This window comes from Lithobates pipiens, unplaced genomic scaffold, assembly GCF_037356315.1.
Source record: "Lithobates pipiens isolate NorthernLeopardFrog02 unplaced genomic scaffold, aLitPip1_a1.2 Scaffold_27, whole genome shotgun sequence".
NCBI lineage: Eukaryota > Metazoa > Chordata > Amphibia > Anura > Ranidae > Lithobates > Lithobates pipiens.
Window position 1 is genome coordinate 108110105 of NW_027507788.1, and position 144179 is coordinate 108254283.

The following is a 144179-nucleotide window of genomic DNA, read 5'->3' on the forward strand; positions in this document are numbered from 1 at the left end:
ACTGTCTAGTTCTGGGCACCGGTCCTCAGGAAGGATGTACGAGAAATGGAGCAAGTACAAAAAAGGGCAACAAAGCTAATAAAGGGTCTGGAGGATAGTAGTTATGAGGAAAGGTTCCAAGCACTGAACTTACTCTCTCTGGAGAAGAGACGCTTGAGAGGGGATCTGATTTTAATTTATAAATATCGTACTGGTAACCCCACTTTTTCACGGAATAGAGTTTAACAAGACACGTGGCCACTCATTAAAATTAGAAAAAAATTAGGTTTAACCTTAAACTACGTAGAGGGTTCTTTACTGTAAGAGCGGCAAGGATGTGGAATTCCCTTTCACAGATGGTGGTCTCAGTGGAGAGCATCGATAATTTCAAAAAACTATTAGATAAGCACTTGAATGACCACAACATACAGGGATATACAATGTAATACGGACATACAATAACACACATAGGTTGGACTTGATGGACTTGTGTCTTTTTTAAACCTCGCCTACTATGTAACTATGTATATACACTAGATGCCATCAGTTCTTAACCACTTGCCGACAGGCTTACGCCAATATAAGCTGGCAAAGTGGCACGGGTGTGCAAAACAATGTACCCATACGTTGCTGCATCATCTGTGGCTAGCGGGTGCGTTGTCTGCTGGTGGCCACGATCGTGACACAGAGAGGCAGAATGGGGAGATGCCTATGTTTTATTGGGACTGCAACATTATGGCGATACATCAGACACTTTTGACACTATTTTGGGACCATTGTCATTTATACAGTGATCAGTGCTATAAAAATGCACAGATTACTGTGTAAATGACACTGGCAGGGAAGGGGTTAAGCACTAGGGACAACCAAGGGGTTAAGTGTGTCCTAGGGAGTGATTCTAACTGTGGGGGGGGGGGGGGATTGTCTCACTATAACATAACAGAGATCACTGCTCCTGATAACAGGGAGCAGTAGATCTCTGTCATGTTGCTAGGCAGATCAGGGAAATGCCTTGTTTACATAGGCATCTCCCCGTTCTGCCACTCCGTGACATGATCACAGGCTCCAGGTGGACATCGAGTCCGCGGAACCTGTGGGCATGGCCACGGAGTACATGGTGGGCACATGCACCCACAATGCCATGATTTAAAGGGGATGTACATGTATGCCCATTTGCCCAGCCATGCCATTGTCCCGACATACATCGTTGCGTGCTGCTCGGCATGTGGTTAAAACTGTCTTTAGAGAAATATGGGTACTTTACATTGCTAATCTTCCTCTGAAAATACTAGTTGTCTGTCTTCACTGATCCCTTAGCTTTGATCATTTGAGTAACTAACTTGGAACAGGTATGCAGATCACTAGAGTGGTAGAAAAGTCAGAACTCATACTTGTTTCAAGTCAGATAATACTATTAAAACAAGAGGGTCGACATAACAACCAGGCAGTTAGTAGAAGTGCAGCTAGATACATACTGTTCAGACCTGGCCAGGTTTATCTAAGGGGTGAGCTTACGTGAAGAAGCAAACAGAGTCCTCACGTGGAGCACCATCCCCAAAGTATCTCAGTAAGCTCATGGGAACAACTCTCATATGCAGGAAGAATGGTGTAGCCATGGTCTTAGCACTACTGACAAACAATCCGCCAAATCACCCCACTGCCAGACTTCATGCATCTTTTCCAGAGACAGTGAACAGTCTTTTGCAAGCTTTGTTTTTGTTGTTTTATTGGGGGGAACAGAATTCAGTTACTTTGATCATAGTTAGAGCCTGAAGATTGAATGTGTACACTTGACTAAATAGAAATCTTCTCCTGCAGCTCCCTGCAGCCTGTTACTCCCTCTGCATCTCAATGCCAACTATTGCTCCCTCTGCATCTCCATGCAGACAGCTGTTCCTAAGAGCTTTCCATCTGTCTCTGTGTGAGGGACAGAAACATATAAAAGTAGTCTTAGTTCTCTTCACAAACTTGCTTCCTCTTGCATAACTAGTTTCCTCCTGTACAACTTGTAATTACGTTTAAGGTATAACACGTCCTCTTCTAATCCTCTTCTAATGGGTATGAAGAACTCAGTCTGAATAAGCCCCTCTACTGGCTCTGGTGACTCGCTGCTACTAGGCCTGAGGCCTGCAGAACCTCTACCTGGAGGCCTAGAAGGTTAAAGTCTATCTTCTAGGAAATGAACTACTGCTCCCAGCCAGTCCAACTTGCAACCCATGTGCCAGCCTGCCACACTGATTTGACACACATCCCCACAGTCTCTTCTCTGATCCAGGACTCTTCAACATTCACCTTGTGCATGATAAAGACTCTGCTAGTGACCGTGTAGAAGCAGAGTTCCCTTACAGAATCCCTGGCATCTCCAGCCATCCATTGTGGTAACATTCACTGACCTTCCAGCCCTGAGTCCTTGCTGGGGAACTTTCCCGAAACATAAGTTCCGACAGCTTCTCCTGCCCCTCTGCTCCAGGAGTTCCCTGCTACTGACCATGTGATGACAGAGACCTTGCCAATGACCATGTAGAGGCAATGTTCCCTCAGGCAGGGTGTGCTCCTGTGGCTGTCTAGAATGTCATTCCTCACGTCATCCAGTTGACTCCTCCCCAGGAGCATGTGACCTCAGCATATACAGTGCCTTGCGAAAGTATTCGGCCCCCTTGAACTTTTCAACCTTTTTCCACATTTCAGGCTTCAAACATAAAGATATAACATTTTTATTTTTTGTGAAGAATCACCAACAAGTGGGACACAATTGTGAAGTGGAACGAAATCTATTGGATTTTTGAAACTTTTTTTAACTAATAAAAAAATGAAAAGTGGGGCGTGCAAAATTATTCGGCCCCCTTGCATTAATACTTTGTAGAACCACCTTTTGCTGCGATTACAGCTGCAAGTCGCTTGGGGTATGTCTCTATCAGTTTTGCACATCGAGAGACTGAAATTCTTGTCCATTCTTCCTTGCAAAACAGCTCAAGCTCAGTGAGGTTGGATGGAGAGCATTTGTGAACAGCAGTTTTCAGCTCTTTCCACAGATTCTCGATTGGATTCAGGTCTGGACTTTGACTTGGCCATTCTAACACCTGGATACGTTTATTTGTGAACCATTCCTTTGTAGATTTTGCTGTATGTTTGGGATCATTGTCTTGTTGGAAGATAAATCTCCGTCCCAGTTTCAGGTCTTCTGCAGACTCCAACAGGTTTTCATCCAGAATGGTCCTGTATTTGGCTGCATCCATCTTCCCCTCAATTTTAACCATCTTCCCTGTCCCTGCTGAAGAAAAGCAGGCCCAAACCATAATGCTGCCACCACCATGTTTGACAGTGGGGATGGTGTGTTGAGGGTGATGAGCTGTGTTGCTTTTACGCCAAACATATCATTTTGCATTGTGGGCAAAAAGTTTGATTTTGGTTTCATCTGACCAGAGCACCTTCTTCCACATGTTTGGTGTGTCTCCCAGGTGGCTTGTGGCAAACTTTAGACAAGACTTTTTATGGATATCTTTGAGAAATGGCTTTCTTCTTGCCACTCTTCCATAAAGGCCAGATTTGTGCAGTGTACGACTGATTGTTGTCCTATGGACAGACTTTCCCACCTCAGCTGTAGTTCTCTGCAGTTCATCCAGAGTGATCATGGGCCTCTTGGCTGCATCTCTGATCAGTCTTCTTGTCTGAGCTGAAAGTTTAGAGGGACGGCCAGGTCTTGGTAGATTTGCAGTGGTCTGATACTCCTTCCATTTCAAAATGATCGCTTGCACAGTGCTCCTTGGGATGTTTAAAGCTTGGGAAATCTTTTTGTATCCAAATCCGGCTTTAAACTTCTCCACAACAGTATTATGGACCTGCCTGGTGTGTTCCTTGGTCTTCATGATGCTCTCTGCGCTTTCAACAGAACCCTGAGACTATCACAGAGCAGGTGCATTTATACAGAGACTTGATTACACACAGGTGGATTCTATTTATCACCATCAGTCATTTAGGAAAACATTGGATCATTCAGAGATCCTCGCTGAACTTCTGGAGTGAGTTTGCTGCACTGAAAGTAAAGGGGCCGAATAATTTTGCACGCACCACTTTTCAGTTTTTTATTCCCTAAAAAAGTTTAAAATATTCAATATATTTCGCTCCACTTCACAATTGTGTCCCACTTGCTGGTGATTCTTCACAAAAAATTTAAATTTTATATCCTTATGTTTGAAGCCTGAAATGTGGCAAAAGGTTGAAAAGTTCAAGGGGGCCGAATACTTTCGCAAGGCACTGTATAGGAGGCTGCCCTCTGCCAATTCCAGTTAAGGATTGGTCAGGGCTCCCACATGTGCTGCCAGCTCTAGGCCCAGCCTCCTTCTCCAGAACATTCTCCCTGGAAGCAGGGGAGGCGCCTCAGAGTGGAGCCCAGGTGATCACACCCACTGCTACTCTAACCATTCTCAGTCCCAAGATCAAAACAGACAGGCCTAGCTTGCAGCATAGGCCTGCCTAATTTTCCCTGTGCTAAACAAACCTAGTAAAACAACCCCTACTAGCACCTACCTTCTGGTAGAGATTGCTACAATGGGATAAAGAGTACAAGTGGTTATCATACAGCCCAGAACGTGGCACCCCATTGTTACACAACACTTGGTGTTAGGAAAAGGATACTGGGAGCTCATTGCTTAGTAGTGAAACGAGGGCAAGAGTAATGCCCAGCTGGGCAGAATTAAAGTGACACTAAAAGATAGCTTATTCTGTAAAAATAATCCATACGTGTTGAATATTTACTGTCCCTGTAATGCATTTTTCATAAAATTATGTTTTAATGTGTTTTTCTGTCTTCTGTTAATGTTGTTCATGAGCTCTGAACCTCACTTCTGTTGGGAACGAGCTGTGTACGTTAGTTGGGGTCATGTACACTGCTCTTTATCCGGTTCCCGACCAGCGCACGACGATGTACGTCGACAGAATGGCACGGGCAGGCATATTGGCGTACAGGTACATCCAATATTCAATGCCGCCCTGCCATCGGGAGCGTGCCGCCGGCGGCACGCTCCCGCGCTGGTCGGGACCCCCATGAGTCTGGTCGCGGGACCCGCGGACTCGATCGCCGCGGGCATCCCCACGGGCATCCCCGTGATCGTCTCACGGGACGGCTGAATGGAGGAAATGCTGTGTAAACAGCATTTCTCCATTCTGCCTAGCAACTAGTGATGCTGATCTTTGCTCCATGTGATTGGAGCAGAGATCAGTGTTCACTAAATGAAAGCCCAACCCCCCCACAGTTAGTAACACACCCCTAGGAACGCTTAACCCCTACACTGCCACCCACTGGTTAACCCCTTCACTGCCAGTGTCATTTACACAGGAATCACTGCATTTATATAGCAGTGATTACTGTATAAATGACAATGGTCCCAAAAATGTGTCAAAAATGTTCGATGGGTCCCCCACAATGTCGCAGTCACAATAAAAATCGCTGATCGCCGCCATTACTAGTAAAAAAAAATAATAAAAAATTATTAATAAAAATGCTATAAAACTATCCCTATTTTCTAAACGCTATAACTTTTGCGCAAACCAATCAATAATCGCTTATTGCGATTTTTTTTACCAAAAATATGTAGAAGAATACGTATCGGCCTAAACTGAGGGAAACATTTTTTTTTATATATTTTTGGGGGATATTTATTATAACAAAAAGTAAAAAAGAATGCGTTTTTTTCAAAATTGTCACTATTTTTGTTTATAGCGCAAAAAATAAAAACCGCAGGGGTGATCAAATACCACCAAAAGAAAGCTCTATTCGTGGGAAAAAAGGACGTCAATTTTGTTTGGGAGCCACGTCGCACGACCGCGCAATTGTCAGTTAAAACAACGCAGTGCCGAATCGCAAAAAGTGGTCTGGTCTTTGACCAGCAAAATGGTCCGGCCTGTAAGTGGTTAAACACTAAAAGTACCATTATAATAAAAATATTAATTCCATAGTCAATACCTTCTATTGCTCCCAGCCTCCACCAGATCTACAGATTTTCTTTTTCTTTTTTGCTGCTGTGAACCAAACTCCTTGTTCCTGTCTAATTGTGGCTATGTTTGCTCTCTATGGTAGCACTGTTGTAAGAACGTACATAAAACCTCTCTTGTTTGCATCCCAACTTTTTTGGAATTGAGGTTGTTTTTTTTAATGAAAGTTGCCCTTCCATGTGCTCCTTGCTGTGAGGGCCAGTTATAGATGGGGCAGTGGCCATTTCTTTATACTGTTGGAATACTGGTGAGGGGATGCACACACCTTTGCTGCCATTGCGCTATATACTGGGTGTCCAGTGCGCCCCTGTGTCTTTAAGAAGGGGTGGGTTCCCTCCAAGCTCACCTGCCCTCTACCTATCCTTTATTATACATATGCTTCTACTATGGAGGCTCTCAGCAATGTGTTTGTGAAGTGGCTCTGCAGCTTATGCATGTATTTTCAAATGTGTGCATACTAAACCTCTGTTTTTAATGCAAACTGTTAGACAGGATAATTTTTTTTTATAATTCATCTTTACTTACGTTTTTCCCAATCCACAACATTTTTCATACAAAAGATATAAAATACATTCCATAAATTCATATTTTTAAATTTCCCACTACCCCTCACCCCCATCTCCCTTTCCACCCTCTGCCCACCTTCTTAAGAATTAATATAGTTCCAAAATAGATTTTTAAAATAGATTTCTGTTTTTTTTTCCTTTAATATTCACAATCTTGGGTATCAATCCTGAAGTTTTGATTCATACTTATATACTTCTATATGGGATAATTTGGTTGTGTCACAGACCACCTGGCACCCAGCCTGGGTGCCTCCGTCAAGATACAGCTTCCTCTACTCTGGAACCAGGTATTATAGCTGAATATTACACCCATGAACTAGACAACACTAGCAGAGGTGCAAACTGTAACTGACTATTTTATATTCACACAGAATATACTGTATACCACACAAAATAAGGAGCTTGATCACATTATACTAAAACATTTCAAACTGTAAACAGTAATATCAGTACGTCTAATGGACAGCTAACATTAACCTAAACACATAAACATCCCACAATGGTTCAGTAACAAGGTGCACACAATGCTAGTCACATCTCCAGGGGAATTAGTAGACAGGCATAAACAATAGGTGATAAACAACATCTGGTTGTTTTGAGATGATTACAGTGGGGGGAAATAAGTAATTGACCCCCTTCTGATTTTGTAACTTTGCCCACTTACAAAGAAATGAAGGGTCTATCATTTTTATCATAGGTGTATTTTATATGATAGAGGCAGAATATCAACCAACAATCCATAAAAATACACATAAAACAAATTCTATAAATTAAGTTTCAGTTCAGTGAGTGAAATAAGTATTTGATCCCCAAGCAAAACATGACTTAGTAGATGGTGGAGAAACCCTTATTGGCAAGCAAAGAGGTAAGACATTTCTTGTAGTTGGTGACTAGGTTTGCATCTCAGGAGGGATTTTGGTCCCCTTTTCTTTACAGATCTTCTCTAAATCCTTAAAGTTTCTTGGCAACTCAAAGTTTCAGCTCCCTCCATAAATTTTCTATAGGATTAAGGTCTGGAGACCTTAATGTGCTTCTTCTTGTGCCACTCCTTTGTTGCCTTGGCGGTATGCTTTGGGTCCTTGTTATGCTGGAAGACCCATCAATGACCCATCTTCAGTGTTCTGGCAGAGGGAAGAAGGTTCTCATCCAAGATTTTACAATACATGGCCCTGTCCATTGGCCCCTCAATGCGGCAAAGTCGGTCTGTACCTTTAGCAGAGAAACAGTGCTAAAGCATAATGTTTCCACCTCCGTGCTTGACTGTAGGGGTGGTATGCTTAGGGTCAGTCAGCCAATGGACAGGGCCATGTATTGTAAACTATTGGATGAGAACCTTCTTCCCTCAGCCAGAACACCAAAGATGGGTCGTGGATGGGTCTTCCAGCATGACAATGACCCAAAATATAGTGCCAAGTCAACAAAGGAGTGGCTCAATAAGGAGCACCTTAAGGTCATGGAGCTACCAAGCCAGTCTCCAGACCTTAATCCTATAGAAACTTTATGGAGGGAGCTGAAACTTTGAGTTCCCAAGAAACAGCCAAGAAACTGTAAAGATTTATAGAAGATCTGTAAAAAAGAGTGGACCAAAAATCCCTCTTCAGATGTGTGCAAACGTGGTCACCAACTACAAGAAACGTCTTACCTCTTTGCTTGCTAAGAAGGGTCATGTTTTGCCTGGGGATCAAATACTTATTTCACTCACTGAACTGCAATCTTATTTATAGCATTTGTTGTATAAGTTTTTTCTGGATTTTTGGTTGATATTCTGTTTCTATCATTCAAAATACACCTATGATAAAAACTATTGACCCCGCATTTGTTTGTATGTGGGCAAACTAAAAAAAATCTGCAAGGGATCAAATACTTATTTCCCCCACTGTATATAAGCATCTGTTTTGAGTCTCTCAGTCGGGGGGGGGGGGGAGAGGGGGTGTGTTGGGTTGAAGCAGTCAGTGCTGGGCATAGAGGCCCCAAATCTGTATCCAGGTCCTAGATTTCCTAGAGTCTGTGTGTTTTGGGGAGACACAAACACAAGTCCAAAGAAAAAAACACTGCAAGGGTCCCCCAGGCACACACCTCCCAAGAATATAGCCCTCTCATAAGCCAGGGCCCATAGTCAGTAGGAAAGAGGCTACTCTGCAGTCCCCTCCAAAAAACCCTTTTCTGGTTGGGTCTGTCACAGGTTGGTTGCAGGCTGGTGGGTGGGTTAAGCTGAGAATTTTCTCTGGTTTTGTTTTGCATGCGTCACCCATGTGCCTTTAAGGATAGGTGGGCTCCCTCCAGGCTCACCAGCCCTCTATCTGTCTATTATTATGCATTCGCTTCTATTATGGAGGCTCTCAAAAATGTATAGCATTAGGACTGCAGATGATACTGGGGTGAAGTGGCTCTGTAGCTTACGCATGTATTTGCAAATGTTTGCATACTAAACCCCTATTTTTAAGGCAAACTGTTTGACAGGATAATTCTGCTGGTTGCAGGCTGGTTGGTGAATTGATCTGGGAATTTTGTATGGTTTTGTTTTGCAACTTTCCGTAATGGGACGCAGATGGCAGAAAAAAAATTCTAACAGGGGTTATAACCCTTGCTTGCTCTATCCAGAATGAAAAAAATGTTTTGCCTATAGTTCGGCAGTGCAGATGCTGTAGGAGCCACTAGAGGTCCCTATACGTAAAATAGCAGTGATTTGAAAGGTCACTTAAAGTTAATGTTTCCCTATCCCTACCAGTGTGGGGCATTTGGGTAGATGGCTGTATACAAAATAGTCAGCCAGCAGTCCACCTCTCTCTTTTGGTCATGGGAAGTGTGAGTACCATGGCAGAAAAGATTTGGCCTGCTTTTTGACTCGGCTCTCATCTCTCCTTTTCTACTCACTTATCAAATGTTCTGTTTGCAACTCAAGTATTATGTGATCAGATGAGACCAGGATGACCGAAGAATGTACTTTTTATATAGATTGTTCAAGTAAAACATTTAAAAGGCTTTCTGCTTCTGGACTCACCCTTATCCTAACTTCTATTGGGAATGTCCCTAATGGGTTTCTGCCAGTGTGTGCTGCTGCAGAACTCATTTCTGTATGGCTCGTAGTGGGTATGTGGAACAACAGCTGTGGAAACACTGGCTAAGGCCAAGCTTCTATAAAGGGGTGAGCTCATGTGAAGGGGTGCCATAGCATAGGCCAAAGTCCCTGGGTATCCTGTGCCCAAAGTATCTCACTGTGCACGACCAGAGGGACCACTCCCAAGTCCAGGCATAAATCAGTAAAATAATTCACGGATCTTACAGCCCAACACATGGCATCCCACCATTTCAGAACAGCCTCATGGACACAAATTTTCATTATTTATTATTAGGACCAGCACAGCAAAAAGAGACATCGGGAAAGGACGACTGGAGGTAGCTGAAGCTCTTTCTGTCACCGGGCATGTCTCTGAGTGAAGGTTATGTATGTGTGCACTTCAAACTGTCATACATGAAAGACCCCGGAGAGTGACTGTTTCTGGGACTCAGGAATGGGTCTCCCAGGCAGCATAGGCATACCACACTCAGTGCTGACTGGGTCACTCTTGTCTTCACTCTCATTTACAACTTGCTAGTATCTGCTGGACTGATTTATTTCCATTTGGCAGTGAGACAGCAAAAGTTCTAGGTCACATTCACTTTTTCCTAGTTTAAGAGTGCGTAAAAGCAAGTGATAAAGCTTGCTTCATGGTACACTGTGCTCACATTTTGCTTGTTATCGCAATTAACTTGTACAAGAGAACAGATTTGTATAGAAACTGCTATCTTTGTTTAAAGCTAGACTCTATGGCAATATAACTAAAGGCAAAACTTTTTTTGTTTTGCATAGAATGGATTAGAACACCTGTCAAGTTTTGATTGTGGCCTGTGATTTACCCTCTCTATTTGTCCTGTTTACTGTTATAACCGAAGGTGAAATTTAAAGAAAATCTCAAATTTTGGGTTGTCCCTGTCAGGCCAGTAGCAGATAACAAGTAACAGTTCAGGTGTGCTGATTATACAAGAGTTCAAAGCACATACCATGAGCAGGTCTAAGCAGAGCAGGTGAGCTGGGACTTGTAGTACACCGCTGCAGACGAAGGTTGATGATTGCTGGACCTTTTAGTTCACTGCTGTAGATGAGGATAGATGATTGCTGGACCTTGTAGTTCACTGCTGTAGATGAGGATAGATGATTGCTGGACCTTGTGGTTCACTGCTGCAGATGAGGGTACTAGTAGAGTCAGGCAAAGCGTAGTCTAGGCAAGCTGGGTCATACACAGGTAGATCAGAATCCAAACGGTACCGAATCAGAAGCAAGCAAGGAGGGTCAAACAAGCCGGGTCATACACAAAAGACATAGAGCAAATATCAGCTGGATCAAACACAAGTGAACTCTAACATTAGCACTGACTGAATGTTGATACAGGTGATTTAAAGGTGAGCTGACCAATCACTGTTGTTTCCCAGACACAGGCTGTGTCAGGTGAGTTGTGCTGGGTCCTAAAGGGATTCTAGTACTGACAGTACCCCCCTTTCTCGAGGGGTTGCTCTTGCACCCCCAGGCTTACTTGGATAACGGAGATGGAACTTCTTCTTAAGTCGATCAGCATGAAGATCACGAGCTGGTACCCAAGATCAATCCTCTGGGCCGAAACCTTTCCAATGAACGAGATATTGTAAGGAATTGCGCACTCGTCTGGAATCAAGAATAAATGCCACTTCATATTCTTGACTGTCCAACACATCCACAGGTCCTGGTTCATTTACTAGGAGGCTGGAATGAACAGGTTTCAACAATGAAATATGAAAGACATTTGGAATGCGCATGGATGGGGGAAGTTTTAATCTGTAGGACACAGGATTAACAATTTCTGAAATTGCATAAGGCCTGATGAATTTTGGGCCAAGCTTTTTAGATGGAATATGCAGGGACAGATTCCGAGATGATAGCCAGACTTTGTCACCAAATTTATATCCTGGTGCCTTTGAGCGCTTCTTGTCAGCCATTTTCTTAAAAGCCTGCACGAAGCGAGAAATAGCACGATTTACATCGGACCAGATTTTGGAGAAATGTTCAATCGTGGTGTTGGCATCTGGAACATCAGAGGGTGGAAGATCAAAGGAGCACACACGAGGATGCAACCCATAAACACAAAAGAAAGGAGAGGTCCCTGTAGATGTGCTGGCACAATTATTAAAAGCAAACTCTGCCCATGGAAGGATGTTGACCCACTCCACCTCATCTTTGGCCATCAGACAACGTACCATCTTCTCAAGAGTCTGATTAGTCCTTTCTGCTTGGCCATTTGTCTCAGGATGATATGCTGAAGAATATGATAATTTAATCCCCAGCTGAGAGCAAAGGGCCTTCCAAAACTGGGCTATAAACTGAGAGCCCCGGTCAGAGACAATGTTAACTGGTGCCCCATGGATCCTGAAAATATGCTTAATGAATAAAGATGCCAGTTCTTTAGCAGATGGAAGCTTCGGAAGCGGAACAAAGTGGGCCATCTTACTGAACCTGTCTACCACCACCCAGATCGTGGAACATCCCTGGGACAGAGGCAAATCTGTGATAAAGTCCATAGATAAATGGGTCCAGGGGCAGGTAGGTATTGGTAGAGGACGTAGGAGACCGGGAGGTTTAGAGGTATTGCTCTTGCTTCTGGCGCAAACTTCACAGGCCTGGACGAAGGCTAACACATCCTGCCTAAGCGATGGCCACCAAAGGTTGCGAGAGACAATCTCAAAAATGTGTCTAAACCCTGGATGTGCTGCAGGTTTTGATGCATGTACTTGTTGCAATACCTGCAACCGAAGAGCCAGGGGCACAAAGAGCATACCAGAGGGAGTGGAGGAAGGAGCTTCAGCTTGTGCTGGTAACAAGGCCTCAGAGATGTCAGTCTGGGTAAAAGCCAAAATCCTATCCTCAGAGATAATGGGTTGTGGAGGAAGCGGAGGAGGAGACTCTGATAAAAAGCTGCGAGACAAGGCATCAGCCTTAATGTTTTTTGGACCTGGTAAATAAGAAATTGTAAAGTCAAATCTGGAGAAGAACAATGACCACCTGGCTTGACGCGAGTTCAGTCTTTTAGCAGAACGGATATATAACAGTTCAGGTGTGCTGATTATACAAGAGTTTAAAGCACATACCATGAGCAGGTCTAAGCAGAGCAGGTCAGCTGGGACTTGTAGTACACCACTGCAGACGAAGGACGCTGGACCTTGTAGTTCACTGCTGTAGATGAGGATAGATGATTGCTGGACCTTGTAGTTCACTGCTGTAGATGAGGATAGATGATTGCTGGACCTTGTGGTTCACTGCTGCAGATGAGGGTACTAATAGAGTCAGGCAAAGCGTAGTCTAGGCAAGCTGGGTCATACACAAGTAGATCAGAATCCAAATAGTACAGAACCAGAAGCAAGCAAGGAGGGTCAAACAAGCCGGGTCATACACGAAAGACATAGAGCAAATATCAGCTGGATCAAACACAAGTGAACTCTAACACGAGCACTGACTGAATGTTGATACAGGTGATTTAAAGGTGAGCTGACCAATCACTGTTGTTTCCCAGACACAGGCTGTGTCAGGTGAGTTGTGCTGGGTCCTAAAGGGATTCTAGTACTGACAGTCCCCAGAACAATAATAGAGGGGCAATCTTCCAAGGGAGACACTCGTTCTGGTGATCCTGGTGTCACCCAGGAATTGCCTCACTTTGGATGGATTTCCTCTGACTTCCTGTTTTGGCTATGTGACAGAAAATGAAGGAAAATCTTCCCAATGGGACACAGATGGGACACAAATGTTAAAAGGTTCTTCCTTACTACTACTTTAAAACACCCAATAATATATATATATATATATATATATATATATATATATATATATTCAAAATAATTAGGATATACAGTATCTCACAAAAGTGAGTACACCCCTCACATTTTTATAAAAAATTTAATATATAATTTCATGTGACAACACTGAAGAAATCACACTTTGCTACAATGTAAAGTAGTGAGTGTACAGCTTGTATAACAGTGTAAATTTGCTGTCCTCTCAAAAGAACTCAACACACATCCATTAATGTCTAAACCGCTGGCAACAAAAGTGAGTACACCCCTAAGTGAAAATGTCCAAATTGGGCACAATTAGCTATTTTCCCTCCCCAGTGTCATGTGACTCGTTAGTGTTACAAGGTCTCAGGTGTGAATGGGGAGAAGGTGTGTTAAATTTGGTGTTATTGTTCTCACTCTCTCATACTGGTAACTAGAACTTCAGCATGGCACCTCATGGCAAAGAACTCTCTGAGGATCTGAAAAAAAGAATTGTTGCTCTACATAAAGATGGCCTAGGCTATAAGAAGATTGCCAAGACCCTGAAACTGAGCTGCAGCACGGTGGCCAAGACCATACAGTCTAAAGAAGTTGAGTGCATGTGTTCAGCACCATATCCAGAGGTTGTCTTTCGTAAATGAACTTATAAGTGCTGCCAGCATTGCTGCAGGGGTTGAAGGAGTGGGGGGTTAGCCTATCAGTGCTCAGACCATACACCACACACTGCATCAAATTGGCCTGCATTACTGTCATCCCAGAAGGAAGCCTCTTCTAAAGATGATGCACAAGAAAGCCCTCAAACAGTTTGCTGAATATAAGCAGACTAAAGACAAGGATTATTGGAACCGTGTCCTGTGGTCTGATGAGACCAAGATAAACTTATCTGGTTCAGATGGTGTCAAGCATGTGTGGTGGCAACCAGGTGAGGAGTACAAAGACAAGTGTGGCTGCATGAGTGCTGCTAGCACTGGGGAGCTACAGTTCATCGAGGGAACCATGAATGCCAACATGTATTGTGACATACTGAAGCAGAGCATGATCCCTTCCCCTCAGAAACTGGGTCACAGGCAGGGGTCAAGTCCTGGGGAAAAAAGTGTGGGAACTCCCACCCAAGATTCACTCCCCCACCAAAAAAAAAAAATGATATGCTCATATGCAAAAACGCTTCAAAAGTGGTATTTTTCATCCAATTTTGTGCGTATGAAGCTTAACTGTTAGTACATAAAAAAAAAAATCCTCAATAAACATAAATGCAGTAATTCTCTGAATAATCAGCATTTATTCAATTGTACTTCCATGCAAATGTGAACATCATGTTCTGATCTTTATTGGGGAATTTTATTTTTTATATTTTTTATATAGAGTGTTTATGTGGTGAGTTTACACTTTTCATTGAACAGAGTTTGGATAATACAGGGTTAAATGGAAAGGTCATAAATTAACTGCACATTATCTGGACAGAATGCTTGGGGAGATAGTGATGTGTTCCTGCTTAGGAGATGTATTAGCTTGGGGAGCTGCAAACTCTGCAGGGCTCCAACACACACTCGCTGCTATTCCAACCCTTCACATATTTCCACATAAACTTCCCTCCTGGCATTAAACTTTGCCAGATATTGTGGTCAGCTTACCACCTCAAACTGATGTTCCTCCCTCAGCTCACCTCTCTCCATGCATGTCCTGTGAGCAGAATAGCTGTGCTCCTCCTCTGGATTCTCTCATCATATGGCACTGAAGATAGAGGAAGGGGGATTCCGCGGGACACACAGAGCAAGTATGCAGGAGACTCGGGAGGAGCGCATCACGAGAGGTCTGACTAAATGCAATCTCTTAGCAGCAGGTACCTGATCTACCCATCAGCTAGCTGTGATTGACAGGTAGATCGAAGCGGAAACTGTCATGGGGCCCCCTACTGGCAATGCTTGAATGGTCAGGTGTGCGGCACTTAATATTGGGAGCTGTGTCGGCAGCTGCTGGTGTAGCACCTGCCAAACACCTCGCATACCTCAAAGTCTTATGGACACGGCTGCTAACGGGAACTGAGTTCTTGTTGTGGAAAAAGTACAGGAACTCCGTTCACATGAGTTCCCACAGGACTTGAGTCCTGGTCGCAGGGCAGTATTCTAACATGATAATGACCCCAAACACACCTCCAAGACGACCACTGGCTTGCTAAAGAAGCTGAGGGTAAGGGCGATGGACTGGCCGAGCATGTCTCCAGACCTAAACCCTACTGAGCATCTGTGGGGCATCCTCAAATGGAAGGTAGAGGAGCGCAAGATCTCTAACATCCACCAGCTCAGTGATGTCATACTGGAGGAGTGGAAGAGGACTCCAGTGGCATCCTGTGAAGCTCTGGTGAACTTCATGCTCAAGAGGGCTAAGGCAGTGCTGGAAAATAATGGTGGCCACACAAAATATTGACACTTTGGGCCCAATTTGGACATTTTCAACTAGGGGTGTACTCATTTTTTTTGCCAGCCATTTAGACATTATTGGCTGTGTGTTGAGTTATTTTGAGGGGGCAGCAAATTTACACTTATACAAGCTGTAAACTCACTACTTTACCTTGTAGCAAAGTGTAATTTGTTCAGTGTTGTCACATGAAAGTATATAATAAAATATTTAAAAATGTGAGGATTGTACTCACTTTTGTGAGATACAACATATTTGTATATCTGTGCTTGTGGGAGGAGTCTGAGGGGTACATAATCCTACTCCCCTGTCGGGTCCAGTGTTGGCGTCGCATTCAGGGTTTGCCGTAATTTCCGGGTCGTTAGGGTGATTGCGTCACTTCCAGTTCCGTTGCCAAGCAGCAGGTCAGCTACTGGAGTCTCGTGGCAGTTCTCCTCCCGGTGCTTACACCAGGCCCAGCTTTTAGGGGGCCACCCGCCCACCTACTTCTCCTGGTGCTCACACCAGGCATCGTCGAGGGGGCTGCCTGGGTGCTTATTCCAGTCCTTACACTGAGCTTCAGGGGTGGGGGAGCCTGGTTTCTCATGCCTGCTCCATTGCCAGCTCGCCTCTCTGGAACTCACGCCGGGCATCATGGAGGGGACGCCCGCACATCTCCCGGTTATCACGCCAGCTTCATGGGGGGAGCACTCACCTGCCTGCTCACCTCCCTGTACTCACGTGGGGTCTCATGGGGGGGACGCCCACATGCCTCCCGGTTCTCACGCCAGCTCCATGGGGGAGAGCTCACCCACCTGCTAACCTCCCAGTACTCACGTGGGGTATCATGGGGGGGTGCCCGCACGCCTCCCAGGCATCCACCACTTTAGTAAGCTCTTAGTCCTGGTTGGTATGGGCTAAGGGGGGTTGCCTTAACAGGGAAGCTGTTCAGTCCTTAGATCCTGCTTAGCCCAAACGCCATGGATTCCATGACAATCCCAGCAGTTACCTGTCCCCCACCATCAGGTGTTCAGTTTAATTACCTGTCTGCGCTACAGGTTACTCTGGCCCACAGCTGTGTCAGTGGTACTTTTCAGGTTGTTTGCAATTCTGTCCCTGCACTCTCATCTACCAGCGTTGAACATGTTCTAGGCTTTATTATTTAAACGCAGATTCAGGTGGGCTAATATGCTCGCTACGATCTGTTACAATTGCCAGACAGGATGGAGGTGATCAAAGCTAGCCCGGTCAGAGGCGGGGTGTCGACACACACCCAGCTCCTGCTCTTCCAACATTCCTGCAGGCAAATCAGCATCTGCTTAGTCCACCGGTCTCACAGAGCCTTCTGGTTCAATGCTTCTGAGCCAAGGATTGTTCCTTGTTCAGGGGCTATGTGCAAATCTCCCATCCAGTCTCCTGACAGCTGCTGGAAGAATTTTGCAGGCCTACACGTGGGCCTCATCACCATCTAGTCTGACTCTTTTGTGTGTAGTATCATGGTTCAGCAGTTATACTTTCATTGCTGATCAAAGTTCTGGAGGTAAATATGGAAAATGTGCAGCTCTAAACAAATAATAATTAAAAATAAAATCAAGGTTCTGGAGGCAGTTATTTCCAAGGGGGTTTGGTCTGGTTCTTCACCTTCGGTCTGTGAGAAGTGGGTCGGCTCACCAGGGTGTCCTATGAAAAGTTCTGATATTGCTTATTAATTTGGCTGCCCTCTTTTCCTGCAGAAACTTTTCACTGAAATACTCATCCGGGGATATCACGATTCAGTACTTGCTACAGTTAGGGGGGTAGTATATTGACTATCCGAGCTGATATCACCATGCTTGAAACTACTTTCATCAGACCTGCCATGGGGAGGACAAGATAATGGTGCAGATGTCGTTTCACCATTGGGCTTACCCTTGGGTTTAGTAGTCCTTGCTTTGGGAACCATTTTTCCGGCACTCCATTGGTTCTGAGGTATCTACAGGGAGGTCAGGTTTTTTTTTTTAATTCATTCAGTTGTTTTCTGGTTGCATGGAGAACCTGGTTTCTGCCCCAAGGATATGCAGTCCCTCTCAGGGTGTGTGCTGGGCCAAGGACAGACTGAAGATTATGATAACTTGTTGATTGATGAGATAACTTAAATGGCAATGAAGGGAGAGGTTTTGAATATGGGTGACTTCAACGTGCCTGACATTAAATGGAACTATTCAACTATGCTATTACAAGCAGGAACAGGGATATAATGGAAGTACTGAATGGGGTTTCTCTAAAACAGTAAAAAGCCCAACCCGAGGTGATGTTACTCTAGTGCTAGTATTGACAAATGGTGATTGACTGTCTGATGTTGAGGTGGGAGAGAATGATCACCAATGTATTTGGTTTGATATTAAAACAAGAACTGAAAAATCATATACAAAAACAAAAGTTTTCGATTTCAAAAGGACACATTTTGTTGATGTAGCAGGGAGCTGGCTATCTTACCTGCAGTATCAGAGCACACTCTGCAACATTGTTGCAGCGAGACTGTTTCCCTCTAGTGCCAGCAAAGACATCATTGCTGTTAGTCATCTTGCTGACACTTATAGTGCCACAGGACACAAGGCCTCTCAGATACAGAGACACTGTATACAGACATTATTGGCCTTTTACCTCGCTGAGGAAGATTCTGCATTCTTTACTTGATAATCCGGGCCAGTTGTGTTGTTTGGCCCTGCTATTCAGGAATTTAAGTGCACCAACGAGAGTAGCTAGCTGAAAATACAAAGCCTTATCCTTCTTCAAAGGGACTGAAGTTACTAGTGCCATATGGGCCCACACAAACATACTCAGGGCTCTGTATATATAGTGGATGTGCGGGACAGTTTACCGTGGGGCCTGATCCATTGAATGTTGATTTAAATACAGTGTTTGTAGTTGGGCCTGTGGTGTACAGAGACAGAAAAGAGAGGTCTGACATAAAGAGGGTCAGTCTTCTGCTCTCCTCCTGCCTAGAATCACAGAGCCAAATTTGAGTAGAAATAACCAATCCGATATAAAGTGTCATATTGTGATTTATTTGCCAAGTGTGCCTCTGCTCTTGGAGACATTCTCAGGTTTGGAATCCTCTAAAAGCAGCCTGAATATAGTATTGAGCTATATTGCTCTTAATCTCAGTTATTGCCCTCCAGTTGATTACTTGAAAAAATATATATATACTGTTACTGTCTTATTTTTCCACAGACATATTACAAGTAAAGACAATTTATGTGTTTTATCATAACGTTTCTCATTGGTCATTGCCAGGTGTGCCAGAGGGGGCTGAGACTGTTATTGGGGATGAGAGGCAGAGTAACAGAACTAAACATACTTAAGCGGCTCCTCCGGGGTAGCGCCACATTGAAATGGGGAAATTTCTAAAAAAATTGAAAGGTTGGAGTAGAACAACTAGATTGCATGTCAGGCAAGTTAGTAAGAATAAATGAAAGAAAAAAAACATTATGGTTCAATAAAGAGGTATGCAGGATAGTAAAATAAAAAAATAAGCAAATAGAAGATTTAAGGAAACAGGAGGTGTAGTTGCAGAGAAGAGTAAAACAATTGATAAAAGGAGGCCAAACACATTATCAGTGCTGCCAAAGCACAGAAAGAGGAGTAAATTGCTAAATCTTTTAAGATGGGTAAGAAAAAACTTTTTTAGGTACATTGGTGATAGAAGGAAAAAATACAATGGGATCACAATTTTGAGCGATACCTGGATGTAGCAAACCATTTAAACAATTACTTCTGTTCAGTCTTCCCAGAAATAAATTGCACTAACAATAACAAGTTGGGGAATCATATTGGTTCTAGTAATGACGATTCATTTTTAGGATTTCTGCAGACTGTGACATCATAATGGGCGGGGACATCACATGGTGACCCCGCCAATTTCCCCTATATAAGTCGTCGTGCAACACCGTCCCTATCATTACGGCCAGAGACAGCGTCGAGTCAACATCTCAACGAAGAAGAAAAGAGAAGAGAAGAAGAGAAAGCAGGCGACAGAAGATTGGGCCTCCACCAGTAAAAGAGCTGGAAGAGCTGGAAGAAGGAGCGGAGGCCCGGCAAGAAGAACTGAAGAGGGGGACAAGACCCCCGAAGAGGGAGATAAGACCCTCGAAGTCAGAAGAAAAGACGGCGGCAGCGACAGAAGGCCGGGCCACTGCTAGTAAAAGAGCTAAAGGAAGAAAGCGGAGGCCCGGCAAGAAGAATCGAAGAGGGGGACAAGATCCCCGAAGAGGGGGACAAGACCCCCAAAATCGGAAGAAGAGGAGGCAGCGAAGAAGAAAGCCGGGCTCCTCCGCTAGTAAAAGAGCTAGCAAAAGATAGCGGAGGAGTCCCGCGAGAAGACCCCCCAAGACGGAAGAAGAGCCCCGGAGCTGTGCAATAAATAATTTTTAACCCTTGTGTGTTGTGTTTTATTTACATTTTTTCCACAGGTGAATGAGTAGGGGTACATTGTACCCCATACTCATTCACATAGGGTGGGGGCCAGTATGCGGGGGCTCCCTTATTAAAGGGGGCTCCCGGACTCTGATAAGTCCCCCGCCCGCAGACCCTGACAACCAACGGCCAGGGTTGTCGGAAAGAGGCTCTTGTCCTAATCAACATGGGGACAAGGTGCTTTGGGGTGAGGGGCCCCCCTTCCCCAAAGCACCCCCCATGTTGAGGGCACGCGGCCTGGTACAGTTCAGGAGGGGGGCGCTCGTCCCCACCCCCTTTCCTGACTGGCCGTGTAGTGTGCTCAGATAAGGGTCTGATATGGACCTTGGGAGGGACCCCCACACCGTTTTTGTGGCGTAGGGCTTCCCCTTTAAGTCCATACCAGGTGACGGGGCCAGCAACGTGTCAATCTCACCGCCGAAAGCGGCGACATTGACTTCCTTCGCTAGTTCTGGTTACCTGGAGCTGCGTTCAAAATGAACGGACTTTCCTCTGTGCATGGGAAAGTCCATTCATTTCAAAAGTCCAGCGGACTAGTGCACACACGGCTGGATTGTCCGCCGGACTCTCAGTCCGGCGGACAGTTTTTGAGTCAAAACTACTTTCTAAGTCTGCCGGAGCCCACACACGGGCAGATCGTCCGGTAGTTTGATCGTGTGTACGAGGCATAAGAGAACATCAAGATATAGTTGTGGGACTATTAAAGTGGTTGTAAACCCAGATGAAAAGAAAAACAAACCTGCAAGACAAAGGCATAATGAGCTAGTATGTATCGCATATGAAATACTTACCTTAGAACAATGCTGTTGCAGCGGTCCCGGTACACCGCTGTAACCAGCAACATGTCGTCCCGAAGTTATTTCCAGGTTTGTGGGCGCCGGAGCTGTGAATGGCCAAAGCCGGGATGACGGCACTCCCACTAATGCTCATGGGAGCCGGCTGGTAACCGCACAACAGCTGAAAAAACGGCACGAGGGAGCCGTTTCTTGAGTGTGCATGTGCCAATGATGTCAGCACTTACGGATACAGTGAATATTTCCTAAACTGTGCAAGTTTAGCAGAATTTCACGGTACCTACAGGTAAGCCTATAATAGTTAATATACAGGGTTTACAACCACTTTAACAGAACCTTTTACTCAATCTATTCTAACAGGAGAAGTTCCCCATGACTGGTGGACAGTGAACATTGTACCTGTCCACAAGAAGGGTAGCAAGGTAGACACTAACAAATAAAAGGCCAGTGAGTTTAACATCAGTTGTAGTCAGGGCTGGACTGGGACAAAAATTTGGCCCTGGACTTCATTCAGACGGGCCCACAGTATATAAATTATATGCAATTACGCAAAAAAAAACATAGGTTAACTATAAGTAAAAAAAAGCACAGGTCACCGCACTATGGGTGAGCAGGGACTTGGGTATCTATGGTTTCAGTGAAAGAAAAAAAATTCCCTGCATTGGTGGTTTCACTGGAAGGACAATTGCCCTTCTGTCCGTGTTGTCACTGGAAGAAAAAAAATTGTTCCTGCATCCATCATATGTGACACCAGTAAATTTAAGGAGGTGGGGTGGTAGAAAGCTGGCAATGGGGATGAAGATGACGGGAGTGGAGTAGTAAGAAGCTGATGGGAATGAAGATGACGGCAGTGGAGTAGTAGGAAGCTGACAGGGGGATGACGATGACAGGGGGGATGGAGATGATGTGGGGCAGAGTAGTAAGAAGCTGACATGGGGATGAAGATGATGAGGGGATGAAGATGACAGAGCGGAATAGTAGCAAGCTGACTGGGTATGACGATGACAGGGGGGATGATAAAGAGGGGGGGCAGAGTGGTAGGAAGCTGACATGGGGGATGAAGATGACAGGGGGATGAAGATGATGGGGGGATGAAGATGATGGGGGCAGAGTGGTAGGAAGCTGAAAAGGGGGGTGAAGATGACGGGGGAGGAAGTTGATGGGGGCGGAGTGGTAGGAAGCTGACATGGGGGATGAAGCTGACATGGGGGATGAAGCTGACATTGGGATGAAGCTGACATGGGGGATGAAGCTGACGGGGGGGGTGAAGATGATGGGGGGGATGAAGATGATGGGGGCGGAGTAGTAGGAAGCTGACAAAGGGGGGTGAAGCTGACATGTGGGATGAAGACGACATTGGGATGAAGACGACATTGGGATGAAGACGACATTGAAATGAAGACGACATTGGGATGAAGATGACAGGAGGGATGAAGCTGACAGGAGGGATGAAGATGATGGGGGCGGAGTGGTAGGAAGCTGACAAAGGGGGGTGAAGCTGACATGTGGGATGAAGACGACATTGGGATGAAGACGACATTGGGATGAAGACGACAGGAGGGATGAAGCTGACAGGGGGATGGAGATGACGTGGGGCAGAGTAGTAGGAAGCTGACATGGGGATGAAGATGATGAGGGGATGAAGATGACAGAGCAGAATTGTAGCAAGCTGACTGGGGATGACAATGACAGGGGGAATGATGATAATGGGGGGCGGAGTGGTAGGAAGCTGACATGGGGAATGAAGCTGACATGGGGGATGAAGCTGACATGGGAGATGAAGCTGACATTGGGATGAAGCTGATGGGGGGGATGAAGATGATGGGGAGGATGAAGATGATGGGGGCGGAGTGGTAGGAAGCTGACAAAGGGGGGTGAAGCTGACATGTGGGATGAAGACGACATTGGGATGAAGACGACATTGGGATGAAGATGACAGGAGGGATGAAGCTGACGGGGGGGTGAAGATGATGGGGCGGAGTGGTAGGAGGCTGACATGGGGATGAAGATGACAGGGGGGATGAAGATGACATGGGGGATGAAGATGACATGGGGGATGAAGATGACAGAGGGGATGAAGATGACAGACAAAATCTGTGCAGAATAGCTATTAGGACATTTTTAAAGGTAGCCTATTGGGGTTGAAATATGAGATCAGTCACCCACCCTATAATTTGGGCAGAACAGTTCCCTTCAAAAGTAAAGGTTGTATGCTTACTTCTCCAGAGCCCTGTCCTTTCCTCTCTTTCTCCTTTTTAAATGCTGCAGCCTCTTTCAGACTCTTCAGCAATCACACACCATGTGGGACAGTCCAAACAGCCAGGGACTGATCTGTCGTGGGTGGGACTGGACTGAGCTTGGAGGAGGGGATGACGTCATGTTGAGGCGAGCGGAGTGCAGTGTTTGCGCTCAGCACCTCATTGGCTGGCATGGCACCTGTCCTGGGCACACAGTGCCAGCAAGGCTGCAGTGATTGGCGGGGTCTGGCGGGCGGCGGCAACTCACCACCAATCTGAATAGTGCATACAGACAGCGCTGCCCAGACGGGCCGTGGAGCCCACACACTGAACATTGAGGCTGAGCACATTATGCTTAGGCTCACCGTACACACAGTGAGTGACATTCCAGGCTGTCAGAGTCACTCCACACTATTTCAGCAGAGCTGCACCTGCCACCCAGCCTGGCAAACTGATCCGGGCCGGGCTGCACCCTCCCAGCTAGGCTAGGCAGCAGTGCGCCCTAGGTGACAGGCTTTCACTGGAGCCGACCCACTGAGCCATCGGCCCATCGGGAAACTCCCGGTAGTCCCGATGGCCAGTCCATGCCTGGTTGTAGTCAAGTTAATGGGAAGGATCCTTGATCATTTAAAATACACAACTTGCTGGACCCAAAGCAGCAAAGGCCTTACTGAGGGCAGATCATGTCAGACTAATCTGACTGAATTTGTTGACTATGGGGTTTATTTACTAAAGGCAAATCCACTTTGCCCTACAAGTGCACTTGGAAGTAAATGGGACATGCAACGAAAATAAAAAACAGCATTTTTGCTTGTATATGATTGGATGATAAAATCAGCAGAGCTTCCCCACATTTAAGATCTTCCCAGATCTAAAGCGACTGCACTTCCAAGTGCACTTGTAGTGCAAAGTGGATTTGCCTTTAGTAAATAAACCCCTATATCGCCAATGTTTTGGACAAGGGTGGTGCTGTGGATATAGCATATCTTGATTTCAGCAAGGCATTTTATACAGTTCCACATAATGATCTAATACAAAAATTGTACAAGCTAAGACTTAACCCTTGGGTGGTTCATTGGATATGCAGTTGGCTAAGCCTAGGTTCCCGTTGACAGCATACCCTGCATGTCAGTACGACTTCAGAAGCAATTTCAGAGAGATCTGTGTGGGTTCCTGCACAGATGTCTATACAAATTGCACCCCCCAAAGTCACCAAAAGTAGTACAGTAACTACTTTTGGGAATCAACGCGGCCCATTCAGATGGTGCCATTTCCGGCAATAGCTGCTGACTTGTGAAATCGCATGCCAATTCGCACCAATGCGAAAACCTAAATGAGTCCTAGGCTAAAGGATAGATCCCCAGAGTGTGGTTGTAAATGTGGTTCACTCAGAACAAAGAGCAGTCATTAGTGTTATACCACAAGGCTCTGAACTAGGTCCAGTTCTATTTAATCTATATGCAAGTGATAGAACTAAAGGTTTGTTGGGCAAGGTATGTCTTTTTGCTGATGATACAAAGGTCTTTAATAGGGTTGATATCCCTGGAGATCTGTAACATGGAAAATTATTTGGCATTGCTGGAAGATTGGTCAAAGCAATGGAAACCACAGTACAATGTTTTTAAATGTAAAATAATGGGAAAGACAATCCCCGAGAGAGTACAACATTGGGGGTACAGTGTTGGCCAGCAGCACTACAGAGAAAAATAATTGGGGGAAACTTATTTCAGATGATTGAAAATTGAGCAAACAATTTGACCAGGCAGTGGGAAAAGTAAATAGAAATCTAGGACGCATCACTAGAGGGGTCACCAGCAGGAGAAAGGAGGTCCTGATTCCCCTATATAGATCTTTAGTGAGACCTCATTTGGAATACTGTGTCAAGTTCTGGAGACCTCACTTACAGAAAGATATTGATGAGATAGAACAAGTCCAGAGACTGGTAACGCGAATGGTGAAACGTCTGGGGGATAAAACATATCGAGAGCAAATTCAGAAACTTAATATATACAGTCTGGGGGAAAGAAGGGAAAGGGGAGACATAATTGAAACCTTTAAATACATAAAGGGGGTGAATAAGGTTCAGGAGGGCAATCTTTTCAATATAAATCCAAAGTCAAGAACATGGGGACATGACCTGAAACTAACAAAAAGTTTAACACTAATTGTACAAAGAAAACGAGACTGGGGAGACTTATGGACTTTATAGGCACCAGTATAAAACAAAAATTGCTTTTCATTAAATAATTTTTATTATTCCAACAATATACAAAAGCGATTAAAAAACAGAAATGGATGGTACATTCATTCGCCGAGACCTTAATCAGCAAAAAATATCATACTACAACTCATGTGATAATAGAATATTAGTAAAATAGCCAACAATAAGCCATTAGAGATTAGAGTGTAGGTATATATTCACAGTAATGATATGCTGATGTGGGTCCTATGCTTATGCCCGGCAGTGAGGTTCTTAAAGGCAAAGAAGGAACATACATCACAGATAAAATACAATGAATAGTACATCTACATTTAGTTCATAATATCTGACAAATAGCAAAAAGCTAACATACAACAAGGTGCTTGTCAAGAGACGATATGAGTGTGCAGCACATAGACAGTCATATTAGGGCACTGCGGGGGCACACACAATATAGTATTAAAGATAAATAGAAATTAAGTTGATTAAAATAATCTAGCAAAATTACCCTCTGAAAAAGGTGCTAGTGAACAGGTAATGTGGCGTCTGGATCACAAAGGAATACAAAGTCTGAAGATCGACAGCTAGAGATAAAATATATGAAAGAAAAAGGTTTGTAGAAAAATATTTTTTGCTAGATACTAGTGTGTTGTATAATATATGTGTCTATACTATATGAGGATATGATAATGACATTAGGAAGAGCTCACCAGCATCTAGTAATCCATTTCATGAATTTCAGAGTAGTCCAATGTAAAAAGATAAATATGGATATTACATCTCAATTCCAGACATCAAGTATGAAAAGCCCGCCCGCAGGTACATCCAGTAAAGCAGACCACGTAGGGCTGAGTGTCTGGAAAGTATAGGTTAATATAGAAAAATATCAGTAAAGAGAAGGGAGGAGAGAATGATGGTGGATAATGTAATGAGATCAAAGTATATAATCTGCAGAGATAGATTACCTATTTTGGAGTCCAGAGGGAGAGTGTAAATAAATGTTTCATCTCGAGGAGACGCTAGTATGGCGTCTCCATAAATGTGAGTACCCCACCCCCCGTCGTTGAATAGGCAGACAGCCAGTGATGACGTTGGGTGGGCCGGCCGAATGCTTTGACGTGTATCACATCCAACCGCTCATTCCCTGAAGCGCCTGTGCAAGACAGTGCCAGACGCAGGGGATGAGGGGGAATGAAAGATACCATCGGAGCGGGATCTCAGAGGCCGGTAAGATAGAAGGTACATCGGTCAGCAAGAGTGATCCATGAGCGTCAACAGGGAAAGACCTGTGACGCTGACCGGCCGCACAGTACCCAGGACCGGCATATCGCGGCCACCCACATTGCTTCTTAAAGACCAGCACCATAGATAAATACAAATTCATTGCAATTGACACAATAAAAAATTAATAATGTCTAAAGAAACTGTACTATACAAAGTAATAGTCTATAATAGGAAATGCAATCAAGTGGACAAACAAAAAACAAAGAGCAAAAAAGGCATGACAATTATATATAATATAATTAAATAGATACCCATTGTATCAGTATAGTTTTTGTTAATTCTGCCAAAGTGCAGTACTCAAGAGGTAGAGGGAAAGAATGTGGAGCACAGAATGTAAAGTTTATAAAAAGGGTCTATAAGAATGGGATTCGTTGATACCCGGGGGAAATATAGCATTTCATTTCTCAATCCATAAAGTTTCTTTTTTTTAAATGGATTTGTCCCAGTCACCCCCACGTGGATTCGGAGGTACTACGTCTAGCTCAATGAATGAAATGACTGAAGTGTCAAATTTATGGTACAAATCAAGATGTCTGCTAATGGATGTCACCATTTTACCACCTGACAAAAAATAAACATGATCTTTTATCCAAGCCCGGAACTGTCTGATGGTCTTACCTACATAGAAGGCGGAACATTTACAGACCATAAGGTAAATGACTCCACGTGTCTCACAATCTGCGAAAAATTTGGGAACAAACCATTCCCCATTGGGTAATATAAAGGACTGACCTGTTCGGATCAGAGGGCAAAAAGAGCATTTGCCGCATCTGAACATTCCAAAAAGAGGCCGATTTGGGACTGTGCGAGTAAAATGACTAGAGGTTAATTGGTCCCGTAGAGACCTAGCTCTACGAAAGGTAATATTAGGTTTAGTATTAATGTATTTGGCCAAGATGGGGTCCTCCCGTAGGAGGGGCCAGTATGTAGCCAATGTGTCACGAAATTCGGAATGATGATTAGAATACCTCGTTATGAACCTCACAGTGGGAGTTTGTACAGGATTTTTTTTGTACAAAAGGGAGCTACGGGACTGACGTAGTGCCCTGTTGTATGCTTTGCGTAAAATGGATTTCCCATAACCCCTTAATTTTAATCGATCTCGTAATAAATTTGCTCGAATTTTAAAGTCTGCAGTATGTGTACAGTTCCGTTGTACCCTGATGTATTGAGCATATGGGATGCTGCGTAGTAAGGGGTCTGGATACGCACTTGTTGTGTGTAGCAGGGTGTTGCCTGCAGTCTCTTTCTGGTAGAGAGTAGAGGCAACACATCCCTGATCATCCTTGATTAATGTGAGGTCAAGAAAAGTAATTTTGGATTTGTGACTGGCAACAGTGAATTTCAGATTAAAATGATTTATATTGAGCTCTGTAACAAAGGTTTCCAGTTCAGCATTAGTACCTGTCCAAATGATGAACACGTCATCGATGTACCTTAGCCAGCAAATAGCATTGCTAGTGTAGATCGACAAGGTGTCGTCAGAAAAAATATATCGTTCCCACCCCCCCAGGTACAGGTTGGCATAGGCCGGGGTACATACAGTGCCCATAGCCACCCCCTGCACCTGAAGGAAGTGGGAGTCTCCAAATACAAAATAATTGTGAGTAGGAATAAAGTAAAGTAAATCCAAAATAAATTCACAGAATTCCCAGCGATGGTTAGTTTGTTCAAAAAGGAAGGTACGGGCTGTCGCAACGCCCTGCTCTTGAGGGATGCTGGAATAAAGTGCTTCCACATCTAGTGTCACGAGCAGAGCGTTGGGAGGCACGACCATTCCTTCAATGTGTTTGAGAAAATCCATTGTATCTTTCACATATGATGGTAAAGAGCATACATGTGGACTCAAAATAGAGTCCACCAATCTACTCGCGTTTTCAGTGAGTGATCCTATACCTGATATAATAGGCCTACCAGGGGGATTGGTAGGATGTTTATGTATGTTAGGAAGAACATAAAACGTGGCAACTTTAGGAAATGTTATGTTTAGAAAGTCATACAAATCCTTATCAACAAGGCCCTTTTGGTATGCAAGTCCAATCAAATGTAGGTATTCATTTATAGAGGTTTGGATATATGATGGTGAAATAGGTTTGTACCAGTCTTTGTTGCACAAAATGTCATGTGCCATAGCGGCATATAGATCTTTAGTCATTAGTACGATGTTACCGCCTTTGTCAGCGGGTTTGATTTCTAAATCAGGACGATTTTTTAATCGAGAGATTGATTGTAATTGAGAATTAGTCAAATTGCTAGGTTGAGGTGTGAGTCGCAATTGCTTAATCGCATTTACGGAACTTTTTAAAAAGGCCCAAATATTGGGGTTAGACATCAAATCCGCGTAGTGTTGGGACTTAGGTTTGAAGTAAGGGGTCTTGGAAGGTGGGAGATTAGCAGAGTTGGGCATCTTGTGACCGGATAGTTCCTCCACGGGATTCTCCTCGAGGAGGAGTATCAGGTCACGAAGAGACCTAAAATCATCCATGGTGTAGTTTTTGACACATTCCGAAATCTGCTTGTCTTGCAAAGAGCGAAGACGATCATTGTCAAATAAGTATTTATATGTCAGATTGCGTGCAAAAGGGTATACATCCTTTATAGCTTCATATTTATCCATACTAGTAGATGGGCAGAAATTTAAGCCCAAACGTAGGACTTCTAGATCTTGGGTAGTAAAAGTATAAGGAGTGAGGTTGATAACCTCAAGATTAAAAATTATGTGAGTATTGGAGGGTGTGGAGTTAACTGAAAATTTACAGATGGAGAGACAGGTGCATCAAAAGCCCCATACACACTATCAGATTTTATGCTGAGTTTTTCCTTCAGATTAACCAAAACCATATAATATGAGGTCAGACCTCAGGAGTTTCAATGTGTATGCAATCAGGCCAGCCCTTCTACTACATGGTTTTGGTAAATCTGAAGGAAAAAATCAGCAGAAAATCTGATAGTGTGTATGGGGCTTAAGGTGCTTTGTCGAGTAAACATTTGTAATTGAGCAGTGGGTGGCAAAGAGGGTAGTGAATTGGTGGCTGTCGCCATATTAGTTTCGTGCAAATTATTAACAAGTGAAGTGGTCACATTGGTTGAGGATCCACCAGGGATCATGTTTGATAAAGCATTTTTTGACTGGGTCTGTGAATTCAGGAGGTGAATGGCTTGAAGGGCCGTGGTGCCTAAGTATTTGCCTTGGGAGTGAATGCTAGTGCCAAGAGATGAACTATTATCTTGTAGTGATCTGTGTAGAGTGAGAGGGGTGTCAAGAGTGGGGGGACGCTTTTTAGTGTAGGGTGTGTGAGACCCACCACCAAGATCCCGCTTACGTGTTCCCGAGTGAGAAGGATGAGAAGGGCCACCACCTTTCCAGAAAGAACGCTGTGAAGGAAAAAGGGTAGAATCTGATTCAGTATCGTCATCAGTAGTAGAGTAACCATACAGTTCATCAATTGGACAGGTACTAATGCTGAACTGGAAACCTTTGTTACAGAACTCAATATAAATCATTTTAATCTGAGATTCACTATTGCCAGCCACATATCCAAAATTACTTTTCTTGACCTCACAATAATCAAGGATGATCAGGGATGTGTTGCCTCTACTCTCTACCAGAAAGAGACTGCAGGCAACACCCTGCTACACGCAACAAGTGCGCATCCAGACCCCTTACTACGCAGCATCCCATATGCTCAATACATCAGGCTACGACGGAACTGTACACATACTGCAGACTTTAAAATTCGTGCAAATTAGCTCCCTTTTGTACAAACAAAAAAATCCTGTACAAACTCCCACTGTGAGGTTCATAACGAGGTATTCTAATCATCATTCCGAATTACGTGACACATTGGCTACATACTGGCCCCTCCTACGGGAGGACCCCATCTTGGCCAAATACATTAATACTAAACCTAATATTACCTTTCGTAGAGCTAGGTCTCTACGGGACCAATTAACCTCTAGTCATTTTACTCGCACAGTCCCAAATCGGCTTCTTTTTGGAATATTCAGATGCGGCAAATGCTCTTTTTGCCCTCTGATCCGAACAGGTCAGTCCTTTATATTACCCAATGGGGAACGGTTTGTCCCCAAATTTTTTGCAGATTGTGAGACACGTGGAGTCATTTACCTTAGGGTCTGTAAATGTTCCGCCTTCTATGTAGGTAAGACCATCAGACAGTTCCGGGCTCAGATAAAAGATCATGTTTATTTTTCGTCAGGTGGTAAAATGGTGACATCCATTAGCAGACATCTTGATTTGTACCATAAATTTGACACTTCAGTCATTTCATTCATTGCACTAGACGTAGTACCTCCGTAGTACCTCCGAATCCACGTGGGGGTGACTGGGACAAATCCATTTAAAAAAAAAAAGAAACTTTATGGATTGAGAAATGAAATGCTATATTTCCCCCGGGTATCAACGAATTCCATTTTTATAGACCCTTTTTATAAACTTTACATTCTGTGCTCCACATTCTTTCCCTCTACCTCTTGAATACTGCACTTTGGCAGAATTAACAAAAACTATACTGATACAATGGGTATCTATTTAATTATATTATATATAATTGTCATGCCTTTTTTGCTCTTTGTTTTTTGTTTGTCCACTTGATTGCATTTCCTATTATAGACTATTACTTTGTATAGTACAGTTTCTTTAGACATTATTAATTTTTTATTGTGTCAATTGCAATGAATTTGTATTTATCTATGGTGCTGGTCTTTAAGAAGCAATGTGGGTGGCCGCGATATGCCGGTCCTGGGTACTGTGCGGCCGGTCAGCGTCACAGGTCTTTCCCTGTTGACGCTCATGGATCACTCTTGCTGACAGATGTACCTTCTATCTGAGATCCCGCTCCGATGGTATCTTTCATTCCCCCTCATCCCCTGCGTCTGGCACTGTCTTGCGCAGGCGCTTCAGGGAATGAGCGGCTGGATGTGATACACGTCAAAGCATTCGGCCGGCCCACCCAACGTCATCACTGGCTGTCTGCCTATTCAACGACGGGGGGTGGGGCACTCACATTTATGGAGACGCCATACTAGCGTCTCCTCGAGATGAACCATTTATTTACACTCTCCCTCTGGACTCCAAAATAGGTAATCTATCTCTGTAGATTATATACTTTGATCTCATTACATTATCCACCATCATTCTCTCCTCCCTTCTCTTTACTGATATTTTTCTATATTAACCTATACTTTCCAGACACTCAGCCCTACGTGGTCTGCTTTACTGGATGTACCTGCGGGCGGGCTTTTCATGTTTGTTGTCTGGAATTGAGATGTGATATCCATATTTATCTTTTTACATTGGACTACTCTGAAATGCATGAAATGGATTACTAGATGCTGGTGAGCTCTTCCTAATGTCATTATCATATCCTCATATAGTATAGACACATATATTATACAACACACTGGTATCTAGCAAAAAATATTTTTCTACAAACCTTTTTCTTTCATATATTTTATCTCTAGCTGTCGATCTTCAGACTTTGTATTCCTTTGTGATCCAGACGCCACATTACCTGTTCACTAGCGCCTTTTCAGAGGGTAATTTTGCTAGGTTATTTTAATCAACTTCATTTCTATTTATCTTTAATACTTTATTGTTTGTGCCCCGCAGTGCCCTAATATGACTGTCTATGTGCTGCACACTCATATAGTCTCTTGACAAGCACCTTGTTGTATGTTAGCTTTTTGCTATTTGTCAGATATTATGAACTAAATGTAGATGTACTATTCATTGTATTTTATCTGTGACATATGTTCCTTCTTTGCCTTTAAGAACCTCACTGCGCCCCAGAAGAAGCGTCGATGGGACGCGAAACATGTCGGGCATAAGCATAGGACCCACATCAGCATATCATTACTGTGTATATATACCTACACTCTAATCTCTAATGGCTTATTGTTGGCTATTTTACTAATATTCTATTATCACATGAGTTGTAGTATGATATTTTTTGCTAATTAAGGTCTCTGCGAATGAATGTACCATCCATTTCTGTTTTTTAATCGCTTTTGTATATTGTTGGAATAATAAAAATTATTTAATGAAAAGCAATTTTTGTTTTATACTGGTGCCTATAAAGTCCATAAATCCCCCCAGTCTCATTTTCTGTATACACTCCTTTCAGACGATGGCACTTTTTCATTAAGTGATTATACTGGGATATCCACTTTTACCACGAAGTGATGTTGTGATATCCCACATTTCTCTGTCTATTGTCACTAATTGTAGAAAGTATTATTTTACTCAAAGGGTAGTTAATACTTGGAATAAACTTCCAGAATAGGTAGTGAGCCAGTCAACAGTAAGAGTCCATTCACACAGGAGCAACTTTGGATCCGTCCCAAGTTGCCTCAAGTCAGGCAACATGATAAAATCAATGTAAGTGAATGAGAGCCGTCTTAATGTACACTACTGAAGTCGCTCCCACTTCAGAAAAGGTTCCTGTACTACTTCAATCCGACTTCTAGGCAACTTGTACCCATTGATTTCAATGGAAGTTGCCTCCAAGTCTTATCCCCTGTCTTAACTGAAGCAACTTTCCAGGAAGTAAAAATAGTTTTCTAGGCAAACCCCTCCCTCCCAGAGAGCTGATTATTATGTGATTGGCCACTGGTAAAGTCTCCTCTCCTTGAAGCAACTTCAAGTTGCCTTGTAAGTTGCCTCAAGTCATGCTGTGATTCATACTCAAGTCGTGTCCAAGTTGCCTCCCAAAGTCTCGCTCAAAGTCGTGTTGCCCCTGTGTGAATGGACTCTAAGGCTGGGTTCACACTGCTGCGGGTGGGAGATCCGTATGTGATTCGCACCGCACTGCAGTGCAAATCACATCCGATCTCTGTAGCGATGTGAGTTCAGCCATACAGATAGTATGGCTGAATTCGCATCGCACCCGCCGCAAACTCGCACGGGACCCTTTTTTTGGTCCGCAGCAGAATCGGATCGCATGGGTGTTCACACCATGCGATCCGATTCCTGTCCGAGTGTGCAGATCGCACTGCGATATGCGGACGGATCTGGGGGTGTCATTAAGATTTCATTGACACTCCCAGCAGTCCGCATAGGGCAGTGTGAACTGCCGGCGGGAGGCATGCGATGCGGGAAAACGCCGCGGATTCGCGGTGTTCCCGCATCGCTACGGTGTGAACCTAGCCTCAATCACTTTAAACCTGCTTGGGACAAACATAGATCTATACTCAGACAAAAAAGTTAATAAACAAACCTCAAAAAAACAAAAAACAAAAAACAAAAACATAAGTAAAGGTAAAAGGAAAATGAGCAGACTCGATGGACTACTCTGTCTTTTTCTGCCATCATTTTTCTATGTTTCTGTGAAACAGACAATTTAACAATGTCAGGGGTGCTTAAAATAAGCAGTTTTATATATTTATGTAAAACCTTTATCCCAAAAGTAAAAACAACTGTTTGCTATAACTAATTATAAAGTATTAGCTGTAGTTCAGCTTCAATTTTTTACTGTAATTAAATCTGCGAGTATTTCTAAACTTCTAACACTCCCCCCCCCGATTGAAAATGCTGCCCAATTGTGCCCCTTGTGCTCATTCATCCAGAGTGATATCTGTATAATACAGGTGCTGTGTAATTGGACAGATCACCAGGGGAAAACAGAGGGAAAAAGTCTGAACAAAGAAAACCAATACAGCCAGTTTTGGATTTAATGCTGCTTGAAATTGGCATGCCCTTGTGCATCGCATGCTGATAGTAAATACTGTAAATGTATACGGATGCATTGATGTGATTAGGTAGGGGCACATGTTCAGTTATATTATCTCTAAAAGAAAGCAATCAATGGCCAACCTGCAGTGATTTTTCTTTTATGAAATACGTTCTGATTGCTAGCTTGGGGCTGCTACACTTTCTTTTTAGCATTATTAGAAAAGCCTGTATGTTTAAGAAAACTTAGAGTAGCAGATAAAAGCACTTAATGATAATAAGCCTTACTAGAATGTATAAACTACTTTGATGCTAAAGCCTGACACCACCTAAAAGTCATTTTGACCAGAGTTCCTCCTCCTCCTTGACCAAGCAGAACTGTGGCATTTCATGCCAGGGATTCCCAGAGTTCAAGTGAATTTCCACCTGCCAACTCTTCTGTGGTATTTCTCACTGTATCAGGAATCAACACAGGGACTCTTCCAATCCAAACTGTGCTATGTTCTTTTCTATAACCGGCATTGATTACGCAGCAGCCCTGACTAGTAGTGGAAACTGAAACAGCACTGCTTGGATGCTTCGTTCTCACTTTTTGAAGTGAAAATAGGAAATGCTTCAGCAATTTGGGGTGAGTTTTTCTGACATACAGATATCCTTGGAATTGGACTGGAATCCTGCTAGTTATTGTAGACGTAAGAACATTAATTGGTATGGTACGGAGGAGGATTCCAGCAGCGCTTACTGTATAACACTCCTTGGTTGACAGGCCACATTTTTTTTTGTCTTGGCTGCAGATGCATGTTTAAACAAATGGATGTCTCTTCGTATTAAATAATGCAATAGTGTCAAAGACAATGGTAACATAATTTCATGATAATGATCTAGGAAGCTTTCACGCGTATGCATTAATGCACCCTTGTAATGCGCGTTACGGCAGTTTCAAATGTGCTTGGGCAAGTTTACCCACATTTTGTATATTTTAGGGGTATGTTTTTAAAGCAGTAAATGTAACATTCACTACAGGTGTATCTTCCTGGTGCATTTTAAATGACAGCAAATAATTCACCTGCACTAAACGAATGCTATATATATATATATATATATATATATATATATATATATATATATATATATATATATATATATATCCCTAAATGTGCAATAATCTACATTTTTGTTCATTGGTTAGCAAAGTTGGAAAGGAAATTGTAAATATATAGATTTGCTTTGGTGCATATGCTCTACAAACACACATAATAGTATGATAATTGCATTTTGTATGTTTTCTTCTAGAGGCATGCTTCACAAGCACAAAATATGCACTAGGCTGCAGTACATCATTGTGAACTAACCAAATAATAAGAAAAGCAAGTTCTATTTTAAAATGCATTTACATGCAGGGAATGCCTGTATGGAAGTGAATAGGGGTTAGGCTGCAGTTGTCAATGTGCAGGACAGTGTGTAAAAATAAAAAGTGTAAAATAAATACATAAATAAATTTTTTAAGTTTATAATAAAAAAACATGAGCTGGAAATTTCTTAAAGCAGTGTACCAAATAAAAGCTTTACATGCTTTGTGTAATAATGCAGCATATATTTAGGTAGCAAATTATGCATAGAGTTACTGTAAAGTTAACCAGTGCACACTAAATTAGTTCTCAGGATATAAGATTCATTGAACTCTGATCATGAAATGGATACAAAGGGGGAGATTTACTAAAACCGGTGCACACGCCATCCGGCGCAGCTGTGCTTAGTAACTAATCAGTTTCTAGGTATTGTCAAAGCTTGTCAAAGCTTAATTGTACAAGCTGAAGTTAGAAGCTGATTAGTTACTATGCACAGCTGCGCCAGATTCTGTTACTGATCTGACTTGCACTCATATGTTAACACTATTGGTGACTTTCATTTATCTATCTCCATCCTTAACATCCTCTTAAGAAGAATGTGTAATGGATTTGTACATAATGTATTTATCATTATAGTCAGAATTCTTAATTGTAGTTTTTACATTTAATTTAGGTAAGAGTAGGTTCACACTACCTGCAGAGAAAAACGTTCTGTTTTCTTTGCGGGTAGTGATTGCAGCTGCTGGCAAAAGGTGGCAGTGCCTTGTGTTCCTTTCTAACACAAAGCATTTTTTCCTCTTTTTTTGTCCAAACATGACCCCTTTCACACTGATAGCGGGCCACGTTAGCGGTAAAGTTTTAGCGGGAAACTTTTCGGCCGCTAGCGGGGCGCTTTTAACCCCCACTAGTGGCCGAAGAAAGGGTTAAATGCGCCCAAAAAGCGCTGCTGCCGAGGCACTTTGCAGGCACTTTGGCAGCAGTGCCCAATTGTTTCAATGGGCAGAGGCGCTCCAAAGATGCCTCTTGCAGGACTTTTTCAAGCGCCCCGCTCCAGTGTGAAATATGGTTGCCACCGCATGCCTTTGAACTAGAACATATATGAATTACACAAGTTCTGCGGCTGATTAAGGTGGTAATTAAACTCACTTGGTGCATATATGCATTTAATTAGCCTCAGAACCTGTGTAATTCAAAGGTGTTCGGATTTAAAGGGATGAGGTGGCAACCACCTCAGTGTGAAAGCACACAGGGTCTCACACTGGGGCTGCAGGGGAGGCGTTTTTCAAGCACTTTACAGGCACTATTTTTAGCTCTTTAGTGCCTGAAAAAAAGGCCTCCAGTGTAAAAGGGGTCTAGTGGAATGTCACAAAGTAACATTCCATTCATTTCCATGCATGGACACTCAGCAGAGTTAAGTGACCTTGCATAAAAATGCAGGGTCGCACAGAGACCTGCAGAGCAGTTCCTAAAAATGCAGCCCTGTTGCATTTTTCATGCCCCTGCAAAAAAAAGGCAACTCTCTTCACAAGTGTGAACCATCCCTTAACATGAAATATGATCCAAGAGAAGCTTTTGGGGTTGATTTATTAAAGTCAAATAGACTGTGCACTTTGGAAAGTGCAGTTGCTCCAGAGCTTTGTAAATGAGGTAAAGCTTCACTTTGCAAAGAATACCCAATCACATGCAAGGGGAATTAAAAAACAGCATCTTTGCTTGCGCATGATTGGATGATGCAAATCAGCAGAGCTTCTGCTCATTTACTAAGCTCCGGGGAACTGCATTTGCAAAGTGCACATTCTATTTGCCTTTAGTAAATCAACCCTTTAGGCTTTATTTTCACATTTTAGATGGTTTGGGGTGGATTTACTAAGAACGCATAGACTGTTTACTTTGCAAAATGCAGTTTCTCCAGAGATTCGTAAATGAGCAAAAGCTCTGCCGTCTTCCATTATCCAATCATGTGCAAGCAAAAATTATTATTTTTTTATTCATTTTCCTTGCTCATGATTGGATATTTTTTGCAAAGTGAAGCTTTACTGCATTTACTATGTTCTGACGCAACTGCACTTTGCAAAGTTCACAGTTGTTTTGCCTTTAGTAAATCAACCCCTCTGTGTTTTGTCAAAGGGAGGCTGCTGTTTAAACAAGGACTTCTCCCTTATCTTATGACTCAGTTACAATCAGACGAATTATGCCTTAAAGCAAGTAACTCTTTAGCTAACCCATAGTGCCATGGAAATCTTTTTGTAGTGTATTAAATATTTATTTGTAAAATAAAGCCTACATACATCTAGTAAAAAATAGATAAACAATGTTTTAATGTGTGTGTATACATGTAAAAGGAAAACTATAGTAAATCGACACATAACAATTATAGTTTCCCTTTAAACTTGAAATGTATTTAGAGATGAGCAGTATGAATGTACTGCTGCAGTGGAACAGATAACATGATGATGAGTGAGGGATTTCTTGAAGTCTCTGGAATGAAGTCATAAAAGCGACTACTTTGCATACCTGCCCCCCAACATACAGCAAAATATAAACAGTAGAGGGGCATTAAATTACAGTATGTAGTAGGCTGAAAAGCTGTGTCATGGAGGAAGTGGAACCTTGGCCTTGTAATTATCAAAATCTACTGGTAAAGCAGAAAACCTCTTTAATCTTAGCCCAGTTGTTTAGTAAAATAATTCTGGTGGGGCACAATTCTCCTTCAACCACATAATTAATAGGCAATGATCAACTATTTATACATGCCTATACCTGGGTGAAAGAGTAACTGTAAAGGACAAATGTATTTTTAGTATATTCTTCCTTTAATTAATGCCCTCACTACCCTGAGTGCAGCCCACTTGGTTAAATACTTAAGTGACTCCCCCATCCAGCCATCCTTGCTGTAAAGTTAAAGGTAAAGTTGTCCTTGAAAACTACACTTGTTTGTCATAAAAAGAGAATTTCTTAACTGTAAAATGCAAATTTAATTTTACAAGTTGATGTGTATCAAAAATTGATAAAGCAAAAGAGGAAAAAATTTAAAATACATAGTTATATAGTTAATCTGGTTGAAAAAAGTCCATCCAGTTCAACCAACAGATATGCATCATTGAGCTTGAACCGTAGTTGTAGTTTGCACTCCTTGTGGCTGAACCTGTAGATAACTCCATACATAAGTTATTCCTTATACTTACTGTAAGCATATTCATTTTTGAACAATCACCATGCATTTTCTCTCGCAGTAAGCCACCACCAATTTAACCAGGAGCAGCTTTGGGGTCCAAACATCAATGTAGGTAGTTTGCCATAGTGCATCTGAGAAGTAAATGGTTATCATTTATTGGTAAGAATTCATGTGTCTCAGAGGGACCTATGGCATTCAAAGTAGGTACCAGTCAGAATAGAGTTTGTGGAGGGGCCAGGACCTCAGGGGACCCTGATGATGGGCATCAAGCTGAAAGAACTTGGATTTGGATTTAGAGGGCAATCTGCCCATCTGACCTGCAGGCATGCATGGTGGGTAATTAAGATATTAAAATGTCCTGCCTAAAAGAATGTTAGCCAGAAAACCCTGATTGCAGTGCCTCACTGATTTACCCTTTCTTTGTTTTCCAAGCTAAGCTTTACCATATGTCACCCCATACAAAAACAATACGTTTGTGCTACATGTTTTTTTGTATGTGCCATTCTCAATTTTGTATATCACAATAAGAATGTGTATATAGGTCTATGTATGCCTTTGTATACTGCTTGAAAAAGGACTGTTTTATTCTGAAACATTACTATGTTGCTTTTATAGTTGCTCCGATAAAGTACAATTTTCAGTAGTGCGGATCTACCAGTTTGTGTGGGCAATGGCAGCTAAGGGCAATGTGACTGGTGTGCACGATGTAGCTCAGAAGTCAGGATGCAAATGCCTCCGAAGAAGCGAATCTAAGTCCCAGGTCATACTCGTGCAATATGGGAAACCCTGCTGGAGGTGTCAATGTAAAGTTAATGACACCCCAGATCAGTTGGCAGTGGGGATCCGATTCCAGTGGGGACCAAAAAAGGGTCCTGCACCATTATGGTGCAAATGTGATTTCAGCCATAGCGTTTGTATGGCTAATTCTCATCGCACAGACAATGCATGTGATCAGCACAGCAACGTGATGCAAATCACATGCAATGTCTGTGATCGCACAAGTGTGAACCCAGCCTGAATCACAGAGACTATTCTGACTAATAAAGGTACTAACTTAATACTCAGCACTTTTACTGTTGCAACCAATTATGGCCAAAAATCTAACATACAGCAGCAAACTCTCCACCAAATTGCAACTCTAATTATAAGAAATAATTTAATAAATGCCAAGACTAAAATTGACCATAGACATTTGAATTGTGATTAGTCATTTCAACGTATTTTTATCAGCAGACGGATAGTATAAATTAATGACATTGGATTAAACTTACCGTAATTAATTTTAATTGACCCTTTTATCAAATGCAAAAAGTAACTAATTAATATAAAACTGTATATATAACTGTGTATTGCAAGATATTTTCTTTCACAAAAGACTGTAATTTAGCCTGTTATTGCCCTAGTGAACAGTAATAGTGCTCCTTGGAACCTGGAGGTGCAGTGCTAAATCAGGGACAACAATATGTAACACATATAGTATAAGAAATCAAAGCAAAAAATGTATGCATAGGGTGAACTATCCAGTCCATCACACAAGAAGGTCAGGAGGACGAGACCTCTGAACTACTCGCATGAGATAAAGTTACCGTCATTGCACAGTCCTAGAAGAAAATTACATGCTGTGTGCTTGTCACTCCTAAAGCTTTGATACCAACCAATCAGGTAAGGAATATGTACATATTTATGACTTAGGCAGGGTTCGCTGATTTTGGTGGTATACTGCTATAATGTCTAGGATATGAGTGGGACAAGACATAGTAATCGAGTACTAAAGGTTCAAAGGAAAGGTGAGACATTATCAGTCATTTATTATTCTCTTTTTTTGCAGCTTGAGCAAGCACCAGTTTCAATACAATTCTGTCTGCAAACTACACATAACTTATAACACAACATAACTTTAGAAATTGCGCAGTGTTAGTGCAAGAAGGCATGTCCCATCACTAGTAATTATAGAAATTAGCTGCTGTCTAATCTGTGAATGTTATTAGGAAGATGTGTACATTTGCATCCAGCATAGTTGCCTTAGCACGCAGTAACTAATTCTTATAACACTTGTTTTAATTTGACATGTAAATAAACATTCACTGCACATCAACCACATTAGACTGGTTTTATAATAATGACATAGAATGTATGGACACTATTGGAACTGCAACATTGTAGTAAGTTCCAGAGAAAATATTGACTGTTGATGATTAATGTTGAGTTATAGATAGCCCAAAGAGGTGAGGTGGTAGAGGCACAAATATATACAATATATATATTTATTTTAATGCAATATATACATATATATGAGGATTGACAAATGCAAATATAGCGTATTGTGTAATGAAGCTACATTTTAGCAGAAATAGTTGCACAATTTTGTGATTTTTAGACTCTTAAATGTAACAAGGGAAAAGTAAAGTATTGGAGAAATCATGATTGTGTCTAATGATGAATTAAAGCTCTGCATGTTGATATGAAATCATCTTTTTTATTTACTTAGTTTTTTCCTTTTATTTTCAATAACTGTTTTTTCTACTTCCCGATTAAGTGAGACCCTGATGATGTTTCCATGGCCTCACAGCTACATAATGGGAAGTTCCTGCCACATGTTCTATGGGGTAAACTCAGAGTACTAGGCAGAGTTCCAGAAAGTAAAGAGAAATAAATTAGTCTTCGCCTAGTGAAAATGGCCATCGTGGGAAGAATGGGAGAAAAAGAAAAATAAGGTATACAAAGGATCAATGGCCTAAAATTATTTATAAGTATTTATTTGTAGACTGCAATTACTAAACATTTCTAAAGGTACTTTTGTGTTAATTTTCAGTAGCATAAGCGGCCACTAGGGGGGCACTTTTGTGCCGCCGATGCGAGTGCCCGGCGGTCTCGACCACCGCCAGGGCTACAGCGATCGCTCATAGCACATAGAGAACCAGGAGCTTTGTGTGTAAACACAGTTTCCGGTTCACTGAGCAGTGAACTGACAGATCGTCTGTTCATACATTTAAGGAAACTAAAGTATTTCACTGCTCATCCTTTAGTCCAATAAGTCCAATCAGGAACAGAATGATGAAGGCTTTGTTCTTTCTTGCAATCTGGTTGTAAAAGGTGAGTTCCTTTCCCTGATAGTAAACATGGGTTCATACTTATGCGAATTGGATGCGGGTTTCTCTGCATCCAATTTGCATAGCATGAGATTGTGACTGGCGTTCTATGGAGCCAGTTCACACATCTCCGCAGTGGCTCCATTACAAATTGTACAGGAGTCCTGTGCATCGTTTGGTCTGTTTCAGGTCCAAATTCAGCCCAGAATGCAGGCTGAAATTGGACCTGAAATGGCGAATGAAGATGCAACGGATGCCTGCTGTGAGCCGCATGTGGCTTAGATGTGAACAGAGCCTTAAAGAACCATTGTATCTGATGGTTGGAATAATTACTAGTAGCTGTGAACTTTGTAGCTGCATTTGTCTGCCTTGAGAAAAATACATCAATCATTGTGATATCATTTTATTTCTGCTGTGTAAACAGAGAGACTTAATATATTTGGGCAAAATTTTCCTTCCAAAATTTGGCTCTAAAACTTTCACTCCAAACATAGTCAGAACATTGCATACTTGTGTTGAAGCACTAGGATGATAAACACATATGATCCTATGTATGTGTATCTTTTTTATAACCCACTCAACAAGGAAACTAAGAACACTTTTTTAAGTCCCTTATTATTTGGTATATCCAGAATCATAAAGTTGTGAATCTTCATTGATTGTGGTTTATGATGTAAATTATTGATTGTTCTACTAATGGGGTTATCTCTGAGCAAGTCTATCAGTCAGCTTCCCTGCCACTGCCATCTTCTCTGTTTCTTCTTCTTTGTCATCTTCCTTCTTTCGCATTGGGCAGCCAATGATAAAGCTCCATACTAATCATTTGTAAGGCAGTGTCTACAAGCAGTATATAAAAAAATCTGCCCGGTTCAGCTTGAACCGGCTTAGATTTGAACCATGTATGGCTAGGCTGAATATACCGAAGTTGATTGATCAATCAACTATTGGGTACAAACACCCTGTCACATTTTACATGCAATTATCGCTAGTGGCTGTTAAAGCCACTAGCAATAATCACTATGTTCTCCTGGTGGGGATGGCTTTCCCTCTGGGAGAACACACAGGCTGTCAGTGTTGATGGAGGAATAAGGCTAATATGGTTGCAGGAAAGAAATCTTCTCCGTCTGTGGCTGGCTTTTTAGGAGAAAAGGGAAAGATTTGTTTTTGCAAGTAGGGACATAAATATATGTAAAGTATGTTCACATTGCAAGGGAATGTGGCAAAAATGTATTTGCAAAGAATCCCCAATTACATGCAAGTGTAATAAAAATAGTATTTTTGCTTGCACATGATTGGATGATGTCAGCACCTCATTCACCAGGCTAAGGGAAAACTCGCTTGCAATGTGAAAATTAGCTTGCAAACTGAACAGCCTATATGCCTTTGGTAAATCAGCCCCAACCCCCCCACCCAGCTATTACCCTAAAGCAGTCACTTTTCTATGATACTTAATATGTGTTCATTGATACTTGGTTTTCACCAAAGAATTTATATGGCTGATTACAGAGCCTTGACTATAGCTTCACAGGGGCAAGCTTTGGTTTATGTGAGGACTATCTCTATCCCCCAAATAGAATGCATAGATGAGTTTTACATTTTTTTTAGGAACTAGACAGGGTCAACTGCCGGCAAGTACAGATGGTGCCAAAGGTTGAAACAAGAGCATAGTCAGGAGTAAAGTCAGAGGTCATTGCTAAGGATAAATAGAAGCAATCATCAAAATCAAAGCAGGGAGCATGCATACATTTAGGAATCTCAGCAAGGTCAAGACAACCGGCAACTAGGTACATAAAAGATCAAAACAAATTAGGAAGTGTGATGGTCATTGACATGCAAGTGATTTCGGTTAAGCTTCTTCATATGGACAGCACATCTGAGGGTATAGAAGGAACATTAGTATACATATATGGACACCAGAGGGGACTATGAAGTGGTGTATATTCCAACAGTGGGAGACAAAAAGCAGTGAAACTCAGGTAAAGAAGAAGTACGTGAAGAAACCAGTGCTAGGGAAACAAAAGGCCATCTGCTACAAGAACTAGTTAGGTTGATTGCGCAAACTAAAACACATTACTGTTTTCTGCTAATGGTAAACCGCAATCAAAATTGGAAACTCATGAGATACTTACAGAGAACACAACCTACCTGCTCAAAACTCTTTCAAAAGGTGTTATACCTAGGGATTGCTGTAGTTCTACAAAAATCATCCCCTCAACCACCCCCAGATGCGATGCAACCATCAATCAAACTCTAACTACCCTGGAAATTTGAATGAGACTAGTTGCATAAAAAGCAGAGAAAAAAGGAGGAGGGGAGAGACCCAAAGAGTTCACATATGGGACAAAGGATGGGGCAGACAGCGGTCTTCACCTAGTAATAAACAATTCCTTCAATAGTATTTAGCAATGTGCAAATAGATAATTGGCAGATGATATAATCATTAAAACTTTAAGAACAATGTAGCCACAAGCGTATGTACCAGCCCAGAGGAAGTCACATAATATTATGTCATATTATGTCATAAAAATCTTTACAGTTAAATAAACCTTAAATAAACATATGTCAGTGGGATCAGAGGAGAGATTTACAATGAGTGCCATTCAGTAGTGTCAGCCAGTGACTGGCGTGTACAAACACACTGTAGACTTATGTCAACTCAGTTCCCAAGATCTACCAAACAGACAATGATAGCAGATGAGGTTGTGAGCAGAACCATAGATTTATGAATGGGATCAGGGAGGGGAGAATTGACTGATAACATACAGCTGTGTTGGACAGATATTGGCTTTAACAAACACACTGCAGATCTCTGTCAGCTTAATTTCCAAGATCTACCAAGCAATCAAAGAGAGTTCGGTTATGTGCAATACAAAGTCCAATGGAATGCCCCCCCCCAGGGTGTGGACATGATGTACGAAGGAATCACCAGTTGATATGGAGACCGGTCTAAGATGGGAAAGTAGGCAAGGCCGGAAAGTCAGTATTGTTAAATTGTTAGTTTCCAGCCATATGTTCCCTTGAATGGGAGTCAATTTATCATTATGTGACAATTCTCCAGGAGTGAGGTGATGTGTATTACTCACGGTAAGTAGATCAAGAGATAACTGTCCCTGTTCAAGGGATGGGGTTGTATGGTATCCAGGAGCAATATGGCTTTCTGTCAGAGCAGTAGATGCGGTGTCTCTCAATGCTGGTATAGCCATGAGGTACAGTGCTGCATGTAGGCGGCGTGAAGTTTTTTTCCAGTGCGGTAGGAGCCTTGAAGAGTTTGAGGCTACTGTTGAAATGTCCGTGGTTCACAGTCTCAGCTCAAACTCATGGTTACTTCCGGTACGGTGGGAGCCTCAAGGAGTGGGAGGTTACCATTGGATGTGGTGTCTCTTAATGCTGAAGGGGTTCTCAGTGTGGCCATGAGGTACCGTGCTGCACGCAGGTGTCATGAGGTTTTCTTCCAGTGCAGTAGGAGCCTCGCAGATTTTGAGGCTACAGTTGGAATGTCTACGGTTCACAGGCTCAGCTCAAGTTCCTGGTTACCTCCACTGTGGTGGGAGCCTCGAGGAGTGTGAGGCTACCATTGAAATGTCCATGATCACGGAGCTCAGCTCAAATCCCTGGTGAATGTAGGGCAGATCCTTGCATACTACTAAGAGGGATTTGGGGCACAGTTGGATCTTCTTAGTATAGGAAGGCACAAGATGAGTACTGAATTTACATCATGACAAAGGCTGTATTTGGACAATCCTTCAGTGGGCCGCATGATTCCAGGGGAAAGGGGAACCAGGCATATGTGTGACAAGTATCCAGGGGTGTACAGGGGTTAATGTATCAACGCATTTCGTTCACATGGGGTGTGAACTTCTTCAGGGTAGCAAGCCCCCATATTGATGGTAGTTTACACCCTCTCTAATAATTACAGAAGGAAATGGAACATGGGGGGGGTGGAGCTAGTCCCTGAATTGGTTGTATTAACCCTTACGCAGGCTGGAAAGTGTATATATATTGAGACTCGGTCTGTAGCCATCTTGTGGATGTTTTAACATACATCATGTGATAGCTTAAATAAAATACATCTACTGGACAAATCAAAATAAACTCAATATACTACAATTGTTCATCCAGCATTTTGTGTCAAAGTCTCCTTTTCTACTTGATAGATTCAGGGCATAGAAACCTTTTACATTTAGGCCATTGGTTTGACCCTTGTGATAGTCAAGGAAGTTTCTGGCAATTGGTTTCTCATCATCTTTGCCTCTGATGCTCAAAAGATGTTTGCCAATTCGTACCTTTAGTGGCCATTTTGTTTTGCTGAAGTATAGCTTACGGCATGGGCATTCCAGCATATATATGACTTTTTCAGTATTACAATTTATGAATTGCCTAATTTCATATGTTTTCTGTCTGTCTGCATCGGTGAAGGTGTTGGTTCTCTCAAACAGGCTGCAGGTACTACAGTATATTTCCCACAAGGGTACATTCCGTTGATCTCTGGAAGGTCTGTAAGCCAACTCTGTGGAGTGGTTTTTATGAATTCAGTATTTACAAGTTCATCTGCCAGATTTCTGACTTCCTTAGCTACCATAAGGGGTCTAGGGCCCATAACTTCAGAAAGAGCTGGAGATTGAGTCAGAAGGTACCAGTGTTTAGTAAGAACATTTCTGACTGCCTTACATTGTAGTCCATTTGGGGTAAAAATCCTGACTGGATCTATTTGTTTTCTTTGGAGATCATCTTTATTTGTCTTTGTCTGTAGTAGATTAGTTTGTGGCCTCTTTGATGCCTTCCGCTTGGATCTTCTTAGTGTCCTGTGGGGATATTTTCTTTCCCTAAATTATCATAGAGTTGTGTAGCTTCAGTTCTGTAGTCTGATTCTTGGCTACAATTTCTACGTATCTGCAAGAAATGTCCAGTCGGAATGCCATTGATTAGGCACTTCGGGCAGTGGCTAGTTGCTTCAAGGAGTGTGTTGGCTGCTGTTTCCTTCCTGTAGGTGCTCGTAGCCAGACTCCCTTGCTTCACTTTAAAGCGATAGTAAACCCATCCATAAAACAGTTTCATTTCTGGCATGCCGGAAATGTAACACTCCCGTTGGTTGTGCTCTTAACCAAACTGTCAAACCATCCAATGGCTGGTGTCATAACTGATCACATGTGCAGCATCATGGCAGTTGTAGATAAAACAGAGGCAAAGATGGCAGCTTCCTTGGCTGAAAACGTTAGGGGGGTTTACTTACACTTTAATGAGGAGGTCAAGGTAGGCGATTTGTTGAGAGCCCCAATTAAAGGTGACCTTTATATTCCTGGTGTTTTGGTTTCTTTCCTTGATGAAGGTCCCCAGACTCTCTGGGGTACCCCTCCAAATCAATAGCACATATCAATATACCCTAGCCAGAGCAGTGTATGGCTAAGGTATAGTTCAGAGCAATACAATATCTCCTTTTTCCACCTTCCCAGGCAGGGGATTAATGTATACAGGGATTCAAAATCCATGCTTGCTAGAATAGCATTGGGTGGTATGGACAGGTTGCAGATTTGCATTAGTAGATGTCTGATGTCTTGTACATACAAAGGTAGTTTGGTTACCATATCTTTTAGTAATGTATCATGATATTTTCCCGTTTTCTCTGGAGGTCTCTGGAGGCCAAAATTGTTGGTCTTCCTGGTGGATCTTGTGGCGATTTGTGAATCTTCAGGATAATATACATAGTTGGTGTGTTATACTCCCTCACAGTGAGGTATTCACACTCTTTCTTGGAGAATAGGTTTACCTCCAAGGCCAGGTTCAGCCTGTAGTTGAGTTCCAGCATGAAATTGGTAAATTGATTATAATTTATATTGATCAATAATATTAATCAATAATAATAATGATTTGGTATTCTTTGCAAAGTGAAGATTTACCTCATTTACTCTGGGAACTGCACCTTCAGAGGGCAACTGCACTTTGCAATCTACACAGTCAATTTGTTTTTAGTAAATTAACCCCAGTGTGTCTGTATATGCCTGCACTGACTTCCTTGTCTTTAAAAGAAGCCAAAACCAAAGCTATGTTTTAACAGTGAGTTTTGGATTCTAGGAACACTACTTCATTACTAATCTTATCCCTGTGTTAAGGGCTGCTCTTAGTACACTATTTGTCTGGCTTCATAGCAATGTTCTTTAACATTTAACATTAATATTTGCTGGAATGAAAAATTAAAGAAAGGAGATAATTTGGTTGTGATATTATGGTTACTGTTTAAAATGTGTGTCACACATGTTCATCAAATGTATACATAAGTGTGAAAAAGGCCTTAGGAAGGGTGACTTTAATCTGTGCAAAGAGCACTCTGGCACGCTGACACACACATTCCTTTGCAATAAATGGAGCAGATCCTTTGTACTGCCATAAATAGACTCCATACTTATTAGAAATTTTTTTTTTCTTTGTTGTTAGCTGATGCTGAACAACAGAGTCCAAATACTGTTGTCTAATTTTAGAAATCAAGAAGAATTGATTTGTGAATGACATGCCCCGAAGGAAAAGATAGCGTGACCGAAGCAGAAGAGAACAAACTGTCTAAATGGCTTACGTATACACTCACACATCATAAATAGACAAAAAAAAAAGATGAGGCACACAACACAAATTCATTTGGCACAAAGAAATAGAAGAAGCAACATATAAAAAGAAAGACTGGTAAAAACCACACAGCTCTAAAGGAAGGTGTTGAGAAGATTTACAATGCTTGCACTAGCTTCTGCTCTGCTATGTAGGGAAGTCAATTAGTGTACAGCATATAGCAAGAAGGTCTCACTTTCGAGCGATAGATTTAGCTGCCTGGGAGAAGCACTTTTTCATACAATAGCCAAGTCAGCACCACTCATGATAATGCTTAAATCAGCAAGCCTCACATACAGGCTACTGCAATTCTTCAGCTACCTTCCATAACTCTCCTCACTTTCAGACACAAGACTTTTAGCAGCAAAGCATCTGAGCAAAACTCTCATAAAAGGTAAGCCCCTTTCAAAATGTTTTATATTTCAACACAGGTTGCCTAGTTGTTTGCTGAATCTATTTATGTTAACGATAAAAGAGGTCAATAGATTTTTAAATAAAATATTTTAAATCTGCAAAATGTGAAATTTTTTTGGTTATTTACTAAAATAAATCAGTGTCAAGTGAATCTCCTTACCATCCAATCACACACAACGTGAACTAAAGTGGTGGAGGCTTATTTTGATTCTGTGTGATTGGTTGGCATGGTTTGCAAGCACATCACAATATACGTATCATACATGATTTACTTATTTACACGCACGCCTACAGTTAAAATTGATTTATTGTTCAGAAACAGAAAATGTGGTCTATGCATATGAACAATGTATACCGTTAAATACGTTACTGACAGTTAGCAAGTACCCCAGCATGTTTTTTAACTGTACTTTTATTTTTCTATGGTGGGATTGCAAACAAAGAAGGAGGCTCAACTGGGCTGTGGGCAGGTGCAAAACTGATGTTAGCCCTGTCAACATAACATTAATAACTTACATATGTTAGCTGTTTAAAGACCACCCAGCTGTATTGTTCCTTTTATACTGTAAGTTCTTGGAGGAATGTTGACATTAAAGGGTCACTAAATCAAAAATACAAGTTATACAACCTCAAAAGCCATTTATAATTGTTACTGAAATGTGTATACATGCATGACATAGGAAAAATATGCTACTGCTTGCATACTAGGACATCGATATGGAACATTATTTATGTTTTTTGCAATGCTGTGCTGCTTTGTAAAGAACATTGCATTACCCATGACCTCAGTCAATAACAGACAATTGTGTTGACTTTCAATATGACTACTGTACAGGAACGCGGCTGTATAAAGTGAAGGACTGTTAGGAAGCTAGGGGCATGTAGTGAATATAAAATGCAGTGCCTGAAGTAGGCAAACTAAATTGTGAGTGTAGTAAAACGTGGTTGTTCTTTGTCGTGGAACGATTAAAAACGGATAGACTTTTTGACTTTGTGTTAAGTTGCCAACCTTCAAAAAACATTTAGGAAAAGTCAATATGGCTAAACAATCACCAACAAATAGCTCTAAAAATACCTCTGCAATCAGTAACATATAATTTCTCACTTAGAGTAATGTAGTATTGGTAAAAAGTACAAGGCAGGGTAGGAGCATAATATACAGCACCTGGACATGGTGCCAGTCTAGTTCTTGCATGGCATGTCTAACTTGGCTGGGCAGCTATGAAAAAAGTGAATTTACAAAAGAAAGGGTTAAGAAACCTCTACAACCAAAAGAAGGCTTTCCAGAGTTTATGGTCCAAGACAACCACCGCATTACCCTTGGCCAGACTTGGTGTAGTGTTTGGCAAAGCTGCATAAGGTTATATAACATCCTCAAATGTGAATATCTTATTCTCTAGATTGGAATGTAGCACAGTACAGTGACTGCTTTACAGCTGCTCTTATTTCCATGCAAGAGTATAAAAAGACTTTGTTAGTAGTCTTTAATTTTAGGTGTGCTACAGAGAAAGTCCTTTTCAACCCTTGTTACACATATAGAACAATAATAAACTCTGCAGGTAAGTTATCTTGTACTAGAACTAATTTTGTTGTGAAGGTGTTCAGCTGGTGCTGATTGCTTAGTCTTAAACAATGTTATGTTAAAATAATGTTATGTTTTTCAGAATAATATTCAAAATTCATTAACCACATGATAGCTTTTCTTTTTTTTCATCTGAAACACTTTTATAATGAAATCAATGAACTTTCTTTACCTTTAAACTAATGCTTACTAAACTTGTCTTAGTGAAGTTTATTATAACCTAGTAAATTATAGATAGATAGCTAGATTGATACATAGATATTTTGATGTTGCATTACAAGCGTGGAACCCCCATCCACCTCCTCTCTCTATAACAGTTCCCAACTGGGCCCTACAGTGCCCTACACTTATCATTCAGATAATGCATTGTTGTCTACCCTGTGCCTGTTCAGTATTAAACATGTCTTAATTGTATTAAGTGATGACAGACAAAAGGAGAAAGGTGCAACAGGATATAATAAAGGCAGTTGACTGACAATGTAGCAACATGGAAGATGAAGGGCAACTTTTTACTGACATCTATTACCCTTCACCTTCTATCAGTAGTTTAAGGTAAAGGCTTCTTGCCTAGTGGTTCTAATGTTCAAGTGGACATGGTTTTCATCCTTTTAAGCCATGAGCAGTCATATAGGCTACTTAAACAGTTATAATAATATTACCGTATTTATCGGGGTATAACACGCACCGGCGTATAACACGCACCCCAAGTTTAGGAGGGCATTTTAAGGAAAAAAGTTTTAGGAGGAAAGTTTAAGGAAAAAAAAACTTACATTTAAATGCCAGTCAATGCAGCCTTATCAGTGTGCATCTGCAGCCTTGTCGATCATTGCAGAATGATCAGTGTCATTTGCAGCTTGCCCCACGCTGTTTGCAGTTTTGCAGTGTCATTTGCAGCTTTGCAGTGTCATTTGCAGCTTGGCCAGCGCCGTTTGCAGCCTACGGTAATTGTATAGTGAACAATGTTGAAGCCAGTGCTTGGTGCTACATAGGAGAGAATTACAAGGATCTTTGAAGAAATCTCACAGCGAAAGAAATACAGAGTCTTCCTTTCTGACTTTAACTTAAGAATACTGGCTGTTTGCCTGTCCTTGGCTTTAATACTTCACTGACCCTGAATATGCATACTTTAGAAGAGTGAAATTAGAATTCCTGGTCTGCATACTTATCGATCAGTGTCTCACTAAATTCTAAAGCTGCTTGATTAGCATTTCTATATGCTCTTGTTACAGTTTTTTTTAATGTATATTATATTCAGAAACTGACTTTTGGACGTTTTAGGGTTGATTTACTAAAGGCTAGGGATGAGCCGAACACCCCCCGGTTCGGTTCGCACCAGAACTTTCGAACGGACCCCACGTTCGTTACGAACGTTAGAACCCCATTGAAGTCTATGGGACTCGAACGTTCGAAATGGAAAGTGCTAATTTTAACGGCTAATATGCAAGATACTGTCCTAAAAAGGGTTTGGGGACCTGACTCCTGCCTCAGGGGACATGGATCAATGCAAAAAAAAGTTTTAAAAACAGCCGTTTTGGCGGGAGCACTGATTTTAATGACGATTAAAGTGAAAAAAAAAAGTGAAATATTCCTTTAAATATGGTGCCTGGGGGGTGTCTGTAGTATGCCTGTGAAGTGCCACGTGTTTCCCGTGTTTAGAACAGTCCCTGCACAAAATGACATTAAACGGAAATAACACCATTTAAAACTGCTGACTGCTGTTGAAAATCATTGAGAAAAATGGCATGGGTAGCCCTCCCTGCCCATTACCAGCCTATTTGGGTCTTGTACGCATATTAAGGGGAACCCTGTACCCATATTAAAAAAAGGAAATGCGTGTGGCCCTATATACTCAGAACAGCAGTATACAGGCGGTGCAAACAAGACAGGGACTGTGTAGGTTTGTTGTGTTAAGTTGAATCTGTTTGTAATTTTCAACTGTTACATTTTTAAAGTGTAGCTCCAGTCAAAAAAACTATTTTTAAGCTTTTTGGAAAACATAGGGAAGGGTTATCACCCCTGTATAATTTGTTTTGTCGTCCATCTTTTTTCATCTCACTTGCTGCTGTCTGATGTTTGTAAGTTGGATGTTTGAAAGTAGGGGCCTGCCCTATATGCTCTGCAGAAATGGCGGAACAAGGTGTTGGTTTTGCCACAACATTGTAAGCCCTCAAAGTGACTCTTGGTGGGCGCTGGAGCGCCCTGCTGTGAACGATTATATCAAGAATTGTAATTACATGCCATTGGTTGTGGTGCTGGTGCCACAACACTATAAGTCCTCACCGTTACTCTGGGTGGGCACAGGAAGGGGCCCTCCTGTGAAATATTATATCAAGAATTGTAATTACATGTCCCTGTTAAACAGGGGCAGAAAAATTTGGCCTTAGGCACTGCTGCTGGTGCCACCACACTGCAACCTCTTCCATATACTCTAGTTTTTTTGCTGGAATTAGCCCTGCTGCAAAGCATTGCATCAAAAATTGTACTTAAACGCTCCTGGTAAACAGGGGCAGAAAAATTGGGCCTTAGGCTGAGGTGAATATCGCGGTATCTCCTAACACTACTGACTGCAAGCTCTATTATTAAAGATGGATCACTAGCTATATAGGTGAGGTGAATATCGCGGTGTATACTGCGGTCAGGGCACGCAGACAATAACCATAAAACAGCAGAGATAAAGGGGTATATACAGATGTATACTGTGCTGTGCTGGAGGCACACACAACTTCCAATAACTCCTGCAGATGGCAATTGGGCTCAAATAGAGAACAGCTATGTAGGTGGATTATAGTGGTATGTACTGGGTACAGAGCACGCAGACAGCACGCACTATCTCCTAACACTACTGACTGCAAGCTCTATTATTAAAGATAGATCACTAGCTATATAGGTGAGGTGAATATAGTGGTGTATACTGCGGTCAGGGCACAGACAATAACCACTACACAAGAGCAAGATAGGAAATCAGCCAAAAACGATCGGTGTGTAACTGTGTTGAAGGTACACAGAACACCCACTGCTTCAGATGCCAACACACTACATGAGGCCGCCTCAAAGGCGGCCTTATATAGTGTGGGGAGTGCACTACACAGCCTGAGCTATGATTGGCCACAGGCATCCTGCCTGTGGCCAATCATGGCTCTCCTCGCTGCTGGCGCTGCGATTGGCCAAGCATGCGGGGTCACAGTGCATGCTTGGCCAATCATGAGCCAGCAATGCACTGCGCCATCGCAGTGCATTGTGGGCCGTGCGCGCCACACGAATTTTGACGCGAACGGACCAAGAGTTCGGATTTCGCCGAACGGACGAACAGCCAATGTTCGAGTCGAACGTACGTTCGACTCGAACACGAAGCTCATCCCTACTAAAGGCAAATGGGCTGTTTCGTTTGCAGGGCAATTTTAATATTTTCACACTTAACACACGTGGGGAAATGTCGCTTTGCAAAAAATACCCAATCACATGCAAGGTAGCTAAACATATTTTTTCTTGCCCATGATTGGATGATAACAGTCAGCAGAGCTTCACTTTGTTCCCTAAGCTAAGGGAAAGTTCCCCTTCAAAGAGATAATTCCCTTGCAAAGTGAGCAGCATATTTGCGAATAAATTGACCCTTTGTGCTTTTAGTTATAGATTTATATTTTATATATTGTTGTATTATTGCTACAGTAGTATTACAAAGTTGAATAATGTATTGAAACTCTGGAGAATATTATGCTTTATTTTGCTGTGTGTACCCCTTGTCGAGAACAGATAATCCTCCTCTAATACCTACACTCTCATACCTTCCCTGTTCAATAAGTTCTGTAAATATGATTTTCATATTGCTCACATATTGATTATATGATTGCATTAAAAAATCTGTAATTTAATGTAAGTGTTCCAGGATGAAATAATATTTAGTCTTTCAATTAATTAAATAATAATAGCTATGTGCCTGCAGATGATTGGGAAGTAAAGAAAATGATCGACACACTAGAAAGTGTTTGATTTCCATGCCCAAGCAGAGCCTGTAACAATGTATACATTCAACTGACCATTAAAAGTCTCTTAGAGAAAGTCAATAAAGCTATAAGCAAGTTAGCTGTACAACTGTGAAAAATCTGCTCTCTTCCGTACAGATAGTATTACTAATGCCGAGTACACACGAGCGGATTGTCCAGCATACTTAGTCTGGCAAACAATCCGGCTGATAGTCCGGCGGATTTTCTACCGAACGGACTTGGCCACACACGGACACACAGAAAGTCTGGCGTTTGCTATCGCGATGACATACAGCACGTACGTCGGGACTAGAAGCCCACACACGATTGAATGTCCGATGAAATGCGTTTCGGCGGACTAAGTGCGCCCGACAATTCGCTCGTGTGTACGCGGCATAATGCTAATACTGGGACTCGTATGCGTAGATATTGTAAAATACTTTAAGGAGAAATAATGGGATTTTTATCGTGATACCCCCCAAAAACACTCCACAGCCTTGGCAACCCTCCTTATACTCTTCAGCTATATTAGTTTTCTTTACATGAAGAGGTCAGTCTACACAAAAATTATACTTTATATATAAAAAATTATAGTTGGAGCCAAGCCAGCTATAATAAATCAACCTTTGGCTTCGTTCTTAATGCCAGAATTCCTAGCTCTGTTTTAACACAGTCTGTGTTTGCTGGGTTATCCCATCTACCCTTTGCCATTCTCACAAACCTTTTGGAGTTCTGCATATTATAAAATAAAAATATCCAACAGGGAGAGCCTTGCATTGGCTGCAGACCTGGAAACCCAAGCACGAAGCTCCGATCAATAGGTCCCAAGAAATGCAAAAAATGGTTTGGTTATTTACATCCCCTGTAATTATCCGCCTATCTTTTTGATATTATCGTGTGGATCTCCAAAAAAAGTCTTAATATATTGTGTGGGACCCTTTCCATATTGCAGTTACCTTCAGGAGGCTTACAATTCCCTAATATACATGCATACATCTTGGCAACATCCTTGCCTACAGTGGACAATTGATTGATATCTACCCTTTAGCCCTTGTACACACGGTCGGACATTCCGATGGAAAATGTCCAATCGGACCGTGTTGTCGGATAATACGACAGTGTGTGGGCTCCATTGGACTGTTTCCATCTGAATATCCGATGGACCGAGTTTAAGAGCTTGGCTATAAAACTTTCCGACAACATGATCCGATCGCGTCAGTTCCGATCGTGTGTAGCCTAGTCCGATGGACAAGGTGCCATGCATGCTCACAATAAAATTCTGAGACGGAAGTGCTTGGTCAGGTAAAATTACCGCTCGTAATCAATATAGCACATTCGTCACGCTGCAATGTTAAAAATTCTTTAATGCAGCACATTCTCTTTTTCTTTATAATGCTACAAGACTGAACCCAGGCCATCACTCTCTGGTCTTCCTTAGGCACTTCCCTCCAGGCTTCCTTTCAGGCTGTGGCTTGGCTCCTGTAGTTGTGGCAGGAGGAGGAGGAGGAGGGCAATGGTCGACCTCCCGGCTGCCACTTGCCAAAGCCAAAGCCTCCTCCCGGCTGAGGTCTTCCTGTGTATTTTCTTTTTCTTTATAATGCTACAAGAATGAAGTTGTTTTTCTGCTCATATTCACACACACTTCTCCCAAACTTATTCCTTTATTCTTTTTCCTCATTTCATGAATACAATATTTTAATTCGTCACATCTCCCCAATCATTTTTTTTTTCTTTTTGTTTTTAAATTTGGTGGTTGTTTTTTTAATCAACATCTCCTTTTTTGACAGTTTGCTCATCTTCGCAGTTTTTTGGGTGTGTTTTGTGTGTCAACTTACCACAACACCATTATTATCTTTTTATTTTCTTGTTTTCTTTTTGAATCTAGAGGAGGTTGTTTGGTGTTGGTGCCCCTTGTTATTCATTTGACTTTGTATTTTTGAAATGTACCTGCCTACTCACAAATAAACTGTCCTTTTTGAAGTAAAACACATAGGCAAGTATTTCTTCAACCAAAAAAAAACGTTATTTAGGTGTCAAACAAATAAACAGGAAGGCAGCGCTGGAGAAACTGGTCAATTTGGCGAAGCCTTTGGCCCCCAGGGCAGACATGAACTAATTTGAAAATGCAAAATTGGTGGCCTGAGGAGTACATATCTCAGGGAGAGGGTCCAGAAGTCCAAGAGATCAGGAAGAGCAGATGCCATTTATGTCCCCAGGCTGTGGTCCTACAAGAGGCTGCATCTTCTGTCAGACCAGACTGAACCCAGACCATCACTCTCTGGTCTTCCTTAGGCACTTCCCTCCAGGCTTCCTTTCAGGCGGTGGCTCGGCTCCTGTAGTTGTGGCAGGAGGAGGAGGAGGAGGGCAATGGTCAACCTCCTGGCTGCCACTTGCTAAAGCCTCCTCCCGGCTGAGGTCTTCCTGTGTATGAAAATGGGACTTAGTTTTTTGGTCATCAATCACACAATTTTTTGCTCATGACTGTTGCAAATTTACCAAATAGAACAGACTATCATTCTGAGCCCAGCATTTTTCATTCTTGTCCCAATCATTTTTGGTCACTACTGTCTATTGATATGTAAACCACTTTGTTAAATCACAACTTACTGATCAATAATAACATCTAATTAACATCATTAAATGTACGACAAGAAATATGTTCACAATCCTATACCTGTCTCAAGCTGGGCCCCTCCACATGTTGCTGCCTGGAAGGACCAGGTTGGACATCGGAAGCCTCAGTTGGGGGTGAAGGAAGCATTGAAGGAAGACTGTAGAGTGATGGCCTGGGTTCCCCCTGGTCTGCCAGAAAATGTAGCCTCTCAAAGTACACCACCCTGGGGATATAAATGCCATCTGGATCTCCTGATCTCAGGGAATTCTGGTGCTTCTTGGGCTCCCTGAGATATATACTCCTCAGGGCCCCAACTTTGGCCTTCACATAGGTCATGTCTGCAGTGGGGACCATGGTCTTTACAAAACCAAGCAGTTTCTCCAGCGATGCCTTCCTCTTTCATAGGTCCTTATAAAAGGGGTTGTTCATCTGCCACAGGCAAGGCAGCTCCCTGAGCAGATCAATGAATAGCCCCAAAAAATGCGATTTCTGGAAGGGATCCATCTTGTCTGCAAGACACAACACAAGACAAACACTAATAATAATGCCATGATAAACTCTCCTAATCTTGTCCCAACATAGGCCTATATAGAAGCAGTATAGGCTAGTGATGTACCAAGTTAAAAATTGTACCTTTGTTTGCATGATCGGCGCATCAGCACCTCACTCTGCTTACAGATCGTACATACAACACACGCGTGTTGCGTTTTATATACAGTGAGCATGTATGAAACTCCGCCCGCCGCCATGACATTCTTTCTAGACTATTCCCTGCCCCTTCTCTTTTGGCGCAGTGGGGAGAGCACATGGTGGAGACACAGCAGGTGCGCACTAATAATTCCATTAACGAGGAGGAGGACGAGGAAAGCCCAGAGCCTGAAACGTCCCGATCCTGGAGGAGAAGATTTAAGTCCTCAAATATGTATTTTGTTGAGATGTTGGAGATGGACATATTGAAGAGGAATGACTATGATGGGAAGTATGGACCTTACCCAAACCCAAATATCTGAAAGGCCAAGATCATGACTAAAGTTGTGAAGAGTCTTCAGAAGAATTTTGGGGTACGACGATCTAAGGATCAACTGAGAAAACGCTGGTGAGACCTGAAACTGAGGGAGCACGATCAGTACAGAAGGATCAAGCATGTTCTTAAAAAAAGTAAGTAGTTGTCATGTGTTCATATTATTATTATTGCTTGCATACTGCTCCATGTGCTTTAATTTAATGGTGTACAGTTTAAAATGGCCACTTTCATGTTCATGGGTTCAATTGTTTCCTAATACACATTGTTCGTTAGCCCACTCCAAAAATTATGTTTTGCCAACTTGCACTTGACTACATTTGTTCACACAACAGGTAAGTATTCCAGCTTTAGAAAGTGTCAAAAATAATGTTTGCACCTTTGAACTCTGCCAAAAAACACAATTGTAGAACACTTCCAAGCAATGTTTCATATTCCTAGTTCTGCCTTCAAATATCAGTGTGCTAAGTATTCCTATTTTACATTCTCATAGGGGAGAGAAGATTCGGGACGTCTGAGGACACCAGGGACCCCACACCTCCCAAAGAAGGGCAAATGCCAAAAGCACAAGCAGAGGAGGAGGAGGAAGGAGAGATTGTTGAAATTGGTGAAATTGGCACCACAACAGGTGAGTGTTGGAGACCACAGCTTCTGGTAAGCTAATCAATGTATGTCTGCATATTTATAATACATGGTGTGTTTTTTTAATTTTATTTTTTTAGGTGATGTGGAAGAAGAATCACATTTTACTAGTGAAAGTGCCCAGATCCTCATTGGGGAGATAATGGGGTGCAATCGCGATTTAGAGAGTATACAGAAAAACATCAATGATGTTCAACAAAAAATGAAGAACATCATTGATGTTTTGGGGAGAGTCTGAAACACCCCAAACTAGCTAGCATCGTTTTAAAATTTTCAAAAACACTTTAGTATTTTTAGAAAAGCCAAATTTGGAATATGCACACAGTGTGTCAACATGTGTTATCTCCCATCATGGGGGATCAATGTATGTGTTCAGCCCCTTCCTTGCTACTAAAGTGGCTGAGATGAAGGGGTTGCACCCTCAAAACACGTACATTGATACCCCATGATGGGAGATAGCACATGTTGGCATTAGGCATGGGATCAGGAGGAAAATGGCCACTTTATGATTCTCAGTTTGTGTGCATCTTCCAAATTTGGCTTTTCCAGGGGTGACACCCCATCTGATGAAGGCAATATCAGCACAGTTTGTACATACTCATGTCTGATATTGTCTTCACTTTTCAAAGTTGAACTTTGTAAGTTCCTGTGTTCTGTATGTTATGCTTTGATACATGCCTGTTTACACAAAAACGCCAAGTTATAAAAATGTTCCCCAAAATAATGTTATATACACCAAATATGTTGGTTTGTTTTAAAACCCATTTCTAAACGGACATGTGAATGTGCTGTGAGTAAAAAGTGAAATTATCAACAATGGCTTCCTTTTTCAATGCGCAAAAGCAGTATTTGGAGTAAAGTTGTTGTTTTCTGTGGCAATGGGTGGTATTTACTAAAGGCAAATCCACTTTGCACTCCAAGTGCAGTTTCAGGTGCACTTTTGCAGTGCACTTGTAGTGCATAGTGGATTTTCCTTTAGTAAATAACACCCACAGTGATGTTTAATTTTCCCCAATCACGCCATTTTCATGACCCCACATATTTCTGCCATGGTGCAAAAAATGAGCAATATTTTTGTCAGTAATGCACTACGTACATTATCAACAAAAACAAGGTGTGTGTGTAGCAGACCCACAATATAATAAGATTATATGAAGAAGAGACTGTCACCTCATCTTGCTCAGAACTTGGGTTTGCACTGTTGCAGAAAAAGGCTCAAAAAAACAGAAAAAATACCTAGGAGACACCTAAAACAAACCCAAGCAGTAAATGAAAACAAAGATTATTGGAGTTTCAAAGAAAAATGTATAAAAAAAATGCCTCTCAGACATTGTCTGGCATATCAATGGCCCCCCTACCCACAAAGCACTCCATGTATTGGTTTCTGACCTCACAGGCGCTTTGGGGGGGCAAGCCAGGATGAGCAGCTTCAAAGGCCGTGCGGTTGAAATTTTCCGGCAAGTCTGCATCAGGATCAACTGAGGCCACATAGTTTGATGAATGTTTTTTCAAAAAATTGTGCAGAACGCAGCAGGCAAGCACAATGTGATTTAGTTTATATTCCGCCATGTGTATTGGCGTCAAAAATAGGCGGAACCGGCTGGCCATTATTCCGAAAGTGTTCTCCACGACTCTTCTGGCTCTGGCCAGCTGCACATTAAAGATCCTCTGATCCGGGATGAGGGTCCTCATCGGGAAAGGCCACATCAGGAGGTTTGCCAGGGCAAACGCCTCATCCGCGATGAAAACGAATGGGTGTTCTTCTACATTCTCCTCTGGAGGTGGCAAGCCCAGACTGCCACTCTGGAGACACCAGTAGAATTCTGTCCGTGCGAACACTCCACCATCCTACATCCAGCCATTTGGCCCTACGTCCACATACAGGAAGTCATAGGTCGCTGACACCACCGCCAACATCACGATACTATTAAATCCCTTGTAATTATAATAGTAGGACCCAGAGTTGGGGGGGGGGGGGGGTGGGACAATGCAGACGTGTTTCCCATCAATTGCACCTCCACAATTGGGAAAGTCCCAACGGCTGGCAAAGTGGGAGGCCACAGTCTGCCATTCCTGTGGGGTTGAAGGAAACTGTGGAGTCAAACAAGAAAAAACATTTTTGGACAATATCAGTATAACATTTTGGGAAATTCGTTTTTAAAGCCTAAAGTATAAGGTCCCCTTATCAGATTCATCACCTCTCCACCCCCCCATCTGACTGGCCATTGCAAAAAATGAAGGGGAGGATGTTTTGAACAGGTAACCCTCTCCACTTCATTGAGAACTGAATGCATAAATAATGTGTGATACTTTGGCCAGCCCCTCCTTACTTACACTATTGGCAGTCCACCGGACAGGTAAGAAGTGTCATAATACAAAAATAAAAGAAACAAATGGAAGCACATTTTTACATTCTGCTATTACCTATCAAGATAATAATAGGAGAAAAAAAACTTTAAACTGTAGCATTTAAAAGTATTGAGGCAGGCCCTTGCACTACATGCTTTGGTAAATTCATCCATAAATCTGACCAGAAAAAAGGTAGGTATAGTGTGTATTGGGTTTGGCAAAGTCAGCAGATAGAGGATTGCTATCAGCTGACCTAGCAGTTGGGGGGAGGGAGGTTCCTAATGAGTTTTGCACAACCAAAAAAAAAAATTCTGGCACTCGACATGAATTTAAGCACACACATAACATTTGTACACATTTTAGGGGGTGTTTAGGGGAAAGCAATACTATGGAGCTGAAAAAATACATTGCTAAGTGATTAAGCTATAGGTTTATAGGTTTATAGGCTATAGGTTTATGGCCCCAGAAGAGCATGCTGGGGAAGTTAGTGAAGGCAAATATGCATGAAGGACAAAAAAGGAACTTGAAAAGCTTCCAGCATGCATGAGGACAAAGGAGCACAGCATATCAATTAGAGCATATTGCAATCATGGTAATTAGGGAATGAGGAAAGAAATCCAATACATTAACAAACATTAAATACATAGAATGTGATGTTAAAGGAGAAAACTTACCTTCATATAGTCCTTCTGCAGGACCTGAATGATGGCAGAACAGGTCTCTGGAATAATGATTCCCAGAGCCTGGAGGGAGATGCCTGTCGAGAACTTGAGATCCTGAAGACTTCTCACTGTCGCCAAGTAGCGCAATGTGGCGATGAACCTCTGCTCCGGAGTGATGGCTTACCGCATGCAGGTATCCTGCCTGCTGATATAAGGGGACAGCAAAGCCAGCAGACGGTGAAAAACGGGATCTGTCATCCGGAGATAATTCCTGAAATCATCAGGATTATTCTCCCGGATCTCACGAAGCAAAGGCATGTGCGAGAACTGGTCACGCTGGAGCAACCAATTCTTGGTCAACAAACTCCTCCTCGCCCTGTTCGTTGACTGGGCTTGTGTCAAAGCTAAAAGCCCAACACCAAGCCCCTGCACAGCATGAACTCTACGACGAGTACGTACGCTTGAAAACGGTCGACTGGTCAGAACGGACAACAGAAAGCACCGATAAACAGCAAGGCCTGAAAGAATGAACTGAAAACCAGAAACGAGCAGACAATAAGCAAGTAAAATCAAAGCCTACTATACCAAGATATAGTCCACAATGAGTAACAAATGCTAACTGACTACACGCACTGATAAGCAGATATGCACCGACAAGCACAAACTAAAGAGCAGTAACGATCTGAAGCACAAATCTGAAAAGCGCGAATCGTCTCTAACCAAACTTCTACTAACACGCGATAAACACGAGATCAGCAGAAGGAGTCCAAAGGGTGCCGGACGTGGTGCTGAATTTCCCTTTTCTAGTCCCGTTGTACGCGGCTTACGTCACTGTGTTCTTGCCAACCGGAAATTCCAACAACGTAGTCCGACCGTGTGTATGCAACACAACTTCCGGACCACTTCCAGACTAAATCCGTCGGAATTTATCCGACGGATTTAGTTGTCGGAATGTCCGACCGTGTGTACAAGGGCTAAGAGTTTCTGGTGACTTTCTACTTTTTCCACTTTTCATGGCCCCAAAACTGGACATGTTTTATAATAAAAAGTCTCTAAGATATCTTCCTTTTCCTGTCTTTGCTATTCCTTAATGAACTTAAGACTAAGACATCCACTTATTTTCCAACTCTTAAATGTATAGTTTTTTCCTATAAAATAAAGCAGAGTTGAGGTGCTACAACCCTATAAAATGAGGCTAATTTTCCAGAGCTGCCAGGTGCAGAAAGGCACTCACATAGCTGCAATGTCAATCATGAAAAGTGATAGTCCACTACTCCTTGCTCTTAAAATCTTCAGAATTTATTGGTTCTCCACAAAAGATACAGTGTCAGACCGCAAATGTAAACGTGGTTCAGCCTTGTGGGCCTTGTTCACTACATATACAATGTAAAAAAATGCTACAATATATAGTGTATAAACCCCTCCTGGCAACACATGTAGTTTATTTGCCAATTAATAGATAAAACACCATACATGGACAGACACAAATGTAATCAAAAACACAAACATAATTGGTTAGGTATTAAAAAAACATTAAAATTCAAGAGTGGCAAAACAAAAAATAAAAGGAAAAGACAGAAAAAATAAGCAAGAATGCCCAGTAGGAGAATAGAGATTGTACTGATACATGGCAACACATTATTTTGTCTTTTCATTTTTTGCTTTGTTACTCTATTGGATTTTAATGTTTTTTTTTTAATTATGTAACCAATTATGATGAATCAAGCTAGTCGTGTGAAACGTTTCACCCTTTTCTGCCTTTGATCTCCTGGAAATAAATTTATTGCATTGTACTGGGAGTGCAGCTGTTCCTTTCGTCTTCTCTACACATGTAACCAATTATGTTTATGTTTTTGATTAAATTGTATGGTGTTTTACCTTTCCAGGTAATTCTAGTTATCTATTAATTGGCAAATTGACGACGTGTTGCCAGCAGGGGTTTATAAACTATATATTGTGGCATTTTAGTACATGGCATTTGTAGTGAACAAGGCCCACAAGGCTAAAACACAGTCTGACACTGTCTTTTATGGAGAACCAATACATATGTAAGGTTTTAACCACTTCCCGACCGGCGCACACCGATGTACGTCAGCAGAATGGCACGGGCAGGCATATTGGCATACATGTCCATTTTTAAATGCCGCCCTGCCATCACGTGCGCGCCGCCGGCAGCGCGCTCGTGTGCCGGTCAGGACCCCCGTGAGTCTGGTCGCAGGTCCCGCGGACTTGATCGCCGTGGGGATACCTGCGATCATCTCACGGGCGGCTAAACGGGGAGTTGCCATTGTAAACAGCATCTCCCTGTTCAGTGACGCTGATCTCTGCTCCATGTGATTGGAGCAGAGATCAGTGTTCACTAAAACAGAGCCCAGCCCCCCATAGTTAGTAACACTCCCTTAGGAACACTTAACCCCTACACTGCCACACCCTGGTTAACCCCTTCACTGCCAGTGTCATTTACACAGGAATCACTGCATTTGTATAGCAGTGATTGCTGTATAAATGACAATGGTCCCAAAAATGTGTCAAAAATGTCCGATGTGTCCGCCATAATGTCGCAGTCACAATAAAAATCGCTGATCGCCGCCATTACTAGTAAGAAAAAATTATTAATAAAAATGCGATAAAACTATCCCCTATTTTGTAAACGCTATAACTTTTGAGCAAACCAATCAATAATCGCTTATTGTGATTTTTTTTTACCAAAAATATGTAGAAGAATACGTATCGGCCTAAACTGAGGGAAAATATGTTTTTTTATATATTTTTGGGGATATTTATTATAACAAAAAGTAAAAAATAATGCTTTTTTTCAAAATCGCAGCTCTATTTTTGTTTATAACGCAAAAAATAATAACCGCAGGGGTGATCAAATACCACCAAAAGAAAGCTCTATTTATGGGAAAAAAAGGACGTCAATTTTGTTTGGGAGCTTGCCTAAATTACAAATATTTTATGAAGGTCCAGTGTCAATATGTACATCAACTTCAAGGTCATTATTTGCAGTAAAATATGCTAAAATATGTTGTGGTTCTGGTGCCTTTTCCGCATCAACAATGTATGTTTACAGGTTTACACACAGTGGGGCTGTGATCCAGTGCTTTTGACCCTCCTCAGTGTAAGCTTAGGAGGTCAATACCATCTGGCGAGTTTGGTTCCAGAAGGGCATGGAGCACAAATCACAGAAACAAGATTTGTTGGAGTGGCGCGGTTGATCACACATTATACATTAAAGAAGATTGACAGTACTTCGGCACTTTTATCACACTTGCACTATGTATAAAATTGTATAGCACTTGTATGAATGTACGATTATAGATTATATGTTATAAGAGGTTAAAGTGATATAAAGTCTTTTTTTTTTTTTAAATAACAAACATGTTATACTTACCAGCTCTGTGCAGTGGTTTTGCACAGAGCAGCCTGGTTCTTCCTCTTCTGTGGTCTCTTGCCGGCGCTCCTGGCTTCTCCCTCCTGCCAGGTGCCCCCATAGCAAGCTTAGCACCCAAGCAGGTGCACTCCCGACCCATGGCTTTGTGTGTCCAATCAGGAGTGTAAGTCCCCGGAGAAGCAAGGTCATAGCTGGATCAAGAGGGGGCTCAGGTAGGTATTGGGGAGGCAGTTGCCCAGAGAAGGTTTCTTATTTTGTAAATAACTGTTTATAAACATAATTATAGGGGTCACGTGGGCATTGTTTGAACCAGCATCCTCTGTATCCTGCAATGCACCTAAAATAAGCAAAACAACAGAACGATGTCACAAGAGCAATCTATTATACCAGTGCTGGTCAACTTACTTGATTTGGAGGATCTCAAACATGGCCCCTGACGTTTCCAAAGGGCCACACATTAAATTCAATAATGTAAAGCTACAGAAGGCTGTCAGAGACCTTAGGAGAAAAGGAGAGAGCATACTGGCCCTAGTGTAATAAGTCTTTAATATACAAAGGTTAAAAAATATATACATATGCACTCACAATAAAAATCTTGAACCATGCATATCAAGTAGTAACAAGTCCGCAAAGAGTCCCCTAGTTCTGTTAGAAGTGCACCATACTCTCCTGCCATCGGCTCTGCTGTCTGTGCATAACCCAGATAGTGAATACAGGGCAAGTCTGCTTCCAGCTGTTAGAGTGTTTGTTAACCCAAAGAATAAACAATCCTGATCCTGTTCCCCTAAAGCATGTTATACAGCACAACATGTGTGCTGTCTAATTTGGCCCCCTCTATACACTAAAATACCTGGCTCATCCTGCCTGGCTATACCCTACCCTCTGCAAACAGACCACGATAATCATGGCTGCTGAGCCCCTGATACCGTGGTCTATTTGCATGATTCTGTCAGCCGCAGCTCTCCTGCCTGCAGCTCTCCCTGTGTCTGTGTTCTCTGTCCTCCTCCCCCTCCCCTCCCTGCTTGTACCCACACCCATCCCCACCGCTCCTGCTGATTGCAAATCTGCTATGAAATGTGCCATCCGCTCCGTACCATTATAAGAAGTTTTCCTGTGACTGTCTTCTGTAAAAAAATCTGCCCCATTGTACCTGAATGACCTCCACTCCCACGACTCTCTCTCTCTCCTCCTCTCTCCCCTTCCTCCCCCACTGACTTTAAAGGGAGTGCTTGGCCCCACCCACTGCAGCTGTGAGCTGGAGAGATAAGGAGGAGAGGAATCAGCGGAGCTCATACAGGTACGTTCGAGCAGTTTTTTTTACAGAACACAGGTACAGGGGAACTTCATATAATGGTACAGAGGGGATGACAGCATTAAGTAAAAGTGGGTTAACAATCACTTTAAGCCTCCGGCAAGGGCAGAGAGCACACATGTGGCTTGGGACTGGTTGGCATCGTTACACACACTTTCCAGAAAAACAAGGATTCAATAGGACAGTAGTGATCTAAGACCTTAGACATGCTACATGAGATGGTCAGAGATTGCAGAAATGCTACAGAAGATGGTCAGAGATCATACATGACCATAGCATCCTCCTGAGCCCTGCACTCTGTACGTAGCATCCTCCTGAGCGCTGAACTCTGTATGTAGCATCCTCCTGAGCCCTACAATCTGTACATAGCATCCTCCTGAGTCCTGCACTCTGCCCATTGCATCCTCCTGAGCCCTGCACTCTCTACATGGCATCCACCTGATCCCTGTACTCTGTACGCAATGCATTTCTGAGCTCTGCACTCTGTAGGTCACATTTGCGTTACCATTCGTTCACATCTGCGCATTTCCAAATGCACGGCAATCCACAGGAAAACACATGGCGAGCTTGTGTTTCCATTTATTTACATCTGTGTGTTTTTGTGAAATACAAACAATTATTGCACCTTTCCTATAAAATAAACTGAATCAAGGTAAAAGCAGCTACACAGAATGTGACCAAAATTCTAATCAGTAATAGTGGTGAATATGTAGCGCTAAACCAAACATATAAACAGTGCAAATGTGTGAGTGAGATTAATCAGACAAAAATAAGTAATAAGTAAGAAAAAGTCCACAAAGAGGAAAATGAAACACCAAATATCCATCTATACAAGTAGGTGAATACACAGGATGTCACACAGCCCAGAGAGTCATCAAACTGTAGACATCTTCAAAATAAACATCAAGGTTCATATACGCTTACCAGAGATGTTGGACTCGACTATCATAAGACAATGAGTCAATCGAGCATGAATGCACCCATGGGACAGGTCCAGGATGACTGTATATCCGATGTCTGGAAATTCCCGGATTGGCCTTACTCCAACGTCACATGGTATCAACCATGGATATAATGGATACTGCAGGTGGTACCAGGACAGGAACTTCAGTGATGGCAAATGAATGACCAAAACCAACCCTAATAAGGGTGCTGGAACCAAATGGTGAAGCTCAGCAGCACTTGCATCGGTACACATAAAAAAGAAAAAGGGGGGGGCTCCAATAGTGCAGGTCAAAAGACGGCTTTTAATAGGTAAAAACTAATGTACAAAAAACGTATAAAAATGTATAAAGACAATCACATGTGATAAAAGCAATATGGGGAATAGAGTACCTCGCCCTGCTCTTTGTAATCCTCATCTGGTTGCTAACACACACGCTTGACACCATCTGAACCAAATAAGTTTATCTTGGTCTCATCAGATCACAGGACTTGGTTCCAGTAATACATGTCCTTAGTGTGGTTGTCTTCAGCAAACTGTTTGCGGGCTTTCTTGTGCATCATCTTTAGAAGAGGCTTCCTTCTGGGATTACAGCCATACAGACCAATTTGATACAGTGTGCAGCGTATGGTCTGAGCACTGACAGGCTGACCACCCACCCCTTCAACCTCTGCAGCAATGCTGGCAGCACTTATGTCTATTTCCCAAAGACAACCTCTGGATATGACGCTGAGCACATGCAATCAACTTCTTTGGTCGACACCAAAGAAGCGAGGCCCGTTCTGAGTGGAATCTGTCCTGTTAAAACATTGTATGGTCTTGGCCACCATGCTGCAGCTCAGTTTCAGGGTCTTGGCAATCTTCTTATAGCCTAGGCTATCTTTATGTAGAGCAACAATTATTTTTTCAGATCCTCAGAGAGTTCTTTGACATGAGGTGTCATGTTGAACTTTCAGTGACCAGTATGAGAGCGTGAAGGCGATAACACCAAATTTAACACACCTGCTTCCCATTCACATCTGAGATCTTGTAACACTAATGAGTCACATGACCCCGGGGAGGGAAAATGGCTAATTGGGCACAATTTGGACATTTTCATTTAGGGGTGTACTCACTTTTGTTGCCAGCGGTTTAGACATTAATGGCTGTGTGATGCGTTATTTTGAGCAGACAGCAAATTTACACCGTTATACAAGCTGAGCACTGACTACTTTACATTGTAGAAAAAGTGTAATTTCTTCAGTGTTGTCACATGCAACCATATAATAAACTATTTACAAAAATGTGAAGGGTGTACTCACTTATCTGAGATACTGTGTGTGTGTGTGTGTGTGTATATATATTTATATATATATATATATATATATATATATATATATATATATATGTGTGTGTGTGTATATAATTTTTTCCAAATTGCTGTCAGTAAATATGATGCTCTCCCTGTGTATCTATAGGATGCCAGGCACTCACTCACCAGGCTCATGCTCTCATCTCTATGACCAGCAGCTCCCAGCCTTGCAGTTCCATCCTTTGCTGTAGATCAGGCTTCTGGAGGGACATTGCAGCCACACGGCAAAACGTGCCTCTCGGAGCTCGGGGTAGTGGTGGTGCTCCAAGGCTCCAGGCTCAGTCTGCACCTCCTGCCCTCTGAGAATGAGCAGTAGCCAATGAACAGAAAAAGGAGCCTGCAGGCGGCCAGCCACAGAGACCCCCGGCTGAGACTCCCTGGCCAATCGGGTCTCAGGACTCGCTTAATTTCCTGATTGACCAGGAGGAGAATCAGGAAGACAATAGCAAATATTCATTCACTATTATCACACACGTGGGTGGGCTTGGGGCGCAGTGCTTTGCACCCTGAGCCCACCCTTTTTTGAAGCCAATTAGAGCCTCAGGCTCCAATGACGTGCTTCAAAAAATTAAATAAAAAAAATTGGAATCCATATGTGCATCACCCTGCATGTAGATTAGGGGCCAGGTGCATGAATTAGGGGGGCGACGCCCCTGCGCCCTTAATGGATGGGTCACCACTGGGTTTTATCTATGCTGGGACTGATTATTTCATGCAGTTCTACTGAAAAGCAAGTTGGAATTCAGCTTTAACAGGTTTAAATCCTCCCCTATCTTAAATTAAAAATCAGATTTGAGATGTAGGTAACTTGTAATCTATTTTTCAATGATGCATGTGCACTGGGTAGAATGAGGAAACTGAATATGTAAATCATGGCAGTTGTAAATCAATATTTTATTTTCAACAATAAAGAAGAATGATACAATTGACAAAGGAAAGAAGTTATTAACATATACTAGAAATTAAGTAAGCTAATATTACACACTATAAATCAAAAGCTCTTGGTATAGCAATCGTCCTACGATGCATTATGCAAGATAAGTATTGTTGATAAACATGATATCGCAAACTCTTTTTGCGGAAATACTGTGCTATTGTTGGGAATGCTGCCAGCTGGAGTATTCTTTGTGTAGCTGCAGCTGCTACTGCCAAACAGGCATCAGCAGTGAGATTGTGAAGGATTGTCTCATCCCCAAACCCATCAACTTAGTAAGGACCTATGATTAAGTCAGAGGTGAGAAGGTAAGTATGAGCAACTGTTTATAGAGCACTGTAGTCATAGCAAATTACTGTCACCATTTTCTGTGCTGAGAGATCATAACTTCTTTTTTATTTAGCACTACTTTTAATACTATAACTAAAATTTGCAGTGCTTTCACAGCAATGAACTTTGTAGATTGTTGTATGTTTAATGACTTTATACTCACAAAAATACTAGCATTTGAAGATGCAGCAAGCTTACTTTCAGGTATGTTCAATTTAATTGTGAGAATAGATTGAGATGCTTCTGAGAGCTTTCTGAGTTTTATAACAGATGTTTCTGACTGTCATTTGATCTGTGTCTGAACTTAATTTACCTCCTTCTAGGCTGGGTCAAGCTGATACTAACAGATGCCTATGTACCCAACCCCCTAAATATAAAGCTAATTGTTCTCGGTAAATGATTTTCTTTCTTGTTCATTAAGGAACGCAGAATTCAGAGGCAGTTGTGTTATAGTGCAGCCTATAGGAGGATTTAAACACTGGCAAAAAACAGTGACCAGCCTGACATAGCCCTTCCTACTCCCAGCATGCCTTAGATGTTTGTTAGTGTCCTGGAAGGATAGACACCTTTTCTCAGTGGAGAAAAGATCTTTAACAGGCCCTGCATTGCAACCTGTCATGTCTGTAATGTTAGTTTGTCAAAATTTAGGAGAATGGACTAAATTCATGTTTAATCGATCCAGCTTCTATTCACACGAAACCTTTATTTGTAGAGTGCTTAGAGCTCCGGGTTCCAGGGGTTTTACCCCCTCTCTTCACAGTTCCCAACTCAAAAGGTGGTTTCTGCCCCATTTGAAGGCCTTAAATGTTTATATCCAGATTCAACAATTTTTAATGGAATCCACCAGATATTTCATTGCCGACTTCCATCAAGAAGACTTTTCACCCTCAGTGGACATCAATCAAAGCTAGGAAGTCAACACTTTGCTTGGTGCGAAGTATGGCTTTTTACACCAGCATATACTCTATAGGAAGAATGTTGACCTTTTTGCAGTCAGGCCTGGCTCAACATTTGGCTCTGACATCAAGGAGCAAATCTGGGCTTGTGATTTTTTTCCAAAGTTCACTGCTTTCCTCCCATTCTTTGATGAAGACTCTTTTTGTACAAGGTGTCTCTCATGTAGCTCCTCCTGTGAAACCACCTATAATTCTAGAGGATTTTCATTTGGTTATGTGGACACTTCAAAGACTACCTTTTGAACCTAGCATGGATAGTCCCCTTTCCACCCTTTCTTGCAAGGTTTCTGGTCTTAGACTAAAACAATTTCTTGTCTTATAAAAAATGGTGGTGTTGAAGCCCAGAGTCTCCTTCCTTCCTAAGATAATTTTGGTCTTTCACCTCAATAAGTACATTGTTCTTTTATCTCTTTGTCTAGCTCCAGTACATCCAGTAAATCAGAGAGATATCTCTCTCCACTGTCTGGACATAGCATATGATGTGTCGGTTTTCTATGCAGCTACTGCTTCCATTAGAAAACTGGTTTTCCTGTTGTCACCCATGATGGTCCCTGTAAGGGGGAATCAGCTTCTTGTTACACTTTTTCTTGGTTTCTCAGACAGATTCAAGCTTATTGTGTTAAGGATTAGGTTCCTGTTAAAGCTCACGCTACCAGATCTGTGAATTACCTTTTCTGCTCATACCTATAGTTTCATCAGGTGTGAGGTCACTCAAGCCACTTTTTGAGTTGCAGACAGACCCCCAGTTTCATTGTTACGTGAAACTATTAGTGTTTATTTATTGTTGTCCACCCCAATAGAATAACAACAATTCGTTTTACTGAGAGCTTTCAGCCAGCAGGTATCTGGTTGTCCACTTAAGCATGAGATCATTTCTCAATTCGGCTGGAAACAGCTGGATTAAGTGACTGATATCTCATGGTACTGGTACTGCCTATAGTATAATTCCAACCAATTATCTCTTTTTACCTTTCAATTGCATGAGGTAAAACGTCTGTAAAATTTTTCTACTGCGTACCCTAAAAAAAATCCCTTTGTTAGTTGTCCCTGTGCGCTGCCTGGGAAAGCAAATGAGGGGACTGTCCAAAAATGGATGCTAACAGTTAAACATATGATAGAAGTTCTAGCCCTTACCCCACCTTACACAAATATATTTTTATTGTTGTTTCTATAATTGTTGGAGAGATTAGTTCCTGCTATTTCTGTTGAAAAGTTTATTTCTCACTTCCTTTTGATGAGAAACCAGAGAGACGTTTGTCTTTCTCATGGTATAAAAAATCCAAGGGTACTCATTCCAGGTATGTAACATTTAGTGACTAGAAAATGTGTGTTTTCCGATTATTTAAGCATAATGATTTTGGCCTCCAAGAATGTATTTTTGGAGACAAATTCTTTTATCAGCAAGGTCATCTCATTTGAACAAATAATGAATGGGAGGCAGAATGGAAGATAATCAAGGCATGAGGGTGGTAGAGGAGGTAAAGCAGGAGGTCACTATAAAAATATCAGGCAGAAATGCAGCTTATGGCCTAGGAGGGTAAATGAAGGAGGCAGAAGACTGTGGGAAAATCAGGCACAGAGGATGCTGATCATGATAGGAGGTAGAGTGGAGTAGTAGCTGATTATAGAAAATCAAGAGGAAGAGCAGGAGCTGAACATGATCCCAGGGGGGAAAAAGAGAGGAGGCAGAGTATGAACTGATCAATGATCAGGGGAAACGAAAGGGGGTATAGTGGCATATAATTGTGAGCAGGGTATAGAGGTTGCTAAGCATGAGATAATTATCTCCCACCAAGAAAATCATTGGACGGGAAGCTGGGTGTACTGACTCCCCAGTCTAAACATTGAAAGTGTGATCTCTATCTTGACATTGTGGGGAAATGACATAGTAGAGAAGTTGAAGCAAAACTTGTGCAGATCTTAACAGTATAAGCAGCCATATAGGTCAAAAGATCATAATATGACCAGCTCCAGCAGAATACATGTGATTACAATAGAGGTTAAAGCGTACAGAAGGAGGGTGGCACTAACTATACAAAGTACTCCCCTAACTACAGAGTGAGGTTGGAAAAAAAAATTAAAAGGCAAAAAAATAGACAATGTAATTTTAACATGATACTTAGCACTTTTGGAATGGCAGAAGGAAACTTGTGATAGGAGGAAGTAAGGACACTGCAGCAAATTATAGCGACCTAAGGCCTAGAAGAAGGAACCATAAAGTATGGTAGGGACCAGGAACCCAATATTCCTAAAGTTGTGTTAAAAGAAGGATTTCTTGAGCGGAGGCAGTGGGACAAATATAATATCCCTTCTTCACAAAGGAATCTTTTTTTCTAGTGCTTAATTTTGTGACTTTGACTGTATTGCTTTGAGGCCCGAATCAAGTTATCTGCTGCAGATATTCTGGAAATCTTTTTTTTCAGTATAACACGTTGGATTGTTTACAGTGTGGATACTTTCTGTTCTGCTTACTGTACAGAAAATCCTCTTAAACCACTACCACCGTCACAAAGCCAAGCCTTGAGATCTGTGCTCTATTTTTATCCATCTTAACCTTTCTGCCGCTTTTGACACAGCAGACCTGTCTTTTCTGCTTTGTTTCTTAAATCAGTTTGAGGATCACAAATATGTATGTTTGGCCTCCTTAAATGGAAATTAGACATTGTGTGTCCTAGAAACACAATTTTTAGCTATTTCGGTGCTGTTTATGTTGCTTGGAACTTGAGAGATTTCATGCATCGTTGTAAGTACTGAAAAGGCAGAAGGTGGTAAGTAGTTCTAGGTCCTACTGTTAGTGTGTCTGGAGCCCAAAGGGCGATGAACATCTTTAGTTTTTAGTAAACATGCTTTTGTTTTGATTATGTCTTTGCTACTGAAATGATTCTTTTGCTGGATCCAGAATTCTGGATTTTGATCTTGGTCTTTCTAACTGGCTTTTTTTCCATCAATAATATTAATTTTGTCTGTACAATATGTAAAAACATTTCCAAGAGAATTGGATATTACTCATTGCTATACAAATTAACCCAATATTAAAATTCTCCTCAATGTTATTTTATAAGACATTTCCTAAAACTGAAATCATAGCAAAAAAAAGTAATAGAAATGTACTGTATTTGTCTTTTGTCATTTTTGTTGTATGTGAGTTTGTTATATCTGCCATCTTCCTAGTTTTATTGTAAAGCATGCATGTACCTTTAAATTGCACCTGTCACTGAAAGATGCTTTTGATAGCTCCTGATTTTCATCTCCCATCATCTCACTGTGTATGTCTTTACAAATACCGGTAATGTGTTGCAAACCCTAGCAGTGAACTTACTCTTATTTGTTCTCTTTTGGTCTGTTAACCCTTCTAAGCACACAACCTCATGCTGCCCAGGGTGCGTTTGTCCTGTGAGTGAGTGCTAAAGAGGAAGTAAACCCTGATGGGTTTACTTCCTCTTTGATTCCCTGCAAAGGTAAAGCATAATGGACTACTATGCATTGCATAGTAGTCCATTATGTGTCACTTACCTGACACAGGAGCCAGCAAAGTCACTGCTGTCCCCTGTAGTTCCGAGCGTCCATCTTCTTGGTGGGTCTCGCTGCTCCGTCGCTATGATTCGCCGGAGCAGCGATGACATCACTCCTGCACATGAGCACGGGAGCCGACACTCACGGCGTAACGCAGTGCGCCTGGGCATGCGCCGTAGACAGCGGTGGCTGTCTTCAGGTAAATATCTCCTAAACCGTATAGGTTTAGGAGATATTTCTTGGATCTACAGGTAAGCCTTAATCTAGGCTTACCTTTAGGTCAAAGTGGTTTGTAAGGGTTTACAACCACTTTAAAGCCCACCTTTCATGTGGTCAGCAAGAGATTAAGGGGTCCATTTACTAAAGGCAAATAGACTGGCAGTTGCTCCAGAGCTTGGTAAATGTGGCAAAGCTTCACTTTGCAAAGAGTACCCAATCCTGTGCAAAGAAAATTAAACTGCTGCACTGAAACCCCAAAGTATTCTTATCAGCCCTACCTAGGTTTCCTCTGTAAACTGCAGAATACCTCCCCACTATATTATAGAGGTCAGGAGAGAGTGAGGTGCTCTGTAGTTTCAACAAACATACTGTCCTAGGGCAGTGATGGCGAACCTTGGCACTCCAGATGTTTTGGAACTACATTTCCCATGATGCTCCACTACACTGCAGAGTGCATGAGCATCATGGGAAATGTAGTTCCAAAACATCTGGGGTGCCAAGGTTCGCCATCACTGTCCTATGGTGACAAAGCTTCATAGATTAGGTATGGAAAATGAGTATTGTCACTCTAGGATAGGAAGTGTGTTGCTGGCAGGATCGCCAGGTGAAAATTTAAGGAAAAATCCCCCTAAAAAGAGAATGAATGCAGTTAGCACATCTAAGCACTGGAAAGCTCCAGTATATCAAATTTTTGTTCTTGGGTTTGGGTACACTTTAATTTAGAATATCTTTTGAATTATTCTAATTTATACCTCTGCCTAATTTAAATATTTTTTTTAACTTTTAAAATGGTATACAGGCATACCCCACTTTTAAGTACGCAATGGGGTTTATTTACTAAAGCTGGAAAGAGCAAAATCAGGCTCACTTCTTCATAGAAACCAATGAGCTTCTAACCCCAGCTTGTTCAATTAATCTTTGGTAATAAAACCTGGAAGCTCATTGGTTTCTATGCAGAAATTAGCCTGATTTTGCACTTTCCAGCTTTAGTAAATAAACCCCATTGTGTACTTAAAAGTGGGGTATGCATGTACATGGAATAACTATAAACTACACAAGATCAGAATATTGTACAACAAATACTGTTTTCAAAGCAATCGTACAATAATCAGATTTTTAGTACACAGCTTTCGTCTGAAATTTTCCGAAGGGACAAACACGAAAATGTTTCTCGTACGATACCAAATCGTATGATTTTTGTTCAATCAGTAAGTTTTTATCCAAAAATACTATACACATACAATACAATACATTACATCACTTCCATTTTTTTTCTTTCATATGAGAATTTTTAGCATCCAAAAAAAAAAAAATGGAAAATCATTCTACCAATAATCTCCTTGTGTGTACTAGGCTTAACTATATAATCTAAAGATTTATTGTCTGAGTCACTAAAGGATTTAGAAATCTTCACACAATAAATTGTGTCAAAATTCACTTCAACTCTCCAATCATGTGCCAATAAAATATGTAAACAGGAATTTGTGTTTTAAAAGATTGGATAATTGAAGTGAATATTTGCACAACTTGGTGTGCGAAGACTCTCAAATCCTTTATTAAATATTCTCTTGTACCTACCTTGTTTATTCACTTCACATTAGAATAATCACATATATATTTAGATTATAATTAAATATCAGTATTCTTTTTTTTAAACTAAATACACTTAATTTAAAAAAGATTATCCAAAAGATTGGATAATTGTAGTGAATATTCACACAACTTGGTGTGTGAAGATTCTCAAATCCTTTATTAAATAATCTCCTGTACCTACCTTGTTTAGTCACTTAACATAAGATTAATCACATATATATTTAGGTTATAATTAAATGACCATATTATTTTTTAAATTAAATACATTTTGTGTTGTTAATCCAAAGTTTATTAAGGAGATGTGTGAAGTAACCCACAATCAGATTTTAGATTCTATTTAAAAAATAAATAAATACAATCTGTGGATGTTGCACATTGTACATTCATTTCTATAGTTTCTTGTACATTTTATTATCTATGAAAAATAAAATATGTTACAAATAAAAATATTGGTTCTGTAAGACATGGATATGCGTATGTATGTAAATATATCTATCTATCTATCTATCTATTTCTCTCTCTCTCTCTCTCTCTATATATATATATATATATATATTAAATAAATAAATATATATATATATATATATATATATATATATATATATATATATATATATATATTTTTTTTTTTTTTTATTTTTTTTTTTTTTTAAATAGACACATCATTTAGGGGTGCAACAAAATAGTACATTTGACCCATGCAGACTCCTTGAGCAAATATAAATTATTGTTCAGAATGCTTTACAGGGATACAATTGGTTTAGTTACTACGAGCTACCACACTTCTAATTTAATCTTTTTTTTGTGCTGCCTTTTTGAAAAAGCCAAAAATGAATAGTAAATTGACTAAATTCCTCTTCAAATAATTTATAACTAGATACTCCAACAAGTTTATTTATTGCGTGGTCGAATATCAAACTGCGTGCAGTTGTAAAAGCTTAGCGTTACATACAGACTTATGTCACTAAGCTTAGAGAAGATGCCCAAATGCTTGCTCACATGAAATAAATGACGTGTGACTCACAAACTCTAGTGGAACAGTGCCCCTGGAGAACAAATTGTCACTGTAACAGCTGGACTCAAAAAGAAAATGATCTACCAAATCATCACTCTGCGTACCACTGTAGTCAACCGCCTTTACTATTTATCAGTTCTGTGACACTTTTTTGTCTCTATAATTACAATATTTTTTCATTAAACAGGACTTATCTCTGTACATCATTTAAAATATATGTGATGGATGAAAATGAGCAGATCCTACAGCAAATGATGAATATTACATCAAGGAGACTGCAACATATACAGCTGAAAGAGCGATACCGAATCACAAAAGAGCTGGGTAGTGGCTCTTATGGGCATGTGATACAAGCTGAACATAAACTACAAGGTAAGTCTTGAGAAAACTGTCATATTATCATTTTATTTATTTAAAGCAAATTACATAAATACATGCTTTCTTTTTTTAGCACTAAGAATTCTACAGCTGATATTTTTCTAGTTTGAGTGTTTCCATTAAAGGCTAAACCACATGGGGCATGTCATATAAAAAAATGAGATATTGGCTGCAATTTCTTTTATTCAACTTCAGAAAAGCATAAATCTACTAATCATAATGCAGGAGGTGCGTCATTAATTTACATCAAGATGCAACAGTAACGTAATACCTCTAAAGTTGATTAAACTTCAAGAAAACTTAGTAATGTATGTAATACTTCTGTGCAAGGAAAAGGTCAGTGACCCTCCAGTAGATAAGAGAATACTATGCAATATAGCTACTTTCAAAAAATAGAAAGTTTGAAAAGAATGGCAAACAAGAACATCTATATATATATATATATATATATATATATATAAAACAAGGTGAGGAAGCATATAACCCAGGACCCTGCATTCACTATATTTGGTCTCCCACACCACTCAGAGCACGGAAATGCAATTATTTTAGTGAATTCTAAATACCTTCCATATATAGCAGTCTTGTGACTACTGTCAGTGTCTGGTTAAAGCTTGTAGGGGGAGTTTTCATTCTACTATGACTGTCCTATGAGGCTGCAGAACCCTTGACCCTCTGTCTGGACAGTGCTGATTGGCCCTGTGCTAATCACATACACCCTCCCAAGAAAAAAAAAACTCTCTAGTAATACACATCAAACTGAGCATGTGCAGTGTACCCCCAAGGCTCTGTACTATTGGGAGATGGATTGGGGACTGTGGAAGAAGCGGAGGATTAGAGTAGACAGGATCAAATAGTCTTTTTACACAGCCTTTATAACCCTTTAGGTTCCACAGTGAGTATAACAAGCATGCTTCCCTGCATATACAGACTGATTTTACTGTGGTGGGTTTAGTAACACTTTAAGGGGCATTCCCCTTCCTCAAGTGTTATTTATTATTTATTCCCCTTCCTCAAGTGCTATTTATCTGTGAACACTTGCACCTTCTTAGTTAATTCTGGGATTTAACATGCATTTTTGAATGTTATATTTTACTGGTCAAACATTCTACAGATAGGTGTATGTCTGCCAGAAATCATGTACAGCATTTGCATCAGATTGTGACTGTACCAAGTTACTGGACATATATTGCAAGCTTATTTGCATAAAGTTAATTTTGCATATTTAAGTCACATTTTATCAGGGTTTAATTAATATCTTTATTTTTAATATATATGCATTTTATTTGTGCATGTATGTGGTTATTCAGTGGTGATTTGGAGGTGTTTGTACTCTCCCCAAAGCTGAGCGACCACGGTGCGACCTGTAGTACTAATATACACAGAAATATGCTGTTTTGAGGCCTCTCATCCGCTACGCTTATTTGTGGCTGCAAGCTAGTTGGTTTACGACCTCTTAAGGTCTCTCCCCTGGTGTGCAAGTATGTATGCTGTACCAGGTGGTGCCTGCCTGTAACTATAATTTATATGTTTGGGAGCTGTATTATGACACGCTGACCAAGATAATTACCTGGGGCCCAGTGAGTGAGGGGCACCTAGACTCCACTTGGTATCTATTTTTAGTATGGAGCTTACATTGGCACAAATTCATCAGCAGGCTGCGCCACCACTTTCCTTGCACAGCAGGAACAGAACTCATGTTAATGCTACAAAAACCGCTGCACAGAACAGAAGTCTGACTGGCGGTCCATCTGAAAACCTTCATGTTTGTGACGGAAGCAGGAGTCAGCTCTGCCTTTTTGTTATGTGCTCTACATTGATGGGAGGTCCGTGAAGTTCTGTCTGTTGGTGCTGGTGTTCATCCATCATCTAAAAACTGTCACTTAACAGTTTACAGCTGTTCAAAAAAAGATGGAAGTACCATGAGGAAGGTTAGAGGATCGTAAAGTAAATGACTGTGTCTATGTAGTGTAGAAACACATAGAGCTGCATGTGTTATATAGCGTTACTAAAGCTATAGTATTTTTGGTTATACTATGGTTATACTAAGGCATGGTACATTTTGGCTTATTTCAGAATTCCAGAGAGCAATTTGTGCAAATCCTGGTAAGCTACAGTGAGGGGGAAAAGTATTTGACCCCCTGCTGATTTTGTAAGTTTGTCCACTGACAAAGAAAATATCAGTCTATAATTTCAATGTTAATTCAGAGACAGGGTAGCAACAAAAATATCCAGAAAAATGCATTTCAAAAAAGTTATACATTGATTTGCCTTTTCATAAATTAAATAAGTATTTGATCCCCTATAAATTAGCAAGATTTCTGGCTCCCAGGTGTCTTCTATACAGGTATCACTGAGATTAGGAGAACTCTCCTAAAAGGCATGCTCCTAATCTCAGCTTGTTACCTGTATAAAAGACACCTGTCCACAGAAGCAATAAATCAATCCGATTCCAATCTCCCCACCATGGTCAAGACCAAAGAGCTGTCCAAGGATGTCAGGGACAAGATTGTAGATCTATATAAGGCTGGGCTACAAGACCATCGCCAAGCAGCTTGGTGAGAGGGTGGCAACAGTTGGTGCAATAATTAGCAAATGGAAAAAACACAAAATAACTGTCAAAATAACTGTCAATCTCCCTCGGTCTGGGGCCCAATGCAAGATCTCACCTCGTGGAGTTTTAATGATCATGAGTACGGCAATGAATTAGCCTAGAATCTTGCCAATGATCTCAAGGCAGCTGGGACCATAGTCACCAAGAAAACAATTAGTAACAAACTACGCTGTGAAGGACTGAAAGCCTACAGCACCTACAAGCCCCCCCCCCCCCCCCCGCTTAAGAAAGAACAAGTACAGGCCCCTCTGAAGTTTGCTAATAAACATCTGAATGTTTCAGAGGAGAACTGGGTGAAAGTGTTGTGGTCAGATGAGACTAAAACCAAGCTCTTTGGCATCAACTCAACTTGCCGTGTTTGGTGGAGGAAGAATGCTGCCTATGACCCCAAGAACACCATCCCTACTGTTAACATGGAGGTGGAAACATTATGCTTTGGGGATATTTTTCTGCTAACGGGACAGAACAACTTCAATAACATCAAAGGGGCGATGGATGGGGCCATGTACTGTCAAATCTTGGGCGAGAACCTCCTTCCCTCAGCCTTGAAAGTGGGTCGTGGATGGGTATTCTAGCATGACAATAACCCAAAACACATGGCCAAGGCAGCAAATAAGTGGCTCAAGAAGAAACACATTAAGGTCCTGGAGCAGCCTAGCAAATTCTTTACACCTCAGTCCCATAGAAAATATGTGGAGGGAGCTGAAGGTTCAAGTTACTAAACATCAGCCTGGAAACTTAATGATTTGGAGAGGATCTGCAAAGAGGAGTGGGACAAAATCCCTTCTGAGACGTGTGCAAATCGGTTGGCCAACTACAAAAAACATCTGATCTCTGTGATTTCCAACAAGGGTTTTGCCACCAAGTACTAAGTCATATGACAAGAGATAAGGGTTTTTAGGGACTTTAACGAAATCATGTCCTGGTAAGGTCATGTGATTCCATCCCTAGGGACTTTGAGTGAAACCATGACCTGGTAAGGTCATGCGTTTCCATCCCAATTCATTGAAGAGGAGGAGAACAAGGGGGCGGGACTTTATATGAAGTAAAAGGTAGCTGTAAAGTTGATTGGTGAATATATAGGAATTTAATTGATTGTAACAGTAATACATACATAAAAAGCAGATACAAGGATGTAACATTAATATCATAAGATCAATATTTAAACTGATTGATAACATCAATTACTCATAGTAAATTAACAATCAAATTCCAAGATTCACCAGAAAAAGATTAAGTAGAATGTTTAACACGATAAAACCTGCAAGACCTATTGCCTCCCTGGATCAATAAGTGGAGATAATACAATAATAGCTTGAGACTCAAATGAATGATGGTAAGAATACGGCAGTTTGTAGCTCTACGCGTTTCGTGGCTTTTGGGCGTCACCCGGTCATCCTATTACCAATTTGTGTATCTGAGCAAGTAGACATGTACTTGGGGTAAGGTCTTGCAGGTTTTATCGTGTTAAACATTCTATTTAATCTTTTTCTGGTGAATCTTGGAATTTGATTGTTAATTTACTATGAGTAATTGATGTTATCAATCAGTTTAAATATTGATCTTATGATATTAATGTTACATCCTTGTATCTGCTTTTTATGTATGTATTACTGTTACAATCAATTAAATTCCTATATATTCACCAATCAACTTTACAGCTACCTTTTACTTCATATAAAGTCCCGCCCCCTTGTTCTCCTCCTCTTCAAGTACTAAGTCATGTTTTGCGAAGGGGTCAAACACGTATTTCACTCATTAAGATGCAAATCAATTTATAACTTTTTTTTTGTTTTTTGTGGATTTTGTTGTTATTCTGTCTCTCACTGTTAAAATAAACCTACCATTAAAATTATAGATTGATCATTTCTTTGTCAGTGGGCAAACGTACAAAAATCAGCAGGGGATCAAATACTTTTTTTTCCCCTTACTGTATATCAAACAAACATATTTCTCTTTTTCACCAGAATGAGTATAACAATAAGGGCCAATTCACACCATGCAACATGGGGCTGTATTGGGAGGCTATTCCAGTTCAGTCCCAGCACAAGGCAAAATGCCTTGTCTTATATATGGCTGGTGCACACCACCACGTTGCAGTGGTGTTCACTCAAAAAAAAAGTACCGCAGGCCATACTTTTTCCACTGCAGCGCAGTGCAAGGTAATCCATTGATTCACATTACACCGCAGCCAATAGAACTTAATGAAATGTCACTGTGTGACATTTCAATAAAGTTCATTTAAAAAAAATGTTAACAGTGTGATGCGTCTCGATCCACTACGGTTATCCTGCCGCATTGTTTTAATACAGCAGTAGGTGTGAATAGGCCAAAATATTATTGTTGCTTGGATGCTATGGGAGTTATGAAATAAGGTGAAATACTTACCTTATTCCTTACTCCTGCAGTCTTCCTCCCATTTGCAAGACTGGTCCCCCAAAGCTGCCCCTCTTCAATGATAAACTGGTTGCAGATCTTAGAAGTGATAACTTACAGTGGAGTCCTGCATTGTACATGAAGGTGCCAAGGGCCTGCCCACTTCCCAGGAGTGCTGAAGTTTAGTATTGTACTTATTCCTCTTCCTCAAGACCAAGCAAGAATTTAAACTTTTCAGTGCAGAGGGGACTCAACTTTAAACATTGCTTCTTGCCAAAAGGGAACATCCAAACAGAATGAATCTCAGCACACTAGTTTTCACAGTTATAACACCTCAAACCTTATCTTTTCAATGCTTACCGAATAAATTCTGTAGCATTGTATTTTTACAGTACTAAATTTGCCCAATTAGTAATACACATAGCTGCAATATATTAGGTCACATTACCTGAACAGGTTGGCTTTATTAAGCTTCCAAGTCTTTTAGGTGTATTTATTAAAACAGTGCAAAGAGAAAAGGTACACAGTACAGTAACAAAGTACTGTAGCCATAGCAATGAATCAGAATCCATCTTCTACAAGGTTTACATGCCTATATATTGTAGGTTACTATACATATGGAATATGCATTTCCAAGTCAGCTTACAGGTGACTGAAGCACACCTCACTGGTACAGTTGGTGCTGAAATGGTTAGCTTCCTGGTAACTTCAGTAGGTCAGTAGATACCGTAAATTCAGTTCTTTACATATTAAGGTGTGTGTTCATTCAGGGCTGTATTTACTATTTACATATACCTAGGCCTGCACCTATAGGACAAAGAAGCAATTTTCCCACTTGTCAACTACGTATTAATTCCCAAAATATCAGTAGCAATAGAATCATCTCATATAAACTAATGCCGCGTACACACGAGCGGACTGTATGGCGTACTTAGTTCGTCATACAATCCGACGGACAGTCCGTCGTACTTTCCACTGAACGGACTTGACCACACACGGATACCCAAACAGTCCGTCGAAAGCTTGCGCAATGACGTGTACAGCACGTACGACGGGACTAGAAATAGGAAGTCCAATACACAGCAAAGCACCCTTCCGCCGTGTAAATCCTTTCTGGGCATGCGCCATTCTTAGTCCGTCGAACTAGCATACTGACGAGCGGATTGTCCGCTGAAACCAAAGTACGACGGACAGAATTTCAAAAAATCCGAAATTCTTAGTACACCGGACTGCACGCTGAAAAAGTCAGCTGAAGCCCACACACGAGCGGATTGTCCGCTGAAATGTGTTTCGACGGACTAAGTACGCCATACAGTCCGCTCGTGTGTACGCGGCATTAGTCATACATTGCCATACTATTCCTAGCCAGGTTAGGATCAACTTTGTAAGAAACTATTTTGTGTTAAAGAGGGGATCATGTGAATCTCCAAAACTACATTGTTTTAAGGTTGTTGTCCTTTTTTTGGCATGTGTATGGGAAGTTTATGGCTAAGGCTGAAGGTTCAGAAGAAAAGCCTTATGGCAAACTGGGTCAGTTCGGGCCACTATTCCATTTTGCAGATCCAATAATCTATGCAGTCATTGGTTTTGTATGGAGCTAAAGATGAACTGTGACAACCATCAATTAAAGGAGTGAAGCCTTTGAAAAATAAAAGTTCACAAAGTGGCTGCTACCAAAAGAAAATGGTAAGCAAAGTCAGAACTTCGATTTTCAGAAGGATAAAAACAACAATAGAGTTCCTAAAGTTAGTCATAGCATGAAAGAGCAGCACGCCAAGTCAGAACTCTACTTTACCCTTGCAGGGCAAATCACAGAGTAGGTAAAAAAGGAGCTGTTATCTGGAATTTACGGAAGCTGGAATATACAGAAGCTAGAATTTAAGAAATTGACACCCTACCATTGGAGTTCACAAAGAGGGTCTAACTTAGGAAGCAGCAAACCGGGATACCAGGACTATACCAAGCCTATGGAAGAGATTTACTAAGACTTGATGATAAGTGGCATCTCTATGCAGGGCTACATACAATCCTTCATAAAAAAATGAAAAGGTTCTCTAGAACATTACTACCTGTAGTGACCTATTTCTGCAGTACCCTGCACTTTACATGGGTGTCCAGCATCCTATAATGAACCCCTTGTAATAACTGCTTTATACAGAGGAAGCCTTTCGTGCCCGCTTTAAAATTATGCCATGGCATTAGTTATTAGTTTTAGCCTAATGCCTTCTGATAAAATCTCCATGTACAGTACATTTATGGTCAGTGTGGAACCTCATGACTTTTTTCAAGTGTCAGAAATAATGCAGTCTGTAGGCTACAGATCTGATAAAGGTATACCTGCTTTTGAACAATTTGACCTTCTATTACGCTAACAAAATTTCTACAATTATTTCCCCAAAATGTTTTCTTTTAGTTTGAGTACACAGTACAGTCAGTAGACTGCTGAAGGCAATGGCAGGACATGCCTTCTCAACTGACTGCATCGTTTTTTTCTTTTGCATGAGATTCACAGTATATACTGTATATATATATATATATATATATATATATATATATATATATGTCCCACCACCTTTAGGTGGGTGTTAATAGGAAATGGTTAGGTAAAACTGCCAGTGCCTTACTTTTTTTTGTTTAGGCCTGGTTGTTTAATTTTGGTTTGGGAGGAGTAGTAGAATAGAGGGTGGTGTGACCACCTGTACTCTGCTCTGGAAAAACCTCCCTTGCTTTCCCTAAGAAATGTTCTGGAAAGAAGGCGGGCTGGGGACTGGAGTGCGGGACTGATACATAAACTGAGGTAACATCCTTCCTGGAGAGGATGGGAAGAAACTGAGTGGAGAGAAGCAGCCAAAATGTGACTCTAAGGAGTAGGCTTGAAGGCCTGGGGGTTCAGAGACCCCAGCTCTGGAGAGCAGGAACCAAAATTTGAAGGCCTGAGGGTTCAGAGACCTCAGTGCTGGATGGTTCAACAACACCATTTCACCTCAAAGAAAACCCTGGGAGAACTGAACCAGGCATCCCGGCTGGAATGGTTCTATCTACAAGAACCGGAAGTAGCTGCAAAGAGGATGGAGTAGACCGGGATGTCATCCGGACATTCCTGAACTGACCTGGGAGGATCGCAGAAGGCAAGATAGGCAGGTGAGGCCTGGGACTTCCAGCATCCATTTACCAAGGTGCTTTTCAGAGGGGCATCGGTCAGTTCATTAAGGGAGAGGGACTTAACTACTCTAAGGAATCAGAAGGAGGAGGCAGCTCATATTTCCCTCTATTACCATTACACCTGGACTGCAACAAGAAGAATAAAAGTTATTTGTTCAACCATTATTGACTGTTTCTGTTGTGAATCATGCGGGGTGGAAGAACGGAGGACTCCTGCCTTTACACGCACATGAACTTTAATGACATCCCTGTCTTTGTTCGTAGGGTTCAATATTGAGTCGCCCACCCTTTGCAGCTACAACAGCTTTAACTCCTTCTGGGAAGGCTGTCCACAAGGTTTAGGAGTGTGTTCGGACTGGTTTGCCGAACCTTGGCCTCCAGAAATTCCCTTAAATTTCTGCTTTCACCCAGTCTTCATGACTCTTCAAACTGTATCCCATTGTGGCAGTTTCCCAGGTCTGGGGCCACACTTGGAAACAACAGACAGTGCTCTTCACCATGCACAATCAGGCTACGGCCGACATCATCAATCCGAGTCACTCCCCATCATGTCCTTCTCGCGCAGGCTCGTGCAGCTGTCACTCCGTCACCAGTTTAATAGTTTCTGTAGACATATTCCAGGCAAATGCAAAATCACAGCTGATGCGCTATCCCATTTCACATGCAGCACATTTGAGAATGCATTGCAACACCACCATTACAATAAAACACCTTGCTGCATATGTTATGGTAAGGAGCTTTGAACTGGTTAGCTAGAAAATTAGATCTACCTTGGACTGAGTAGATCACAGATATCTCCAATTATGTCCCAATCCTCCATCATATGTTAGCATTAGAACTTTTTTGCATTTTGATTACTTTTTTTTTTTAGTTTTCCCCTTTCAGCCTACTAGCCTCACATAACATCAAGCATATAAGTTAGCTCTGGGTGAAGTAGCACAGGTACAAGGGCCTTCTTCCATGGCAAGACAAATTGGACATTGACATATTTGTAATATACCTATGCTGCGGTGCCTTGAAAAAGTATTCATACCTCTTGACATTTTCTAAATTTTGTCATGTTACAACCAAAAATGTAAATACATTTTTATTGGGATTTTATGTGATAGACCAACACAAAGTGGCACATAATTGTGAAGTGGAAGGAAAATGATAAATGGTTTTCAGTTTTCAATTACAAATAAATATCTGAAAATGTGATGTGTATTTGGATTCAGCCCTCCTGAGTCAATACTTTGTAGAACCACCTTTCACTACAATTACAGCTGCAAGCCTTTTTGGGGCTGTCTCTACCATCTTTGCACATCTAGAGAGTGAAATGTTTGCGCATTCTCCATTGCAAAATAGCTCAAGTTCTGTCAGATTAGATGGAGAGCAACAGTGAACAGCAATTTTCAGGTCTTGCCACAGATTTTCAATTGGATTTAGATCTGGACATTGACTTGGCCATTCTAACACATGAATATGCTTTGATATAAACCAATCCATTGTAGCTCTGACTGTATGTTTAGGGTCGTTGTCCTGCTGGAAGGTGAACCTCCGCCTCAGTCTCAAGCCTTTTGCAGACTCTAACAGGCTTTCTTCTAAGATTGCCCTGTATTTGGCTCCATTCATCTTCCCATCAATTGTGACCAGCTTCCCTGTCCCTGCTGAAGAAAAGCATCCCCACAACATGATGCTGCCACCACCCTGCTTCACGGTTGGGGTGGTGTGATCAGGGTGATGTGCCATGTTAGTTTTCTGCCACACTTAGCATTTTGCTTTGATGCCAAAAAGTTCAATTTTGGTCTCATCTGACCAGAGCACTTTCTTCCACATGTTTGCTGTGTCCCTCACATGGCTTCTCGCTCACTTCAAACTGGCTTTATTTTGGCTTTCTTTCAACAGTGGCTTTCTTCTTGCCACTCTTCCTTAAAGGTCAGATTTGTGGAATGCACAACTAATAGATGTCCTGTGGACAGATTCTCCCACCTGAGCTGTGGATCTCTGCAGCTCCTCGTGAGTTACCATGGGCCTCTCGGCTGATACTCTGATAAATGCTCTCCTTGCCTGGCCTGACGGTTTAGGTGGACGGCCATGTCTTGGTAGGTTTACAGTTGTGCCATACTCTTTCCGTTTTGGATTGAAAACTTGAGATGTTCAAAGCGTGAGATATTTTTTTATAAGCTAACCCTGCTTTAAACTTCTCCACAACTTTACTCCTGACCCTTCTGTTGTGTTCATTGGCCTTCATGATGCTGTTTGTTCACTTAGGTTATATAACAAACCTCTGAGGGCTTCACAGAACATCTGTATTTATACTGAGATTAAATTACACACAAGTGGACTCTATCTACTAATTAGGTGACTTCTGAAGGCAATTGGTTCCACTAGATTTTAGTTAGGGGTATAAGAGTAAAAGGGGTTAAATACAAATGCACGCCACACTTTTCAGATATTAATTTGTAAAAAAAAAAATATTAAAACCATTTATCATTTTCCTTCTACTTACATAATTATGTGCCACTTTGTGTTGGTCTATCGCATAAAATCCAAATAAATTACATTTATGTTTTTGGTTGTAACGTGACAAAAATGTAGAAAATTTCAAGGGATATGAATACTTTTTCAAGGCAGTGTATATAATGTATATGTCAGGCTCATATTGTGCGGATCCTTCACTTCACAGAAGACAAACAATAATTTTGTACTCTTGCAGATTCTGTGTGCTTTAAATATTCTGTTTTATTGACCACAAAATAATCACAGAATTTATAACTTTTTGTGGGAGGTTCCCTTCCCAGATGTATACAACTTGCAGGCATTGTGCAGTGCATAATCAATGACTTAACATTATCTAAGCACACCCCCTCCCATCCTTAAAAAATAAAATAAAAAAATAACGGCAACAGGCAAGGGTATGCTGAAAGATACAATTGCATATTCCGTTCTCCAGATAGCATAGCGCAGAAATTATTTATTAATGTCAATCAGTTCAGGCAACATTTTCCTGCAAATTTTTATGAATGATATAACCAAATAACATTATCATCTGCACCAGATCCCCCCCCACCCCCACCCCAACCGCATAATGAACTAACATTATGCATTGGATAATCTTCCAACTACTGATGCAACTCTGTCTGCTCAGAATAGCACACCAGATGCATTCTGGTCGACAGCTAGGCTTTCATTACTGTATTATGTACAGTGGTGCCATCTTGTGTTCGTCATTAGAACAGCAACAGAAAATACTTTGCTAATTCTGTAAATATAACGTAAATGGCCTTCAATTTTATCAATGACCATTAAGCACTACATAAAAAGAAGCATATACTTTCTTATGTTTTTCATCTTGCATAAATTGTACCTTTTGTTTCTTGACAAATAATAATTATAACTATGGGCCTAATCTATAGAAACTGCAGCAAATGCCTATGTATCTTTTAATGACCAAACTCTAGCTGCTCATTTTTCACTGCAGTATCAAAAATGAAATTAACCAGGTAAGGACCAGGCCTAACATAATATATATATATATATATATATATATATATATATATATATATATATATATATATATATATATATATATATATAGACATTTTTGGCAGAGACCCTAGAGTATAAAATGGCAATGCAATATGCAATGCAATATTTTATATCACTGTATTTGGGCAGTGGTGTTTCAAACGCAATTTTTTTTAAAAATAATACATTTTCAGGAATGAAAAAAACAAAAACAGTAACGTTAGCCCATTTTTTTTTTTTTTTTGTATAATGTGAAAGATGATGTTACGCCAAGTAAATAGATACCTAACATGTCATGCTTTAAAATTGTGCACGCTCGTGGAATTGCGACAAACTTTGGTACTTAAAATCTCCATAGGCGACGCTTTAAACATTTTTAAAGATTACCTATTTAGAGTTACAGAGTAGGACTGATGCTAAAATTATTGCTCTCACTCTAATGATCGTGGCAATACCTCACATGTGTGGCTTGAACACCGTTTTTACATATGTGGGCGCGACTTACCTATGCGTTCCCTTCTGCGCACAACTTTGGAGGGATGGGGCACGTCATTTTTTTTTCTTTTTTCTAGTTTATTTAACTTTTTATTTGTTTATTTTTTACACTGTCCCTTTAAAAAAAATTTCATCACTTTTATTCCTACTACAAGGAATGTAAACATCCCTTGTAATAGAAATAAGCATGAATGTTCCTCTTTATTGCGAGATCTGGGGTCAAAAAGACCTCAGATCTCACAATAACACTCAAAAGAGGAAAAAAAAATGTAATTTTACATTTAGGGCTCTTTCACACGGACATGTCCATGTACGGAGCCCGCTTTGCTCAGCGGGGGATTGCTCCGTTGATCCCCGCTGTGCAGGAAGATGACAGGTCTGTCTCTGCACACTGTGCAGGGACTGACCTGTCAAAACGCCGCTCTCCCCTATGGGGGATTGGATGAAGACGGACCGTACAGTCCGTCGTCACCTGATCTGATCCACAGACAGATGGGAAAAGTAGGTTTTTCCTCTGTCACCCTTTTTTGGATCGGAGCGGGTCGAATGTCAGCGGACATGTCACTGCTGACATCTGTCCCTCCATAGACCTCTATGGAGTGTCCGTTCAGGTCTGTCAAAAAAACTGACAGGTGGACCTGAACGAACTGTCCGTGTGAAGGGGCCTTACTAATAAAAAAAAAATTGGCCCTTTAAGGCTGTTAGGCAGAAGTGACATCAGACGTCGCTCCGGTCCTCCTAGGGCAGTGATGGCAAACCTTAGCACCCCAGATGTTTTGGAACTACATTTCCCATGATGCTCAACTACACTGCAGAGTGCATGAGCATCATGGGAAATGTAGTTCCAAAACATCTGGAGTGCCAAGGTTCACCATCACAGTCCTAGGGCATAGAGTCAAGTGGGGCCATCTTGCTTCCACTAGATTTCCTGCCCATCACGGGATTGGATCCTTTCCACCGCTACTGATGACTCCGGTAAGCGGGATAACGACTTGGAAGTGGTGGGGGGCACCCTCTCCCACTGCCCATAAAAGTGATGCAGTGGTGAATCCACCCACTGTTCAAAAAAATACCAGGGTTATGGCAGCTAGCTGTTGCCATTACCATGGTATATAACGGTAAACTGATGACAGACATATACAGTGGGTGGTCAATGCTGATTGCTATGGACTTCATAGATATTTTACTTTGCACTATATAAGTTGAAGTTGAAAAGTCTGACTTTTAAAGCACATGCTGTTGCTTTTATATATTTGAAAAATGTATATGTGAATCAACCAGTGAACGCTTTTCAATATGTGGTAATTAAGGAGTTAAAGAAGAACCCCGGGTATTGATATTTTTACATACTGACATTGGACCAGCTTGGGCAGTATGCATATGCCATAGCTCCCACCTGTCCTTGATTTTTAAGGCCTGTCCCTGATTTTATACTAAGTCCCTCTGTCCCTCTTTCCTCCTCCTTTGTCCCTCATTTTCATCTGATCTATATAGTTGTATATAAAATGCAATATTTATCCTTCAAAAACAGTTTCCCAGTGCTAAACCTTTCATCCAATTTTGAAATGGCTGCATTTGTAAATTTCCAATGCCAGGGTTTAGATGACTTCTGTTTTGTAGTCTTACAAACACAAGATCATAAATAAGCCAGTATAAAGGAATAGAAGTGGTACAAAAAACACTTGCTAGTTTAACTACTATTTTTTTTCTATAATTCTCATTTAAGGGGGCGTGGCAGGGTGTGTGTCCGATGCCTACATACTTTTGCTAATAGGTGTTCTTCATTTTCATCTCAAAAAGTTGGGAGGTATGATATACCTTACCTGTGAGATCCCTCTAGAAGCTTCAAGTCACTTTAATAGGCACCCCTCCTGCAGTAATTTTTAATAGCTTGTGGGACCTGTGCCAAGCAGCTGCCCTGCTGCAGGGCATATACAGTATATAGGCTGCTGAAAACATACATTAATAAGATTGCTTGCTGTAGTTAATCAACCCAGCTGTGGTTTGTTGTATGATAACCTTTAGGGTCCATGCACACTAGGCAACTGAAAAAAACGACAGAACATCTGGAAGAAAAACGCTCACAGTGGCTTGTATTGCACACGCGTTTATGTGTGTTTATAAGCCTTCTTTTTACAAAAAAATTCCCTCTGCTTATTTTCCATTATAATCAATTTACACTTGAAAAAGCTGAGCATGCTTAAATGACACGTTCAAGCATTTTTTCCCTAGGTATTTTTTTCTGCCCAAAAGCTTCTCTCAAAAATGCACTTGTAATGGGGCTTTTTTCCAGCCTGTAAACACTCCACTTCAAATATGCCTGTAAATGCCAAAATGTGCATGGATACATAAGCTAACATGGAGTTGCTTCTACAGGTTGAAAGAAAATATTTTTTTTTATGCCCAGTGTACACATTTTTACTTTAAAGAAGAATTCTAGGAATGGATATTTCTACATAGTTACATTGGCCCAGTTTGGACCAATGTAACTATGCATATACCATACCACTGGGATCTCCTTGGAAGCTGAAAATCCCTGTAGTAGACATCACTACATCATTGTGGCCCATGCTAGGTGGTTGTCCTACTGCATTGTGGGTACAGGAGGTCAGCCGCTCAACACAGACACCATTCAGAGAATTCTTTTGCATATTCTCAATGAATGCAAAGCATTCTCTGATTGGGTGGTGTTGGAAGGGGAGACAGTGACTTCAAACTCTCAACCTCATTCAATCCAGAATTTGCATCCATAGAGAACATGCAAAGCATTATTTGAATGGTGCCAGCGCTGAGCAGGGGACCTATTATAGCAGCAGGGACCTCTTATAGCAGAAGGTAGCAGAGGAGCCGATTGGCACACGACCTGGAATCTAGTGGAAATATCTGTAGTAGGGGTGATTTCCAGCTTCTCAAGGGATCCCACAGCTATAGCATAAGCCTTGGTCCAAGATAGACCAAAGTAATTATGTAAAAATATCCATACCTAAAATTCTTTAAAATATGACCTCAGATAATAGAAAAATAAAAAATAGACATATAGAATTTGTACCATCATCCAGAAGTCAAATAATGTAAGGATTGGTAACCTGATCCCCAACCAGGTTACCAGAAATGGGGGCAGTTTGGACTATTGCGGTACAATAAGAACGATACAATGAATAATATAACAAGATAATAATAATAAAAGATACAGATGATTTTATTGATGCCAGAAAACAAATCATCATTTACATATTAAAATATTAAAAACATAAGCGCAATACATATGTATATCATCAGTGAGTAGTCACAATACAACTGTTGATCACAGATATCAGTTTCCTCGACTAGTTTCGCAGTCTTATACTGCTTCATCGGGAGGTTATCCATGCTCCAAACAGGCGTCAAGCCCACAGTGCTACCACCTGATAACTAGTCCCCTGCGGCGACTAGTTTCGCAGTCTTATACTGCTTCATCGGGAGGTTATCTGTGATTAGAAGAAAAAGCGAAAAAATAATCCAAAAAAAAAAGGGGAACAAAAAATATAATAATAATAATAAAATTTTATGCAGCATCCCAATTGAGAAAAATTGGTTCAAAAAGGTTAAAAGCGGGGAAAGAGCAACACAGCTTACCCATGCTCCAAACAGGCGTCAAGCCCACAGTGCTACCACCTGATAACTAGTCCCCTGCGGCAACTCGGGGGAGCTATATAGTATGATGATTAGGGTCTAGGTAATGAAATAAAATAGATAAAAAAATAAATAAATCAGTGTACTGTCAGCTTATCGGGATAAATCAAGTGAAGTGAACAGATAATTGGATGGTAGTGCGAATAGTTGTAAAACCATATAAGTGAAACAAGTGAAGGAAAAAACAATTGCGCGTGTATTGAAATATGTGAAAAAAAGAAATCCAACAAGTCAAAAAGTGGTGGTAAAACGGTGTGAACTAGTGAAATTAGTGGAGGTTGGGAAAGCGACGTGTGGGAAAAAGGGAAAAAGAGAAAGTGAAGAGGGGAAGGGAAGGGAGGGGAGGGAGGGGAGGGGAAATGGGGACATTGAGGACGTGAGTAAAGAAAAAATTGAACGTGCGTAAAAGAAAATAAGTGAAGCAAGTGTGGATAAGTATGAAATAAAGTGAGTAAGGAGAAGCAGGGTATACCTGAAATTGTTGTTAATAAAGGTAGAAGGATCCCGGGAGAGGCATACCCAATAGGGGAAATGATGCCGGTGTATGACCCCAGTAGGTATTGATAACTACCATGGGTTCAGAGTGGAGGCATAGTAAAGCCTATCCACCCATGCTTAAGTCTCCTAAAGAAGAAATAAATGGTAACACTTTTAGATTCGGTTCACAACGCCAGTAATAATACCTGAAAATACAGGGTGTTATCTGGGGATTTGAGAGAGGTATATAAGGTTTAAGAGAGACACTTACTAAGGGTTAGCTGGAGCATACCATCCCGGGAACTCAAATCTAGATCCACACATCACAGGCAGACACCTGTTATATATAGCTCCCAACCCTGTGACGTTTCAACAGCGCCCTAAGGCGCCGGTGCATGACGTCACAAAGCCAGGCTAACGCACAGTGCGTGGGCAAAATAATAGCGCGCACGCATGCGCACCAGCCCCGCAGAGTCCCACGCACAACGCCACAAGGTCAGAGCTCCCACATAGCGCATGCGCGAAATAGTCGCGCACATGCATGCGCATCGGCCACTAAGGCCAAAGGGACATAGTCCCTGCCAGTGCCAATGCAAGGGGAGGAGACCCCGTAAATGGGATGGGCTCCACCACTCGGGAGCTCACCGGGCTGCCGCAAGGGGACGCAGATGGAACAATCCGAGCGAACGCCTGTCAAGGAGAGGGGGGGGGGTAAGGGAAAGCAGGGAACTCATTTGTAATAATACATAAAAGGGATGTATTAGCCATAAGGATTGATAGAGATATGTGTAGCACGGTAATTAGTTATATAACAAAAAGTACATATGAGTAATATACATAGATAGGATGAAACATCCTATGAAGCCAATGCAAACTACAGATTCGAAAGAGATCCAAGGTATCAAAAGGGGCAAATGATTAGAGGCCATGATAGGGTATATCCTGGTCAAGAGTGGCGGATAGCCTATGGTTTGATTATAAAATATATCAAGCCCGACCTAATGGATGTCTAGAATGAATAGTTGCATGAAGGCTTACAGTACTAATAAATTAGATGATGAGGTAAGAGTAATTAAATATAAAGAGAGGTCTTTGTAATGCTAGGAAAGGGGGTTAGGTAATGACATCAAAAGTGGGGGGTAAAGGGGCGGCCCATCCCACCTAGGTCACTCACCAACCAATCCAAGCCTAGCAGCATGCCAGGTGTGTTATCCACCCATAATTGTGAGAAACGTTAAAATATGACCTCAGATAATAGAAAAATAAAAAATAGACATATAGAATTTGTACCATCATCCAGAAGTCAAATAATGTAAGGATTGGTAACCTGATCCCCAACCAGGTTACCAGAAATGGGGGCAGTTTGGACTATTGCGGTACAATAAGAACGATACAATGAATAATATAACAAGATAATAATAATAAAAGATACAGATGATTTTATTGATGCCAGAAAACAAATCATCATTTACATATTAAAATATTAAAAACATAAGCGCAATACATATGTATATCATCAGTGAGTAGTCACAATACAACTGTTGATCACAGATATCAGTTTCCTCGACTAGTTTCGCAGTCTTATACTGCTTCATCGGGAGGTTATCCATGCTCCAAACAGGCGTCAAGCCCACAGTGCTACCACCTGATAACTAGTCCCCTGCGGCGACTAGTTTCGCAGTCTTATACTGCTTCATCGGGAGGTTATCTGTGATTAGAAGAAAAAGCGAAAAAATAATCCAAAAAAAAGGGGAACAAAAAATATAATAATAATAATAAAATTTTATGCAGCATCCCAATTGAGAAAAATTGGTTCAAAAAGGTTAAAAGCGGGGAAAGAGCAACACAGCTTACCCATGCTCCAAACAGGCGTCAAGCCCACAGTGCTACCACCTGATAACTAGTCCCCTGCGGCAACTCGGGGGAGCTATATAGTATGATGATTAGGGTCTAGGTAATGAAATAAAATAGATAAAAAAATAAATAAATCAGTGTACTGTCAGCTTATCGGGATAAATCAAGTGAAGTGAACAGATAATTGGATGGTAGTGCGAATAGTTGTAAAACCATATAAGTGAAACAAGTGAAGGAAAAAACAATTGCGCGTGTATTGAAATATGTGAAAAAAAGAAATCCAACAAGTCAAAAAGTGGTGGTAAAACGGTGTGAACTAGTGAAATTAGTGGAGGTTGGGAAAGCGACGTGTGGGAAAAAGGGAAAAAGAGAAAGTGAAGAGGGGAAAGGAAGGGAGGGGAGGGAGGGGAGGGGAAATGGGGACAGTGAGGACGTGAGTAAAGAAAAAATTGAACGTGCGTAAAAGAAAATAAGTGAAGCAAGTGTGGATAAGTATGAAATAAAGTGAGTAAGGAGAAGCAGGGTATACCTGAAATTGTTGTTAATAAAGGTAGAAGGATCCCGGGAGAGGCATACCCAATAGGGGAAATGATGCCGGTGTATGACCCCAGTAGGTATTGATAACTACCACGGGTTCAGAGTGGAGGCATAGTAAAGCCTATCCACCCATGCTTAAGTCTCCTAAAGAAGAAATAAATGGTAACACTTTTAGATTCGGTTCACAACGCCAGTAATAATACCTGAAAATACAGGGTGTTATCTGGGGATTTGAGAGAGCTATATAAGGTTTAAGAGAGACACTTACTAAGGGTTAGCTGGAGCATACCATCCCGGGAACTCAAATCTAGATCCACACATCACAGGCAGACACCTGTTATATATAGCTCCCAACCCTGTGACGTTTCAACAGCGCCCTAAGGCGCCGGTGCATGACGTCACAAAGCCAGGCTAACGCACAGTGCGTGGGCAAAATAATAGCGCGCACGCATGCGCACCAGCCCCGCAGAGTCCCACGCACAACGCCACAAGGTCAGAGCTCCCACATAGCGCATGCGCGAAATAGTCGCGCACATGCATGCGCATCGGCCACTAAGGCCAAAGGGACATAGTCCCTGCCAGTGCCAATGCAAGGGGAGGAGACCCCGTAAATGGGATGGGCTCCACCACTCGGGAGCTCACCGGGCTGCCGCAAGGGGACGCAGATGGAACAATCCGAGCGAACGCCTGTCAAGGAGGGGGGGGGGGGTAAGGGAAAGCAGGGAACTCATTTGTAATAATACATAAAAGGGATGTATTAGCCATAAGGATTGATAGAGATATGTGTAGCACGGTAATTAGTTATATAACAAAAAGTACATATGAGTAATATACATAGATAGGATGAAACATCCTATGAAGCCAATGCAAACTACAGATTCGAAAGAGATCCAAGGTATCAAAAGGGGCAAATGATTAGAGGCCATGATAGGGTATATCCTGGTCAAGAGTGGCGGATAGCCTATGGTTTGATTATAAAATATATCAAGCCCGACCTAATGGATGTCTAGAATGAATAGTTGCATGAAGGCTTACAGTACTAATAAATTAGATGATGAGGTAAGAGTAATTAAATATAAAGAGAGGTCTTTGTAATGCTAGGAAAGGGGGTTAGGTAATGACATCAAAAGTGGGGGGTAAAGGGGCGGCCCATCCCACCTAGGTCACTCACCAACCAATCCAAGCCTAGCAGCATGCCAGGTGTGTTATCCACCCATAATTGTGAGAAACGTTAAAATATGACCTCAGATAATAGAAAAATAAAAAATAGACATATAGAATTTGTACCATCATCCAGAAGTCAAATAATGTAAGGATTGGTAACCTGATCCCCAACCAGGTTACCAGAAATGGGGGCAGTTTGGACTATTGCGGTACAATAAGAACGATACAATGAATAATATAACAAGATAATAATAATAAAAGATACAGATGATTTTATTGATGCCAGAAAACAAATCATCATTTACATATTAAAATATTAAAAACATAAGCGCAATACATATGTATATCATCAGTGAGTAGTCACAATACAACTGTTGATCACAGATATCAGTTTCCTCGACTAGTTTCGCAGTCTTATACTGCTTCATCGGGAGGTTATCCATGCTCCAAACAGGCGTCAAGCCCACAGTGCTACCACCTGATAACTAGTCCCCTGCGGCGACTAGTTTCGCAGTCTTATACTGCTTCATCGGGAGGTTATCTGTGATTAGAAGAAAAAGCGAAAAAATAATCCAAAAAAAAAGGGGAACAAAAAATATAATAATAATAATAAAATTTTATGCAGCATCCCAATTGAGAAAAATTGGTTCAAAAAGGTTAAAAGCGGGGAAAGAGCAACACAGCTTACCCATGCTCCAAACAGGCGTCAAGCCCACAGTGCTACCACCTGATAACTAGTCCCCTGCGGCAACTCGGGGGAGCTATATAGTATGATGATTAGGGTCTAGGTAATGAAATAAAATAGATAAAAAAATAAATAAATCAGTGTACTGTCAGCTTATCGGGATAAATCAAGTGAAGTGAACAGATAATTGGATGGTAGTGCGAATAGTTGTAAAACCATATAAGTGAAACAAGTGAAGGAAAAAACAATTGCGCGTGTATTGAAATATGTGAAAAAAAGAAATCCAACAAGTCAAAAAGTGGTGGTAAAACGGTGTGAACTAGTGAAATTAGTGGAGGTTGGGAAAGCGACGTGTGGGAAAAAGGGAAAAAGAGAAAGTGAAGAGGGGAAGGGAAGGGAGGGGAGGGAGGGGAGGGGAAATGGGGACAGTGAGGACGTGAGTAAAGAAAAAATTGAACGTGCGTAAAAGAAAATAAGTGAAGCAAGTGTGGATAAGTATGAAATAAAGTGAGTAAGGAGAAGCAGGGTATACCTGAAATTGTTGTTAATAAAGGTAGAAGGATCCCGGGAGAGGCATACCCAATAGGGGAAATGATGCCGGTGTATGACCCCAGTAGGTATTGATAACTACCACGGGTTCAGAGTGGAGGCATAGTAAAGCCTATCCACCCATGCTTAAGTCTCCTAAAGAAGAAATAAATGGTAACACTTTTAGATTCGGTTCACAACGCCAGTAATAATACCTGAAAATACAGGGTGTTATCTGGGGATTTGAGAGAGGTATATAAGGTTTAAGAGAGACACTTACTAAGGGTTAGCTGGAGCATACCATCCTAGTTATCAGGTGGTAGCACTGTGGGCTTGACGCCTGTTTGGAGCATGGGTAAGCTGTGTTGCTCTTTCCCCGCTTTTAACCTTTTTGAACCAATTTTTCTCAATTGGGATGCTGCATAAAAAATTTTATTATTATTATTATATTTTTTGTTCCCCTTTTTTTTTGGATTATTTTTTTTGGATTATTTTTTCGCTTTTTCTTCTAATCACAGATAACCTCCCGATGAAGCAGTATAAGACTGCGAAACTAGTCGCCGCAGGGGACTAGTTATCAGGTGGTAGCACTGTGGGCTTGACGCCTGTTTGGAGCATGGATAACCTCCCGATGAAGCAGTATAAGACTGCGAAACTAGTCGAGGAAACTGATATCTGTGATCAACAGTTGTATTGTGACTACTCACTGATGATATACATATGTATTGCGCTTATGTTTTTAATATTTTAATATGTAAATGATGATTTGTTTTCTGGCATCAATAAAATCATCTGTATCTTTTATTATTATTATCTTGTTATATTATTCATTGTATCGTTCTTATTGTACCGCAATAGTCCAAACTGCCCCCATTTCTGGTAACCTGGTTGGGGATCAGGTTACCAATCCTTACATACCTAAAATTCATCTTCAAATCAGTGAATTACATTGCATACTTACTTTACTTTTTATGTTTTCAGGCAAAGTTATGGCACTAAAGTTAATGAAAAAGTCAAAGACGAAGAAGGATAATTTTCTAATGGAATACTGTGTATCATTGTGCCTTTCCTCACATCCCAATATCATTAGCACATTTTCGGTGGTTTTTGAAACAAACAAATATTTTTCATTTGCCCAGGAGCTGGCACCTGCAGGAGACCTCTATTCAATCACTTTGGCTAAAGTAAGTAACTTTTCCTGCTGTCAATAAAACTCCATTAGTTAACTGTGGCAATTCTAAGTGTACCAGTCAACAGACCGTTCACTGATTGCAGGGCCAATGCTATCAAGTGGTAAGAAAAGAAATGCCAGATAGATGCAGCATATGACAAGGTTCTACGGTTCTCACTTTCACTCATGGTTCACTGCTATTACAGTACCTCGTTAATTAAAGCGGAACATCACGCATAGCAACTTAATAAAAAATAATGTTCTTTAGCGAGGAACATTCATTCCACATTAATAATTCTGCTATCAAGATTAGTGTGTGCTATAAATTGCTTCCAGAATTGCTCCTGTTTGCCTGCCTACCTTGCTGGTGGTTGCCATTTTTCTGAAGCCCAGAGCCCCTGAGCAGTAGTAAATATTTAGGCTGTTAGCAGATCAGCCTCTAGTGGCTCTGATTTACGACACAATGCCAAAAATGGAGAACAACTGAGCATGTGCAGAGCAGGGTGGGACAGTGTATTACTGGATTTTAAACAATATACACACTTATTTTTGTTGTTTTACAACTATACTTACAACTATACCTGCCAAATGGACCATCCTGAAGTGATCTAGTAGGGCTTAATTGTCTGACTTCCACTTGAAGCCTATTCCTTAAATACACCTAACAGGAGATAATAATCAAACCAGCATTACTAGAAAATAACCAGTGAAAGGTGAATGGAATCCTGAATACATCAATCTTGTGGGGGGGTCTATAATAAAAAGAGACCATACTGCTAACATGAAAAGGGGTAAGGAAAGAGAAGATACCAGGGTAGCTAAGTATTTTATTTTTTATTTTTATGCATGTGTATCTAACTATCTTATACTAAGTTATCCTATTAATAATTGTTAGTACTTAAAGTAGCATTAAAGTGGTTGTAAAGGCTGAAGGTTCTTTATCTTAATGCATTCTATGCATTTCAGCTTTCAGTTGCACTTTGAATGACAATTGCGTGATTATGCAACAATGTACCCATATTTACATTTTTTTTATATATAGAGTGTTCTTTTGGTAGTATTTAATCATCACTGGGTTTTTTATTTTTTGTTAAAGAAACAAAAAAAATGACAAAAAAACCCTTTTTCTTAGTTTCCATTATAAAATTTTGTAAATAAGTATTTTTCTCCACCGATGCACTGATGAGGCTGCACTGATGGGCACTGGTAGGCGGCACTGATGAAGCGGCACTGATGGGCAGGCACTGATATGTGGCATTGATAGGCGGCACTAATGGGCACTAAAAGGCAGTACTAATGGAGACTGATAGGCAGCATTGATGACACTAATGGGGCTGCACTGATGATCAGTGCCCTGATTATCTGTGGGCGTGTCCCCTGTCAGGATTGAGGTTAACCACCTCTCCTCTCTGACAGTACGTGATGAAATTACTGCCGATAACTGGCAAATCTGTTTACACTGAGATCAGCTGTGATTGGACACAGCTAAACATGTAGTAAAGGGCCACTGTGATTGGCCCTTTACCAGGGGATGCTTGAGGGGTGTGGTTCTGGGAGGAGGGGAAGAGTCCAATTCGAGCAGAACACCATGGATCTTCAAATGCAGTCCAAAGTTTTTAATGCAGAGGGATCACATCACAAAAGAACAATTGTTACGTTTCAGAGCCACGCAGGACCCCTTCCTAAGGCATGTGATGGGCATCGGTTCTCAAAATGGATATTGGGGAACTGGAGAAAGTCCAGATAAGTGAAACCAAACCAATAAGAGGCATTGAGGAGCTTATGAGGAAAGATTAGAGGAACTGAATGTATAGTGACCTTAGTTTTAAGTTATTCACTTTAAGGTCATCACAGAGGACAAAGGGGCACTCTTTACATCTAGAGGAAAAGAGATTTCATCTCCAAATATGGAAAGGTTTCTTCACAGTATGAGCTGTGAAAATGTGGAATAGACTCCCTCCAGAGGTGGTTCTGGCCAGCACAGTAGGTTTTTTCCTAAATGTACATAGTATAACTGGGTAGTACTAACATTTATAGGTAAAGTTGATCCAGGGAACATTTGATTGACTCTTGGGGGGATCACAAAGGAATTTTTTTCCCTGCTGAAGCAAATTGGACCATGCTTTGCTGGGGTTTTTCGCCTTCCTCTTGATCAACTGTGGGTATAGGATTGTGTATATGGGATTGTATGTTTTTTTTTATGGTTAAACTAGACGGACTTGTGTCTTTTTTTCAACCTGACTAACTATGTATGTAACTATGTAACATTTTTGTCTTTGGATTTCAGATTTCGGTTTGTATGGCTTTTTTTTATCTTGTTCAAAGGGCAGTCTTACCATACAAGGTTTAAGGTAGTAGTTTGGGCTCATCCCTTTGACAGTTGGGAAGAAGCGATCTTATAGCAACGGATTCCTAGGAGTGTCAAGCATGATGTGGTTAGTAGTTTATCAGAGGATTCCATCACAGTAGCACATTTAGATATGTGACAAGTCTTAAATTTTAATCCATGTGAAGAGGAAAGGCAATGCGCCAAGTTCATCTTTGTGACAAGGTCTAGAGAAGACTGATAGCTCATAGTAACTCTATGACAGTATAAAAGATTTTCCTAAAAATTATCAGGAGTGGAAAGAACATCAATAATATCTTGTCAATTAGGGTAATGAGTTCCACCTGCATGGAAACTGAACTTCGTGGAAAGAAGCTTAGCTGATATGTATATTTAGTGAAAAGCACAGCCATAAAAGTAGCACTATAAGGCCCCTTTCACACAAGCTCTCCGATTAGGTCTACCTGTCAGTTTTTCAGGCGAACCTGATCGAACCCTCCAGTCTCCCCTATGGAGTGGCAGATGAAAGCAGTGGCATGTCCACTGACATCCACTACTATCTGATCTGATCCTGCTCGCATAACCCAGATGGATGGTGGTCCTATTTTCCATCAGTCTGGTGGTTTGGATTAGATATGATCGGATGGAAAATGACAGGCGGTCTGTTTTCACCCGATTTCCCCAAAAAGGAGAACGAGATTGTGTCCGTCTACGCTCTGCACAGTTAGCAGAGACGGACCTGTCATCCGGCGATCCCCTGCTGAGCAAGTGGAATCCATATAATGGAAGCAACTATATGAAAGGGGCCTTAGGGCAATGCATGGAAAGTAGGTTATATGGTTTTCAATGGAATAGTTTACACCAGTGCCTGCAGTTCCAGTGCGTTCCAGTTCCAGAAAAAAAAGTAGAACATGCTGCATGTTTCCTGCACTGGACTGTACTGGAACGCTGTAAAATGCATCAAAAATGCACTGGAATGCACTGGAACGCACCAAAAAGGTTTTCCATGGTTAAAAAGAAGAGGGGGGAAAAATGCACTGGACTGCATCAAAAATGCACTGGAACACATCAAAAACGCATAAAAAATGTGCATGAAGGAAAGCATCTGGAATGTACCCGGACTGCGCTTCTATGGTGTGAACTGGCCCTTAAAGTGCTACTAAAACTGCATAGTGCAAAATCTGGTGCAGCTGTGCATAAAAACCAATCATCTTCCAGGTTTTATTGTCAAAGCTTAATTGAACAAGCTGAACTTAGAAACTGATTTGGCTACCATGCACAGATGCACCTGATTCTTAGTGCGCCCGTTTTAGTAAACCCCCCACCACCCCCCACAGATTAGAGGTGAATCCTCCATCAATCAATATGTAATATCCCACCCCCTACCTTTGTTAAAAATAAATCCCACCCCCATTGTGTTTAGCTGGGTAAAGGGCATGGAGGAGGGAGAGAGTGTGATGTAATTTACTGATAGGTATACAACCACATGTGTGACTCTATAGTCACATGGGCTGCTCAGATGTGATAGGGAGGAAATGCTCAGCATAAACATCTCACCGAAAACTGAGCATGCGCAGTAAATTCCAACAATGCTCTGCAAAATTTCCAACTGTACTGGGGACATGAGCAGAAGGTGGAGATAGAGAACAGCTGGATCAACACTTTTTTTTCAGAATACAAAAAACAAATCCGAAGGCGAATGTGTGAGCATGTACAGCATGTAATACAGCATTTATTGATAGTTTTTTTATGATGTGGTTTTAGTAACACTTTAAGGGGGGGGGGGGGGGGGGGGGTGACACTTTGTAAGGTCCATGTCTGCAAAATGATGAGGGACCAAATCAGAATGTAACTTTTCTTACATAATCCTGTACCTGATTCTGTGAAACTCACCTGTGCAGAACATTTTGTCTGAAATGTAATTTTACAAAATAAATAAATAAATAATGTTGTTAAAATTAGGCAACTGTGTCTTGCTTCAGTCATTAGGGGCATCTCAACTCAAATATGTTATATGACAAAGTAAAATTTGCCAGAGAAGACCTGGGAGCCTGTAAAGAGAACTGACTTGAGAAATTGCAATAGCAATAGAATTCGATTGTAATAGGACAATAATTGGCAACACATAGACTTAGCTGGATAAAACATTCTCAGTTTAATCTTGTAGTATGTTTATACACCATAAATAAATCTAAAATATGTATGAAATTTACTAAAGCTGCAGGCAGATGCCGTTTTTACTCACAATTTCAAGCATTTTTTACAGCGCGTTCAACCATAGGTACAGAAGATAACTAATCTATTTGTCAAAATTGGAAGATAAATAAAATATGAAGTATACTGCCTATATTTAAATCTTAAAAAAAAAACTGTTGTATATCCAAAACAGAAGATAGTGAGTCTTTAATGCATCAAGATCAAATCTGCCACTTAGTAGTGATGAAAACATAGATAGTTAGTTAATTTAAGACAAGACACACACTATGTATTTAGCAAAGAAGTAGGAATGAACAGTTTAGCAAATTAAAATAAATTGTATTAAAGAAAAAAAGATTTATATTACAAAGAATATTTCTGTTTTTTTCAAACAGAAATATAAAATTTTTGTTAGAACGCTATTTTTAGAGAGGATATTCAATTTGGGTTTTCATTTTTGCAGTAATTGTAAGTAGATATGTAAAGTCTTCTGAAAGATTATATTTATTCTTTATCGGTTTAAAGGGTAAATAAATCAAAATATTCACCTTTTAAACATTTTAACTAATTTCTTTAATTTGAAATGTGTTTGGTGGATTCTTATATTTAAGTTTTGGGAGAACTAATCTGTGCAATCGAATATAAAAAGCAACTGATCTATCAGAACTTGATTACTATTCTGTCATCTTGTTTAATGACAGATCTATGTTTATCCCAAGAATGTTTAAATGAATGTCTACTTACCAAGGATTCACCTTGCCATGCACACAGCAAGTATTTTCTGGACTTGTCTGGCCGTGTTTTTCAGAATTTGCCCATAATTTTTCAAAAATAATTCACCCATCACAGTTAACAACATCCATCAATGGAAATGAATTGAAGCACATCAAAACCCATCTCAACGCATGCATTAATATACATGGTAATGCCCGTCATTAAGCACATGGGCATTTCATAAAACATGTAAACACACCATGATATATATGAAAGCACAGTGATGTCTGTTTTGATTTGTGTTGATTTGTGACACAATGCATTTCAACACACTTTGAAAACGGGAAAATTCACATTTTGGCGTGTTTTCATGTGTTTTAAAGTGGTTGTAAACCCTTACAAACCACTTTGACCTACAGGTAAGCCTAGATTAAGGCTTACCTGTAGGTCCAAGCAATATCTCCTAAACCTAGACAGCGGCGCGCAGGCGCACTGAGCACGGCAGTTCCAAGAATGGAGCTGCCGCATTTGTCGACTCCCGTGCGCATGCGCGGGAGTGACGTCATCGGGGCTTCGCCGAATGACAGCGGCGGAGCTGCGAGACGCCACCAGCAAGATGGATGCGGCGGACTACAGGGGACAGCGACGACTTCGCTGGCTCCTGTGTCAGGTAAGTGACACATAATGGGCTACTATGCGATGCATAGTAGTCCATTATGCTTTACCTTTGCAGGGAAAAAAAGAGGAAGTAAACTCATCAGGGTTTACTTCCTCTTTAATTGATTTCAATAGAAAACACATCAAGGGGAAAAATTCATAGGTATAATCACATCCCAGGGATTCTGGAGTTCAGATTTAAGCACTATACGTATGTAAAAAAAAGTCAACAAAAAAATAAACATTCATTAATAAAACTAGATTTAGACTACTGGGATGCCAAACGTTTAAGGCTCCATTCACATCTGAGTGTACAGGGACCATTGAAATGAATGGGATTTTGCCTATTGGGCATTTTGGAGCTTCAGAGCTGAGAATTTTACAAGCTAAAAAATGCTCAGGTGTGAACAGGGCCTTATGCCGCATACACATGATCAGAATTCTCGTCGGAAAAAGCTCTGGTGGTATTTCCGGCGTGTCGGAATTGCATACACACGATCTGACTTTCAGATAGAATGTTTTTCCGTCTGGAAAATTGAGAACATGCTATCAATTTTTGGCTGGCGGAAAATTCGGACAGTTAAATTCCGAGCATACACACGGTCGCATTTTCAGATGAAAAGCTCTCATCAGTCTTTTTCTGGCCGAACGTGTGTACGCGGCATTAGGGATGAAAAGTACCAAAAATAAAGGATTAGGCTTTTGCCAATGCGGTCAGAATGATCAAATTAGATTTTTCTTTATATAACTAGTTATGAATTACTAGTGCGCTAGTCAGCATTATTACATGTGTATCATCTTAATCTGTCATAATGATTTTCATGGATATCAGCACACTATACAAGTTAAATTTATCCCAGACAGTCTATGAATACTGTATTTTGCTTCGTGTGTGCAAAGCTTTGCCCACACTTATAGGGTGAGAACTTTATTGCATAGCTTAATCTCCTATCTTTAGTTTATTTGTCATTAGCAGCTGCGGTTTGCTCCAGTTTTATTAGAATAGTTTAATCCCCTGGCAGGCTATTTACTCACTAAGTGTGGAATCGGATCATACTGCATAGATGAACTTGTTTTTTTAAATTATTATGTAAAATCTTTATCATTCTCAGTTCCTAAAAGGTGTCAAAAAAATATAGGTTTTAAAAAAAAGTTCAAATGTTATCCTGTGTGTAAACTATTGGAGATCTGCTAGGTTTTGACAAACATATCTATAGACTTTAGCCACAAACAGGCATGGATTAACAGAAATAGAATGATAGGCAGAATTTTACAATGTGATTTGAACTGTGAGATATACATATATAGAATTTCACACTTAAAGTCAGCAAGGGCAACTTCCAAGTTTCTTTTATATGCCTGAGTTACTGAAGCTGATTTACCAGCTAGGAGTTGGGAATATTCACGCAATAAATTGTGTAAATACTTGCTTTAATTATCCAATCATGTTAAAAAGAAAATTCCTGTTTATTTATTTCATCTGCACAAGATTGGATAACTGAAGTGAATATTCACAATTTATCGTGTGAACATTCTTAGTTCCTTACAATGTCTGACTTGTCCTCTGCAACCATTTAAACCCTAAAATTTAAAAGCAGGCACGCTTACTGTTTTATTTTTTTACTGATTTAAGAATCTTGGAAAAGAGCGCATTTGTGTAGCAGCAGAAATGTAATAAAATAAAGGCATATGTGTGCACGTGTTGTTATTTTTTTAGTAAATATAAACTGCTAAATCCCTTTTCTCATCAGCAGTATATAGCAGTCTTGTGACTTCTATCACTGTCTGGTTAAAGCTTGTAGGAGGAGTATTAATTCTGCTCTGATATGACCATGAGGCTGCAGGACCCCTGACCCTCTGTTTGGACAGTGCTGATTGGCCCTGTGCTGATCACATGCACCCTCCCAAGAAAGAAAGAAAACTATCCAGCAGTACACACCAAACTGAGCATGTGCAGAGTGCCCCCAAGACTCTGCAGTATCAGGAGATGGATTGGGGACTGTGGAAGAAGGGGAGGATCAGAGAACACAGGATCAAACAGCCCTTTTACACAATGTAAAGGATTAACCCTGTAGGTTCCACAGTGAAAATAACAAGCACACTTTACTACATATGCAGACTGACTTTACTGCTGTGGCTTTAGCAATACTCTAAGGCAGGTATTAGAGTTAAGTTGTAAAGTGCAAGAAGCTACTTGTAGGGTTACATTTTGCCGAAGCAAAAGAAGTACACTTTCATTTAGAACTGACATCTCAGATTTTCTTTTATTGTAAGCACTGCATAAGAGTCATGCTCTTATACCCCAACCAATAAATACCGTATTTTTCGCTCCATAAGACACACCTAGGTTTTCGAGGAGGAAAACAAGAAAATATTCTGAACCAAATGGTGTACTAAAATATTTAACAGTGCCCATGAAATGCAGCCTGACCTGTGCCATAAATGCGACCTGACCATTGCCATGAATGCAACCTGACCATTGCACATAAATGCAGCCTCTCTTTGCCCACCACTGCAGCCTCTTTGCCCACCACTGCAGCCTCTCTGCCCCCCAATTGCAGCCTCTATGTGCCTACCACTGCAGGATCTTTGCCCACCAGTTGCAGCCTCTGTGCCCATTGCAGTCTCTGTGCCCACTAATGTCAGCCTCTGGATAACACAGCTCTCTCTTCCCTCTGTCCTCTGGCGCTCATATGTCATGGAGCTGGGTCTGTGTGCAAGGTCCCGCCCCCCTAGAGCGGCTCTTGTGATAGGTGGAACACTGATTCAATCTATTATCACACGAGCTGGTCTAGGGGGGTGGGACCTTGCACACAGACCCAGCTCCGTGACATACGAGTGGCGGAGGACAGAGGGAGGAGAGCGCTGAAGTTGCTGTTAGGAAAGTCCGGCCCTGCTCAAAGGGGCTTCAGATGTCTGTCCTCCGCTCTCCTGCCTCTCTTCTGGCGGTGGCGGCGGGGGGCATTGCCATCGGTGGCGGGGAGGAAGTTTGTTTATTCTCTGTAAAGCCAACAATCATCTCAAAGAAATGTTGGGATGCCCTATTGGATAGTGAACAAAAGCATGTAAAAGTTCTAAAGTCAGAGCAAAAGTATAGCATTCCTATCCCTAACCCCCCAAGGTCCTTAATGGGTCTACAGTACAAGAGTCAATTACTATGGTATGGGAGGAGAAAAAAAAGTAATAATAAAAATTGGAAAAGCCCTCCACCTTTTAACCATGGCCATGACTCCAGTTTTAGGCCCAATCTGCCGTTACCCAGGAAGGGGTACATAGTGATGCCATTAGGACACAGATTGCCATTTTATGTACACTACTCATCAGCCTGTCTATGCCTCCAGCTCTTTTACCACCTCTGATATCTATACCTCTGCAAATGCATAGTAGGCAATTGCACTCACCTTTACTGTGTTACTATTGCATTTATCTCAAAATCTCCAGCACTGTTTTACACATTTGTGCGCAGCCTTATCGGTGAAATTCACTCAGTACAAATGTTCTATTATTGCACTGAGGGCAACCTCTAAGTCCTTATACTGGAAATTCGGAAGCAGGTTACAATCTGTGACACAGAAGCAGCTCAGGCACATTATTGTTTGATTTAATTTTGCTGCATGTTAAAGTAATATGTTGAATGTCAACTAACACTGCTCACTTTCTACCACTTTATCCATTAAAATACATATCTATGGTCTCCTAAATGTCAGTAAAAAAGAAGGCTTTTTTTAACTCTGGAATTTCAGAAGGCACGAGGGGCCTCATGGAGAGCGCATACACTACAATGGCTGTTGACAGACTGTACTGTGTGGAGTGGTGTGTGTCAACAGACGATGGCAGAGGGCTGAACAGACCATACGGTGCACAGATAAGACATCGAAGTGCCGTATATGAAAATGTACATATAGGGGTCATATGTTGATTGGGCTAAACAACTAAAGTGAATGAATGTAGGGGAAGAACCCAATTAACTGGAGGGAGGAGAGCAAGAAATCTACTGCAGGTGTAACTTTTTTTCGGATATAGGCCTTCTTTGATTTCTGCTTTAGAATCTGCTTCCTAGTGTGCTGGTGTTTTCTCCATAGCTGAGAACTGAGTTTGGAGAACAAATGAAGCAAAAGAAGTGAAATAAAGACAGCCAGTAGAATTTAATTTGCAATTTTCATTTTTGGATTGTTTGAGCAATTTTCTAATTGTTACAGAGTCCAATCGATGGCCTTTTTCTACTGTTGTGATGGGAAAATTCAAAGGAGCAGGATGGAACATTTTTTCAGACTAACTGTTAGGTCACCTGAGAGCAGATGACAGATGCACTCCGTAGAAGTCGGAAGTGCACCGCTAAGATAGAGGACCTTAGGACTGACTGCTGTAGATAGTACCCAGGGAGGTTCAGGAAGCAGGTAAAAAGTTAAAAAACAGTGCTGTCTAAAAGTAAATAAATGAATATCTGTGAACAAATAAAATATTAGAAAACTCCTGCTGCAACTTAATGTGAGATACACACAATGAAAACCAATTAAGAAAAAGAAGCTGCGCTGAAAATCATAAAAATATGTGATATATGCTCATATACCATAAATAGTGCTAAAATAAATCATTATCACCGTGAAAAACCATATTTCCCACCATGTATACAAAATTATTGATACCCCAGGAAGAAGCCATTTTTGATGAAACGACGTAGGGTTGAGCGGCGTGCTGACGTCACCACCATTCCCCGTTGGTTTAGGAAGGACGGGCAGTGAGAAAGAGAGAGAGAGCCGGCCAGCTCGTTATTTTACACACACGCTTGTATACGACTAAATTGTGAGTTTGAAATCTTGATTTTTATATGTTTTAATAAAAGTATTTTGTGGAGTTACGCTATGGGACCTCTTCTGTTTGTTTTATCCCATTAAATCAATGTGGTTGGGATGAGAGATGCTCTAAGGAGGAGATATACAGATTGGAGTTACTAGCGGTGTATCTTGGTCCAGACTGGGGGTTAAATTTGCAGGCACGTTTGATCTCCTTAAAAAGAGATCTGGCTAGCAGGTAAGCCTCACTGGATCTAGTGGTGGAGGATTCTTTCCTTGGTGCACTTGTTTCATATCCTGAGGGTGCTGTGTGCGGTGTCACCTAAGTGGACTGAAGTGTCATTTTTCCTATCCTCCTGCCTCTATATTTAAACATCGGTTTCTCATTTAATTTTGGACTATATACATCTGTTTCTTACCATTGCATTTTATTTTCATTTAAGGTTGTAATATCAATAATTTTGTATACATGGTGGGAAATATGTTTTTTAACGGTGATATAATGATTTATTTTAGCACTATTTATGGTATATGAGCATATATCACATATTTTTACGATTTTCAGCGCAGCTTCTTTTTCTTAATAGGTTCAGGAAGCAGGTCTTCTGGATTCCAGTGGGAGCTAGAGCATAGTTTCCCCAGGGTGCGGAGTCTAAGAGCCGGCAGGGGTACACCAGAGCCTCTAGTGATGAGGGTGAACTGCACTGCAGTTTAGCTCCAGGTCAAGGCCCCTAAGGTCTCACAACTCATGCTCACGGTAGACTACAGGAGAAGGAAGCAGCAGGCTAGAACAACAAGTATAGTAAAGGGATAAGGCAGAGATCAGGGCAACTAGCAGACAGGTACAACAGAGTACACACCAAAGGTTCAGGGTCACAGGCAAGCAGGGATAGTCGGGACATGCCAAAAGGTCAGGGTCACGAGCAGACAGGAATAGTCAGGAACAAGCCAAGGTCGGTAACAGAGACAAACGAAGAGCACACAGCAAGCAGGAAACAGGAAGCCAAACACACAATGAATACACAATGGTTAATCAGCCCCGCTGGCTTGCAGTGCACAGGTTAATATAGGATTCCCTGATGGGGCCTGGGGTGGAGCCATGCTTAGAGGAGAGGTTATAAAAACAGCCAGGTGAGAGTGGCTGGCCTTTTAGTCAGAACACATGAGGAGAGGTAAGCTGACAGAGAATGATTACTGCATAACCACTAACAACATTTTAATTGTGTGCAGGCAGTCCCTGAGTTACAACCAACCGACTTACATATGACTCATACTTACAAATGGAGGGTTACAACAGGAACCAAGAAGAACTGCCCCTAGGATCACTCCTGTAAGATTTATCATGGGGAAATTAACAGCGGCAAGCCTCCATCCCTAATATGTGTTCAACGTTTAAAAAGAAAGAACAAAGTCCCATTCCCCTCTTTTTCTTTTTAAATGTTTATCATGGGGAAAAAAGGCATCTTCGCTGAAGCTTTATCACCAATTCTTGTTTCCACAACAATGCAACATTTTCAAAATCCAGTTGTCACAGGGACAGAAAGGGAGATGCAATCTTCTGAACAGGGGCGCAGCCAGAAAAACAAATGTTACAGGGGTGTTAACCCTTCTCTATGCTATCCAAAAAAACATAAGAATAGTTTTTTTGGCTGGAGTTACACTTAAAAAATGTACATGTTCCAACTTACATACAAATTCAACTTAAGAAAGAACCTATAGAACCGGTTCTTCTCTGTAACCCAGGGACTTGCCTGTATGTGGCTTTTGTTCAGGAAAAATACATATTATTCATATTCTAGGCTTAAAAGAAGCCTGTTTAGTATGTCTGGAAGTCCATTCAAGTAGCAGGTCTGGACAAATTTGTAAGGGCTTTAGAATTGAAATAAGCTGTCTCAATTATGGATAGATTAAGTACTCTGACAAATTACTTTTCACAGAATTGTTGTTCGAATATTCAAATAAAATTCTATTGGTTTATGGTCAGCTTAAGCTAAGAAAATACATTGCTTCATTGTGGTGATGGGACAGTGCAGTGGATGTAGGGTAATAAAGGATAGAGAGCCCTGGACATAGAGAGCAGATATAGAAGAAGTTGTGAACAAAAATTGCCATATAATGCCCTGTACACATGGTCGGAAATTCTGACGGAAAAGGTCCGCTCGGATTATATTGTTGGAAAATCCGATCGTGTGTGGGGTCTATTGGACTTTTTCCGTCGGAAATTCCGCCAGAAAAAAATTGCAGGAGCAAAAGAGCAAAAGAGCAGGATCTAAAATTTTCCGACAAAAAAATCCAATCTGACTTTTTCCGATCGTTTGTAGAGAATTCCGACGGACAAAGTGCCACACATGCTCAGATCAAATTAGGAGACCAAAGCTATTTGCTACTAGCCTCTACATAGTCCCGTCGTACGCAACAAACGTCACCATGTTCTGATTTTCTGACAACTTTGTCCAACCGTGTGTATGCAACACCAGTTTTGGACAAAATCTGTTGGATTTTGTGGTCGGAATGTCCGACAGTGTGTACAGGGCATTAGGGTAGGCTTTGAACATACTAATGATGCTTTAGATACACAGTGAGGGACAGGTAATATTCTACATGAAACGGTTGAGCTTGTGTACTGGGCATGGACACTTGGACTATAATCCTTCACAGCTGATAAACAGCAATTGTTATATCTCTTTATTCTATATGAGAGAATATATGAAGGGATAGGATGCAAAGAACCATAATGATCATTTCATTTTCTGTGATGGAAGGAGAACAGTAACAAATAAAAATGATTTGTTTGATAGGCTTGAATACAGTATTGCTTTCAAAAAGTTGTTTATTTATATATATAACTTTTTTTGCACATTTGTATGTTTTTTGTAGGTTGGACTCCCCGAGACAATCGTAAAACGATGTGCCATGCAGTTGGCTGAAGCTTTGGACTTTATGCATAGCAAAGCTCTTGTTCACAGAGATGTAAAGCTAGACAACATTCTTATTTTTGATAAAGATTGCCACTGTATAAAGCTTGCAGACTTTGGATTAACACGACTTGAAGGTTTTCCGGTGTCTCCAATGAAAGGGATTCTCCCTTATTCACCTCCTGAGCTTTGTAGCTTAGAAGATAATGAATCCCTTGAACTTGACTCCAGTCTTGATGTATGGTCTTTTGGTATCCTTCTGTTTTGCATTTCCACTGGGTACTTTCCTTGGGACACAGCATTAATGAAGGACAAGCAGTATGAAGAGTTCAATAAATGGCAGAGCTCAGGGGATAATAACCAAAATATTCCTTTTCATTGGAAGCAATTTACACGACAGGCATTACACATGTTCCACAGACTACTTTCCATTAACGCAAACAGAAGAAGCCCAGCTATTGAGATCCAAAAATATCTAAGTGTCCCATGGAAAATGAACAGTGTGAAAGATAACAGTAACATACAAGGCAATTCAAGTAATACAGAACAATGTGTTGATAACATGAACCTAATGCAAGATACAACTAGCACTGACATGTCAACCAAGCATTTTTCCATACCTTCGGAAGAAAAAGTCTTAGCGATCACCCCTGCTGCAAACATTTGTGAGGACACGGACCAGGACTATATGACACAGTAGCTAGCATGCTTGGTACACACTGTAATATTCTTAAATCTTTTACTTTTATGATTACTGTTATAATAGTCACAAAAGTGTGCCTTTTTTTCTAGACAAGGGTTTACTTATATAGAAATAAGTCTAATTTTTTTAGATTCGGATTTTTTTTTCTACTTACTGTTTTGTTTCCTTTTTATATTTTCTTCCTGATTTATACTGAAACGAAAATAAAATAAAGAATCAGCTTTTATTGTTACCCTTTTTCCTTCCCCCACTTACCCCATATGGTATGGAACATTCATTAGCTATATCACACCTATTTCCACAAGTATTCATTCAGTTACCACCAAAAACGCATACTGTATATAATACTGCTTATTGTATGGTAAACGTACTGTATTCTCTTTTCTTAACTTACATAGAAAATGTATTATAGTTTACATTACAAAGAAAAATATTTTAGTTTTTATAACATGTTATTCTTATGTAAAAAAGAGATCCGTTTCATTTAAATTTCTCTGAATGAATAAAGGGTGTTTCTGTACCATTTATAACATACTGTCAATTATTCATTTTATATGGTATAATCATTTTTGGAAAATTGTAAAGGACTCTTTTTTTTGTAAACATTTTAAAGGGGTTCACAAACTGATTAGTACCATTATTGTCTGGTATACATATACACATACATTAATTTGAAAACTTCAAAAGTCACCTATTGCTTGCCTTCACCTCCGTGTCAGAGTGCAGAATCATTGTGTTTCTTTCCTGAAGAACTGTTGTACGGGCTCCTACAGTACGCTTTGCTAGATGCTTGTAAGAGGTTGTTGGATACTGGCCTTCTGCAATTAACCTTTTGGTGATGATTGTGGGTGGATTGGCACTAGAGGTAGTCTGGCAAAGAACTAGTAGGCCCCCAACTATGAATTCCAGGTGCTATCTTGAGGAACCCTGGGTATGCCTGGACACAAAGCTCCTACAAATAATCAATGGCCATCTTTGGCTACACACGTTGTCTAAATATCATAATCTGCATCATGATGGAGCCCTTAGGTGGAAAATGTAGTTAGGAACAGAGCCCCATTTTGAATGAGGAAAGGTTCTGTGGATGAACTAGCCTCTTAATTGGGGGAATGGGCTGTAGATAGTGAGCTTCTGAGTATACCTGAGGCTCCATGCCCTGTATGCTGAGCTGGCTCAGATTACAATTTTGGCAATACTGAGATGAATGAACTCCCATGTAGGGATGAGCCGAACACCCCCCGGTTCGGTTCGCACCAGAACTTGCGAACGGCCCCCACGTTCGTTACGAACGTTAGAACCCCATTGAAGTCTATGGGACTCGAACGTTCGAAATGGAAAGTGCTAATTTTAACGGCTAATATGCAAGATACTGTCCTAAAAAGGGTTTGGGGACCTGCCTCCTGCCTCAGGGGACATGGGTCAATGCAAAAAAAAGTTTTAAAAACGGCCGTTTTGGCGGGAGCACTGATTTTAATGACGATTAAAGTGAAAAAAAAAAAGTGAAATATTCCTTTAAATATGGTGCCTGGGGGGTGTCTGTAGTATGCCTGTGAAGTGCCACGTGTTTCCCGTGTTTAGAACAGTCCCTGCACCAAATGACATTAAACGGAAATAACACCATTTAAAACTGCTTGCGGTTTTAATGTTATATCTGGTTCCTGCAATATGGTTGAAAATCATTGAGAAAAATGGCATGGGTAGCCCTCCCTGCCCATTACCAGCCTATTTGGGTCTTGTACGCATATTAAGTTGAACCCTGTACCCATATTAAAAAAAGGAAATGCGTGTGGCCCCCAGGCCCTATATACTCAGAACAGCAGTATACAGGCGGTGCAAACAAGACAGGGACTGTGTAGGTTTGTTGTGTTAAGTTGAATCTGTTTGTAATTTTCAACTGGTACATTTTTAAAGTGTAGCTCCAGTCAAAAAAAATATTTTTAAGCTTTTTGGAAAACATAGGGAAGGGTTATCACCCCTGTATAATTTGTTTTGTCGTCCGTCTTTTTTCATCTCACTTGCTGCTGTCTCCTTGCGTTTGCAAGTAGGAGATGTTTGTAAGTTGGATGTTTGAAAGTAGGGGCCTGCCCTATATTATAGCGGTATGTACTGGGTACAGAGCACGCAGACAGCACGCACTATCTCCTAACACTACTGACTGCAAGCTCTATTATTAACCACTTGACCACTGGGCACTTAAACACCCTTAATAACCAGACCAATTTTCAGCTTTTGGTGCTCTCACATTTTGAATGACAATTACTCAGTCATGCAACACTGGACCTGGACATATGAAATGTTTGTCCTTTTTTTCACACAAATAGAGCTTTCTTTTGGTGGTATTTAATCACCTCTCAGTTTTTTATTTTTTGTGCTATAAAAGAAAAAAGACCGGAAATTCTGCGAAAAAATGAATTTTTCTTTGTTTCTGTTATAAAATTTAGCAGATTAGTAATTTTTTCTTCATAATTTTTTTTTTACTGGTTACATGTTTTGAGTTGCAGAGGAGGTCTAGGACTAGAATTATTGCTCTCGCTCTAACGTTCTCGGCGATACCTCACATGTGTGGTTTGAACACCGTTTTCATATGTGGACGGGGCTTACGCATGCGTTCGCTTCTGCATGCGAGCACATGGGGACCTGGGCGCTTTAATTTATTTTTTTTTTATTGTTCATTTTACTTTATTTATTTTAGTTTGGCATTTTTTTCCCCAAAAATATATTTTTGATCACTTTTATTCCTATTACAAGGAATGTAAACATCCCTTGTAATAGGAATATGGGGTGACAGGTCCTCTTTACAGTGAAATCTGGGGGTCAATATGACCCCACATCTCACCTCTAGGCTGGGAAGCCTGAAATAAAAAATAAAAAAAAGATTCTGGCTTTGATCGTACTGGCGAGTTGGTAGAAGCACCGGAGGGCGGTGAGGGGTGGGGGCCGTCTATGGCTGGGTATTTCAGGGTATCACCGAGTATGGCTGGGTATCTCCGAGTATGGCTGGGTATGGCAATTTATGGCAGGGTATTGCAGAGTATTGGCGGGGTATTGGCGGGGTACTACAGAGTAATAGCAGGGTACTGCAGAGTATTGGGGAGTACTACAGAGTAATGGCAGGGTACTGCAGAGTAATGGGGGTTACTGCAGAGTAATGGGGGGTACTGCAGAGTAATGGCAGGGTACTGCAGAGTAATGGCAGGGTACTGCACTGCAGAGTAATGGCGGGGTAGTGCAGAGTAATGGAAGGGTACTGCAAAGTAATGGCAGGGTACTGCAGAGTAATGGCGGGTACTGCAGAGTATTGGGGGGTACTGCAGAGTAATGGCAGGGTACTGCAGAGTAATGGGGGTTACTGCAGAGTAATGGGGGGTACTGCAGAGTAATGGCAGGGTACTGCAGAGTAATGGGGGTTACTGCAGAGTAATGGGGGGTATTGCAGAGTAATGGCAGGGTACTGCAGAGTAATGGGGGGTACTGCAGAGTAATGGCAGGGTACTGCAGAGTATGCACTGGTATTGCAGAGTATTGGCAGGGAATTGAGGGGTTAAATTCGGTGAGCAGCGATGTGGGCACTGCAGATGCAGCCCACATCGCTGCTGACACCGATCTCTTTCCCCTCCGCTGTACCGATCGGTACAGAGAGGGGAGGGAGGAACCGGCGTCATAACATGACGCCGGTTTGTTTACAAGTGATCACTCCGTCATTTGACGGAGCGATCACGTGGTAAACGGTCGCGACGAGCGGCCGTTTACAGTGATCCGTGATGCGCCGGGTCCTGTGGACCCGGCGGTCACGGATGCTCTCGAGTGCGCGCCCCAGGGGGCGCGCGAGAGCAGAATTCTGGGAGGCCGTTAATTAACAGAGTTAAACAGAGTTAAACAACCGCCCTGAAGCCGTTAATCGGCAATGGGCGGTTGTTAAGTGGTTAAAGATAGATCACTAGCTAGCTATATAGGTGAGGTGAATATAGTGTAGTGGTGTATACTGCGGTCAGGGCACAGACAATAACCACTACACAACAGCAAGATAGGAAATCAGCCAAAAACGATTGGTGTGTACTGTGTTGAAGGTACACAGAACACCCACTGCTTCAGATGCCAACACACTACACGAGGCCGCCTCAAAGGCGGCCTTATATAGTGTGGAGCGTGCACTACACAGCCTGAGCTATGATTGGCCACAGGCAGGATGCCTGTGGCCAATCATGGCTCTCCTCGCTGCTGGCGCTGCGATTGGCCAAGCATGCGGTGTCACACTGCATGCTTGGCCAATCATGAGCCAGTAATGCACTGCGCCACCGCGCGCCCCACACGAATTTTGACGCGAACGGACCAAGAGTTCGGATTTCGTCGAACGGACGAACAGCCAATGTTCGAGTCGAACGTACGTTCGACTCGAACACGAAGCTCATCCCTACTCCCATGCATGTGCAGGAGTGAGGTCATCTCAGCCCGGCCAATTAAAATGGCTGAAAAGTACCTGGAAGCAAACCAAGATGTCAGCAGCCGACAGGGATCTCTGCAACACAGCAGGGCTGGAGAGAAGGTGCATATAGTTCCTCTTTGAGGCTGGGTTCACACCATTGCACCATAGCAGGAGATTTTGACCAGCTCTCTATGGAGTTGGTTCACAGAACAGAACTTCTGTGTTTTGCAGAAAAACGCTGTGCGTCTTTTGGTCTGTTTCAGGTGGGAATTCAGCTCAAAATTTGGGCTGAAATCGGACCTGAAACGGTGAACCAGCACGCACTGAACCCCTGCTATTCCATTGGAAAAATCTTGGATGGTTTTTCCAATGGAATTCCACTCAAGCTTGGCTTGCATACACACGATCACACAAAAGTTCTCTGAACTTTCGACCGTCAAGAATGCGGTGATGTACAAACACTACGACGAGCCAAGAAAATTATGTTCAATGCTTCGAAGCATGCGTCAAATTGTCTCTAAGCATGCGTAGGAATTTTTTCCACGTCGGAATTGGTACAGACGATCAGAATTTCCGATCGGAACTTTTTCCGTCCAAAAAATTGAGAACCTGCTCTCAATCTTTTGCTGGCTGGAATTCCGCCAGCAAAAGTCCAATGGAGCATACACACAGTTGCATTTTTGGACCAAAAGCTCTCATCAGACTTTTGCCTGCGTAATTTCCGCTCGTGTGTACGGGGCATAACAGTTCTCTCCCTACTAAACAGCTTTTGTAATTTTGGATAATAAAACTATGGGGTGGAGTGTTAAATTATGGATTGAGTCATGTCTGATGAGATCCCAAACCACTACACTTTCTCTGTACAGTGTCATTAGTTGGAACAGCAGTATTAGGTTCACAGGGTGTTTCACAAACCCATCCAAAATTTGAAGTGTTAATTTCTATAATTTATTCACATAAATCATATATACCATGGCACTGTATTTTGTTTTGTTTTTTCTTTAAAATCATCTAAGTACCATATTATTGCAGCAATTTTGCATGGTCACATGATCTTTCATTGTTCTTTGGCATCTGCAGGAAAAGATCTTTGGAAGGGTCTTCTATTACTCTGCAGATGTTTGCTTTCTACAGTATGAGTCTGTGTCTGCACAGTCCCGATTTTTCTTTTAGAAGTACAATTCAGATTAGATTATAAATATCATAGCTCCCAATAAATCTTTTTTGACCATCAGATGTGTATTTTTTGTGCATTAATATGGTGTAGATAGCTTAGAAGGGAACTGAAATTGAGCATGATCCATAGAGGAAACCAGCTGGTGTACACAAACACAGACTGCAGTGGGGACACAGAGAAAATGTGAGGGACAGCTAAAGGCAGGATCAACCAGGTATAGTTGTCTCTACACAAAATAAATGTTTTAGTGGTTTTGTGAGTACAAATATTCTGTTATATAGCATGTAATGAGTGTTTTTCATTACATCTAATTTTTTCACAGTCTGGATTTAATGACACTTTAAAATCAAACCTCTTTAAAGTTTAAAGAGGGAAATCTTGAAAATCAATTCTGCCCATATTTAAGGCTAATGAGCAGGTGATTGTCAAAAAAGGACAGTTGCAGTTGGATGCATATACTGTAGTATACTAATGAAAACATTTTTTAACCACTTGCTGACCAGCCACCATTGTTATACAGTGGCAGGTCGGCACGATCCCGCAAACCGTCGTAGCTGTATGTCATCTCCTTTAAGTGGGATAGTAGGCCTATTGACTTTCCGGCAGACTTTCCAGTAGAATAGGTCCAACGGAATCATTCCATCAGATAGTCCAATCGTGTGTGGGATAGTCCGATCGTTTTTCTTTAAAAAATTGAGACGGACCTGGAAATAGAACACATTTCAAATCTGTCCAACGGACTCAATTCCTATCGGGAGAACCGCTCGTCTGTATGCTGGTCCGACGGACCAAATATGACGCAAGGGCAGCTATTGGCTACTGGCTATTGAACTTCCTTTTCTAGTCCCGTCATGCGTCATCATGTTCAGAACGAACGGACTTCGGAGTCCGTTCATTCGGAAGTCTGTTGTAACTCCGTCCAAAAGTCCGTGGGGAAGACCGTTGGACCTTTTCGGCTGGAAAGTCCGGTCGTGCGTATGCGGCATTACACAGTAATCAGTGCATTTTTAGAGCACTGATTGCTGTATAATTGTCAATGGTTTAAAAAATGTCAAAAGTGTCCAATGTGTCCTCCATAATGTCTCAGTCCTGATAAAAATCGCAGATTGCCGCCATTAATAGTAAAAATAAAAAATAATAATAAATATGCCATAAATCTATCGCCTATTTTGTAGACGCTATAACTTTTGCGCAAACCAATCAATATGCTCTTATTGCGATTTTTATTACCAAAAATATGTAGAAGAATACATATTAGCCTAAACTGGGTAAAAATAGCTTTTTAAAAAAAAAATAATAATTGGGGATATTTATTACAGCAAAAATAACAAAATATTGTTTTTTTAAAAATTGTCACTCTTTTTTTTAATATAAATATCACTGAAAAATATTTACCAACAAATATTCCCCACTGATCCCAGCGCTCTCAGTATGCTGACAATTGCTAAGCAGCTGTCATAAAAAGCTTACCGTAGATATATTCAAAATATATAGCATATACACTTCCTTAAACAAACACAATGTGAGATATACTATGTTGACAGCGCTAAGTATAATTACAGAAAAAAGGCGAAATAAAGAGTTCATAGACTCAAAAAATATAGTCTCAACAAGGTGTAAAGTCCTCAAGGTGCAGATAGGAACAGTTAACTCAAATGGTCAAAAGAGGAAAGGAATGAAGATCCAGCTCCAAGCCATCCACCAAAACCGTCAGTGTAAGAAGAGCTCCACGCACTGTGCCGCTCCCTATGGTAATGCACTTACCACACTTCTAAAGGTTTAAGGCACATCTGATAATAACTGATTCCTAGGATCTCCTTAATAGTACCACTGAAATCCAGCGACTCTCCTCCAAGCATCCATTCACATATAAAAAAAATCAGAAACACAATCCATAGTGCACACTGATTTTAATGAATAAAAATTCCTCCACACCTTCAAAACATACGTACACAAACCAGTTAAAAATCTGTCACATAATCAATCGCTTGCAGAGGTCACTGTTTGTCTCACCGCAGTCCGGATTCCTAAGATGGTAACCGGCCTCCAAAACTGCGGTGAATCCCGGGAAGCAAAAACAAACGCTCGCTCTGGAAGGACGTACGGCTGCTCGGTCACGCCCATACGCATTTCATCACTACGTCTTCATCTGTGGGCGTGGCCGGGCAACTCAGCTCGTACTTTATATACATAAAGACAGAGGCGAGCAGGGCGGCATAACGCTCCCCCAGCCCGCCCATTAACCTGTCACTATACTCTAAAAGCTGGACGTATCTGATTAGACTTGCTACCCTCCCACTCGGCCGATAGAAAGTATTGTGCCGAGTACGAGGGACACAGACGCGTCCAGGCAACCAGTCATCCGCCGTAAGCAGCATTAATTGAGACATCAGCACACAAACTGCACCGGCCGTGCCGGCGCAGAGTGGGGAGCTATCTATCCCATATATTAACCAGCTAGTGGTAATCGGTTCCGTCCGCTCTGTCACATATCAACATATCACAAAGGGAATGACCGGTCAACATTTAGACATATCGAAACAAATCTAACATTATTGTCTAGTTACAATAGTTATTAAAATAAGATCACAGCTCTGCATGCCTATTATCCAGCATAAAAGTTCTAATTCAAACACATATATGTTCATATTCTATAAAAACGTCATACAGGTATTGAAAAAAATACTTAAAAATTACACTGCTTTTTTCTAAAAAACAAAAACAAGTATTTATAAAAAATGTATATATCACCAATACATATAGACAGGAGGGGAAGTCGGTGGCAGCAGCACTACACATGCACATAGACACATGATTACTTTCCATTATTATCACAGAAGACTTACTATTGGGAGTGGTTATAGTCCCACTATCCGGATGATAAACTCGAGGTCCAGATGGGACATGACATTTTCATTACAATCACTCCTATTGTGTACCTAGTATATTGTTATTTCCTTATTCCCGGAGCCATGTTAGCAAGCGCTAGAGCGCGCCAACGCCTGCCTCCATATAAAACCACTCTACTCCACTATAAAAATACTTAATTAAAAACAAAATTAGGTCAAAATTATAACCTCCAAAGGTTTAGGCGCGTTAATGCACGCTAACGCCTACTATAAAAAATACTATGTACATCGTCATCCGACTGCATCCACCGACCTCCCACATTCATCAACTACCAAAATAGCAAACAAATGTAAACACTAAATCAGTAGAAAGAAAGACACAGCACAGGAAGTGGGTTCGATGCCCCAAAACCGGGCTGCCGAACACACATTCCTCTATGGTAGCACATTAACTGAGATCAAAATTGCAATTAATAGACCACCCGCATACAGTATAAAAAGAACCAACCAATAAATAATAGAAATAAACAAAGGTAAAATTAATAATAGCAGAATATTCATAAACTATCAAAAATCAAAAGAAACACTCCAACATACCAAGAGGTCAAGAACGACTTCATCAGTAATCACTGATGAAGCAGTTCAGGTCCACCTCTATATTCAAACCATGAGGGCTCAAAGTGTTAGTCCGAAATATCCATTCGGTTTCTCGTTTCGATATTTCTCAAAATTGGTTACTCCCCCTCCAAGAGGGGAATACCCTGTCTATGCCCCAAAATTTTAAACCGGTGGGATCCCTATTGTGTTTGAGTCTGAAATGTAGGGAAACACTGTGGTCTCTATAACCTATGGAAATATTGTAAATATGTTCTGATACTCTTTTACACAGCTTCCTTTTGGTATGGCCTATATACATGAGCCCACATGGGCACTGTAAAGCGTATACAACATGTGTCATTATACATGTAATAAACTGCTCTATCCTAAACGTTTGTTCATTTCCTGTGGAGGTAAAACGATCGATACCTCTCAGGTGAGTATGTACCGACTTGCATGCTTTACACCTCCGGCACGCAAAGAAGCCAGCCCTATCCCAGAACATACATGGTCTGGGTGGGGGATCCAGAACTCCAAAAGAGGGGTTTCGTCTGTATATAAACCTTGGTGTCTGTGGGATAATCCCCTTAAGGGTACGGTCTAGTTTTAGAATATCCCAGTGTTTTCGAATAATTCCCTCCACCTCTTTTTACTGTCCATGCAGGGTGCTAATAAAGCCCCATTCCCGGTTCATATCAGAACCTCTTTCCTTAGGTTGTAGACACATCTCTTGGGAGGACTCCATCACCTTACAGTGGTGTGAAAAAGTGTTTGCCCCCTTCCTCATTTCCTGTTCCTTTGCATGTTTGTCACACTTAAGTGTTTCGGAACATCAAACCAATTTAAACAATAGTCAAGGACAACACAAGTAAACACAAAATGCAATTTGTAAATGAACTTGTTTATTATTAAAGGTGAAAAAAAATCCAAACCATCATGGCCCTGTGTGAAAAAGTGATTGCCCCCCTTGTTAAAACATACTATAACTGTGGTTGTCCACACCTGAGTTCAATTTCTCTAGCCACACCCAGGCCTGATTATTGCCACACCTGTTCACAATCAAGGCATCACTTAAATAGGAGCTGTTTGACACAGTAAGGTCCACCAGAAGATCCTTAAAAGCTACACATCATGCCGAGACCCAAAGAAATTCAGGAACAATTGAGAAAGAAAGTAATTGAGATCCATCAGTCTGGAAAGGGTTATAAAGCCATTTCCAAAGCTTTGGGAATCCAGCGAACCACAGTGAGAGCCATTATCCACAAATGGCGAAAACATGGAACAGTGGTGAACCTTCCCAGGAGTGGCCGGCCGCCCAAAATTACCCCAAGAGCGCAGCGACGACTCATCCAAGAGGTCACAAAAGACCCCACAACAACGTCCAAGGAACTGCAGGCCTCACTTGCCTCAGTTAAGGTCAGCGTTCATGCCTCCACCATCAAGAAAAGACTGGGCAAAAATGGCCTGCATGGCAGAGTTCCAAGGAGAAAACCACTGCTGAGCAAAAAGAACATCAAAGCTCCTCTCAATTTCTCCACAACACATCTTGATGATCCCCAAGACTTTTGGGACAACATTCTGTGGACCGATGAGACAAAAGTGGAACTCTTTGGAAGGTGTGTGTCCAAGTATATCTGGCGTAGAAGGAACACTGCATTTCATAAAAAGAACATTATACCAACAGTAAAATATGGTGGTGGTAGTGTGATGGTCTGGGGCTGTTTTGCTGCTTCAGGACCTGGAAGACTTGCCGTGATAAAAGGAACTATGAATTCTGCTGTCTACCAAGAGATCCTGAAGGAGAATGTCCGACCATCTGTTCGTGTACTCAAGCTGAAACGAACTTGGGTTCTGCAGCAGGACAATGATCCTAAACACACCAGCAAGTCCACCACCGAATGGCTGAAGAAAAACAAAATGAAGACTTTGGAGTGGCCTAGCCAAAGTCCTGACCTGAATCCTATTGAGATGTTGTGGTATGACCTTAAAAAGGCCGTTCATGCTCGAAAACCCTCTAATGTAACTGAATTAGGACAATTCTGCAAAGATGAGTGGGCCAAAATTCCTCCAGGCCGCTGTAAAAGCCTCATTGCACGTTATCGCAAACGCTTGGTTGCAATTGTTGCTGCTAAGGGTGGCCCAACCAGTTATTAGGTTTAGGGGGTAATCACTTTTTCACACAGGGCCATGATGGTTTGGATTTTTTTCACCTTTAATAATAAACACCTTCATTTACAAATTGCATTTTGTGTTTACTTGTGTTGTCCTTGACTATTGTTTAAATTGGTTTGATGTTCCGAAACACTTAAGTGTGACAAACATGCAAAGGAACAGGAAATGAGGAAGGGGGCAAACACTTTTTCACACCACTGTATATAAATCCCTATTAAGGGATTCAGAGGGATCACCCCTTATGGCTACGAGGCATTCCTAAGGGACAGTTACTTCAGATTCGCAGGAACTGTACCTCTGATGAGGACTACATGTCACAAGCATTATTGGTTAAGAATTTTTTTTTTAGAGAAAGGTTATCCCTCTGATTTCCTTGATAGGGATTTATATAAGGTGATGGAGTCCTCCCAAGAGATGTGTCTACAACCTAAGGAAAGAGGTTCTGATACGAACCAGGAATGGGGCTTTATTAGCACCCTGCATGGACAGTATAAAGAGGTGGAGGGAATTGTTCGAAAACACTGGGATATTCTAAAACTAGACCGTACCCTTAAGGGGATTATCCCACAGACACCAAGGTTTATATACAGACGAAACTCCTCTTTTGGAGACAAAATCGTTAAAAAAGTTCTGGATCCCCCACCCAGACCACGTATGTTTTGGGATAGGGCTGGCTTCTTTGCGTGCCGGATGTGTAAAGCGTGCAAGTCGTACATACTCACCTGAGAGGTATCGATCGTTTTACCTCCACAGGAAATGAACAAACGTTTAGGATTAGAGCAGTTTATTACATGTATAACGACACATGTCGTATACGCTTTACAGTGCCCATGTGGGCTCATGTATATAGGCCGTACCAAAAGGAAGCTGTGTAAAAGAGTATCAGAACATATTTACAATATTTCCATAGGTTATAGAGACCACAGTGTTTCCCTACATTTCAGACTCAAACACAATAGGGATCCCACCGGTTTAAAATTTTGGGGCATAGATAGGGTATTCCCCTCTTGGAGGGGGAGTAACCTAGTTCGAGAAATATCGAAATGAGAAACCGAATGGATATTTCGGACTAACACTTTGAGCCCCCATGGTTTGAATATAGAGGTGGACCTCAACTGCTTCATCAGTGATTACTGATGAAGTCGTTCTTGACCTCTTGGTATGTTGGAGTGTTTCTTTTGATTTTTGATAGTTTATGAATATTCTGCTATTATTAATTTTACCTTTGTTTATTTCTATTATTTATTGGTTGGTTCTTTTTATACTGTATGCGGGTGGTCTATTAATTGCAATTTTGATCTCAGTTAATGTGCTACCATAGAGGAATGTGTGTTCGGCAGCCCAGTTTTGGGGCATCGAGCCCACTTCCCGTGCTGTGTCTTTCTATCTACTGATTTAGTGTTTACATTTGTTTGCTAATTTGGTATTTGATGAATGTGGGAGGTCGGTGGATGCAGTCGGATGACGATGTACATAGTATTTTTTATAGTAGGCGTTAGCGTGCATTAACGCGCCTAAACCTTTGGAGGTTATAATTTTGACCTAATTTTGTTTTTAATTAAGTATTTTTATAGTGGAGTAGAGTCGTTTTATATGGAGGCAGGCGTTGGCGCGCTCTAGCGCTTGTTAACATGGCTCCGGGAATAAGGAAGTAACAATATACTAGGTACACAATAGGAGTGATTGTAATGACAGATGAAGACGTAGTGACGAAACGCGTATGGGCGTGACCGAGCAGCCGTACGTCCTTCCAGAGCGAGCATTTGTTTTTGCTTCCCGGGATCCACCGCAGTTTTGGAGGCCGGTTACCATCTTAGGAATCCGGACGGCGGTGAGACAAACAGTGACCTCTGCAAGCGATTGATTATGTGACAGAATTTTAACTGGTTTGTGTACGTATGTTTTGAAGGTGTGGAGGAATTTTTATTCATTAAAATCAGTGTGCACTATGGATTGTGTTTCTGATTTTTTTTTATATGTGAATGCATGCTTGGAGGAGAGTCGCTGGATTTCAGTGGTACTATTGAGGAGATCCTAGGAATCAGTTATTATCAGATGTGCCTTAAACCTTTAGAAGTGTGGTAAGTGCATTACCATAGGGAGCGGCACAGTGCGTGGAGCTCTTCTTACACTGACGGTTTTGGTGGATGGCTTGGAGCTGGATCTTCATTCCCTTTCCTCTTTTGAACATTTGAGTTAACTGTTCCTATCTGCACCTTGAGGACTTTACACCTTGTCACTCTTTTTTTGTTTATAGCACAAAAAATTAAAAACGCAGAGATGATCAAATACCACCAAAAGAAAGGTCTATTTGTGAGAAAAAAGGACATCAATTTTGTTTGGGTACAACATCGCATGACCATGCAATTATCAGTTAAAGTGACGCAGTGCTGAATCGCAAAAAATGGTCTCATCATTGAGCAGCCAAATCTTCCAGGGCTGAAGTGGTTAAAAACATACCATACATTGGGGAAAGAGTTGAACATTTAATGGGACTTCGAGAATGACATGACAAAAACACCAACTCTTTAAATTACATGCTTGGGAGATGCCTTTAGGGTTTATGTGGTTTTACGGAACAGTACTATTCCTATGGACAGTGTCAGTAACACCATGTTCTGGCATTACATATTTTTCATGTGTTATTGATTTTTTAACTATTAAATTATTGTTTGACTTAAATGCAGCACAACACCCCAAACTGAATCAATACACCTGAAAAAAAAAGCTTTTTTATATAGTTATGGCTGCAATAACCAATTTTTTTATCCAGTGGCAATAAATAGGTATGAATTTAACCATGAAAGTAGGAGCACAACAGATCCAAAAACTACAGGAAAGTTCACTCTTACAAAAACAAAGCTAAAAACTTAAACTTAACCACTTAAGGTTTTGGGGCATAGATAGGGTATTCCCCTCTTGGAGGGGGAGTAACCTAGTTCGAGAAATATCGAAATGAGAAACCGAATGGATATTTCGGACTAACACTTTGAGCCCCCATGGTTTGAATATAGAGGTGGACCTCAACTGCTTCATCAGTGATTACTGATGAAGTCGTTCTTGACCTCTTGGTATGTTGGAGTGTTTCTTTTGATTTTTGATAGTTTATGAATATTCTGCTATTATTAATTTTACCTTTGTTTATTTCTATTATTTATTGGTTGGTTCTTTTTATACTGTATGCGGGTGGTCTATTAATTGCAATTTTGATCTCAGTTAATGTGCTACCATAGAGGAATGTGTGTTCGGCAGCCCAGTTTTGGGGCATCGAGCCCACTTCCCGTGCTGTGTCTTTCTATCTACTGATTTAGTGTTTACATTTGTTTGCTAATTTGGTATTTGATGAATGTGGGAGGTCGGTGGATGCAGTCGGATGACGATGTACATAGTATTTTTTATAGTAGGCGTTAGCGTGCATTAACGCGCCTAAACCTTTGGAGGTTATAATTTTGACCTAATTTTGTTTTTAATTAAGTATTTTTATAGTGGAGTAGAGTCGTTTTATATGGAGGCAGGCGTTGGCGCGCTCTAGCGCTTGTTAACATGGCTCCGGGAATAAGGAAGTAACAATATACTAGGTACACAATAGGAGTGATTGTAATGAAAATGTCATGTCCCATCTGGACCTAGAGTTTATCATCCGGATAGTGGGACTATAACTACTCCCAATAGTAAGTCTTCTGTCATAAGAATGGAAAGTAATCATGTGTCTATGTGCATGTGTAGTGCTGCTGCCACCGACTTCCCCTCCTGTCTATATGTATTGGTGATATATACATTTTTTTATAAATACTTGTTTTTGTTTTTTAGAAAAAAGCAGTGTAATTTTTAAGTATTTTTTTCAATACCTGTATGACCTTTTTAGAGCATATGAACATATATGTGTTTGAATTAGAACTTTTATGCTGGATAAGAGGCATGCAGAGCTGTGATCTTATTTTAATAACTATTGTAACAAGACAATAATGTTAGATTTGTTTCGATATGTCTAAATGTTGACCGGTCATTCCCTCTGTGATATGTTGATATGTGACAGAGCGGACGGAACCAATTACCACTAGCTGGTTAATATATGGGATAGATATCTCCACACTCTGCGCCGGCACGGCCGGTGCAGTTTGTGTGCTGATGTCTCCAATTAATGCTGCTTACGGCGGATGACTGGTTGCCTGGACGCGTCTGTGTCCCTCGTACTCAGCACGATACTTTCTATCGGCCGAGTGGGAGGGTAGCAAGTCTAATCAGATACGTCCAGCTTTTAGAGTATAGTGACAGGTTAATGGGCGGGCTGGGGGAGTGTTATGCCGCCCTGCTCGCCTCTGTCTTTATATATAAGGTACGAGCTGAGCTGCCCGGCCACGCCCACAGATGAAGACGTAGTGACGAAACGCGTATGGGCGTGACCGAGCAGCCGTACGTCCTTCCAGAGCGAGCATTTGTTTTTGCTTCCCGGGATCCACCGCAGTTTTGGAGGCCGGTTACCATCTTAGGAATCCGGACGGCGGTGAGACAAACAGTGACCTCTGCAAGCGATTGATTATGTGACAGAATTTTAACTGGTTTGTGTACGTATGTTTTGAAGGTGTGGAGGAATTTTTTTTCATTAAAATCAGTGTGCACTATGGATTGTGTTTCTGATTTTTTTTTATATGTGAATGCATGCTTGGAGGAGAGTCGCTGGATTTCAGTGGTACTATTGAGGAGATCCTAGGAATCAGTTATTATCAGATGTGCCTTAAACCTTTAGAAGTGTGGTAAGTGCATTACCATAGGGAGCGGCACAGTGCGTGGAGCTCTTCTTACACTGACGGTTTTGGTGGATGGCTTGGAGCTGGATCTTCATTCCCTTTCCTCTTTTGAACATTTGAGTTAACTGTTCCTATCTGCACCTTGAGGACTTTACACCTTGTCACTCTTTTTTTGTTTATAGCACAAAAAATTAAAAACGCAGAGATGATCAAATACCACCAAAAGAAAGGTCTATTTGTGAGAAAAAAGGACATCAATTTTGTTTGGGTACAACATCGCATGACCATGCAATTATCAGTTAAAGTGACGCAGTGCTGAATCGCAAAAAATGGTCTCATCATTGAGCAGCCAAATCTTCCAGGGCTGAAGTGGTTAAAAACATACCATACATTGGGGAAAGAGTTGAACATTTAATGGGACTTCGAGAATGACATGACAAAAACACCAACTCTTTAAATTACATGCTTGGGAGATGCCTTTAGGGTTTATGTGGTTTTACGGAACAGTACTATTCCTATGGACAGTGTCAGTAACACCATGTTCTGGCATTACATATTTTTCATGTGTTATTGATTTTTTAACTATTAAATTATTGTTTGACTTAAATGCAGCACAACACCCCAAACTGAATCAATACACCTGAAAAAAAAAGCTTTTTTATATAGTTATGGCTGCAATAACCAATTTTTTTATCCAGTGGCAATAAATAGGTATGAATTTAACCATGAAAGTAGGAGCACAACAGATCCAAAAACTACAGGAAAGTTCACTCTTACAAAAACAAAGCTAAAAACTTAAACTTAACCACTTAAGGACCGCCAGAATGACACGGCTGGGCACAATCACGTACCTGTATGTGGCTCTTTAAGTGCCCAGCCGTGGGTCGGGAGCGTGCCGGCACGCTCCCGACCCGGGCCTGAGCTCGGTGACTGTGGCTGCGGAACCAGCGGACCAAATCGCCGCTGGTGTCCCGCGATCGGGTCACAGAGCTGAAGAACGAGGAGAGGCCTGTGTAAACAAACCTCTCCCCATGCTTCCTAGTGTGGCTGTCACCGATTGTCTGTTCCCTTTTATAGGGAAGGACGATCAGTGACGTCGCATGCCAGGCCACGCCCCCTTACAATAAAAAAAACACATAATGTCATACATAACCCCTACACTGCCCCTAGTGGTTAACTCCTTCACTGCCAGTGTCATTTACACAGGAATCAGTGCATTTAAATAGCACTGACTGCTGTATAAATGACAATGGTCCCACAAATGTGTCAAAAATGTCCGATGTGTCCGCTATAATGTCGCAGTCACAATAAAAATCGCTGATCGCCGCCATTACTAGTAAAAAAAAATATATTAATAAAAATGCTATAAAACTATCCCCTATTTTGTAAACGCTATAACGTTTGCGCAAACCAATCAATAATCGCTAATTGTGATTTTTTTTTACCAAAAATATGTAGAAGAATACGTATCAGCCTAAACTGAGGGAAAAAAAATTATATATTTTTTGGGGATATTTATTATAGCAAAAAGTAAAAAATATTGCATTTTTTTCAAAATTGTCGCTCTATTTTTGTTTATAGCGCAAAAAATAAAAACAGCATAGGTGATCAAATACCACCAAAAGAAAGCTCTATTTGTGGGAAAAAAAAGGATGCCAATTTTGTTTGGGAGCCACGTTGCACGATCACCCAATTGTCAGTTAAAGCGAAGCAGTGCCGAATCGCAAAAAGGGGCCTCATCCTTTGGCTGCAAATTGGTCCGGGGCTTAAGTGGTTAAACCTCAACTGTGTTTACTATGCTTCAGTTTGTGAATGAACAGGAAGCTGCTCAGCATAGAACACTTTCCATGCCTTTACTGTCCAGTGCAACAAAGGGTCTGGGGAATCTATGTCTCAAAAGTGAGACATCAGGGGTCTGTTTAGTCATTTTAATAAAGCCCCCTACCAAAGTTCCTAAAAAAATGGTTAAAAAAATAATAAAGAAAACAATATTGTAAAATATAATAATAAAAATAAATAAATAAATATAAAATACTGCTGACACCATCCACTGCCCTACTGCCACCAATCTCTGCTGTACTGACATTGTCCGCTGCCTTACTGACCCCAGCCTCTGCCCTACTGACAAAGTCCACTGCCCTACTGACACTGTAAACTGCTCTACTGACTGAACCATGCCCTGCCCTACTGACATGTCCACTCTTCTACTGACACCATCCACTGCCCTACTGACACTGTCCTTGTGTTAATACATTTTAAAATGTCTGTTCATATATATATATATATATATATATATATATATATATATATATATATATATATAGTGATATTGGGGGTGTTTAGCTCAAGGAATAGATGTATTTTTAGTGCAGTGAGTCCATGCCAGACAGACATTTATAGTTAAGGGACTGGTAGCCCACGTTTATTAAATGGAAAAAACAAATCACAAGTCCATACAGGATTCCCATGCAGAGGTTCAAACTTAATTTAGCACTCAAATGAAAAACATTCCGAGCTACCTGGCTCTCTCATCAGCTTGCTCCCAACAGACTTATCGATTCTTTACAGCCCCCTGGACTCACTGGCTTCCTTAGTCTCCTTGACTCTGAATGCTGGCCAACCTTTCCCAGTATCTAGGCACAGAATCCCCCTTACACGGGCTGCCGTCTCCCACAGGGCAGACAGCTTTCCAGAGACAGGTCTATCTTCCAACAGCAGCAGCATCAGCAAGCTGCTCACACTCCACCTTCCACCTCCTTCTGCTCACTAGACATGTGCAGAGTAAAATATTTTGTTTCATAATTTCGTTTTCGTCCGAATTCGTTTTTATTTATTTTGTTTTTCGTTCAAAAATTGCATTCGTCCGAAAATCCACATGAATTATGGTTGAATCTGTCTTTGAAGGCTTATGGTGTCTGTCGAATGTATAAAGAAGATTCGACTGAGCTAGTATATAGCATACTTCGTGTGAACTTTAGAACCCTATTAAAGTCTATGGGACTCCAACGTTCAAAATCTAAAGTGCTAATTTTAAAGGCTAATATGCAAGTTACTGTCCTAAAAAGTGTTTGGGGACCCGGGTCCTGCCCCAGGGGACATCGGATCATGTTGTCGGAAAATTTTATATCCAGCTCTTAAACTTTGTTGGTCGGACATTCTGGTGGAAAAAGTCAGATGGAGCCCACACACGGCCGGATTATCCGACAACACGGTCCGATCAGACATTTTCCGTCAGAATGTCCGATCGTGTGTACAAGGGCTAAGAGTTGACATCCCTTAGCCAGCTCGGAGGCAGAATAAAAAGGTCTAAGCACACCACCAATAGAACAATTTACTGTAAGGGCACTTTCACACTGAGGCGGTGGGGGCGTCGGGGGTAAAGCGGAGCTTTTCGGCCTCTAGCAGGGTGCTTTTAACCCTTGCTAGCAGCCGTTGAAGGGGTTAATAGAGCCTGTGTAGCTTTGGCAGCGCTGCCCATTGATTTCAATTGGCAGGGGCGCTTTAGAAGCCCCTGCCCAGAAATGAATAGAATAGAATAGAACAGAATAGAAAGAATATAAAATATAACTGTTTTACGAAATTCTAATTTTGACTGTAATAGAAAAAAAAGAATAGAATAGAAAAACAATAGAATAGAATGGAATAGAAAGAATATAACCATCTTCCAAAATTCAGATTTCAAATAGAATAACTTTGATTTTGTATTAAAATCAATTCGACTGCAATTGTAATGGAATTTGATTAGAATTTGAATGCAATTCAAATGCAATATGATTTTGAATTTATTCAAATTCTCAGAATTCGTAAAATTTGAATAGATTTGAACTTGAATAAACTAAATAATTTTGAAAACGAATTAAACAAATTTATGTAGGTTAGATACCCAGGGAAACAATGACATAAACCAGGCTACATGCCTTCAAAATTGGGAGGGTAACTTGCAAGAGGGGGCTTTAAAACTCTTTGCAAAATACTCTGTCCCTAGTGCTGAGGGGACAAGTGTCTCATTACCATATACTATCCCCCTAAAGAAATGTGAAGGTCTTCAAGAGAGGGGCATATCAGAACTTGAAAGTGCCCATTTGAAATAAAGGAACCCTCAGTTATTTTCCCTTTCCCAGGAGAATGAATACAAGATACATACAATATATCCCCTTGTTACTCATTCACCGAAAAAGTGAACATGTGAATAAAAATAACCACTTTATTAGAGTCCTTTATAAAAAAAATATTGTGGTTTGTCTTTCAAATTCTCCTCATGCTGGGAACTTTTAAGTACGGTTATTTAGGGCGCTTGGAACCCTCCCAGGGTAGGCGCGACCCCCCTTAAAGTACTCTATCCACGTCTCTCAGAAACCATGAATCAGACCGAGACAGAAGTACAGTTATATCTAACTTGTTTAATAATAATAAAAAAAGGAAAACAGAGTAAATGCACTCAAAACATAGCCATACATTAAGGAACCGGAATGGATAGTCAGACAAGCCAAAACATCAGGGAGGCAGAGATGAGCGTAGTAGAACAGCAAGCAGGATCTGGAGCCAGAAGGAATGTCAGCCAAGCAAGTCTTTAACAAGAACACAGGATAGTGTCTCTAGAGATGTGACCATGGCGAAGGCAGAGATCATCTGGGCTGGATGGTTTAAGTAGGCAGGACTGAGGAGCAGGATATTATTAACAGGTGAGTCACTGTGGAGAGATAGTAGCTGTCAATTAGCTAACAGCTGAGCAGCCAGCTCAGAGAAGGAAGGGCTGAGCCCAGCCTTGACAGCGTCTCCATACCTTCCTAGATAGACGCTTTTTTCTTGTTAGTTTATGTTGTGTATGTTCTCTGATTATGTTCTCTTTCTCTCCTGTTACACGGCTGAGACCTCTCTCTTCAGTACTATTTAAAACTTTTGGTTCTGTATCTTCCAAAACTCAATAAAATCTACCTAAAAAAAAATGAACGCCCGCCAATGTAAATCCAATGCCAATCACATTATTCAATGATTTAGATCCAAGTCAATCATGATGACCTGCCAACTAACAAAGTTGACCTGCTAACATGACAACTTTCATTATTTTTCTTTATTTTTTTCTCCCAAAAATGGCAAGTGGAGATGACAAGGATTTTTTTATATTTTTATTATTTATTTCAGGCACTTATATAGCTTCAGCTCCACACCATGTTCTATTCTCAGGAGAAAGAGCTCAGCTCACCAGAGGCATGGGATTCCTTATCTGAAGTTTCAGATACAGCTGAAGGGGATGGTTTGTCCGTCTCTGTTACACCTGCAGTTTTGAGAGCATCCACTCCTCAAGTCTTTTTGGTTTTTGCCGGTGGAAATGTTAATCCCAAAGGATTAGATGTCTGGGGTCACCTCAGAAGTGCCCTTGAAAAAACTGAGAAGAGTTAATACCGAGGGGTCAAAAAACGCATATGTCAGCAACATATTATCAGCACCCAAAGAAGAAGCAAACAACCAGAAAACAGGACACTGCAAGAAAAGTTAAAGGCAAGGGGGGAGAAGTCATAGATCGGCGATATCCACAGAGGAGAAGAAAATAAGCATTAAATTATCTACCATCACTTCAGTAGTTAATTTAACGGAGGCTTTAACCAATTCTGAACTATCTCTGTTGTCACGGGGTCTATCTTTTTCACCCACCTATAATTTTGATATTTTCAACACCATTGTGGACACCAACAGGTTTGTCAGGAACCTCCTGCTGTGTAAACATTTTCAACAGGGAACGGATAAACAGGTGAATGACCCACTGACATCAGAGATGGTAAGCAAATATGACCAAAATCAATTAACCGTAGAACAAGATGATTGTCAGCATGTTTCCTCTTTTATGTTTCATGACTTATCTGCATCATTAACTTTAGAACAGCTGTACTCTGAATTGGGCTCCTATGGAGTTTCATGCAGTATATTACAACATGGGGATATGTTTTTCTACCCTGTACATATGAGAAACTCCAGTATAGATACCTTTCAGGCTGTAATAGAGGGCGAACTAATATAACTGAAACAATTTAGCTTAACGTCTAGGAAAACAAACATTTCTAAGCAAGAGAAACAGACTCTACACCAGTAAAAAGACAATATTCTGCAACCCCAGTGTCATATGCAAGGATATGAATAAGGTCAGATAGTTTAACTCACCTTCCTATTAAAGCACAACAAAGTCCTTTAACTTTCTTAAAGAGGAAGTAAACCCTGATGGGTTTACTTCCTCTTTGTCTCCCTGCAAAGGTAAAGCATAATAGGCTACTATGCATCGCATAGTTACCCATTATGTGTCACTTACCTGACACAGGAGCCAGCGATGTCACCGCTGTTCCCTGTAGTCCGGAGCGTCCATCTTCTTCCGGGTATCGCTGCTCCGGCCACTCACAATGCCGGAGCATCGATAAAGTCACTCCCGTGCATGCGCACAGGAGCCACCACTAACGGTATATCGCCGTTAGCAGCGGCATGCTGCTAACGGAGATAGTGCGCCTGCGCGCCGCTGTCTACGGCGCATGCGCCATAGACAGCGGGGCCTCTCTTTTTGTAAATATCTCCTAAACCGTGTAGGTTTTGGCTATATTTCTTGCACCTACAGGTAAGCCTTAATCTAGGCTTAACTGTAGGTCAAAGTGGTTTGTAAAGGTTTACAACCACTTTAACTTTATTTGTGAAATAACAGCAGAGAGTTTGTAGATGTTGCAGGGTGTAGAGAGAGCTTCTCTATGTGGAGTGCTTATCCAGGGAAGGAGGTAAAACAAGAATGCTTATTTCAAGGTTTGCCAGCTTGTACTTACAGAGCCTTCCATGAGTGAAAAAGACCAGAGGACTAGGCTAAACGGGAAAAGGAACAGGGAGAAACCAACTACTGAATTTAGACAGGGAGAGTGGGCTAATCTATTTTCTCTATCAAAATTGAAAGGTTACTATAGCAACCAGACTCTAGTAGATCAGAAAAGTAAACACTGCAAAACGAGAGACAGGGCAAACAATCTAGGGACTCTTGTTCCATGATAAACAAAAAAGGGTTAGGCCCCTTTCACACGGGGCGGATCAGTGCTGATCCGCCCCGTGGATGTCCGCTTGCTCAGCGGGGATTGCCGGAGCGATCTCCGCTGAGCAGAAGATGACAGGTCCGTCTCTGCACACTGCGCAGGGACAGACCTGTCACAGCGCCGCTCTCCCCTATGGGAGATCGGATGACGACGGACCGCAGTGTCCGTCGTCACCCGATCCGATCCGATGACGGATGGAAAAATAGCTTTTTCCTCCGTCACACTTTTTCAGATCGGAGCGGGTCGGATGTCAGCGGACATGTCCCTATGGAGCATCCGTTCAGGTCCGCCTGAAAAACTGAAAGGCGGGTCTGAACGGATCGTTCGTGTGAAAGGGGCCTTAGGGATAAAGGAAGCGGTGGAGCAGTGGTGGTGATGACTAGGGAACAATATAGATCTGAAGCTATCAGACAGCTTAGTGACAGTGATACATATCATCCCCTGTCCAACAATCCCACTATGCCTTTTTTCATTAACTCTTTTAAAACACTTAAGCCCCATACATACATCAGTTTTTCTGCTGAGTTTTCCTTCAGATTTACCAAAACCAAAACCAGCGTTTGGGAGAATGAGTAGACCGGCACCTGCAGCCTTTGGTACACAGATTGCCTGGTTATATTAAAGACACCAGCCCAGTCCTATCCCATCTGTTAAATGGGCATCTACGCTACGTGACATCAGAGGAAGGCAGGGTCACCCATTTACGTCAGCATCAGGTGGCCCCGCCCTCAACTATATAATAGCTGCCATCTGGAAGAAGCGTCAGTCAGCAGGAGCCTCCCATGGAGGTGCAGTTTTTTTTTCCGATTTTTTTTTTATTTTTTCAGTCCAACGAGCGCTGTCATCGAAGATGGATGTACCCCATACCCATTCATATAGGGGGGCAGGATCTGGGGATCCTCTTGTTAAAGGTGGCTTCCAGATTCCCTCCAGGGCAAGGGTGGTATTGTTATAAACACGGGAAACATGTGTTACTTTACTGGCATACTAAGGGGGCCCCCAGGCACGATATTTAACCCCCCTGGCAGTGTTCCCAAGTCTGGCTCGTGGTGGAAGTTTTGTACCAAAAGCGGTAACCCTGAGCCAGACTCGGGACCGCATCGCTGTATGCAGGAGGAGGTTTACTTACCTTCTCCCCTGGATCCAGCGATGTCCCCCTGCTGTACAAGCGGCTCGTCCTCTGCTCGATTCATCACGGAGCTGATCTCCATTCCATGCGAGTGTTGCGACGCACGGGGACGGAGATCGGCGCCAAATTCAAAAAGTGAAACACACACATTACATACAGTATAATGTAATCTTACAGATTACATTGCTGTATGTAATAATTTCACATTCCCTTTGTCCCTAGTGGTTTCTCCAGTGTCCTGCATGCAGTTTTATATTCTAAAAACTGTTCTTTATGCCAGGAAACTGAAGATTGTCCATGGCAACCAAAACTGTCCCTTTACAGCAAAAATGGTTTTAGACCAGCTAGAAAACAGCGATAATAAATTGGAATCACTCGCAGAATTGAGCTATAGCGATTTGTGGGGAGATCCGTCATCAAATACTGAAAATGAGAGTGACAATTCTGCAACTGAGCAAATTTCAGTGTTTTTGATTTGATTACATTATTGAATAATTTTTATTATTGTTATATTATTATTTGGTACAATTATTTATAATTATTTATTATATTATCATTTATGATTTCATTTTTCAAACTTTATCATACCCGGGATGTCTGCTAGACTAGTTACAGGACTACAATATAAAACGCCAAATTTTCATGCAAAATAATTGTACCGCTTTCAGCACCTAAAATCCTAAATAATCATACTGCCAGGGAGGTTAAAGGAATATTTTATTTTTTGTTTTACTTTAAGCATTATTAAAATCACTGCTTCTGAAAAAACTGATGTTTTTAAAACTTTTTTTTTTGCCTTGATACATGTACCCTGGGGCATGACCCGTGTCCCCCAAACACTTTTTATGACAATAACTTGCATATACGCCTTTAAAATGAGCACTTTCATGTTAGTGTCCTATAGTCTTTAATGTTGTTCCACGGCTTTTCGATTTAGCCGCGATCACCGCATAATGTTCGCTGTTTGCCGAACAGGGGAACACCCAATGTTCGACTCAAACTTACGTTCAACTTGAACATTGGTCTCGTCCCTAATAGACAGAGAGGAATTATTGTCAGATATGTCTAAAACCTAGAGAGAGCATAAAAATAAGAATAAACCTTACAATTTTAGAAATAGAGGAACGGCAAACCCATTACATTTGTAACTACATTTTCCCAAGAATATCACCAAATAGTTTGAATATTAAACAAGAATATGTCAATACTGTATACAGATAAAGATTTAAATGGGATTTTGCAAGTAGGTTGCCATTTCTCTAGCCAACGTCCACCAACACTAGCGACTGCACTATCACCTAGTTATTTTCCATCCAAACAATGCCAGTCCACCTGGCTCTCCTATCCTGGAAGTTATCCTTGTAACACAAAAATCTGTAGTTACTGTAATTTGTGTGTATTGGGAAAAAACGTTTGCTGTCACAGATACAGATTCAGCAATATATCAACTGTGGCACAAACCATATAATTAACCGGAACACTTATATTTCATGCAGCCTCCAATATGTAGGTTGTCCCACAAGTCCTTTGAGAGCCTGTATAGGGGAACATTATTTTGACACAAATAATGTAAATGCTAGAAATATCTCGATTGCAACACCTCATTTTAGAGAATGTCATCAGGACGATCTCTCCTCATTTTGCTTCAGAGGTATAGAACGCTTGTCTCACTCACCCAGAACAGGTAATAGGGGGAGAAGGCTACTGGGGAGATGAGCATGGTGGATCTTTAGATTAAAAACGAGATCACCTCGAGGGTTAAACCTGAGGTGTGATCTGGATTTGCATCTGTATTAGCATGCCTTTCCCCAGTGCCTTTTTCTCTCTTCTGTTTTTTTTTTTTTCACATACTTGGATTGTAATTTTTCATATAATTTTTTTTTTTTTTATTCAATTTTTTTTGTACTTTATGGTGTTTTCTCTTATGTATATGTGTATGGTTATATGCACGTGTGTGTATACATATGCAATGTGTACATATATGCGCATATCATTACCACAAGGTGTGTGAAAATTTAGTGGCATACACATGGATCACCCAGCATGTATTACAGCTGATTCTCTTTTTTTTGTTAATTACCTGTGGTCAATTAAGACAATTATTGGGTGGAGCCTATGATCTTTAGAGCTACTATTTATTTATTTATTTTTTTACGCTTTATGTCTGTAATGTGGTTATGACTAAGGCCGCGTACACACGGGCGGACTGTTCGCCCAACTTTGTCCGCTGAACAGTGTTTCAGCGGACAGTCCGCTCGTGTGTGGGCTTCAGCGGACAGTTTCAGCGGACAGTCTGTCGAACAAAGTTTTTCGGAATTTCCGTAAGACAGTCCGCTGAAACTTGGTTTCAGCGGACAGTCCGCTCGTGTGTAGGCTTGTTCGACAAACTAAGTTTCGCGCATGCACAGAAAGGATTTACACGGCGAAGGTTGCATTGCAGTGTATTGGACGTCGAATTTCTCGTCCCGTCGTACGTGCCGTTCACGTCATCGCTCACGCTTTCAGCGGACTGTTCATTCATCGTGTGTGGTCAAGTCCGCTCATGCAAATTTTGAGCGGACTGTTTGTCGGATTGTTTGACAAACTAAGTTGGGCGAACCGTCCGCCCGTGTGTACGCGGCCTAAGGCTTTATAGGCTGAAATGCGTAAACTGTTTTCATCTGTGTTTTTTCACTGTGGCTTGTTAATAACAAAGATTTTTTACAGAGCAACAACCAGAGTGCGGATCATTCTTCCTACACTTGTATAGCGCCATAAATTTGCACAGTGCTTTTCCATATAAAGTATCCCCTCACATTTTTGTAAATATTTTATTATACCTTTTCATTTAACAACACTGAAGAAATTACACTTTGCTACAATGTAAAGTAGTGAGTGCACAGCTTTCATAACAGTGTAAATTTGCTGTCCCCTCAAAACAACTCAACACACCCCTAAGTGAAAATGTCCAAATTGTGCCCAAAGTGTTAATATTTTGTGTTTGGACACCATTATTTTCCAGCACTGCCTTAACCCTCTTGGGCATGGAGTTCACCAGAGCGTCACAGGTTGCCACTGGAGTCCTCTTCCACTCCACCATGATGACATCACAAAGCTGGTGGATGTTAGAGAACTTGTGTTCCTCCATCTTCCATTTGAGGATGCCCCACAGATGCTCAATAGGGTTTAGGTCTAGGGACATGCTTGGCCAGTCCGTCACCTTTACCCTCAGCTTCTTTAGCAAGGCAGTGGTCATCTTGGAGGTGTTTGGGGTCATTATCATGTAGGAATACTGCCCTGCGGGTCAGTCTCCAAAGAGAGGGGATCATGCTCTGCTTTAGTATGTCACAGTACATGTTGGCATTCATGGTTCTCAATGAACTGTAGCTCCCCACTGCCGGCATCACTCATGCAGCCCCAAACCATAACACTCTCACCACCATGCTTGACCGTAGGCAAGACACACTTGTCTTTGTAATCCTCCCCTGGTTGCCTCCACCCACACTTGACACCATCTGAACCAAATAAGTTTATCTTGGTCTCATCAGACCACAGGACATGGGCCCTATAATCCATGTCCTTAGTCTGCTTGTCTTCAGCAAACTGTTTGCAGGCTTTCTTGTGCTACATCTTTAGAAGAGGCTTCCTTCTGGGACGACAGCCATGCAGACCATTTTAATGCAGTGTGCCGCGTATGGTCTGAGCACTGACAGGCTGACCCCCCATCTCTTCAACCTCTGCAGCAATGATGGCAGTACTCAGACATCTATTTGCCAAAGACAACCTCTGGATATGACACTGAGCACGTGCACTCAACTAAGGAATGCATCTTATCAGTTTGGTTTCCCTTCTTTTTGCTTTCTCCAGTTCCTTGATATCCTTTTTGAGAACTGGTGCCCAAAACTAAACTGTATATTCCAGATGAGGTCTTACTAATGATTTGCACAGGGGCAAAATGATCTCTCTCTCTCTCTGCAGTCCATTCCTCTCTTAGTACAAGAAAGGACTTTGCTTGCTTTGGAAACTGCAGATTGGCATTGCATGCTATTATTGAGCTTATGATCTACCAAAACACCCAGATCCTTCTCCACTATGGATTCCCAAAGTTGCACTCCTCCTAGTATATTCTTAGTCCTTGTACACACGGTCGAGATTTCGAGCATTTTGTCGGATATTCCGACTGTGTGTGGTCCACATCGGACTGTTTCCGTCGGAGTATCTGACGGACCAAGTTTTCCAACTTGTTGGTAAAATTTTCCGACAAAATGCTCCGATCGGACATACTCCGATCATTTGTAGAAAATTCCAATCGGACAAAGTGCCACGCATGCTCAGATCAAATTCCTACACCAAAGCTATTGGCTACTAGCGTGAACGTAGTCCCGTCGTAACGAAATAACGTCATCACGTCGGGTTTTCCGACAGCTTTGTCTGACCGTGTGTATACAAAAGTTTCGGACAAAATCTTTGGTTGTTGTTGTCGGAATCTCCGACCGTGTGTACAAGGGCTTAGTCCCCAAAGTGCATAACTTTACATTTATCAACATTAAATGTTGTCAAATGTCAATATGCATGTTCAGATTTCCTCTGCAATATTTTATTTCTGACACTAGATGTGCTAAGTCTGATGGTCAGCATTGCTCAGCCCCTTCTTCTAAGCGCAGACTGTCCTGGATCTACCCCCATCCTGTGGCTGCACAGTGAAAGAATAAACAGCACAGTGATGAGCTCATCTCTCTGTTAGGCTCGGTTCACACAGGGGGCGACGCGAGGCGACACGATTTGCCGTGCCGCGACCTGACAAGTCGCCCCCGTTCTGTACTACGGAACCGTTCTAAGAGGAGCGACTCGAGTCGCTCCGACTTAGAAAAAAGGTTCCTGTACTACTTTTGGGCGACCTCGGGCGACTTGCATTGACTTCTATACAGAAGTCATTTACAAGTCGCCGCTGAGGTCGCGGCAGGTCGCGGCGCGGCAAGTCGTGTCGCCTCGCATCGCCCCCTGTGTGAACCGAGCCTTACTCTTCCTATCATGTTTCTTGTCAGCACATGTACTAATTGGTTCCTTGTACTGCTTCTTCTTCTCACATTCTAGCTCTGCTGTACAGGAATTGCAAGAGGTTGATAACAGGTCAGATTCAGCTACTTACACTGCTTGCAATAAAAAAAATTATATTATAATGTTTACAGAGTTGCATTAATATGTGTCTTTTATAGCTGCCTAAAGTTCAGATTTAAATGTAACCAAGACGGCCCCAAAGTAAGTTAAAAATAAATCATTATTGTAGTTCAGATTTAAGCAATCAAAGGTTTCTGGCAAAATCACCCTCTTTGCTGTGGAAAAGGAAAGAAAATGTAATTTATCAGTTTATGTAGCTTATTGTGTAAGGCCCGTATATGTTTAAGCTACTGGAAAAAAATAACTGTTTTTGCAATAATTCATTTTGCAATAATAAATATCCCCCAAAAATATATAAAAACATTTTTTTCCTCAGTTTAGGCCAATGCGTATTCTTTTACATATTTTTGGTATTTTTTTTACATTCTGCCAACGTACATCAGCGTGCGCCGGTCGGCATGTGGTTAACAACCAGCTATTCAATATGCCCTGATTAGGCAAGGGTACATTTAATTTATTTTTCTTTATAATTATTATTGGGCAGGGGTTT

General features: G+C 41.2%; 1 protein-coding gene across 4 annotated transcripts; it reads left to right on the forward strand.

Moving 5' to 3' along the window:
• The first annotated feature begins 34933 nt into the window (after window positions 1-34933).
• LOC143934062 (serine/threonine-protein kinase SBK1-like) lies at window positions 34934-114905 on the forward strand. 4 transcript variants are annotated; one of them, XM_077457353.1, is made up of 5 exons: window positions 48610-49025; window positions 58736-58870; window positions 77643-77827; window positions 99889-100091; window positions 113642-114905. In XM_077457353.1, exons 3-5 carry the CDS (start codon window positions 77677-77679, stop codon window positions 114377-114379), a joined length of 1092 nt encoding a protein of 363 aa, XP_077313479.1. In that variant the 5' UTR covers window positions 48610-49025; window positions 58736-58870; window positions 77643-77676; the 3' UTR covers window positions 114380-114905. The 4 variants fall into 4 exon arrangements, with proteins under 4 accessions (XP_077313482.1, XP_077313479.1, XP_077313478.1 ...); XM_077457356.1 differs by lacking the exons at window positions 48610-49025; window positions 58736-58870 and adding an exon at window positions 34934-35052; XM_077457352.1 differs by lacking the exon at window positions 58736-58870 and having other exon boundaries at window positions 48616-49025.
• The last annotated feature ends 29274 nt before the right edge of the window (window positions 114906-144179 follow it).

What these genes read in the sequence shown, in the direction of transcription:
- LOC143934062 (XM_077457356.1), top strand. Translation starts at nt 77,677, where the DNA reads ATGGATGAAAATGAGCAGATCCTACAGCAAATGATGAATATTACATCA. An exon ending in AGCTGAACATAAACTACAAG is followed by an intron (nt 77,828 to 99,888) that starts GTAAGTCTTGAG and finishes TTATGTTTTCAG; the next exon opens with GCAAAGTTATGGCACTAAAG. An exon ending in ATTCAATCACTTTGGCTAAA is followed by an intron (nt 100,092 to 113,641) that starts GTAAGTAACTTT and finishes TGTTTTTTGTAG; the next exon opens with GTTGGACTCCCCGAGACAAT.